The 116150-nt window shown below is 32.7% G+C and overlaps 6 protein-coding genes across 8 annotated transcripts; 4 read left to right on the forward strand and 2 right to left on the reverse strand.

Annotated features, from left to right (window-relative positions):
* Positions 1-11400: 11400 nt before the first annotated feature.
* On the forward strand, positions 11401-18709 carry LOC101264699 (E3 ubiquitin-protein ligase BRE1). Of its 2 annotated transcripts, none has more exons than XM_010315012.4 (9): positions 11401-11635; positions 12394-13156; positions 15170-15288; positions 15483-16400; positions 16485-16794; positions 17300-17465; positions 17581-17692; positions 17870-18095; positions 18181-18709. In XM_010315012.4, exons 2-8 carry the CDS (start codon positions 12467-12469, stop codon positions 17985-17987), a joined length of 2433 nt encoding a protein of 810 aa, XP_010313314.1. In that variant the 5' UTR covers positions 11401-11635; positions 12394-12466; the 3' UTR covers positions 17988-18095; positions 18181-18709. The 2 variants fall into 2 exon arrangements, with proteins under 2 accessions (XP_010313314.1, XP_004250989.1); XM_004250941.5 differs by having other exon boundaries at positions 11442-11635; positions 18212-18709.
* Positions 18710-21563: 2854 nt separating this feature from the next.
* LOC101265001 (RING-H2 finger protein ATL57) lies at positions 21564-23550 on the reverse strand. Its single transcript, XM_004250942.5, has 2 exons — positions 23091-23550; positions 21564-22068 (listed from the first exon to the last, which is right to left on the reverse strand). The coding sequence occupies exons 1-2, from the start codon at positions 23405-23407 to the stop codon at positions 21675-21677; spliced, it is 711 nt and encodes a 236-aa protein (XP_004250990.1). The 5' UTR covers positions 23408-23550; the 3' UTR covers positions 21564-21674.
* Positions 23551-30997: 7447 nt separating this feature from the next.
* Positions 30998-37954, forward strand: LOC101265306 (serine carboxypeptidase-like 51). Its single transcript, XM_004250943.5, has 13 exons — positions 30998-31593; positions 32023-32117; positions 32277-32384; positions 33504-33744; positions 34411-34454; positions 34578-34645; positions 34789-34894; positions 35009-35208; positions 35294-35363; positions 35574-35624; positions 35976-36028; positions 36856-36988; positions 37760-37954. The coding sequence occupies exons 1-13, from the start codon at positions 31458-31460 to the stop codon at positions 37835-37837; spliced, it is 1383 nt and encodes a 460-aa protein (XP_004250991.1). The 5' UTR covers positions 30998-31457; the 3' UTR covers positions 37838-37954.
* A 4166-nt stretch (positions 37955-42120) lies between these two features.
* Positions 42121-71396, reverse strand: LOC101265610 (uncharacterized). Of its 2 annotated transcripts, none has more exons than XM_004250944.5 (25): positions 68477-71396; positions 64470-64637; positions 63891-63965; positions 62487-62565; positions 61470-61534; positions 61172-61261; positions 55563-55652; positions 55334-55420; positions 55033-55116; positions 53941-54060; positions 53753-53784; positions 53521-53653; positions 52077-52532; positions 50796-51337; positions 50661-50724; positions 50444-50546; positions 50089-50264; positions 46895-47017; positions 46458-46528; positions 45726-45788; positions 44500-44572; positions 43186-43305; positions 43009-43086; positions 42606-42656; positions 42121-42519 (listed from the first exon to the last, which is right to left on the reverse strand). In XM_004250944.5, exons 1-25 carry the CDS (start codon positions 68708-68710, stop codon positions 42418-42420), a joined length of 3279 nt encoding a protein of 1092 aa, XP_004250992.1. In that variant the 5' UTR covers positions 68711-71396; the 3' UTR covers positions 42121-42417. The 2 variants fall into 2 exon arrangements, with proteins under 2 accessions (XP_004250992.1, XP_025884192.1); XM_026028407.2 differs by having other exon boundaries at positions 66324-68948.
* A 2350-nt stretch (positions 71397-73746) lies between these two features.
* On the forward strand, positions 73747-86355 carry LOC101265892 (vacuolar protein sorting-associated protein 41 homolog). The gene is made up of 19 exons (XM_004250945.4): positions 73747-74167; positions 76262-76531; positions 76638-76817; positions 77034-77294; positions 79484-79616; positions 79715-79805; positions 80793-80895; positions 81717-81820; positions 81896-81989; positions 82116-82271; positions 82361-82423; positions 82531-82596; positions 82896-83096; positions 84054-84131; positions 84219-84338; positions 84424-84504; positions 84611-84696; positions 85431-85512; positions 85617-86355. The coding sequence occupies exons 1-19, from the start codon at positions 73913-73915 to the stop codon at positions 86064-86066; spliced, it is 2874 nt and encodes a 957-aa protein (XP_004250993.1). The 5' UTR covers positions 73747-73912; the 3' UTR covers positions 86067-86355.
* Positions 86356-91563: 5208 nt separating this feature from the next.
* Positions 91564-94927, forward strand: F3'5'H (flavonoid 3'5' hydroxylase). Its single transcript, NM_001247911.2, has 3 exons — positions 91564-91955; positions 92655-93229; positions 94128-94927. The coding sequence occupies exons 1-3, from the start codon at positions 91628-91630 to the stop codon at positions 94758-94760; spliced, it is 1536 nt and encodes a 511-aa protein (NP_001234840.2). The 5' UTR covers positions 91564-91627; the 3' UTR covers positions 94761-94927.
* Positions 94928-116150: the final 21223 nt, after the last annotated feature.

The following is a 116150-nucleotide window of genomic DNA, read 5'->3' on the forward strand; positions in this document are numbered from 1 at the left end:
TAAACTTAAAATTGAAAATTAATTTAGACTAAATTTTGGAACAAGAAAATTAGGTGGGTAAAGAGTGTGAAGTCCACATCAAGTGAGTATTATGAGTGCTTGTCATTTTTCTAATGAAAAATAATTGGATAGTGGTAGTTGATTAGTCTTCTTTAGAAGTCACCTTGACTCAATAGCAAAAAATTTCTAACCTACAAAAGCTACAAATTATTAATAACTTAAGCTAAGTATCTACTTTCTTTTTTTTCCCTTTTGTAAATAAGAAGCTTTAATTAATGCTAATGAATTTGATTAATGAAGTAAATAAATTTGAAGTGTGTAAATAATTATCATCCAAAACACATTAAATATATTTGATTATGAAGTTTTATACTACATAATAACCCAAGAAAGTCTAGAAATAATCATAGGACAATATTTTTTTTAGTCACCAGACTAAAAATGTTAAAATCGACTCAAATATTAATTCAATAATAAAGAAATGAATTTGACATGTGAATTTTTTTTGCTAATCTACTTCTCTTCTCGTTACTTGGAATTAGTTATCATCCATTAATTCAAATACAAAATGTTATCATTATTGTCTCGATAATTAAATATATTACATGTATTTGCAACGATCAATTATATAAATTTCATTATAGGGAATGAAAATTTGAAAAAAACCAAAAGAAAAAAACATATAAATTACCCATTAACTATCAATTCCAAAATAATATATATTTTAAGATAAGAAGCATTTTCCTTTTATGTTTCCACATGGATGGCAACCCATAAATAGCTCCTAAAGGCAAAATTGGAAATAATGATTGTTGTAAAATATATTCTTTTTTTTTTTTTTTAGTTTTAGGTGGGTGAGAGTACAATTATAAAATTGAAACTCGATCATCTAGATGAAGATATCGATAACTCGCCAACTGATATGGATAACTCGCCAACTGAGTTACATCTTATATGTAAAATTTGTAGTTGGTCCACATGACCAAATGGTATGGACACTAGCTATTATCAACATGAGTCGTGATCTACTGGTGGGAGTGTTTCATCTTTAACCAAAAGTCTTAGATTCGAATTTAGTCACAGCTCTAATGAAACTCTGAATACTGACTGGAAAACCAAAAAAAAAAGGAATAATATGGTAAGTGGATTTTGTGTTGGTATTGAGATTTTTCGAAAATTATTTTATGAAATAAATTGTGTTTGGATTAGTCTATTTAATTAAAAAAAGAAAGAGTAGAAACTAACAAAAAAAATGTCGTTATTATAATTATTTTTTTTTAAAAAAAAAACTAACTTCCTTAATTTTTTGTTGATGTAAAATATGTTTCGCTTGGTTTTGGTCTTTTGGGAAATAAACTGTTTTATTTTCAAATCAAAACACATGTTTTATGTGTATGTTATTTTGAAATGGGACTACTAAGCTAAGATATTTCTCACTTGAGAAACATGAAACCTAATTATATAACACTTTGTTTTTTGGTTGTCTTTTTTTATAACACATAAATAGTGAAAAAAAATATAATATTGAGGGTAAAAAAAGATACATAAATAGTGAAAAAGAATACAATACATTAATATTGAGGGTAAAAAAAAGGGAAAATTGTATATAATAGCAAACTAATAACCTAAAATAAATGCAGTAGCTAGGATTTGATTTAATTGTGCTACATAGCAAACGTTTGCAAAAAATTATCAGGCGCCTCTCTCCCAAATATCTCGCTCGCTACTATCCTCCAATCTCTCGCTCGCTTCCTCACTTTTTATACAAACATAAGTGTATAAAAATTGTTTCTAATTGTATAAAGTAGAAAAAATTGTATAAATACATATATTTTTGTTCCCCTCTCTCCCCTCTTCCAGATCTCGCTCACCACTCTCTCAAATCTCGCTCGCCACCCTCGCCTTTCTTACCTATACAAACAAAAGCGAAATGTATAATTGCGAATCTGTTTGTATAAAGCGTGAGAGAATTGTATATACACATGCAAGTACATATATTTTCGTCCTATACACTTATAATTATATAATAAAATTACTCCGCTGCCCAATTTCTTTTGCCTCTCTCTCTTTCTCGTTTTATACAATTTTTAAATTGTATCTAATTTATCTCTTTCTCGTTTTATACAATTCAATTCAATTGTATATTCCTTGTCAAGTCTCTTTTGTCTTTCTCTCTTTCTCATTTTATACAAATTCAAATTGTATATAATCGTTCTATACACTTTTAATGATACAATTCATTTTATACACTTCGTTTTTATATAGTTCTCAGTCCAGGTGTCTTTCTCTTTTTGTGTTTTATACACTTCGTTTTATATAATTTTCTTCAACTGTATATGTATAGCGAATTATACAGTTTCTATGTTTGCCACGGAGCGCAATTATGCAAACTTTGCTATAACATACAAATATAAATTTTTTATTTGTTATATATGAAAATTGCCCTAAAAAATACGTAAATAGTGAAAAAGAATATAATATATTAATATTGAGTAAAAAAGATACCGAGTGGTATTACTTATGTTTCCTTTAATTTATAGGGAAAAAAGGTTAATTATTGAATATTTATATCAAATTGATAAATATATGTGACATAAATTGTTTTGTATAGTAAAAGCTAATTCAAATATGTTTTCATGAGAAATATTCTTGCGGATATAATGCTATAATATTTACATCAAAACAAATAATTTTATTTTAATAATTATATTTACATCAAAATAAATAATTTCATTCTAAATAAATCAAAGTAAAAATAATATAATATCACTTATTTGGCATTATAGACTCTTTGAATTATCATCATTTATATATATTGTAACGACCTGTTTAGTCGTTTTGAGCAGCAGATTTTATTTCTGGAAAAACAGGCTGAGACGATGGAACCCACGACGGAACGTCATGGGCACGACGGACCGTCGAGGATGTCTCGTCCCAAAACACTTAGAAATTCCGAAATTTGGGTGCTGAAATCGACTCTCTGAACTCTGTGACGGACCCGCAGGACGGACCGTCACAGGCACGACGAACCGTCGTGATCCACCGTTTCAAAACACTTCAACTCTTGAGAATTTGGTACAGGGAACGATTCTCTGAACGTCGTGACGGAAGTGCAGGACGGACCGTCGTAGGTACGACGGGCCGTCACAGACTCCTTAAGGAAATCGAGTCTCTGACGAACCTGCATGAAGGACCGTCGCAAGCGCGACGGGACGTCACAGGTTGCGTAATTCCAGTGGAAGTCGGAATTCTGGTTAAGTTTTAAAGGGGCGTTTTGGACTATTTCTGCTATAATTATATATTTCGTGGGTCTATATTAATAACTCAATTTCTTGGGGGATAAAAGAGGTAACCTTAAGTTAATTAGTGGGCTATTATTGTCATCTTTTACTCTTAATTATATACTAATTAGGGTAAAAGAAAGAGGGTTTGAATAAAGAAAATAGAAAGAACAAGAGAAAGAGAGAGAAGGGAATCGATAGAAAGAGAGACGATCGAGAAGGGGAAAAACACAAAGCTTTGGGAAAATTTGCTTGCTTGATCACGAATCTTCGGTGGAGGTAGGTTATGGTTTTCATGCTTTCATAGTAAACTCTTAATAGAGAATGATATGTATTGGTAGTATTGTAAACCCTGCTATGTGCTTAATTGTATGCATGCATGAACGTGATTATATAATTGTGATTATACTAAGCATGATGAAGTTATTGAATCCCAAATCTTGATAAAAACCTAATCTCTTTTTAATGATGATGCCTTGGTAAGGGAGAAGTCTTGATGAACTAAAGTAATGAGATTGATGATGCCTTGGTAAGAAAGAAGGCTTAATGAATTGATGGAAGGAGATTAGGGGATCGGGTGTCACGAACCGACACGTAGAATTAGGGGATCGGGTGTCACGAACCGACACATAGAATTAGGGGATCGGGTGTCACGACCCGGCACGTAGAATTAGGGGATCGGGTGTCACGAACCGACACGTAAAATTAGGGGATCGGGTATCACGAACCGACACGTAGTATTAGGGGACCGGGTGCCACGAACCGACACGTAGATTTAGGGGATCGGGTGTCACGAATCGATACATAGATTTAGGGGATCGGGTGTCACGAACCGACACATAGATTTAGGGGATCGGAGTGTCACGTACCGACACAAGAGGATTAATGAATATTGAGGGAGCGGAGTGTCATGTACCGACACAAGAGAAATAAAGATAATGAATCTTGAAAGATGTTAATATACTCAATCTAATGAACATGATTCCCAAATGAGTATGGTATCGAGGCTTGAGTCCTCATGTGTGAACTTGACGGTAATTGTTAATGATATAGTATTTGTTGTTGCTACATGTTGAGTATCATAGTTGATTTTATGATATTACTTGGTATATATTGATTTCTATTTTGAGTTGGCCGATGATATCTACTCAGTACCCGTGTTTTGTACTGACCCCTACTTTTATGTTCTCTTCTTGTTTATTTGTGGAGTGCAGCAAACGTGCCATCGTCTTCAACTCAACAGTAATTCAAGCCAGTCTTATTGCATCGGAAATTCAGGGTGAGCTAATGCTTCTAGCTTGGATTGGATCTTCTTCTTCAAGTCTTGATGCCTTGAACTTCCGGCATGGACTAGCTTCTTATGTATTTTTAGCTTTTAGAATACTCTTAGTTTAGTCGTTTGATCGTAGATGTTCTTGTGATGATGACTTTCAGATTTTGGGGAATAATAGATGTTGAATTTTAGAAGTTAATGAATTGGTCTTTATTTAATGAGTTTAAGTCTTCCGCACTACTTTCTGTTGATATTATATTGAAATGTTAAGGTTAGATTGGTTGGTTCGCTCACATAGGAGGGTAAGTGTGGGTGCCAGTCGCAACCCGATTTGGGTCGTGACATATATATATATATATATATATATATATATATATATATATTTATAAGTATTTATATCGAATCAAGCAATTAACTTAAATTGGTATAAATTGGGGGTAGAATGTGAAATGTATTAAGATACATGAATAATCAAAAGTATTTAAATGCATAAAAGAAACCCTCGAAATAGATAGTCTTTATATAATATTGTCTATAATCTATATGACTCTTATATTACGATTTACCGCAAAACAATATTTGCATAATTAATGATGAAGTCAATTTTTTTTACAAAGATTTTTAAAAAGAATTCAATCCAAATTTGTTTAAATTTAATCGAAATAATAATTTTTACATCTTATCCAAATTGTCTGAAAATTCACCCTCGCTGAAGGACTATTGGATAATTAATTTGGGTCGCGAATCGTGTATTTGAATTTATCCGATTCATATACGATAAAATTGAAGGATGTTTTCTAGAAGGCGCAACAATTAAATAACAATAACATGCGTTCTTCTGCCTATAAATTCAGAATGAATAAGCATGAAAAAAAAATTTCTTCCTATATTTTAAATAAACGAAATATACATCTAGTTTGTGAAAACACACTTCATTATTTTCTAATGATTCGAAATAGACTATAAAATATACAATATTCTTACTCCATCATTTATATCACAAGAATTAACTCTTCAATATATAAATTAAACTTTTATATTCAATTCAAATGATTTGAACATCACTCTATAACTAAAGACTCCTCAATATATGTTCAAGCTATAAATTAAACTTTCAACTACTCCATTATTGATACATATCCAATCATCAACTACTACTACTAAGAGCTAGTTGTCATCTTAAGAAATTAATTAATTTCATGCACAAATAATAATTAGTAAATGATATTTTCTAGCCACAAAATTGTACTAAAAAGAAGAGACATTTCCATTTATTTCATGCAAAAATCACATGTGTTTGGTGAAAGTCTTCTCAATATTCAATTTTGGTCATAGCTTTTTTTTTTCTTTCTTTTTACCTTTTTCTCTTAGGTACATTTTCAAGTACTACTTTTAATATTTTATCCGTTAGATACGCATATTGTTATGCTTTAAAATGACAAAAACCCCACATATATAAATATAATAGATATATTTTTTTTTCTTTTTTATTGACAATAATATTTTGATCAGTTTAAGCATATCTTAATTAATATTATTAGGCGTGTATTATCTTACATCAATATAAATATTGAATAATTTTTGTTCATAAAAACTTAGCTAGCAAGAAGAAATCATAGATATTTTTTTGATTTATATTCAATATTCGTTCGATATTTAACATTCATATTGGATATGACTAATTTAAATTCTTGTCAGATAGTTTTATTTTTAATATTTCATCCGTTAGATACGCACATTGTTGTGCTTTTGAATGACAAACCCCCACACCCCGACCCCCATATATATCTCTTTTTTTTCTTTTTGGTAACGGTGGTGTTTGAGTCCATTTAAGTATATTTCAATTAATTTATTAGGGCATTTTATGTCACTTCAATATAGCTATCAGATAATTTTGTCCATATAAAATTTAGCTAGCACACGAAATCATGCATGTGTGATTGTTTTTGTTTAATCTGTATTATGTAACATCAATATAGCCATCAGATAATTATGTCCATAGAAAATTTAGCTAACACGACTAAATCATTTATGTGTGTGTGATTATTTGTTTTTGTTCGACATTTGGTATCCTCTTTGGGTATGATTAATTTGAATTTGCGCTGAGGGGTCCTATTTTTGGGTAAATGCATCCTATTATAAGCAACTGCATATCATCGCTCGAAGCCGAGATCGAAGGTTAAGATGAGGAGTTTTTACCACTTCACCATAACTTTTATTGGTATATATTGAATATGTTTTTATGTTTTTTTCATATTTAAACCTAACAACTTATATAGCTATCTGCTAAGTCAAACTTTTAAAATTCACTTATTTTGTGAGAAAAATAAATTATCTAAAGCGTTTTAGAAGAGTTATCGTGCTTGATTAATTATTTTTAAAAATACTTATGTAATATTAGAGCATCAATTTCTGCTTAACCAAGATTTCATAACTTCTATGATAAAATAATTTACTATTTTTTTTCACCATAAGAACACAACTTTTGTTAACACTCAAAGATACTTAGTTTTCCTAAAAGTTTGATAAAAGAAAAACCCTAATTCTTTAATATATTTATATCTATATATATAACCAAAAAAACCATAAGCCCCTAGAGTTTCAAAACTTTGTTACAAAAAAGTGCTATAATTATTTGATGATTGGAAATGCAATTAAAGTAAGAAATGGGGTCAACATGTCATCACTAATATAAATATGATAATTAACTATGTTAAGGCACTAACAAGCCATGATTGGCTTAATTGTACATGTGCTAACTTTAATTATGATTTGGACCATTCATAAATTTTTCTTTTTAAGGAAGAGAATTTAGTTGTAATTGAAATTTAAATGATGATTACTTATGATAATAAAAATTAAAGAAGCAGCCAACTTTATAGGAAGTTATAAATGGGATCCACATGAAATTTATGAAAAATTTCTTGTTTCATTAAAGTAGTTGGAACACTATATTGAATCTAACTTATTTGTTGCAAGAAAATTAGCATAACTAGGTATAAAATTTACTATTTCGATATAAAATTCATCTAAAATATCATGCGCCTTTTTTAGAATTTCTTAAAATTTAATGTCCTTGTTGAAATGTAATGCACATTATGTCGAGGAAGAGTTCCACTTCAACATCATATTAACGACATCGTCAAAATTTGTCCATTTGATAGTAAATTCGCATGAATTTTTTTAAAAAAATTTAATCCACACGACGTCGTAATGATTATAATATTAGATTCGATGTATTTTCCTTCTTCAAAGGTCATATCACAAATATCTTTTTAATCTATACTTTTTTTATAGCAACATTCATTTATATATTTAACTTATTCAAGGCTATAATTATAGGCAGTATGGACAAGTTTGACTAAGTTTCTTTTCTAAGTCATCTAATAATCCTTTTATTGTACTCTCATTTGTCTTAATTTATCTTGCATTATTTAGATTTTGAAATTTTAGTCTTAAAATTTTGCTTATAATATTAGACATAATTTTAATTCTTTCTTAAATTTTTTTTTGTACATTAAAAGTTATATTAATAAATAATACGATAAATTATAATCATCAACAATTCAAAATATTTAAAAGATGTAAAAATAAATCACGACTAAATAAACTCGTTTAATTGTAGAAATTTAAAAAAATATTGCGTAAATTGAGATCGAAAGAGTATTTTAAAATGAAGTCAAAGTCAAACCTAATTGTGTAAGCAATTAAACACATGAAATAATTTAATTAATAGTCACAAAGTTCAATTATATAGGTACTATTACTATAAACCATATAGAAAGAGTACACAAATTAAAGCCTACATTTCAGCATTATTGTAAGGAAAAGTATTTTAAAAATATAATGAGGAAAAAGAAGAATTTCGTAACATTTTTATTGACACAAAGAAATGTATGTTGTAAAAAAAAACATTAAAATATTAATAATAAACAAATTGAATTGAAACATAGGAAAAACTTATCGATTCTTCTCGTCATGATCATGAGAATTTTTCACCTTTTTTTTTTTGTATATAAAAAGTATCACTTTATTTGAAAATTGGTATTTGATCATATATAGTGTGGAGTCGTGTTTGGAATTTGGAAAATACCCCAAATCATCGTTCACTTTTATAATATTTTCATTTTCAAATATATCCTAAATTTTTATTTTTTTAAAAAAACCCCATTTAAGATTTTATATTTAAATCACATTTCATATTTTTTTTTAAATATGCATTTAAATTCTAATCATTTATTGCAAAAAAATATATAGAATCAAACGTAAAGCTAAATTGAAAATTTACAATAAGAATTTTTTTTTGTTTTTATGGCCCAACACCCACTATATCTATTGTGGAATTTTTTCCCTTTAATTTGTTGTTATTTATAATTAATTTTCTTTTGATTAGTTGAGTGTATAAAACACATTCTTTTGAATATAATTTGTCTATTTTCGCTTTACTTAAAAAATTACAATTTACCTATATTGTATCTATGTGCTTTATTCATCAATATCAATATTAATAATGATAAAAAATTATAAACTTTGCAATATTTATACTTTCAAAGGAATTAATTTTAAGAAAAAAGTATTTTTTTAAGTAATACTATCTTGATTTTATAAATTAATAAATAATTTATAATAAATATTTTTAATGGGAAGTAATATGACATGAAAGGAGTGGTTCTCATGAAAAAACACTTAGTCCACTTACATAAGTTAACACCGATTATGAGTAGGGTAAACATGATACGATAGATATCGAATCATCACATAAAAAATTAAAATTATTGATATTGCAATTTTGATGTTTATGATATTGGTATATTAATTGGTCTTCAAAAATATGAAAATATTGTATTTGAAGTATATAGTTATTATATATATAATTCAAATATATCATTTATAATACCAATAAATGTATAAAATAGTATTCATATAAAACTAATTATTTAGACAAATTGCACTATTTGGTTTGAAAATCATTTATGTGTGTGATTAATTAAAGAAAAAGTAGTTATACTTTATTTTAAATATATCTACAAGTATAAGGTATTAATATTTAAAATAATTTAAATAAAATATTTCATAATAAAATTAAGTCATGATTCGTTATTATATGATACATATAAGATGAAGTTAAACAAATTATCATTACATATTTATTATACTATAAAATATCGATATCTAACTTTAGAATATTAAACTAATATTTCGTTACATATTTTTTTTTGAAAACCGATTATCAAAATTATAATATCGTAAGATATCAGATCATGCTCACCCCTAACAAATTAATTACTTTCAAGACCAAAACGTTAGGAAACAATACGACGCCGTTGGGTTCATAAAGGAACATAACAGTCACCCACGTGGCAACACTCATTTTCCTCTTATTATGAACAAAAAGAGAACAAAAGAAAGAGTTAATAACAATTTGGTCCCTTGATTATCGATAAATTTTAATTTAATCTTTTATAAAATTTAATCAAGCATATTTAGAATGACTAAAATTTTCTTATTTTTAAATAAAAAATTATAAATTTAAAAGTATATGTGCAAAGAAAAGGAGAAATAACTGAGACAAGCGATGTTTGTTAAATAAAATGAAATCACTTTTTTATTTGAAATTTAAATTTAATAGTTAGAAATTTTAAAAACAATAACTCTAAATTTGTATTCTTGGTTAAACACAGACTCCAAATTTCAAAAATAAAAAATAAAAAATAAAAAATAACTATTCAAATATTTCAATGAAATATGACCAAACTTTATACAAAGTAAAAAGAAAAGTTAAAAGAGGTCTATTTTAGAAAGAGATATTTTGAGAATTAGAAAAATGCTATGGGGTGAATAATACAATAATCAAATTAAAAGTGTTTATAATTGGAAGAACCAAAAGTTATTTCAATTAATATTTTTTTGATTGATTTAACTTATAAGCATTTTAGTTCTAATCAAATATATACGTACGCTGAAAATATTTGTCAATCAGCTTGATCAATTTATAAGCTTAGTGAAACACTCTTTTAAACATTTTTAATTCTCTTTGTTTGTGAAAAATCACAAATTTCTTAAAATATTGCCTCTATAATTATTCAATTATTTAACGTGTTTACAACTAAATGAATCAAAGTAATGTTAGATTTCGAAAACCCATTAATTTTTACCCAAAATCTTGTTTTCTTTGAAATTCCATCTAATATAAGAAATTAATAGTTGAGAAACTATAGTTAAAGGAAATTATTGATTTAGTGATGAAGAAGAAACTCAATTTTAGTGTTTTCATGTTTGATTTCCCTTATAGTCATACAAATAATTTTTGTTAAAGTATTACTATATACTAATTGATATTACTACAAACACACCAATCTAATATTTTGGATCAGATTTCACACGTATTAATTAAAATTTGTATTGTTATTTCATCTTTACGTGTAATATACTTTTAAATTATATTTTCTATATAAAAGGATCAAAATCCTATGCTTTAACTTTTGATTTAGAGGGTGGTCATCCACCCGAAGGATCAATCTTCACTCAATGCCTTCTGAGTCGAACTTGACACATAAGATTTATCTGCCGCTATTTATATATTCGTGTGATTTGCAGACTACTACACAATACAATTTCAGTGTTCCCTACGGCTCATTGAAGAGACTATAACAAAAATTATAACAACAAGAAGTTATTCTAAAAATAAAAAAAAATAATTAAAATTTAAATGCGCACGTCACATATCATAACATATCATAAAGATTAAAATAAAAATTTATGGCCAAAAATTCAAAAGTATTATTATAAAAAATAAAAAAAAAAGGAAAATAAACGTTAAAGAAAAGAAAAAAAAACTAGTGACGTGTCCTCTTCCTTCAACTATTACTTTCCTAATAAATTTCCCCCTTCCATTTTTAGCTTCTTATATTTCTCTCTCTCTCAGTTGGACCAAAAAAACAAAAAACTGTTCTTTTTCCTCTTTTTTCTCTGAAAATTACACCACATATTGCAATCTTGTTGTTTTTGGGTTGGTGGGTTTCTTGATTCTTCGAGTTTTAAGTCAACAACTGAGTTCCAAAGAGCTGTTGAAGTCTAAAAGGCAAGTTTTTTTCAATAAAAATTCTTTCTTTGTTGGATTTTCAATAATCAAGAATCCTATTCTGTCTGTTTTTGCTGTTTTTGTAGTATTGTATTGTGCTCAACATTCTTTATACAGTTCATGTTTGTGTTATTTTTATCTGTAGAAGCTTAATTTTGCTTTGTCTTTTCCAGCTGTGTATTGGAATTCAAGATAGTTCATTTGGGGCTTTTTGGTTGGATACAGTCTTGATTTGTTCTTAAAGATTTGATTTTTATGTAATTTCTTTTCTCTCCCCACTTGTTTTTTGGGGTTGGGTGGGTTGTGAGTAGGTGGGGGTGTAATGTTTCTCTGTCTTGAAGGAGTACTACTCAGATTTGAAATTTGAATGTTACTTTTTATCCTTTTGTCAGAGAAAAAAGAGAGATCTGCTAATCACTTTTCCTCTTTTTAGGCCCATTCTGCTGAAAAACAAAGGAAAAGGTTTTCTTTGGATTACTTGTTGGGAGGTTAGGGGATAAGTTAAAATTTTGGGTGTTTTTTTTATGAGTTAATCCATAATACTTAGATTAGATCTTGATGCATATCAAATTATGCAACAGAATCATGGGTTGTGTTTCTTTGTTTTTGTTGTTGTTGGTTTGTTTATGATATTTGCAGAGTTGGGTGTATTTCAGCTTTATAAATGCGTATTAAGTTGAACTGGGAATGACTATTTGGCGATACGGGTAATCAGTTTATTGCCGTGGTTAACATAATCTTTAATGTATCATGAACAGATCGGTTGAGTTCTGGATCCGGATGATTTATTACAATGTTTGAGAATTGGAAGTGTTGAACTGTGGTAAGAGTATGGCTGTTGCTGGTTTGCACAATATATCTACATTTGGTTCTTCTTTATTTATAGAGTCTCAGTCCTCGGTGTCGAGGCAGCGGGGTGAACATGATAGGCCAAAAACCCGAGCATCATCTATTCGGCAAATGTGGAGGGAGCTTGAGAGTGAGCATGTGGTGAGTAATTCTTATGCCCCTACCGGCGACAGGCAGAGACCTCAGGGGAATGATGGTGTCAATGAGGACCAAAATCAAAGCCATATCGAGTTAGATAATTACTTTGATGATGGCCGCAGTGTTAGCTCAGATCTATCTAGTGATCTTGGGGAGGTTGAACGCGAAAGAGTGAGACAAATTATTCAGGAATGGATGCACACCGGTGTGAAGAGTCATTCGCAATCATTGAATGTCTCACATGTGAACAACTGTTCAAAGGCACAGTGTGAACGAACGAGTATTCATCAGAGTGGAACAAGTTCTCCTAGAGATGAAGTTGCTGTTGAAATTGGTTCCCAATTTGAACAAGGGCGTGATGGGTTGTCGGTCGATCATTCACGACATGGAGAGAGGAAGGCCTTACGCAAACTCTGTGGTAGACAAGCTCTTGTTGATTTACTGATGAGATCTCAAAGGGAAAGGGAAAAGGAACTTCAGGGATTGTTGGAGTGTAAGCCTGTATCAGACTTTGCCTATCGCAATAGGATTCAGGTTAGGCTTAAGTAGAAATGCTTTCTTTTCCCGGTAGAATATCACGATATTGCATGTCATCTCAAATGTTATTCTGTCCCTTAGTATATATCATACACGGAAAGTTAGGAATGGAAGTTTCCTTATTTTTGGCATCAAATTTACGATGTTTTAGGACATTGTTAAAGGGCTTCACATGCTGCTAAATGTTCTCATGTCCTTGAGAACCAATGTAAAAAAAATTAATGCTAGCAAAACAAGTGTGAAGCATAAAAAGGTAAACAAAAAACGGAGATTGACCAAATTTGGAAATATCTTTGCAAGTTCACTTGGCTAAAGTTGATCACGATAAGATGAAATACTTCACTAGTTCACTATATAATGGTTAATATTCTTGGGGGTGTTCAAAGTATTATTTCCTTCTTTTCAATTTATATGAGTTAGTTTGACTTGAGACGAAGTTTCGAAGTTTAAGAAAAAAAGGAAAACTTTTGAAACATGTCTAAAATAAGTCATAGATATTTCTGGGGCTAGAAATCATTTAATTAAGAGTAAAATGGGCATTTTAAAGTTACATCGTCACTAAATTACCAATGTGTTCTTTTTTTTCGAAACTGACTATAAAGAAAAGTGTGTCATATAAATTGGTATGGTATAGAGGGAGTAATTATTAGATGTATTAACTAAAGATTCTGCTAAAACGGTCGTAAGTTGCTATGCTGCATTGTGATCAAGGTATATCTAAATCACTAGATATATAATGAATATTTTCCCGACTTATAATTAGTATTATAGAATTGATTTAAAAATTTGAATGATTAATTTAACAGCCTCCCTATGGTAAGGTCTACGTACACCTTCCTCCCAAGCTCCAGTGGCGGACCTACCTTGGTCTAAGGGGTGTCGAGCGACACCCCTTCGTCGGAAAATTACGTTATATAATAGTGGTTAAATTTTAGTTTTATAAATAGAAATACATAAATTGACACCTCTTGAAATAAGTTGAAGGTTTAGTCTATTGGTTAGGGGCTTACAAACACTATATGACGTCGTGCGTTCAAGCCCTACTATGTTATTGCTGTAGTTGTAGTTGAAAAGGAAGAGCCTTAATAAAAATCTTGTATCCGCCACTGCCAAGCCCCACAAGTGGGACTACACTGGGATGTTATTTCTGTAGTTGTAGTGGAGAAGGAAGGGCCTTGGAGTAAGGGTACAGTTGTTTTCGTGTTACTTCATGTATTCGAGTCTTGGAATCAACCGCTGATAGTTGTGTCAAAGTAGTGTGCCTACTTTACACACCTGGCACCCTTATAGTACCACCCTTCTTTTGACCCTATATGGGAAGTTTTTTGCACCTGGATCCCCTTTAATTTCCCCTTGAATCAAACTTGGCCTCATGAAATTCTTTACTACTTTTAATAGATTGAGCCCAATTAAGCAGAATTATTAACATAGCATTTGTGTAGCTGACTTTTTTCGGAATTAAAGCTTAGTTGATTAATTAGTTACTTATTTGGTATTCCTCCCTCGGATTCAATTTGTTTGTTTTACTTTCTTTTTTTGTCCGTTTCGAAAAGGATGCCTCTTTCCTTTTTTGGCAACTCTTTAATTCTAACTTTCGACATGACATGTTTAAGTTCACAAGATTTAAGGATATTTTAGTGTATTCTATATTAATTTAAGGCTACAAGATTGAAAAATCTTCTATACTTTCTTTAATCGCATGCCAAGACAAAACGAAAAAACAAATTGAAATGGAGGTAGTCATAAATTATGATTTGATTATTTTACTGTAGTTTATCAGCATGTGTAGTGTAACAAGATCTTTGGTTTATCAAAGTGCAAGTTTAAGTTGAACTCATTCTAGTCATTTGAACTTTTTAGATTTATGTGCATACACTATTTGTCCTTGGTCTTCTGTGAAATTGGAGATCCTTAGGATCATGTGCTTGCTTCATCCAGCTTCTATTATTTTCATCCCTAGATTATTTGCCACCCCTTGCTTGTAATACTGGAAAACTCTGTGTGGTGCAGTCATTACTCCGGGGAAGGTTTTTGCGAAATGATAGCTTGACCAATGATGAAAGAACTGCTTCAAATGCAGCGAGTGAACTGGGCTTACTAAGGCGAAGACATACTGTGTCTGACTTAAGGTAAAAATGGACCTAAATGTGAAGTCTCTTTTAATATAAGTTGCTTTCAGTTTTCACTTACTTGCGGTAATATTATCTTAGTAATTGTCCTCTTTGTCAGCCAAAAGGTACAGTTGTTCACATAATTAGTATCTGGCAAACATAACTTCTTCTGACCAACAGTCTTACTTGACACATGAAATGGTTTCAAACAGGGAAGAAATTTTGTCCAGATTGGACGATAATGTGCGTGGTTCAACTACTAATACGCAGCCATCCTCTCCAAAGGATGAACCTCACCCATCTCAATCAAACAGTGAACAAGAGGTAATAGACGAATGCTATGATCAGGCTGAACTTATTAATGAAGAGAGAGAGATCAATGGGTCTCATGCGGTAACAAACTCCGAAAACACTATTTGCGAGCTTGTGAATCATCAATGTAACATTGACCAAATAGCTGAAACATCAGAGCAAGTTGGAGAAGATGAGGATCATGACCAAGCTACGTCAAATTTGGTGTTATTTGGTAGTTTACCTGTAAGACACAATAACGAGAATATAGACTTGGTGGAAAATGATGGTAATCAATGGTTGCAGGAAGAACATGCAACCTTCCATGACAATGATGCTACACAGAGTGAAGCAAGTGATTTTAATGATGTCCTAAATGGTCATTTTCGTGATTTGGATAGAAATATCTTTGAAGATTATGACTGGGAAGGTTCATCAGCTCAGGCAGAGGAGCTACAGGAATATATTCTGGAACCTGAAGGAAGTGATTTGGAGCAAGCGGAAGAGCTGGAGGAATTTGTAACAGAACATGAGGAAAGTGAGTCACAGCATTTGTATGCTGATCAGAATGAATGGATAGATGACGCGACAGAAAACATGGGCGGAGATTCGCAGGAAGGGACTCCTAACCAATCTTATCCAGAAAGTTTGGATGGTGGCATTGAAGAACAAAACCATACGCAAGAACCACATGATGATGAGTGGCATGAAGAGGCAAATGATGACTGGTCCGACACGCCTTCCGGTCAGGTTGATGGGTCCATTGGAAGGGTTGATTCATTTTATATACCAGATGATGACAATGTTTATAGCATCGAACTTCGAGAACTGCTAAGCAGGTACGGATTTGGACCTTGTGGCCTCTGCATCTTCTTTTTAACATTGAAATTTCATGTAATTAACTATTTGCTTTCATGGTTTAGGAGGCGAGTCTCTAATCTGCTTCGTAGCAGTTTCCGTGAAAGTCTAAACCAGCTGATACAATCTTATGTCGAAAGACAAGGTAATGCTTCTTTTGACTGGGATATGGATGGAACATCCTCATACCCCTCTGATGCAGAGCAGGAGCAGCAGCAGGAGAATGTTAATCAAGAAGGGCCTCAGATGAATATGGAGGGAAATCCATTTTCTATGACTCCACCTCCAGAGGCACCTCCTCAGCCACATTGGAATCGGGTTTCTGAGCATCAGAATTTCCGTCGCCAAAATCCACATCAGCACATGGGAGAATCAGTAAGTCTCACCCATTCCTGAACTACATGAAGTTCTACTCGGAATTGATTAGTGTAGTTGCGTTCTGCTTGTTGTTAGTGTGTCCAACATATGCAAAAAGTATGATAATCATTATAATTAAGGCATTCAAATGCGCACGCTGAATCTGCAAGTTGGAGTATGATGCTCCTTTCTTTGGTCTACTATTGAGTTTTTAGCAGCACTTGACCATAGATTTTAGATCAAATTTTGAAAATTCATCTTCAAATATTTTCAAGTTCCAGTTTTTGGGACTTCCGGTGATAAAACTTCAAAAAATTTCCAAGTAAAATGCATGTCCAAACACAACAAATTCCAAATCAATTTCAGCATCTTTTTCTATGGCCAAACGGGAGCTTAGTAAACATAGTAACTTCTCACTATGAGCATGTTTTTCTTAAAAAACTCAAGCTATTCACATCCTTTTCTTGTTTTACACATGATCATAGTTCTTACAAGAAATGCATACCTCTTTAATCTGTTGCAGGAGTGGGATATCATCAACGAACTGAAGATTGACATGGCTGTGCTTCATCAGCGGATGAACGATATGCAAAGGATGCTTCAAACATGCATGGAAATGCAAGTAGAGCTGCAACGGTCGGTCCGTCAAGAAGTTTCTGCAGCCCTAAACCGATCTGCTGGTTCAACAGGTTTGATTATATACCTTTGTCCATTACGAGTTTTTCACTTCCTCAATCGGAGAAAATCCTATAATACTTTGTTCATCTAGTTGTCATCTAGTTCATTTCTTTTTCCATATATCAGATGTGAATATTTGTGGGGATGGTTTGCTGAACGATGAATCCAAATGGGATAAAGTGAGGAAAGGAATATGTTGCTTATGTTGTAAGAACAATATCGATTCGTTACTGTACAGGTAAAAATGTGAATCATCCTTGTCCTTCCTTTAATTATTAAGTGCACATGATGCTTTTCTGAGCTGTCGTAGGGACAGCTCTCTTTTATGTTGTTTACAGTCGCCTCGTGGACACAATCTTTCCTTTTTGATCCAGTCTGAAAAGAAACGTCTTTCCTTTTCCTTCTCGGGTTTCAGGTGTGGTCACATGTGCACATGTTCAAAATGTGCAGAACAATTGATGCACGAAAAAGCAAAATGCCCGATGTGCCTTGCACCAGTAGTTGAGGTCATCCGAGCTTTCTCTTCACAGTAATTGGTATAAAATTAGAAGAAAATAGTAGACGATAAATATCAAAGAGAGAAGATAGATAATGCAATAAAGGTTTATTTGGCACCTGCAGTCCTTACTCCTTTAGTCTAGGTAATTCTTTTCTCCTCTGTTCGTTTGCTCTGTGTATCCCGCGATTCTTCATTTGCCATTCATATTTTCACTATCGTATTTGCAGATTTGCACGTCTGATTTATTGTCGAATACAGAATAAGCAGGTGAAACTTATCATTTGTCTCGAAAATCTCCATCTATTGATGCGTAGACACATTGGTTGCTGCTTGACATAGCTAACAGGAAAGTCATAGTTTTTTCATGATGGCTTTTGTTATGTATTGATGAAGTTATTTCAATATCCTTCAAGCCTGGAGAGTTTGATCAACTAGTGTGTTGTTGCCTTCAAAAAGCTTGGACTATCTCTGAGTTGGGAAGGTGTGACACCTTCTCGGGGTGCGGTCCTCTTTAGGACCCAGTATGAACGTGAGATGCTTCGCACACCGAGCTACCTTTGTTTAAATTTCAAGTTGGGTCATGGATCTTGAATTGCCTTCCATTTTGTTCCTTAATTTATGACCAAGTGAGATATGATTACATTTTTTTGTTCACACCTTTTCTAAGATGGGAAACTAATGATGTAAAGTTTAATATATATTATTTATTATATATATACATTTAACTCATTGAAATGAATGATAATCTTTTTTCTATTTTTTGCATTTCATAAAGTATTTGTTGCACATAATTTGACCTTGCATGAAATCTAATAGTAAACTTTGTGATTTTAAATTTGTCATAATATTTTTGCATATTAATGTAAACTTAATTTGAATTTTTTTGTGTGCATTTTCTCAAATATTTATCAGGTAGATAAATAAAATCACATAAAATATGTCATCTACTTTAATTATATACATCAATCTTAATTGAAATCAACTGGAGATTTTTTGGCTTATTAAAACTAATGTTTGTGATAGGCATATATTTTAAGTATAATACATAAATATGCCCATTAACTTGACTTTAAATTACATTTATGTCCTTCAATTTTGGATGTGCACAAGTAAACACTTAAACTTGTTTAAAGTTGAACAAACAGACACATATGTCCAACCTGTCATCCTACTTGTCATTTTTTGTCCAACGTGATGTCCTACGTGTATTGTGTCATGTAGGACTCATGTGTTTATTTATTTAAAAGTTGGATAGTTAAAATGTCTGTTTGTGCATTATGAAAGTTGAAGGTCAAAGTTGAAATTTGAAGCCAAGTTTAGGGTCCAATATATGTATTATGCCTATATGTTAAGTGATCAATTTAATTCAAATCAACTTGAGATTTTTTGGCTTATTAAAACTAACTAATGTTTGTGATAGTTAAGAGATCAATTTATTTTCATAATGAGAATTTGAGAATACATAAAATTTAGAGAAAAGACATAAAGACACTATCAAAGTTGTCCGGTATTTGCATTAAGACACCTTAACTTTTAAAGTGTCCTATCACCCACAGAACTATTTAATTTCTTTGTAAATGGATCATTTTGACCCATTTCCTAGTCTGAGTTGTTACCACGCACATGAAGCGCGTCATGCATTATTTTTACTGTCATGGACCAATTTAAAGGTGCCATGTGTCATTATTTTTCTTTATTATTAATTATTTTTTAATTTATGTCTTCTTTCCCAAATTTAAACCCAAAATAATCATTGTTAGCCTAATTTTTCAATTTCATAGTTTTTTCCATAGCAAAATCAACGTTGATACTCTTTGTTTGACCACTTCATCATCTTCTCTAAGAAAATAAGACACCACTATTGGCGAGGAACTTTTGGATCAATGAAGAATGTGATTTTCTTGTTCAATAAATTCAAAGTAAACACTTCCAAGCTATGAATGCTCCTATCTAAGCATCACAACTGGCCATAATGACTGAGAAAAAGATTGTCCGCCACAAATTGGCCAATGGAACATGACGAACAAGAAAATGGTTAATGGAGGAACTGTTGTCAATGGATCTGCATTAACTTTTCTTGCAATGTGCAAGAAAGTGTTACGCATGGATTTTTTCTGAGTTAGCATAAATGTGTGAGTTATTTAGGTCTGAGTTTTGCTAGCAAAAGGGTTGCAACTAATAGCAATCCCACATTCAAAATTTTATTGTCACCTAACTCCATAGCTGAATAAAAAAAAATCCGAATGAAGAAAAATTAACGAAAATTTCTTGAAGGTGCAAGCCAAACAGAGAAGAAAAGAAATGGAGAAGATGACTTCTCTTTACAGAATAGGGTCGGGTCGGGCCGGGTTGAATTAGATTATAGGGAGTTGAGCAACACGTGTCACTACATAGACGAGAAAATGGGTCAAAATGGCCCATTTACAAAGAAATTAATTAGTTCTGTGGGGTAATAGGACACTTTAAAAGTTAAGGTGTCTTTATGCAAATACGGAACAACTTTAATGGCACCTGTATGTCTTTTCTCTAAAATTTACAATGGAACTTTTATAGTATTTAGATGATCAATCATCAAATTTCTGGACCATGTCATAATTCAACTGTCTACATGAAATTTATTGAAAAATTTAACAAATTGTCAAGATATATAAGTCCATTCTTTTTTTTCCAAAATAACTAATAAGAAAATAATATTCATCAGGATAAATACTCTGTATCTCTAAGCAAGTCTGCTTAGCAAAAAGTGACAATTATCAAATTGGAATTACTTTCAATTGCTTCAAGGAATCATCTTTTTTGCTAGTGCTAATTAAGTTAATAATAAGCATTTTAACATAATTAAGCAAACAAAAAGTATATAAGTAAACCTTACTTTGAGTTTTCAATTTTGATGCCACACTTGCAAAATGATGAAAAAAAGAAAAGAAAAAGTAAAGTTCTTCACCATTAAAAAACTTATGAACAAATTATTCCTAATTTGGTCCAAGTGATTCATTAATGAATAGATGCTAGATACCATACCAATGAAATAAGTCTTCTTTTTGCGAATTAGATAGAGATTGTTTTAGATAAATTATCGATTAAAAAGAAGTCAAAAAATGGAGCTAAAAGGTGATAACTCTTGATTACGTACTAATTTTTTACTCTGATATTGAATCTACACATTTTATTTATTTAAGTTTTTATCCACGGTAAGTTAAGTTAAAGAAGTTTCATGTCAAATCATCGCCTTCCAAATTTTCATTCGAAATGCCTCTACCTCTTCATACTCCCGTTAAAATTCGATCTCTCACCTCTCCTCATTGACGTATTTGTGCAATTTTTCTTTGTAAATTTTTATTCGGAGTACCTCTACCTCTTCTTACTCCTGTTAAAACCGATCTCTCGCCTCTCTTCATTGACATATTTGTGCAATTTCTCTTGGTATGTCAAAATAATCTCAGTCTCACTTCCCTTATTTATCACATAACTCAATCAATTCTTCAAACACTCCATCAATAACTAACATGAAAGTCGATCTTATTACCATCGATACAACTATTCCCATTTCATAAAGGTTATCCAATAATACCTTGAAATTAAAAACTTCATAACAATAACTCAAAAAATATGAATGAACATACAATATTTATACTTCACATCACAATAATTAATCTTTACAATATGATTGATCTACAGAAGTAGTTAATACTTAACAAAATCTTTTTACAATTTTTTATTTTTAGAAACTTGCACTTCTATGCAATGTCACTCTACTCCCCAAATTTGATGAACTACATGATCTTCTAATACACCTACACGTGTCACACTGTTGAACCGTTGATCTCTCACTCACAACATTTTCATCTCTTACATCAACTATATCCAAACAAACCTCATCCTTGAAAAATTGTGTTGATCGACAAAGTGGACAAGTCACGTGCGATGATAGCCACGTGTCAAGGCACTGTTGATGAAACACGTGACGACAGTACGGAATAAGACGAACGAGTTCACTCACCTCGAACTCTGATAAACAAATTGGGCAGTCTTCGATCAAGTGCTTCGCGGCTCCACCGTATGAAATTAACGGTAGAGATTGCACCGTTGATGGATCCATCCCTTTCCGGCAAGACCTGTGTCACGATCGGAAGTTAATAATTGCGAACCCTTCGTTTAAAAATAATGACCTAATTTGATTTAAAATGAAATTTTAAATATTTTTTTAATCTTGTGATTTTAATTTAAAGTTATGTCAAATGTATCAAAAGAACTTTTAATTTGATGATTTTAAATATGCCACATATGTCAGCATGAAAAATTAAAATATTATTAAAAAAAAAATCAATTCTCTTTTAAACAAACTAAAAAGAAAATACGCACGGTACATTATTCTTTTAAACGTAGAGTGTACATTTTGGATAGCAAAATGAGTTTTTTCATGAGATGAAAAATGAATTTATTTATTTTTTTCACGAAAAAGTTTGTCTAATTGTATGATAATGAGTTGGAAATATACTTTTCGTACTTACTCTGTAATAATTTATATGATAAAAATTGAAATTTTGAGATTTAAATTTTAATAAAAAATTCAAGCAATGAAAATTCTAGATGTTTTGAAGTATATGTATGTGAAAAATATAAAAATATAATCCTCTTTCTTTTTCTAATTATTTATTCATTTTGAAATGATATAATAATAATTAATATAGTAAATTCATCATTTCACTTTCGTCAATTATGAAGTATGAATTTAAAAATTTAAAATTTCAAAAAATTTATATATATTTGAAAATAATATACTGACAGTAATGAAATTTTTTTTTTAATCACTTATGATTTGTTAAAATCAACAAGTAATTAAAAAGAAGTATAGACAAATAATTAGGAACAAAAGAAAAGAAGTATAAATTATATTTTTTATCTTAATTTACGTGACTTTTCTTTAATAGTCAAAAACATTTTTAGTTTAATTGAAAATTTGCTATAAAACCTTTACAAACACAATAATAAAAATATATATATAAAAAAATAGATTTATTTAAATCTCAAAATAAACGGCAAATTGAATGGAGGGAGTAATGATTTACAATTACGATAGAATCAGATGAAATTAAAAAATATTCAGAGCAATTACAGTAATTGAAAAACTAACAACCTGTGCGCGAAGGTAGAAGACGACGATAGGGATAGATTTCTCCGGCGTCGATCCTCATCGGAACCGGCGGAAGTTGTTATATCTCCGGCGAAGTGACGTATATAAATAGAGAAAAAACCCATGAAAAACAGAGCAGTGAGAAGAACGAGTATCGTTAACGCCATTGATGAATCGAAAGGTGCAGTTAGCTTAAACGGTCTTCCAATTGCTGTAGCTACGGAATCGTTCATAGGTTGATAAGTAATTGTTGGATCTGATGAACTCATTGAATAATGTAAAATTTCTGGGTTTGAGTACTGTAACAATATTCTTTTCATCTCAACAACTAACACTAAAAAAAAAAAATTAGATCAAATAAATAGTGATTTTTATTTTTTGGTGTATAATGTATAGTAGTAGAAGATGGTAGAAATGGAGTTTTTTTTTTGGGGGAGAAAGAGTGAAAGAGTAGTGAAGAGGATAAGAATGGAGGGCGGTGATTATATATATGGGGTCTACAAGTTTCATGTTAGTTCACATGTTTGACACTAGTTTATCGTAGTTTGATTAAATCTGAATTCGTTAATATATAGTTTTATTTTTAGTTATGAGGAAATTTCGCATATAGTTATTCAAAAATAACATAATTATTTTTTATAGTTATAATTTGATAGCTATATGTTATACGAAGGAGTGAGACGAGCGAGACGGGAGAGGAAGGCGAGAGAGAAGGCAAAGAGTGAGAGAGAGGTTAGATAATTATATATTATACATATATATTTGTATATATAACAAGAGAGATTAGGAGAATGGAGAGAGGCGAGCGAGACTGAGAGAAGAATGAGATAGGTGAGCGAGATTGGGAGAGAAGCGAGCCATAAAGGCATAGAGAGATGAATTGTATATGTATATCGGTTAGATAATTATATATTATACATATGCATTTATATTACAAGTGAGATTGAGAGATGGAGGAGATAGGCGAGTGAAAGAGGACAGAGAGGCGAACTGTATACGTATATCGATTAGATAATTATATATTATACATATGTATTTGTATATTCTGCTGAATTATACATCTACAAATATGACTAGTTATACAAATTCGAAATCAGTATACATAATTAATATATAATCTTAACCGAAAGTAAAAATTATATCAAACTATAGTTATGATGAGTAATTAATTAATATAAATTTACTTCACCACATAATTTTCTCTTAATTTCAAAATATTATGATAAAAATATATATTTTATATTTTATTCTAAATCTTTTCAAAATATAATTATTATATTTTTAAATTTATGATAATAAAAATCAACTAAGAAAACTATCAAATATGAAAGAGAGAAAAAACAAAATCACAATCCATAGCCCCTAGTCTAGTTGATGATTGTGATGTGTAGAGTAGATGAATAAAATTGTGGGCTAGCAACATCATAATTGTTGTGTTAGAATTTAGCAACAAAACAAATAGTTGGGTCCATCTTTTGGCTTTTCTTATTAGAAGAGATTTAAGATCTTTTATTGTATTTAAAAATAAAACAAAGTTATATAAAATATATAATTCATAAATATTACGTGGTGTCTTCTAACATTTCCTATATATAGCAAATGTCTGACTCACCATTTTGTAAAAAATTTCACATAATTTTATTCGATATTTGATATTTGTTTTATATTTTAATATATTTAAATTTAATATCTAAAGATTACAAGTTTCATTTTAAGAAACAAAATAATCTTTATCAATCATAACAATAATATATCTCGTAAAATATTTCTAATAAAATATAAAAATAATAAAATATATATATATTTTATTATTAATCATAAAATTAAAAAATTATTTTCGAAAAATCTTCGCTCTAAGTACAATAAATATCGATCTAAAACAGGCCTTATCAATGGTGTCATTTTATTTGCAGGATTTAAATTAGAAAATTTTAATTTAAATAAAAAAATATTAATTATTTTATTATATATTTAGGTTTATACACATCACACATTTATTTTTGGTGTGGCTAGGAAGGGAATATTTAGAGAAAATATAATATATTTGGATTTACTAATATACAAACACAAATCTAATTAATAAGAACCAATATAGATGTCATCAGCAAGGTATGGGGACTTTTATCTTTTTCTTGTTGCATTGGACTTTGGAAGTTGCTGGAATGATGACAAAATAACCCCAATAACACCAATAAAAATGGTCTAAATCGGATCAGTACGTATTCATTTATTCTTAATTAAATATTTTATAGAAAAAATTACTGAGTTATTTTTTTTTAATTTTAATATCTCCTTTTATTTCTTAAAAACGTCTAAAGTTTCTTATTTCTTTTTTAATGTATTAAGGTATTCGAATCAATATTTAATGTATTCGAGCTATATATTATGTATTCGTTTATTTTATAATGTATTCGAGCTAGTTCTTAATGTATCAGAGCTACATATTATGTTTATGTTGAGATATTCTGTATATTGAAGGTACAAATTTTAAGGGATTATTTTAATTAAAAATATAGAAATAAAATGTAATTTACTCTTTACACTATGAAATTTATGTAAATCATACTTTTTTTTATATTAATATCTTTTAGATATGAAATTATTTTTGTTAAGAAGTACTTTTAATCTTTGATGTGAAATTTATCGATAAGAAATTAAATTTATTCAAACACTGATATGATAGATATTAGAATTCAAATTTAGCTAGCGTTTGGCCATAGATTTCCAAATATTCTTGGCAAATATTATTTGAGTGAAAATTTGGGTGAAATTTCACCATGTGTTTGGCCATAAAATTTGGGAAATATATTTCACCTTTTTAGAAAAATATGATTTATACACACAAGTTTTAAAAACTATCAAAACAAACTAAAAGTTTGTATTACAAGTCAATTGAATGTTAGTTACAACAATAACAAATAATGTACATGACATTGAAGCAATGTGATAATTTGGAGTGAGTGCAACAAGAATTATTTCATACATCGTGAAGTAGATAAAGTACATGACTTTGTTACCTAAAGTCAATTTTTAATAATTTTCATCAACAATCATATCATTATTTAATATTCACTAAATATTTCATCACTATTTTGGTGTTCACGTAAAAAATGATGTAATACAACGCAAGCAACTACTAGAGAGGGTGTTTTTGTAAAAGATAAAAGATTGGGATAAAATTTTAATTTTTTAAAATATCCGAAATAATGATATTTGGCCCAAATACTAGAAAAAACTAGTATTTGGAAATTTGGGATATTTGCCAAAAATATTTGCCAAATAATGACAAATTGTATGGACAAACATTATTTGCCAAATTTTTCCCAAATATTATTTGGAAAATTTATGGCCAAACGGGCCCTTAAAAAAAGTTACAACAAGAAATGTGAAAAGAAATTGATATAAATTTGAAATAGTACCACTAATGAAAGTAATCACAATGTATACAAAAATACATCATATACAAACTTATTCTGTAATTTTCAGTCACAATCTTGTTCAAAACTAGTCTAAATCTCCATCAAAGAACTTTGATTATATTTATAATATGATTTTCACCACTCAAATTTTACAAATTTGGTCTTCTAATGATGATTTAAGCTCCAAACACAATAATAAGTCAAGTTTACCAACTAATTTAATAGATAAATAGAAGAGGTAACCTAGCTTCCAAATTATATGTATAATTATTATCCACAATCCTAAGGTTGTATAGTTCCAATCTATAATTACTTTTTTTTTCCTTATAAATAATAATGAAATTGACTAAATTATAAGAGTAATTATTTGTAGTGTTAGAACTAAGTATTAAATCAAATGTGCTTGAGAAGTAGGGGAACACTTATTGGGCTTTGGGAACCTCATATTATGGGCCAAATCCAATAAATATTGGCCCAAGATTCAAACATTGATATCAATATTGTATATACTCTACTTGGCCGAAGTGTATAAATAACCATTTTTAGGATCCGTATTTAAAAATGGTCAAAATTTAATCTCATTAAAATCAACACTAGTTTTACGGGTATAAAGCTCGACTTTATCAAAATCTAACTTCAGACCTTAGTGTTTTAAGTTTGAATGAAGTTACGCGTTGTCAAAACTGAATTTCACTCCCAATAGTGTGAATTCACAATAGGGAAATGATGTGATACTTTTCAAATAGACTAAAACGTTAAATGGTTTTAAAAATCGAATATTTTACATATATTTCACAATGTTATACACATAACCCTTTTGAACAAGAGATTACCTTAAGGCCCATTTAATTATGGGCTTTTAAATTGGAAAGTAACAGAACTCAAAACGTTCAACTGATCCAATGGACCAAGCCCATCATGTATCAATGTGAAGATTCGGGTTATGGCTATGTTTTTTCGTATTTTAGTTGAACGGGTTATGTTATGATTCTTTACTCGATATTTGACATTCTTAGAGAGGTCCTTCTTAACCATAAAAGTTAATATCCAATTTTTGAATGGGTTTGAGTTAAACCTTGGATATACTTAAAATTCATTAAAACATAATCAATTTTGTCTATTTGACACAATTACTATATTGTAAATTGTTTATAATATCCAAATAGTGTAATATGAACCAAGGGATTCATTTCTTCCTAACCTTAGTTTCTAGACAAAATTATGTTAGGATTAATAATGATAGTTTATTGTTTATGATTAACTTAGAACACTATATAAAAGTAGAATATATGATGTATAATCTAAAGCATGTGTTTGGTTATAAATGGAATAAATTTGTAGTTTCCAATTTTAATCAATCTTAAGAATACTAAGAAGTCCTTCTAGAGGAAAAGGACAATTTTGTCATTTCACTTATTTTTATCTATGTATAGCTAATTCTTAAATTTTTATCATGAACCATTATATATATATATATATATATATATATATATATATATATATATATATATATATAATAGGTTTGAAGAATGGTTACAAGTAAATAGAAATAAGAGAGGTAGACGTAATATTATAAACCACAAAGGAGATGAGTGTTATAGAGCGAAACCTCGAGGCAGATCTCTGAAATTATCGATCTCTTTAATTTTTTTTTTAAGAGAAAGATGGTAGCATTTAGAGTGATTCTCATGATATAAATTTGTTCACCAACAAAACTTTACTAGGGAATCATAAGTGAAACTTAGTTAATTTGCACAAATATAATACTACTAAATATTTATTCTAAAGATGATTCATCATGATTATGGAACACTTCTTTTTCCTTCTTTTAACCTAAAAAAAATCAACAAAATCATCACAATGCCTTCCATTTTGGGCCACAGAGATCAATTCAAGATGTTCTTTTTTTCTTTACTTTTTTTTTTAATTATAATTCTATCTTATTTGGACCATCACTTTTGGCATACATATAAAAAGGTTGCTAAATTTGTTGATATATATATATATATATATACGCGCGCGTGAAAAATAAATTATAACATTTTTTATAAATTTGCTAAATTTCATATATATATATATATATATATATATATATATATGAAAATAAATTATAACATTTTTATTTTATGCCTATTTACTTAATTATAAATTTGTTTGAATTTATGCTTTTCTTTAGTAAATATTTTTTTTTAGCAAAAATATATATTTTAAAAGATGTTTTTCATTACTTTCTGGCCTTAATGTCTCCAAGAAAACACAAAAAATAATCCAAATGACACAATTCCTTCTAGAAAAACATAAAAAATAATTCGAACGATACAATTTTTATATGATTTAAAAGACAATGATTTCGATGACCTTTATGTTACTATTAAATTAAATAAATAACAAGATTCCGAAAATTTGCTCTTAGTTTTTGGCTCCAAGGAGAAAATAATGGATACATTTTTGTTCTTTTGCATATATCTAGATTGAAAACTTTTAAAAAAATAAAATTGTTTAAAATATCTTCATTAACAAGTAGCAAATGATAACAATATATTAATGCAATTTTATAACAACAAAATTAAAAAATATAGACTATATCAAAGACATGCTAAAAAGGGAAAAAATAACAATAATAAAAAGTGACATGATAGATATAACCAAAGTCGCAATATGTAATAATAAAAATAAAGTAGAAGATATTATGTTATTTATTTACACAAGCACTAAATGTGAATAAGTCGATGAAATTAGTGAATTAAAATCAACTTTTACTAAAATATCTCAATATAATGAGTAAAATTATTTTTTATATATATTATTAATGTATCTCATGCATCAGAGATATATTTCGCACGCTATATTTTAAAATTATATATTTATATTATTATCAAGCATACGTGTAAAGTATATATATGTAAAGTTAGAAAAGTTAATGCAAAGCTCAAATTAATGATGAGTGGTCTTATTTTGACAAACTTGATAGTTTAAAATAGTTGATAAAGCATGTGAATCCCACACATTATTAAAAATGCACATGGTGTAATTTTAATAGGAATTATACACAACTACGTTCTTATTCTCTGCTCGAAATTTTAAAAATACACTTATATCATATTAAGATTTTATTACCTTCTAAACTTATTTTATTAATAATTTCTATTCTTTTTTGGCCTACGTGACATTATTTTGTGGGTCTAACACTGATTGACTTTCTTTTTCAAAATAGTGCCATGTAGGCTCAAAAAGAATTAAAAATTACTTATAAAATAAGTTTAGATGGATAACAGGACCTTAGTATATTATAAGTATGTCTCTGAAATTTTAAACATACGTTGAGAGGGTACTTATGCATTTTCCCATTTTAATATTTACAATATTTGTTAATGGTAGGTTGGCTTTCTTTTTTTTCCTATAAATATATCCAAAGAATATTGCTTGCTTCAAGAAAGGGCATATGTTTTTGAATTTTTCATTCAATATTTGAAACTCGTATTAAATATTATTACTCCAATTTTAAAAGAAAACTAATTATATTATAATGATAATTATTTCTCGTAGTATATGTGTTTAATAAAGCTATATATTATTCATATGAATTGGAAGTATTTCAAAAAAATCTTATTATATTCATGAAGTAGGGTAAGCTTTTGGTTTTGTGTGAATGGCTAAATAATTACAAAATATAATCAATTATAATTTGAATTATTAATGAAGGTGTTTGTTTATGTAATTTTATATATTTGTTAACCAATTCAATTGTTACATTTGAAAATATTCCAAAAATTTGGCCATGTTTATAAGAATTTTAGTATTATACATTTTGGAAAATAAAAATTACAAGTATTCTCACTTGCACGTCACTCTATTAAAAAAATATTGACGTACAAAGATAGGATAAAATTGACCCATGAACAATCAAATTCCAACACCAATAAATAAAACTCTGACATTTTTTTTATTATTTTAATTTTTCGCTCTATGTTTCAAATTTTTATTAGTATTCCAAATTAGATTCAGATCGAGTATTGTATGACTGTATTTGGAAAGTGATGTTTATATAATAAGATTTTCTGTATATTAGAGCTCGAATCTAAAATCTCATGATGAAACAACTTTAACATTGCACCACAACCTACGTTGATTCAAAATATTATTTATTATTTCTTCATTTATAATTAAAATCTATTTATTTATATACAATAGTAAGTTTGATTGGTCGGATAATTATTATAAACCAAAATAAAATATGAAATATTATATTAAGTATGATAATAAATAGATACATTTCTATCCAAAAAGATTCATGAACCTAGTGAATATGGATGGTCGTGAATTTATAACATGAAAATTATTTTATTAGTTTAGTTATAAATATTAGGAGTATTTAATCACAAAGTTATTTTTTCTCATCATTTATATTAAAGTGCTAAAAAATTCAATATTTGATATAAAATATAAAATAACTAATTCATGAAATATCCATATTTATCACACCAATCAAATAATTCATTATAAATTAAATTTTATAATTATTGCATATCTGAACTCTTCTGTAAAGTCAAATTTCCAGTTCCTTTTCCTTTATTGCTGCCACTTTTTTTTGTTCTTTCAGTTAAAGAAAAAAAAAGTGATTTATATTATAAACTTTGAAATTAATTAATTTTTTTAATTTTTTATATATATATATATATATATATATATATATTTATTTATTTTTACTTGATTTTTTTCTGAAAGTTTTATGAGTAGTTATATATCAGTTCTCAAGAACTTGAAAATATTTAATTCTAATTAAATTTCAAGATTATTTTTTTTTTTAAAAAAAATATTTAATCCCCAAATGTAAAGTCAAATGTCCACCTATATAAAAAGATTTTCTTTCATCAATCATCAAATTCTCAATTCTCTGTCACCACAACTTTATTTTTATTTTTCTTCTCTCTGAATTCCATTTTTCAAGTAAATGGAATTGAAAAAATCCCTTTTTGTATTTTCTTTATTGTTCTTAATTCCATTTTTTCATGGAGGAATAACAACAGCCATTGCTGCAACAAATCAAGATTTTTCTGAATCATGGGGTTATGTTGAAGTTAGACCAAGTAAGTATCTACAATCATTTATTTATCGAATTTACTGTTTACTTTTTCTACATCATATCAAGAAGAGTATTAGTTACGTGTTCAGACAAATTCAGTAATTTTTATTTAGATTTTTATAAATACGATGTTTACATTGATTATACATAATTATAAACTTATACTAATGATTATCTACGTTTACTTTATTTGAATCGAACTCTACTGAAAACATCTACGTACACATCACATTTCTCATGACTCATTTATGAAAATACATTAAATATGTTGTTCCTGTTAGATTTTTAGTTTAAACAATTGAGTGAACGACTAGATTAATTCTTCCAATTTTTTTTTTTAAAAAATTTGCTTATTATGATCTTGAGTTTTAATTATTATTATTTTTTTTTGAAAATTATCAATAATTTTATTTATTATTAAAATAAATTACAGAAGCCCACATGTTCTGGTGGTACTACAGAAGTTCATACAGAGTTGAAGATCCAAATAAGCCATGGCCAATAATTCTTTGGTTACAGGGTGGACCTGTAAGTGCTACATTATTTTATAATATTATATCAAGAAAAAAAACATTGTAATTTTGTTCATTAATTTATATTTGCAATTTATTCATTACATTTTTGATTTTTTAATTTTTTTTTATATTAAGTTCACTGGTTTAATTAAGTTATAATTAATGTTTATAGGGAGCATCAGGAGTTGGAATTGGGAATTTTGAAGAAATTGGGCCATTGGACACTAATCTTAAACCTAGGAATTCAACTTGGTTGAGAAAAGCTGATCTTCTTTTTGTAGTAAGTAACACTCAACCTATTTTTTTCGTTTTGAAAATTAGTGACCGAGATAGAATTTTTTATTTATAATTTAATATTTACGTATTTAATAAAATAAGTTTGAAAACTAAAAACTATATATATTCCATCTTTCTAGTCCTCAGATCATTTTGTTAAAACTACACTGAGTATTGTTATTATTATTAATTTGAGTTCGGAGCCTAAAAGGTATAAAATATTAATAAAAATTTTAAAATGGTATATAAAATTTTATATTAACCAAAACGATAAAATCGCTGAAACAACAGCGATTTCCTCCATCGGAAAAAATAAAATCGCTGCTACTATAACGATTTTGTAAAATGTATTTTTTTTTTAAAAAAAATTGAAATCGCTACCTAGGATGCGATTTTCAATCAGAGGCAGTGATTTCCCAATTTTTTTTCTAAAGGAAATCGTAGAAAAAATAAATTTTATTGATTTAAAGAAGTGGATCTAGTAGATGTTCAGTTTAATTCATTAATTTTGGTTTAAACTATGAATATATAATAATAGCATAACTAGGTGATGAAATGGGGTTCCCTAGAAAATTACATTATATTATATAAGATAAAATTAATTTTTTTCAATGTAATATTAGTAAACTATATTGTATATATAACATGATTTTTTTTTTTTTTGAATGTTAGGATGTTCATCATCTGCACCCTTTGTGTTGAACCTTTGAGATTCGAAACGAATTTGATATGTAATAAGATTATACTAGTCGAGGTTATATCATAAATAATTTCTATACCTCATACAAAATAGGAATAACGTATACGTACAATTTCAAACTTCACATATAAAATCATCACTGGTCGTTATTATTACTCACTCGATCTGTTCTTTTTTACTTGTCTACTATACTAAAAACAGTTACCCAAATCAAGAGACGATTCACCCTTTTATGTCTACTTAATTTACCCTTGTTATTAAATACTACTATTCAGTATCTAAGTATAGTAATATTGCCCCCTATTATTTACTGTTTATTACAATGTATATCAAGTCAATAATGAACAAATATTATCATAATTTATATTAAAATGATCGATTTTAAATTATGAATTCGCTTTTAATCTTTATTTTTTTTAATAGGATAATCCAGTTGGAACAGGATATAGTTTTGTGGAGGACAAAAAATTATTTGTGAAAACAGATGTGGAGGCAGCAACAGATTTGACCACATTATTAATTGAAATATTTAATAAAAATCAAAGTCTTCAACAAAGTCCTTTATATATAGTAGCAGAATCTTATGGAGGAAAATATGCTGTTACTCTTGCACTTTCAGCCTTAAAAGCTATTCAATCTGGAAAATTAAAGCTCAAACTTGGAGGTATGTATTGATCGTCGTTTCAATTTACGTGACATTATTTAAATTTCGATAATTTATTAAGAAAAAAGTAGTTTGATGCACAAAAAAACATTATGTTTTTACTTTTAAAGTGCACATGTAGACAACCTAGCAACCCTAATAGAAGCATTAATTTAATAATTGTTTTCATGATTCAAATTTATGATCATCATTTTTTTATATGCCTTTTTAAATTGTTAAAGCTGTGATTTTTAGTTGATATGATTTTTGAATACGTAAACTTTATTTCAAAAATTTAGAAGGTTTTATATCTGAATTCTTAAGTTTGACTTTAAAAATTTGATTGATTGATACGGAGGGAAGTACTATTTATCTTGAGTTTGTAAGTTTTAAATATATAGACACATTTATATAATTAAATCACGTATATGGTAATTATAAATAAGTCTTTTGTAAAAAGATGTGTTGAATCAGCTCTTCAAAAATACTTTCGTATTCATGTTGATTCCTTAACAAATGCTTTACTTTTAATGAATTCAAGTGTTCAACATAAATTTTTGATAATCTAAGAATTCGAGTGATATAACATTAACTGTCAGTATTTTTTTGTGCGTGTGAATACAACAACCAAATAAATTTGTTAGAAATATATTAAACCATATTAATTTTTTAATTTTATTATTATAGGAGTGGCATTGGGTGATACTTGGATTTCACCTGAAGATTTTGTGGTAAGGATTTTTTTTTAATTTATTGCTACAATTTTCAACTTCAATTTATTACATTTCTTTGAAGTAAAATTTAAACCTTGAACTGTCCCTTTATTTATTTATTTTTATTTTTGGAATTTTCAGTTATCATGGGGCCCACTTTTGAAAGATGTATCAAGAATTGATTGGAATGGCCTACAAAAATCAAACAGGTCAAACATTTTTTTTAACTATATACAACTACAATTTGGAAAAAAATAAATTAAAATCAATATTTCAATTTTTGCCTTGAATTTCTTTTTTAATTATCTAACAATTCTATTTTATTTTTTTCTAAATAAATAAATAAAAACAGTTTAGCTAAAAAAATAAAACAGCAAATTGATGCTGGCCAATTTGGAGCTGCAACAGAGTCATGGGGCACACTGGAATCCATCATAAGTGAAAGCAGTAACTCAGTGGTATATTATTTTATTTTATAAGCGATCTGATTATATAATTTTATTTTTTATTATTATATATTATCAGTGTATATAATTTAAAATACGCTTATTTAATATTTAAATTATTTGCAGGATTTCTACAATTTCATGTTGGATTCTGGAATGGATCCTGTAGCTTTAACATCTTCTGAATTATCACAATCAATTGGAATGAAGAGATATTCAAAATATTTACAATTATCTAGAATTACTCCTGGTAGTGACGGTGATATTGATGATTTAATGAATGGTGTTATAAGAAAAAAATTGAAAATTATTCCAAAAAATGTTAGGTAATTTTTCTTTATTTTTTTAAAATCATATTTATTGATTATTTTTAAAAAAATAATAAAAAGTTTTAATTTATTTTTTTTGCAGTTGGGGAGGACAGGCTGGTTCGGTTTTTGATGCTCTAAATGATGATTTTATGAAACCAAGAATTAATGAGGTTAGTTATTTAATTGAAGAATAATTAAATTTTATCGATGAAAATTCAGAATATTATTATAATCGTATAGATTTTTTAAATATAAGGACAGAAAATTAGCCAGTGTACACTATTTTTACTAATAATTGGATAAAAGAATATTAATTTTTTAATGTAAATTTTTGTGCAATTTTGAAAAATTGTTAACATTATTTTGTGTGTAATTTGTAGGTTGATGAATTATTGGCCAAAGGGGTGAATGTGACTGTGTATAATGGACAAGTAGGTCCTTCATAAATTTATTAAATTGACATCCCTATTTTTATGTTCTTGCATGATAATTAAAAATTAAATATAGGAAGAAAAATAGATACTTCAAAATATCAACTTAGAATTTTTTTTTTCTTTTTCGTTTATAACGGAGTTTAAGCTTTTAAAAAAAGTGTTTATAAAATGAGTTCAGAATATATCATATGTTGAGGCGTCTTTTGAGTTGAAAGTTAAGATTAAAGGGACAAATTTATCTGAGTCTAGACTCAAAATATATAATATAATATCTTAACTGTTAAATAGAAATCATTATTGTTTTAAAATTTATTATTTTTTGTTTGTTTTGGAAATTAATTTTTGCAGCTTGATCTCATTTGTGCCACTAAAGGAACAGAAGCATGGGTGGAAAAGCTAAAGTAAGTAAAAATTTCTAACTCTTTTTTTTTTTTTGGGATAATTTTCACTTTTCATTGATGTCATGCTTTGTCTCTTTGTCCTTTTTGTACCTTTTTTTTAAAAAAAATTTATTAATAAATTTTAATCATTAAATATATGTCTAAACTATCATTTATATTTCACTTTTAAGTGTCTCACATTTTTTAATATAATAATTAACAACCCATTTATATGTGACTGGAGAGTATAGGATAAAGTTCAAAATGAAACTTCTTGGTGCAAATTTAGAATTAGTAGAGTTTAAAAATAATAACATATTCATATAATTTCACATTTTGAGCTTCGAGAGCGTAGGATTATTATTAGAAATAAAGGTTTTTTCATCGTAAATTGATAAGAAATTTTTTGTTGTAAAATATAATTTTTTCCACTCATTTTTCACTAATCAACTTATTAAAAAGATGCATGGTGAGAAACAAATTCTCATTAAAAATTAGAATATTGAAAAGCTTTTTAATTTTTTCTTGTGAAAATATTATAGTACTATTTTTTCCTCACGGATTCAATCAAAATATATGTAGAAATAGCCACTGAACATTTGTTAATAGGAGAAGAAGTATATTTTTTAGTAATGGATTTACTCATATCTTTACCCTGTATAAAATAGAAAGATTTATTTCAATATATCCTCGACGTAAAACAAGTATCACAATAAAAATTAAGAAAAGGTGTTTAATTTTCTCTTGACCTACTACTATATGACCTCTTGTTTGAATCATTATTATTCTTCCAAAACTATTTGAATTGTCATTTTCTCATTTCATTAAAACTATATTCAAAATGATAGGTGGGAAGGTTTAAAAACTTTCTTGAACATGGAAAGAAATCCAATTTATTGTGGAGGTGACAAAAGTACTAAAGCTTTCACCAAATCATACAAGAACCTTCAGTTCTACTGGATTCTTGGAGCTGGCCATTTTGTAAGTCTAATTTTGTGTTCACATTTCTACTTCTTGTCTATCTCAATCTTATCATGCTCTCTCGTCTCAGTTTACGTGGTACTGTAATATGATATTTAATTCTTATTATTTTTTTGAAATTTATAGCGTGAAGTAAATTTTAAATTTCGTATCAAATCAAACTACACCATATAAATTGAAACGAACAGAGTCATATTTGTTGAAATGTCACTTTCATCCTCTTAATGTCTTTGTGACCTTACAACATTGAATTGAATTGTATTGTATCACAATGGAAAGTTCCTTCCTACTTTCTATTGTAGGGTCAATCAAGTATAGTACCTAACTTAGAGGTGGTAAAGTTTTTGACGATACATTGTGTCTGAGTTAGTTTACGCACACTTTAATTATTTCATCGGATATATGTTTTCTTACATTAGTATAAATATCAATACATGCACTTATAATTTCCAAAATAACATAGTTTGTAAACATGGATAAAATGTGTATTATCATCTATTGTTTTACTTTGCTTTGTATTTTTCTATTCTACTATAATATTTTTTGTGATACCTCATTTCAATGACTTTTCGTTTAAGGATCTAATGGAAACAATCTCGGTGTACAATTTGTGTATATCCTACCATTTTCATACCTTATATGTTAGATTACTGTTGCAGATTAAGTTTATCCATCTTCACAATACATGCATTTATTTGTTTGATATGTTTGTACTAGAATATATTAGAAATATGTATCAAAATAATTTTGTTTTATTTTATGTGAAAACAGGTACCAGTTGATCAACCTTGTGTGGCATTAGATATGATTGCTAGCATCACCCAATCTCCAGCAGTTTCAAAAAAATAAGTAAATAGGAACTCAAAAAAATTAAAGGTGAACAATAACTAGAGGAATGAGAAATGTAACCCAAACAATAAATTAAGTAATTGAAATTGTGTTTTTTTCTATCAAGAAAAAAGTAAAGTATTTTTTTATTGTACAGTTGCACCTAATTCGATCATATTGACTTAGGTAGAAATTGATTTTTTTATATATATATATGATCTAGAAAAAATTGAAATACAGTTCGATTGAATTAAGCTCGATCCATCTTTCTCCAATTTAATGATCACTAATCAAATTACAAACCACAGTAAGGTGAAGGAACACTTATATTTGATAACAACAAAACACATCTACCGTAAACCCAATCCTGCTAAATATTATATATTTATATATGGTAAAATAATAATCATTTTAAAAAAAAATCAATTTTGGATCTTCTTTACTTAAGGGAAAATATTATTGTTTTTCATAACTTTATTCTTACTATTTTATTTTTGGTAATGAAATATTCTTAAAACTTTTTAATTTTTAGCTTTTCTTTATTTAAGGAAGAAATATATTACTCTTCCTATTTTTTCTTACTTGCTTATATTTTTTTTTTATGATATTTTTAAATTTTGGTTGATTTGAATCTCCTTTTTGAATAAGGAGATAGTATATCGATTGATTCCTTAATTTATTTATTTTCCTTATGTTCTCTCCCCCTCTTTGCTATATAAATAGGACCCCTCCTTTCATTATAAATCATTCACACTTTCAACACAAGTTCTCTCATTATACTTTGCTCTCTCATTCTCTCTTTGTTTTTCTTGAAATACTTTAAATATTACTCTCCTATTCTCAAAAAGAAGTAAGAACTCTTGTAATTCTATGTGACTCGAACCCAATACATTATCATCATGGTGCATCAAAACTCAATTTGATGTCTTAACCTCTTGGTGCGATAAAACTTAATCCTTTCATTTACATCATAATCATGATTTACTTTATCCATATATACAATACAAATACAAATAATATTTTAATATCAAAATTTAAAAAGAATTATTAACAAACAATTCACGAAATAATTAAGTACTACTAGAGGTCTTATATAAGACTTAATAGTCAGTAGTATACCCTTTACTTTAATTCTTCCCTCAATTACTAAATAAATAAAAATTAGTAAGCGGTTGATTGACTTGATCCAATCATAATTAAACAAGAAAAAAACAACTAAGTCACCTCATTAATTAATCATACATTTTAATTCAAAAATGAATCTTCACTAACTTCCCTTACCTTAGGAAGTAGTGTGACTTTAGTAATGATAAGCCAGAGAATCAAACCTATCAAATCACGTTGATAGCAATAGAAACTTGCCCTCTTCGATCACTAAAAGAACAATATATAAGAACCCCTTTTCGGATTGTGGTGGAAATAATTGCCAGAGGCTTTAGTAGGCATCAAACTGGTCACCATTTACTGAATTAAATTAAACTTATTTAGGGGATGACATACATTGACATGAATCTAGAGATTCGTGTTGATAACATGTTCTAAAATCAAGCTCATAAGAATATAATCATAAAGATGAATGGGGTTTCCCCAGCGAAGTCGCCAAACTGTTGACATCCTTTGAATGGGAGCAACGTCGCGGCGACTCAAAATAAATAAAACTTTAAGTTTATAGAATTTTAAAATGAGAAAAAGGATATCAAAAGGGATTAAAGGGAAAATGGAGTCACCACCTAATTTTTTTTGGAAAACTAGAAAACCGATTATTAAATTAAATTGAAAAAATGTCTATGAAACCAATTTGATTCTAAAGGGTTCAAGTTATTCCGAAGGGGAGGGATTAGGAACCCTTCGAAATCCACAATTGTGATTCCCGACTGAATTCATTTTTTTTCAAATTGATGAAAAACATAATAATATACACAATAAAATAATAATCATCGGCCTAAAGTTTGCCTAACGTCAATATTCACAAAATAATGGAATTAAAAGTATGATTCGAACTTAATTCGAATAATTTCAAGGAAAAGCACCTCCGGGTACCTGTAAACACTTTGTAAAAAAGTTAGTACCAAATAAATATAAATAAAAATGAATAACTCAAATAATAACTAAAAAATAAAAAATAAAAATCCGTCTTATTAACATGGGAGGCCTTGGAAATCGACGGTAATTTCTTCATCAGCCTATTCCAACAATTTTAACAAACAATTTATATGAACTTAAACTAAAAATTTTACGTCTTTAAAAATGGAAAAGGCTCTAAATTCGATGGATGGATTTTTCATTGGCCAGATTTAACAATAAAAATATTAACTTTAATTAAATTTCCTTCTTTTAATATTGGGGGCCAATTTAACAATTAACTAACTAATATCATAGTAAAGCTAACAACAAGAATATCACATAACTCACTTAAAAAAGAATAAGTAAACAACTCATAAGAAATCAAGAATTTTCAAATTAGTCCTCTAGTAATATAACATCAATACAAGGGACGAAACAATTAATGAAACATCAATAAACATATGCAAATGGAAAAACCGTATAAAAATGAGGAAAACTAAAATAAAAATGAAGAAACCAATAAACACAATGACCATACATATTATACTAGCATATAAATTTTAAATCTGAAAACTTAGATAAGATACGATAAAAGTGACACAAAAGAACAAAAGAAAGGATTCTAGCAATAGCATGTGTATCATTTTTACTAATAACAAAAATAAAACTAAAACCAATTAGTTAATAATTATAATCATTAAAAGAATTGAACGCAAACAAATTATAAACTCTTAACTATGAATATGAAGTTACCCATTAATATAACTAAGTGAACATCACAACCAACAAAGCAAAACAAATAAATAGAGCAAGAATAAAATTACTTCGTGTAAACAACCCACAAATTTTTAAAAATTGAACCTTCTCTTCCAATCAAAGCCATTACAGCAATCCAATTCCGATCCGGAAACCCAAACCCGTTCTCTATACCGACCCGGAATCATCATCTCCATCTCTCTTGCTGTTCTTTTCTTCACTCTTTCGATCCTCTATTTCTATTTTTCACTCCATTAATGGAGGGAAGCTCAAACTTTACAAACTCCAAAAACTCATCATTATTTTTCTTCAAAATATTGTGTCTCATGTTGATTGTTATGTTTATATTATTTTGTTACAGTCAGACGTTTAAATATTTGTTTATTTCTTATAAAATCATTATTTTTATTAAATTGCATTTTTTTTTACATGTAATTAATTCCATTCATTATATTATTTTAAAATTTCATTTTATTTGTTACATTTATTAATATTTATGTGAATTTAGCACAGTCTAAAATTTAATCAAATATAAAAAAAATTTCAAAATACTATTATAAAATTTTGAGCCATAATACTAAATCCATAACTTAGGCCCATATTTTTTTGGCGTGGATAATATCGTAGTATGCGAGAGGATGAGAAAAAAAAACCCTAAAAAAAATAAAGGAAAAAACTCTCTCCTCTTCCCCTTTCACCCTTCCCCTTCCCCACCTGAAACAATCGCTGCCAAAACACCACCAAACAGCTGCAGTGATGCCATCACCGGCGAAACGACAACACACCAACAGTATTTGTTGTGATTTTTGGAATTTAAACTTGTGTTAGGATAAGAGTTTAAAATTTGAAGTTTTGTAAGTGGAAGTCTCAAAAACCCAAAAATTGGTATGAGTCAGATTTTCTGATCATTTTTTAACTTTTTGAAATTTATGGCCAAATGCTAAGTGAATACAGTTGGAGTTTTTTTATGTATGAGATAATGCTTGTGTTGTCTGTCAGATAATTAGATTTATGGATTTAGTTTAGTGAAAGACCTGGCTTTGATTCCTGATGCAGGAAGTTTTGATTTTTGAGCATAATGGTGGCTCCATCTTCAACCTCTACCTCCCTGAAGGAGTACCTAAAAAAATATGAAAGTAACACCAATGAAGAAGAAGGTTAAACCTAATGATGTCAAAGGTGTCGTCGTTGTTGACGAAGATCCTGTTTGGCAAAAGCCTGTAAAAATTGAAGATGAGTCAGCTGGTAATGTATTTCAAAGGTTTGTTTTTGTTGATTTTTTGTATCCTTTGGTGTTGGTATATCTGTGTCTCTTAACTGTGTTCTTTTACAGATGAAGAGCTGCCTCAGGTAAATGAAGATATTGAAGAGATTAGAGCTAGACGTCCATTTGGTTCTGTTTCAGAAGATGGAAGTGGTTGGGTGTCTGTTTCAACTACTTCTAATGACCAAATATCTGATTTTTCCCCGACACGGAGAAGGCCTGGTCGAAATGATAGTCCCTTACTATCAGAAGTCATGGTTACACTTTATATGCCTTGGAGAGGACAATGTTATTAGTTACATAAATGAGAATAAATTTACAACCTTCAAATAATCGCGTTACAACAATCTGGACATAATGTGACAGCCCGATTTACATCAATTGCACAACAAAAAAGAAGAAGAAATCATCGCGCAAAACTGAACATGTGTGATACTCACAGCTAAGGGTGCCAAAGTTAGCCCATGGAAATATGACACGCCCGTTTGATACCCTTACTCGTATCTCGAGTATGAAATCACTCAATCTTTTCCAGTACTTCCAACCTGGTTTTCCTCTTCCAGCCTTTCATTGTAGAGACTAGGTTGATTAGACCAACAATTTGACTTTTACTGTATTCCTGCAACATTTGAAAGATACAAAACTTCTTAGTATGCTGTCAAGATAACAACACTTACTAGATTTTGCACTAGAGCTTTTCCGTACCGGATGAGCACGTGACCAGTGCACAAATTCGGTTTCTGGAAGATAGTAGGCCTGTTCGATGAATTTAAATGAAGGTTAGTAATAACAACAATAACATAGTCTCTATAATCCTACAAGTGGGGTATAGAGACCTCACCCCTACCTCGTGGAGGTAGAGAGGTTGTTTCTGAAAGACCATCGGCTCAAGTAACGCGTATCAAAGTAGTTTGAAAAGGAAAATACCGAAGTAAATGACAACCAAATAATGCGATAATCAAAGCACAAGAAACAACATGTATACATGGAGGGTAGTGATAATGGTTAAAATGTGATGGGAGGTAAGATGCCAATGCGAGAAGCAAACAATGAAATTGTTGTGTATTTTTTTGAGATAATTCACTCTTACAAGACCCCTTATACTGACCTTGATGAATGTTTCAACTATCTGTAGTTTAGGTCTCACGTCTACAGAAATGAAATGCTTCAAGCCATTTATCAATACCTGAAACAAAATCAAGATCAAACTCTGTTTCACTTAGAATCTAGAGCAGGCAGAGTAGAGACTGAAGCAAAAGAGACTCCTATAATGTTAAGTTGAAACCTGAAGATCTAATGACATAAGAGCTCGTCCTTCATCAGTACACCTCTTCACCCGGGATAGGCCTTCAACGAGAATTTCAGCCACATTATCTACTCCGTATTCTAAGAGGAGGTCTTGGACCTGGATATATTAAAAGGGAACAGAAGAAAATTACAATCTTCTCCTTCTTAAGAGACTTTCATCTATTACTCTAGCATGGAGGAAATTTCATGCAATGCATTGATAAATACATGAACCCTCTAGAGTGGAAAGTAACACGTTATTATCTTAATTTAGGTGGTCACAGTAGGACATCTAAGGAGGTCTAGAGTAGGACATTTAGTCAAAGATGAACTACAAAACCAGGTGTTTCAAACATGTTAAGACAACTCCATCAATTTAAGAGAATTGGTTAAAAAAAAAAAAACCTCTAAACTGTATCCACAAATCCAGAATTAGATATGCTGAAGAAACTTTCAGCAATTCAAAAATGTTCTAGACATTACTCTGTATTCATTTCAAGATGCATGGATGAGAACACACACAATCAAGGAGAGTAGGTTCTCCGCATAATAATACACCTTTCGTCACAGTAGAGCAAGAACATTGAGTGCAACATGTTTGTAGGTTTTCCCCTTTAAGTTATGACAATGAGAGATATTGTTGAACAAAAAAATCTTTAATATCAGCTCATCACTAATCCTTTACTAGACAAGGAGATCGAAATTGATCGACTTCAGTATTGTGGCTCTTCAACCAACAGAAGCAAGAAAGAGGATTGGGAAGAAAGTGTTAGGTGCAGGAGCAAACTTTATTTGCAAACAACATAGAACGACAGTTCCATGACCTCAGTTTCATATGAAATGTTGCAGACCCCACAGCTCACGTGTTTACTCCCCGAATTTCCCTAGCGTACTTATGATCTCAGAAATGACTGAATGATCTAAGTTCTAACTACAAAGGAGAGTGGAAGTTGACTATCCAGATTCTGACCAAAGAACAAGATAATATTCATGCAAAATGTTTGAGCAGCTGCTTGAATATTACTCCCATTGTCCCAATTTATCTATCAAACTTCCCATTTTTGTTTGTCCCAGAAAATAATGTCACACTTCCTTATTTAGAAACAATTTAATTTTTAAATTTCAATTTTCCCCTTGATGAGATGTTTATAGCACGCAAATGTCTGTTTTGGACCACAATTTTCAAAAGTCTTCTCTTCTTTTTTAAAATTACATACCCAATCAAACACTGCCTACATAAGTTAGGACGAAGAGAGTAACACATATGATGTTCCACCACCAATTTTAACTCTTAACAGTTGGTGGTCATTACCTCCTTCCGAATTCCTCCATGAGCAAGCCTTGTTTTATAATGCTTAAATTCTCCAAGCAAAAGATCTACATATCTGCAGCACAAAAAGTGGATTAGACCAGGGGACAAATGGACGAATATTGATGGTACTTTCTTTTCGGTTAGGTGCTGAGAGAGAGAGAGAGCTAAATGAGAGCAGGCAATCTTATGGTCAATTCGATAAAAAGATCAGTATATTGTGACAAAATAGAGTGAAGTTCACCAAGAAATCAAACAGTAGAAAACTCCAAAGTAGCTAACTTTTTTGGTTATAATAAGCACCAAATTTAAAACAACAAGCAAGTATCAACCCCAAGCTAGTTGAGAAGTGCATAATCATGTTGATCATAATGTGCTACATCGGCATTCCCATTTAAGAAAGCTTGTTAGGTTTGTATTAGTTCCACTACTTGATGGGGACCATAGTTGCATACGAATCAAAATTGTTTGCAACTAATAAGAAAAAAAATGATACTTCATACAAATATATATGTTTAGTTTCTACATTGGGGAGCTACAACTAACGTATCTACCATGGGAAAACTTACTATCTCCAAAAGATACAGAAGTAACACAACAATACCATAACAATACAATCATCAGGTTAACAAGCCTTTCCTTTGTTTTCTTTCTTTTTTCCAAACGATTTGCAGAGAATGGAGCAATTTTAAATTCCTCAAATAGTGAAAATACAATAGAGTCAGCAATATATATAGTTGGTGAATTGAAGAGGTAGCCAGTTACTAAAAAGGTTAAAATACACAAAAATGTCAGACGGTAATATTTTATGTGTCTTTGATAGTAATAGAACATTTAAACATATATTTTCTCACATATTCTAAACCTTGCAAGTGTTAGTATCTTTAATATGCTCGATGGCAAGTTTTTAATATAGAAAAGTGAAAAAAAATGGAAACTATCAAGTTTCTGACACAAACATGTTAAAAGTTCAGCCTTCTCAATTCTCTGTATAGCACATCGAACACATTTTCCATCTTAAGCGCGATTAAATCCAACCTTGATAACACAATTAAGTTCCTGTACTGCCTTAGCTATTTTCTCGGTAACTATTGAATATTTACCATCCTCAATGTTCCACACTATTTAACACTTTCTACACGCAGTCCAATTACGATGAAAAACATATAAAAGCTAGATTTCAGTAACCATTCCATGAATTCTGAAAGGAAGAAGACTTCAGTACTTACCCATTGTGCTCTACTCCAAGCTCTTTCACCTCCCATTTAGCATTGGCAATCCGATCAATATACCTGCTTAAATAGTTCCAGTCAACATTACTCTAAGCACTTAAGCTTCTCTAAGCACTTAAGCTTTGCGATTGTCATGTTAGGTTAAATATAAGTTGGAAAGAAAAATAATGTACAAGTCTAACTACAACAAATATATAGATAACCAAGTTCCAACATGTGCTGGGAATACAGTCGCTGGCAAGTAATATAAGTCCTCGTACTATGCCCCTGTATTCTCCAAATTCCCATTTTTCTGATAGTCGGAATTAATATACCAAGTATTTTCATGAGTTTTGCTGCATTTTCTAGGGACCAAAAGTTACGTTTCTTTTTCTTTACTTTTTTTGGAGGTGAAGAGGGATTCAGCCACAGCATGAAAACATAAAGATCCATCACTTGAAGAAGCGCTTTACAGACACTCAGAAGTCAAGATTTCCATAGAGGCTAAATAATTCCCATTATAGAGTTTTGGTTATTCACATCTCATTATTAAAATTCCAGTGCAAACCAAAGAGACAAGATGAGGAAAAAAAAACACCATTCAAACTATACAGACAGTTAAAGCACAAAAACTTCATACATCACGATTGACAGCTACTCCTAAAGAAGAGTGTATCAACATCATTCACCTTCGTAATAGCAAGGTACACCAGTTATCAAAACATAATAGAGCAAGGATATATATCTCACCCATTTATGTGGAGAAGTAATCTAGCAGTTGTTCTATGAATATGATCAACAAGGTCCGGTACAACATCCACCTATGTAAGACAAGAAAGAAACATTTCATCAGTTAATTGTTCTAAATTGTAAGTATGAAATCAAACAATAACGTAATGTAAGCATGTCCTTTGATCAAACTTGACACAGTCAACAACATTTCATTGCTTTATCACATACAAATACGTTAAAGAACCAATTAAATGCTTGCTTATACTATTCATGTGTACATTAAATGATATCATGCCTATCATTTTTGCGTGGCTGTGTTAGTTTTATCAGAATCCTACACCACTTTTCCATACAGAGTGAACCAATAGCTCACTACAAAATTCTACATACATCAACAATCAGGACAATTACTAGGAAATTATCTTACAACAGTCGGAAGTCTGAAAAAGACATACCAAATGCACATAGAAATCCTCAACCAGTGCTGCATTATTCTGAAGCAGTGACTGAAGATGCGCTTTAGATCTATGTAATACCCGAGCAACAACATATATAGTGTCAGCACCTGCACATCTTTCCTGCAGCAATATTGATAGACATTCAACATAATCAAAGATTTGAACTGTTAAATAAAATAGCTGTACACGAGAACAACAATCTGCAGATGATGTGCATTCTGCTAAAGCAAGGAGAGACAAAAACTACATTCATAAAATATTCCTAGAGGAGAGTTTTATGGTTTTCTTTGTGATTGTTTCACCCTTACCCAATAAAAATGCATAATCCTACCCAAAATACTAGATTAAAACAAATTAGTTGTTAAGAAAGTGGACCTTGGGCTTGCTTAATGCAAACGAGACCACGGCCCATACACTTCTAACACCCTTTTGAATTGCATTACCACGTAGTCTCAAGGCTTAAACTGGTAGAGATGGGATACTTTTTATTTTTTAACATAACTCTCCAAAGCTTACATTGTTAGAAAAGGGATACTTTAATTTTTGGAATAGTTACCAATATATACGATAAGGACATCTTGTTTACCAAAAATGGCCGACGTATACACAACATACGGATGTGTATGGTGTCTATACATATGTATATTATATGTATAGGTATGTATAAGTATGTATATTATATGTATATAAGTATAAAGTATGCATATACACTGGGAATATATTTTGTAAACTAGATGGCCCATAGGTATTGGGCAGTAATTTCTCTAAATTTTGTAACACACCTCATATGCTGATCTGATTCTCTTCTTTTTTTTTCTTCAGTCAAGCACATGGAAATACTTGACAGATTAAAGATTTGGATCTAGAAACTGTCTGATTGGTTAATATGCTAAAAAAATAAATTTAGGGTCTAACTCAATCCCAAAAGCTAGATCAAGAAAATATTATAAGGCAGTAGCTAATATGCTTGATTATTGTGGGATTCAAACATCAGCAAAGGGAAATGTCATATTTAGCCATAGTTTGCTTCACTTATATAGGCTGTTAAAGCAGTTGATATTCAGGCTCTACACTTGCAAAGGTTCAATGTCTGTGAGCCTCGATACTCAAGTTAGAGACCTGTTTATCTGTGGGATAAGTTTGAGATTTAGAGAGCATCTAGTTTTACAGAACCTCCTGATAGTGTGTTTCTAATAACCGAGAAATTCCCGCGGACAGGTGGAGGTTTGAAGCTCGGTAGATAATGGCCTCATCCAGTGTTTTGGACGGCGAGAGGTGACAAAAGTCGACAAGGGCCTGCCTTGCCAGGAGGCGAGGCGAGCGGCGAGGCACTCACCTTTTTGAATTAAGGCGCCAATTAATACCAAAAATTAAAAATTTTAATTGCACATATAAATATCCAAAATCTTAATAGCAATAACATATATTAACAAATATTTAAATTTAAAAACTAATAGTGAACAAAACACCGAGTGAGTGAACAACCCTGTTTCCTACCACACTGAAAACAGAGCACAGTAGTGCGTGAAAAACACAGAAGTGAAGAAGAAGAAGAAAATAAGAGAAGAATTAGAAGAGAAGAAGAAGAGAAGAACTGAAGAAGAAGAAACGTAGATGGCAGCAGTCACGAAGCGGCGAAGAAGCAGTAGCCGCGAAGTCAGTTGAAGAAGAAGGTCGTGAAGTCGGTGTTTGCAAAAAGGAGGCAAACACGAAGGGTTCGCGACTGAGGAGAAGAGGAGGCAATCGAAAATGTGGAATGTTCCCCAAAAACCCTAATTTTGGCTTTTAATTATAAATCAGACCTTTAAAAAATTATAAAAATAAAAAGAATAAAAAGGCGGCCCAACCTTGTCGCAGAAAGTCGCCAAAGGGCGCCATAAGCTCGCCATTTTCAACTCACCTCGCCTCAAGGTAAATAGGCAAAAGTGCCTCGCCTCGCCTCGCCTTATGGCCAAAGGCGAAAGGCGAGCGCCTTTCACAACACTAGTCTCATCCCTCTACCCTCCTCCGCTTAAATACCAGGCTTTTGTCCACAGCAGAGTTTAAATCTATGTTGTGCCTAACCCACACATCACGTACTCTTACCACTAAACCAAAGCGTTGGGGGAAGAACCTCCTGCTAGCATTAAAAGACAAATTATTTACTATTGAAACAAAATGGACCTGAAAAGATCAAAATGGATACAGAGCCAACCCAACATTATTTTATCAACACACAGTTGATTGATTGTTGTTGATTCATACTTTTCAAGTTGAGGGTTGGTGATTTGAAACTTAGTTTAGCCTTAGGCAAGGCAGCATTTATTGTACTGAAGCAGGTCAGCATCAGACAATCAAAGAAATCTGCACCGATATGGTTGAAAAAGTCTTCAAATATTTCTAGCAGCCGAAAAACAACTAACAAAAAATACTTCTACACCATGCCTTATAGATGGCACCCTTAACTCCATAAAGTTTTTAAACAATAAATTTAGTTGAACTCTGATTCAAAACCAAAACTAATAACTTCTCATGCTCTACAGCTCTTGATTAGGGAAGGACCACACAGATGAATGGAGTAGATTATAACACATCATTATTCAAGGTAAAATGAAGCCTGTAGTAATATAAACATACTGTGAAGAAAGGTGAAGCATTCAGATCAAGGCATGCCAAATATTACAACATGATGATGAAGCTTTAAGACGGACATGAAATTAGCAAGACGGAAGTGTATGCTCATTAGTTGTATTCTCGCAAGAACATATTAAGTTTTTATGACCATTTATAGTTAACTCTGCTTCCAAATCAATACCATTTCATGATTTTAAGCCTGTTATAAGGAAGGACTACACAAGTGAAGTAAATTGTAACACATCATTACTCATTGCCGTTCATTTGACAATTGAAGGGAACATGAAGCCTGTAGGAGTTTAAACACAGTGGAAAGGTAAAGTAGACATATCAAGACACACCAAATATTGGAGATTGGACAACAATATGGGGTTTAAAATGGAAATGAAAGTAAAAGTTCAATTGTATTCTCAGGACTCAGGAGAACATCCCAAACCCACAAGCAAAGAATTGAGGAGAAAGATCAGTGACCAAGCAAGTACCAATACCAGTACAAGTACAGTTGTATCATAAAAGTGGACCAGATATTTGGAAAAAAACGTATCCCGTAAACCTTACTTTTGTACAGAAGTAAGTACCTTCAGTCCCAGGGATGCACCAGTTAAGTAACTTGGTGGGCTGGTAGGAGTGACATCCATGTGAGAAAATGATGTACTTGAGCTTGAGGGAGAAGAGGAAGAAAATGATTGAGACTGGGGTTTCATCCATTGGTCACAATCGTGTGTTATTCGTAATAATGCAGTCTTCAGTCTATCTGGGACCATGAGGGAAACAGGTATTTTATAAAGGGTAAAAGGCAGACCAAAATTTTAATATACAAGAAAATGAATGAGGTAAAAAATTTACAAGAAAGAAAAAATTGCAATAGAAGAATGAATCACAAGTAATTCCTTTTGAGAGTGTTGGAGGAAGTGAATGAGTACAAATACTTACGCGACAGCGTGTCAGTCACAGCCTTTCCACTTGGATGAATACTTTGGTGACCAAAGGTCTCAAAGACGAAGTGAAAGAAGATCCCAAACAATTGGCAAAATCCCTGTTGAGGAAACCACTTGTTTAAAAAAAGGATGAAAAGAACATGAAAGCAAGTCACCAGACAGAAAGAAATATCTAATTGGAGATAAATGACATCCAAAGGCAGTAAAAGTACCTTAAAAAACTCAACAGTAACAATCTCTAACTTCTGCATCAACCTTGCATATTTATCCAGTGACCTGTGTTGCATTAATATTCAGCTTGACAGAATTCTTCATCATCAGCATATCCAAGTATGAGCAGTATTTACCTCAGGAGGCTAAGTGATGATCCTGTTTGCTCTTTTATTTGTTCATTGTTCCAATGTGAAGAACGACTTTTTGAATGACCAGGTTTAGAAATCCGGCTAGGTAGTTGGCTATCTTCATCAATAAAATCAGCATGAAGATCTTCATTTTCATCTTCTGATAAAGTAGTATTCCCATTGACATGATTTACATCACTGTTTCTCAAAGAACTCTTATCCAAAGAATCTTCATTGGAGTTTCCACTTTCTTGCATTGCAGATCCATTAGGCAAACAAGACTCCAAGTTTTCCCTGGAACTACCATTTAGTTTTGGCAGAAATGGATTTCCACCCTTAAGCCAACTTGAAAATCCATTTCTCTTAGAGGATTTAGTTTGGATAGGATGTACAGGCTTGCGTTCTTGCAGCAGTCGAGTATTCGGAGAGGTCTCAGATGAAACTATCAAAGCTGCTCCATCACCGACAAGCCCAGCGAAGCTTACTACTTCGATCGTCTCTGGCGGCAATATCAGCCAATGCTCCCTTTCCAGCACCATCTTGAGAGCCTGTATGAGGAATGATTTTTAAAATCTTATTGAGTAGAGCCTAGAGGTGTAAAATACAGATAGGATAACTCTTTTTTCCAGATAATGAAGGGTCTTTAATGTTCATATTATTAAATTTAAACCTGACAATGACTTCATATAGAACAAGCTTAAATGAGTTAGGTTGCATAACCGATCCCCATTTCTCCAAACACAAGCCCCGGTACAGATGATGAACATTTTCATGAATTTGAGGTTGAGTACAAAGATCACCAAGCACAATTTTTCACTGTCATTACAATACTAACAAATAAAGTGTAACTGACTGCTAGCTTAGATGAGCTTTCATGGATGAACTTGCAGAAATGACTCTCAGGCAAAAAAAGGCTTGAACAATTATATTTTATGCAAATAACAAAAAACATTACATGAAAATTGAGGGTCTAAGAAATATCTTCCAGACACTATAAAAGTCCATATTTTTTGTCATGAATTTCCACAGGTCATTCTTCCAAGAAAGAGAAGTACTCAGACGTAGACCAATTCACAGGGCTATCTATTATACACATGCGACTTAATAAAATCTCAACGAAAAGCGTTGCCTCTTCCCTTAAAAACAATCACTAACATGAAACTATTTGACCATTCATTACAACTCTCATCCCCCACCCCTGGGGCCGTAATACAAACAGTTCTGCATAATACTGGTATAATTGCATGTATAAGTCTTGGTATAAACGCATGTATAAGTCTAACTTACATATATATTTTGCCGATGGAAAGCAGCTAAATAACTTTCACAAACAGATTTCACTTTCTGCCTGAACTCAACTGCTTCACTTCCACAAAAAGCTTCCCCAGCCAGCACAAAAATGTTTAAATCTTCATAAGTTGTTAAGAATTGATGGATGCTAGCTGAATGAATAGCCGGTGAAGAAAGCAAGACAGCTGCACGACTTGTTGTAAGTTGCCAAAGATTCTTTCGACCTCTAAGTAATGTATGTGAAACAAAGGTCGTAGCATCTTTCCTCAGCTGAAACCAGGGGGATCCACTGCTTGATGCTGTACTTCCATCATCCCTTGCCTCTTCAACCCTATAATTTATGTTGGATGAACCGTGCATGGCAGTGTCGGATGAAGCAACAGAAGTAGTTGGTGGGTCTTCAACAGATGCTAAAGTTGGCGCTCTCTCTGTGCTTGGTGACGAAATATCTTCCTGTTGTCAATCACAAAAAATTTGGTTAATGTGTCAACAATTCCTAGTCTTGTATCTTAACCTTTACTTAATATATCCGGGAGGGGGAGGAGGCAGACTGCTCGTTTTAAGGAAGTGTTCTGCAGGCTTGAGCTATTCTAATGTAGTTCAGACATAATAGTCTACGTAGTTACTAACTAAAATTCAAGCCTGTTTCATCAAAATTCATTCTGGAATAGCTTCTCTACTGAACTCTTACCATAAATATTCTATTTTCAGGTACAACCTGACAGGACCATAAACCTTCTACAGAGAGAAAATGGATAACTATTCAGTATTCACGCAACTTTCATAAGTCAGACTCACGAAGGAAAAACCAACAAAGCATCACATAGCAAGCAAATTTTATTTTTTTTTTTGAAATGGTATATATCAACCTTATCTTGAAACAAGTAAGGTGAAGTAATGGGATTTTAGAAAAGAGGGTGCTGCCCACGCAAAATTGTCATCATAAGAAAAGATACCATTACCTATGGAAAGGCATAAACTTTGAGGAAAATTTGACTCTTCTAGCAGCTAAAATGATTACTTTTAATTAAAAAGAAAAAAATGGTATGGTACACCATTCTTCCCAAAAGAAACCACAAGTACAGAGGAAAGAATACCATGCAGAGATGGAATAATTTACAAGGTACACCTACAGTCACCATGAACTAATAGAACTTATACATTTGGACCTAAGGCATACATCCAAGGCAATCGGGTGCACAAAGCATCCTGCGTTCACGCAGGGTCTGGGGAAGGGCCACACCTCAAGGGGTGCAATGTAGACAGCCTACCCTAAGGCATTAGTGGTTGCTTATATAGCTCGAACCCATGACCTACAGTTCACATAGAGACAACTTTACCGTTACTCCAAGGCTCCCCTTTGTCTAAGCATACACCTAAGGCATACATGAAGCACTTAAAACCTGTCATGGAGTAAACAATTAATCATCACTATACACACCTTATCCTCGGGCTGGAAGCTCTGTATTGCATGATATGAACACATCAACCTAAAAAGTACAGCTAATGTTGCTAGCAAGCATTGCCTGAACTTGGATTCAGGTATCTGAGTGCACAGATCACTATACGTGAGCCTGAAAAAATGGGACACAAATGACAAATCAAGAGTGAGAGAGAACTGAGAAGAAAATCACAATTAGTGGAGGAAGTAGAAAGGCATGAAAAATATGTACCTAGAACTGTTCACATTGTTGTTATCCAGATCCTGCAACAAGAGGAGCTGTCTTTAAACAAATAAAATAAAAAATTCAATTTTCTTCAAATCTCCTCCATCAAAAATGGTATGCAAACTAAGCTTAACTCTAGTCCTTGTATACCTAGTACTTTAGCCATATATCCCCCAAAACTGAATACAACACACCTCTTGTACAGTAGTCTTCAGCGCTGAGTGGGTTTCAGATAGAACCTCCTGCATAAAGAAACTTTGTATCTTCTCAGCAAGGCCAGCGACATCTCCAATTAGTGCATAAGCATCAACTACCTGAGATCAGTGCAAACACAACAATGAAAAATAGAACCAGAGTCACAATTTAAAAGAAGAGAGGAAAATGTACTCCTTTCAAACCAAAAGGTATATTACAAGTGAATTTGTTCTAAATCCAATAGCAATTGAAGCAAGAAGCTTAAGTAGTCATTTGGTTTGAGAAAAAATTATAAATGTCAGGATTATAATACTAGGATTCAACAATAATGGGATTATTTTGTGGATATATAAAGTGCGTACATTCAACCCTCCCAGACCCCACTTGTGGGATTTCACTAGGCATTGTGTCGTTGTTGGTTCATTGGATAAAAATGGGATATACAGGTTATAATGTAAAAAATGTGTTTGGTTTGGTACTAGATAAACTTGGAATAACTTTTGTTACCAATTATTACTTGGGCCTTCTTAATGGACTTTGGAGAAGAGCTTTGAGAAGGGCATAATTGTCATTTGGTTGTTTTATCCCAAGATTGTTATCCCACATAGAATGTGTAAAATGGTGGTACAAATTATTCTTGGATTACTTATACCGGAAACAAAAATATAACAAAACATAAGATAAAATAATCCCATATCTTATCTTGGGATTCTTATCCTTATACCTTCACCAAGCGACTCCTTAGGTGGCGCATATCCCCCCCCCCCCCCAGAAGAAAAGTGAGTGTGTGTGTGTGTGTGATAGAGAGAGAGAGAGAGAGAGCTTCTACAGAAATATCAAGGCATTTGCCAACATAAACAGTGATTCAAGAAATTGAAAGACCAGTTAATCATTTGTGCATTTACAAGAGCAGAACCAAGGAGAAAAGAAAGGAATGAAGAATGAGAGAACAGCATATACAAAATAGATTTTGAATAGACAAGTAGTCTGTCTCCCCATTCTCTTTCCAGTTACCAATCAGTACCCTGGAAAGAAAATAAATACAATGATATTTTACCAATCTATAATGTGAAGAAAGCTGATTCACTCACAGTTACATAGTTCTCCTCCTTGAAATCCTGGCACACTCCTAATAGAAGTGAATCCAGCTTTTGAAGAGTTTTCCCTAACCAAACCTGCAAAAGTTTTGTGAATATCAAAGAGCATGACCAAGTTGTTCACATATGAAAAGGTCCAAAACCACCACAAGCAAAGATGAGAAAAAGCAACCACAAAGAAGAGGAAGGGGAAAAATTAGGTGAACAAGTGTAAAATCTAGGAGAAGATATGCAAAAGAGTTTCTCAAAATAAGAGAAGTTTTTCTTTGTTTAGATAAGGGATCCAATTAGTTACCTCAACACCACGGCTCATCTCTTGTGCGGCAGAAAGCTCTGACAGTGTATCCAAAAGTTGTAAATATTCAGATAGTACTTGGAATGCCTGCAAGTTCGTTGAGTGTACATATGGTATGATCATATAGCAAACATGATAAACCATAAGAAGGAACTATATCACTAGGCGGAAGAATGCACAAGATGTCATGCTAGATGCTACCCTAAGTAATATCAGAAGTTGAATGGACCTTTGAGAATCTTCCTTCCTCGACAAGAGTTTCAAGTGTTGATTGCATGTCTAGTGCATGGCGTAGCTCAGTCAGGACAGGAAGAACATCCTACAAAGACAAACAATTCTTAAAAGAATCATTACACTCCGAAAAAAGGAGGGAATTTTAGACTCTATATGGAAAACTAGTACATCACAAAGAGAGATGAATAAGAACACCCCCATCTGAAAATAAGAAAAAAGGAGAGCAACTTTACACATCTACTACATGAAGGTAGTAGGATAACAATGTTCCATTTTTTTTATTCACCAAAATACCCTTATAATTGTGCCAACACATTAAATTTAAGGCCATTTTATCTTTCATCAAAATCCTCCCATTGCTTCTCTAGAATTCCCACTCCTAAATAGCCATTCTGAGTTCTGACGAAAAACAAGGACTGTATGACTAAGTTTATCTCCAAGACTCCAACAATGGCTCTTCTCAAATTTCACAGAAATTATATCTGTGCATTTGTACAATTTTAACACTGAAGAAGCAGACGCATCTTACTGCTTGTTTTTCATTTATATGTTACATTGAACTAAACGTTGTCAAATATTATAAACGAAAAAGTCGAAAGTGAAATTTCGTAGCATGAACTCAAGCACAAGGACTTATTTGGAACTGAATGAATATAACCCCAAAAGAAAACCATTCAACAATTCTCATAGACTATTCATAAAACCTACTATGGACCGTCACTTCTATTTCGTCTTCCATTATTTTCTGTTGCCTTTCTCTGTTCTTGAAAATCGAAGGCCCAACTAACTCATCTCTCGATGCCTGGGATTCTTTTAGTTATAGTTCTTCGCTGAGAAAAAGAATATGACCAAATGGGTTTCAATCTCCTTCCCATAATCATCAACAGGCCTTGAATCATTCTTTGTATTCCTTTTTTTTTTTGGGAATATTTAAGTGAATTGGAATTGCCTAGAATTTCAATATGGGAATGCAAAAGGAAAAAAAGGAGGCGGAAAGAACTAGAAAGTAGAAAGCAACCTGATGGAGAGGAAAGAAAGCTAGATTTAGTTTTTTAAGATGGAAGACAAAAGTACGCGGTTCACTAATGTGTTGACTATGTATTATAAGGTGTATTTAAGAGAAACAAAAAATGGGTACAATGCTTAAATGCTACCTTCATGTAGTAGTAGGTTAGCAAGACTCGTATATATACACACAGACAGTCAGACACACTTAAATGTTCAAGAAAAAATAATCAAGTATACACCTTATATTAATATAAATATTCAGAAAAACAAGAAAGTGTGTACTTTGAATATTTCCCATTTCTAATGCAAACTTAAGGAATTGCAACAAGGGAATAAAAACTTGGAACTGTGAAAAGATATTTACTGCTTTTATTATGTTAGCATACAACGAAATAATGTTGTTCTCATCATTAAAATGTTAACGCATTCCTAGTGTTACTATACAAGGAAATAAAGAGGTCTTTTAAGTAATTAAAAAGGTAATCCAATGAATAAACGGAAATGCTGAAGATTGTTAAAGTTAATTATAACTACAATTTTATCCAGCATATAATACACGCATGAAGGGAAAAATTATCAAAACTTCATGTTGGAGCATCATGCTTTCGTAATAGTATAGATATGTACATTTGTTTTTTTTTTTGTTTTTTTTTTTAAATGGCAACTGTCTATTCCTCAAGAGTCAGTACACCGATCAGTATTTACAACGTATACTTCAAATTCTACTATCTTTTACTAAATTGAGTCTAGTACATCAATTAAGGAGATAGTATCATTTAAGTATAATTGATTACACCAAAAACAAAGTAGCATAAGACAATTTAGTTTGACTTTTTGCATACTTTTCTCAACACTATTGAAAGCTCCAGAGTTCCTTTCCTTCCATATTGCCCACCATATGCTAGGACAATTCTCCATCTGTCTCTATTCTAGGATTGCTTTCATGCTTCCTCCCAACTCTAAATTGCTTCTGTGATCTTAGCAGGCATGGTCCATGACATACCCTTAAAGACTCAGGAATAACCTCCATAGTTGACTTGTGATCTTGCAGTGTAGAAAGAGATGATTAACTGTCTCGGCAGTTTCCCCACAAAAGAAACATCTAGAACATAATGGTATCCCCCTTTTCTTTATGTTGTCTTGAGTCAGGAGCAACTTAGATACCTTTTTGTTAACTATATTCCTGGTTTGCTAAAAGGGTCCTTGGGCCCAATCAATCTCTATACTCTTGATGCAATGGACTCCACTAAACCGCTCTCTTCCACCCGATTTGAACTGAACCTCGTTCTAGTGATATTTTCTCCCTTTTGAAACCGAAACCCAGTTGCCTATCTGATCCTTGGTCTAATTAGGCCTTTCTCTATAGCTCGAATCGAATAGCTGGGCTAGCCCTTCCCCTGGCTTGGTTGGCTATATAAGAGAATCCCGGGAGAAAGCAAGCTAGACCTTACTTAGGGCGAAAGATTTCTTGGATGGTTCATTCCAGTTTGAAGTCAGTCAAGTCATGGAATTGACAGAAGTTCCCCCTTAACCAACCCTAAGAGGGAATTCTTCTATTCATTAAGATGAAGCCATTCAGTCAACTCTGAATCTGAACTCAATGATTGCAATTCAAGAAGGGCATGAAGCTTTGGCTCAGTACAGTAGCATTTGACTTTGGGAAAGAGAATTGATCGCTTACCTTGTTTGGCATGCCAGAAGCATTTCGCGGTGGTTCTCATTGATTAAGTCGATCCAGATACAAAGCAAAGGGAGTTCCGTGGGCCTAGAAGAGGCCTAGAAGTCATAAGGAATAGGCTTTTTGGTACTAGATGGACAGGAGTGCAGGCTAGACGCCAAGTACGGAGAGGTTCTTAACAAAACAAGAAACGTACCTATTGTTTTGATAACGAATCAAATTCCAAGCAAGATGAGAAGTTATGGACCCATGCAGGAAAGGGTCATGAGGCTCAGGTTTAATTCAAGAATAGCCAACATAGACGAAGCTCTTTGGCTAACAACCAAACAAAACATGCGACTTCGAGTGGAATTTCTGACTTCCAGATTCCTCTCCATGGCCAGTGACTTTGAGGCTGATTGGTGTGGTTCAACCAGTTGTATGCACAACCCACCTTAAAACTGCCCTTTCGATTGCCTTTCCACCACAAAATGTCCTGACCTCCTTCCAGTCCATTAAATTGCCCAATGGTGTTGAAAAATCTGCTACCCTTTGAATCTCCCAATCATTTAATTGTTTTCTAAAGATGAAGTTCCGCCCTTGAGGAGTCCAGTGATCTACTATGGTCTTCTGTTGGTGAGATACTAGAGAATATATATCAGGATACAAGGCCTCTAGCCTACCTGTCTCATGCCAAGCTTCTTTCCAGAATTTTGCTTTCTCTTCATTCCTCACTTTGATCTTTGTGTTCGCCTTAAACTCAGACCATAGAGATCTAATGGATCTCATACACTAACCCCATATGATGTAGTCACTTCTTTGGACGAGGTAATCCAGTTATCTTCCTCTTCATATTTTGCTTTAATGACTTCCTTCCAGTAGGTCTGCTATCCAGTGTTGAACTTCCATAACCATTTCATCATAAGGGCTTTGCTTTGATTCAACAAATTCCTTATTCCAAGACCACCATGCTTCTTTCCCACTATCACAACATCCCATTTAACCAAGTTGTAGCCTTTCCTCTCACTGTTTCCTTGCCAAAGAAATTTTCTTCTGATTTTATCCAACCTAGTGATTACACTTTTGGGAATTGGGAATACTGACATCATATAGGTTGGTAGTGAATCAAGAACAGAATTAATCAAGGTCAACCTGCCACCCCTGGAATATCCATCTTGCTAACTTCATTTCACATTTCTCAACCACATTGTTCCAGATTTCATATGACTGAGATTTGGCCCCCAAAGGCATCCCAAGATATGATGTAGGCAGTGCTCCAATTTCCCCTCCTAGTACCGCATTTAAAATTTTTATGTTGTGTACTTCATTAATTGGATAGAGGTGGCTTTTCCTCCAATTAATGTGTAGACCAGAGAACCCTTCAAACAACACTAAGAACACCCTCAACATCTTTAGTTGGCCTTCATCAGCATCACATAATATCAATGTGTCATCCACAAATTGTAGATGGGCAGTTTCCACATTATCAACTTCAGTTCTGCTGACTTCAAAACCTCTAAGCCATCCCCTCACTTAGCTGATTTGATCATATTGTTTAGCCCTTCCATAGCAAGTAGGAAAGGAAAGAAGACAAAGGGTCTCCTTGCCTTAGTCCCCTCTCTGCACTAAAGAAACCAACAGGGATCCATTCATAAGTATTGAGAATCTCATAGTAGTGATACAATGTCTGATCCATTGGATCCACTTCCTCCCAAATCCCAATCTCCCCATTGTAGTCAAAAGATATTCCCAAGTATTCCTGGTTTCTTTTGCTTTTGTCTGGAATCCACTGCCTCATTAGCTATCAACACTGCATCCATGATTTGCCTTTATTGGATAAAAGTCATTTGTCTGGAATCCACAAGTTTAGCCATTACCCCCTTTTATTCTCTCTATTAGAACTTTAGCAAAAAGCTTATAGATGCTGCCTATTAAGCTGATGGGTCTGAAATCTCTCAATTCCTTAGCAACCTTCTTCTTTGGGATGAGAGTAATAAATGTTGCATTCAAATTTTTTCAAACACTTCCCGCTACATATGTACATTTGTATTGTATACACACATAGAAGGGGAGAGAGAGAATGAGTGCGTATTATTAATGAGATGGATGGACTCCTTATAAGGCTTGGGCAATCCTCCTCCCTTAGCGCTAGTTAGCTTTTGGAGTGTGAGTTAAGCCTAAAACCTAATTTAACATGGTATCAGAGCAGGCCCGTTCTCACCCAATGTTGGGGCCCCCAAAAATTAAATTGTTCACGCACCAGATGGCGTGAGGTGGGGTGTTAAATAATGACAAAGTTCCACATTGGTGGTTAATGAGATGGGTGGACTCCTTGTAAGGCTTGAGCAATCCTCCTCCTTTTGAGCTAGCTTTTGGGGTGTGAGTTAGGTCTAAGACCTAATTTAACTGGTACTGCAATCAATCATCTGGTGCAAGAAAAGTATCTTTTCTCCTCGATGTGTGCATGTACAAATTGGACAATCAGCAAATTCAACATTACATTGCAATGCATATCACCACTGTACCAATGTTCTAAATTTGTCCTAAGAAAGCAGAGAGGAACTTGTGGAAAATTTCATCGGGAGTTCCAGCAAATTTTGTCCTCCAGGTGGAAACACATAAAATAGCAAGATTTTGCTTTCAAGGATGCAAAAAGTTACCAGATCATACAATTTATTTGAAACTAACTTTAAAATGTGAAATACTTATATGAAACATTAACAGGAGAAATGTGAAATTCTAACCATTGACGAGGAATGACATGGAATATTATTGCTGAGTAAGGAACAAATATATGGGCCTGCTTGGACATAATTCTATTACTTACCACTAAAGGTAATACATATGTTTGTTTCAGGAAAAAAGGGGTTGTGTGTTGTGTGGGGGGGGGGGGAGCAATAGTATCAGTCTCTATGAAGGAGATAAGCATGGGAAAGTACCAAGAGTGCTTGTTTTCTTTTAGAATTGTTGGAGACAATGAGATCCCTTGAAACCTCATTCCTTGAAGAGGTTAAATACCGGCGACCATTCTGCAGAACTCAAAAAAGAACAAAGTTTGGAAAACTGAGATGATCATGTTTCTAACCAAACTGTTACAAAAACTATAAAGAAGCAACTCGTATTATCTTGATACAAAGAAACATGTAAAAGGTGATCTATCACTGAAAGAGCTTGCAACAATTAGGAATCTTCTTACTAGAACAACAAAGTTCAAATGCAACAACATGAGCTTCTTACCATGCAAATGACATTCGCAATCTTCAAGTCTCTTTCTAGTTGTCTCACAAGATCCATTCCCTTCACTGCCAATATAACAAAAAAATTCAAAATTAGAAGGTAAAAGTTCCCATGTTAAGTAAATGAAAATAACCAAAGAACTACTGACTTCCTATTTAGGGACTCGTAAAATGTTTAACATCAATTCCATCAATAATGTTATTCTGTAATTCTATAAAATTTTCACAAGTTAAGCAATTCAAAGGTAAGTATGGAAGAGGGGAACGAAGGGGGACGGGGGGGGGAAACTATTTTTTTATAAATCATTAGTTGGAATGTGAGGGTAATGAATAACCCTAACAAAAGGGCCATCATCAACGTTCATTTAAAGGAATTGGGTGTGCTGTTCTTGTATGTTTTCAAGAAACTGACATGGAAATGTTGTTTGACAGTATTGTAAGAAGTATTAGGGGAGGAATGTGGGTGAAATATGATTTTGTTCCAGCTAGTAGGGATGGAAATGGGTCGGGCGGGTTGAGCCTTATCCCACAAAGATAAATAAATTGAGACTTGGTATTATGTCTCAATGTATTTATCTTTCAAATTATGTATTATTACACTAGTGGCTTGTACACTTGACAACCAAGTTTTGGGGTATTTGAGAATGACTAAGTTTTCCAAGCTTGTGTTATTTTTAGTTTATTTCCGCATTTCTTCGTATCATTGGGTTTTAGGATAACTTGTCTTGGTGGGATTAGACGGGTATCATCATGTCATTTTTTTTGGTCATGACACACCATTTCTTACCCTTTTTCCTAATCTTTTACACATCTAAACAAGATACAAAGTAATAGAACTACTATTGCACAAAGAAAGTAAAAGTATTAAATAAACAAAATAGACTGAAATAACATCAAGAATCAATACTCAGAAAGCATTAACCAAACAAATGTGGATGAGACAGAGACCACAGTAACCTACAAGCACTTTTAATGGTTCCACTAGATTGAGGGGGAAAACACCAAGAACAACTCTTACCCATTACTTCATGATGCTCCATAACATGCCGAGACAAGCGCTCAGAAATTCTGTCCAGCTGTGATAATCTAAGAGTGGCCTATAGTTTAATACATAGCAGAATCATTTTTTTAGTAATGAAGAATTCACTTATACAGTTGATACATATCTTATAAAAGCATATTGGTAAAAAGTTCCAACGTTCTTTTATCCATGACAAAGCCAATTATATAAGGTGATTTCTACACTTTTTTGTACTATGAGTTGCGTTTCTTATGAAAGGAGAATTGTTAACAAAATAGGAAAGCAGCTGACCAAAAAAAACATATACGCAATTCCATCAAATAAAGGAAAAATCCAAGAAAACCAGCTCCATCATGTCATTGCAGATTACCAACTCATAAGCCATCAAACAATCCCAACTACTTTTTACAATGAATAAATGTGAAGCAGAGTGGGATAAACAGAGTGGAGTCTCCAACTATTTTACTCTTACCAAATGTACAAAAGCACGAAATATTAGCACAATTCCAAGCTTACCCTATTATTGAACCGAGCCCAACCAAGCTTACTATGCATCGAGCCAAGTGCAGCTCGACCGAGCTCGATCGAACTTTCCATACTATACTAGGTACAGAATATATATAATAAATAAGGGAAAGACTTCTCGAACTAATGGTCTTAAACATGTCCTGACAGGAGATCTCTGTGGCTATAAGCATGTCATTAACACAAGACAATCTTAAGAAATGGGGTTTTCAGTTGGTCAACAGATGCAATATGTGTAAGGGAAGTCTAGAGAGTGTCAATGATCTATTTTCTACATTGTTCAGTGGATATTAACCTATGGAGTACGTTCTTTTGTATTTTTGGTTTAAAGTGGGTCTTGCCACAACAATTGAGAGAGGCATAAATAAGTTGGAGCCTGTGAAGAGCTGATAAGGCCATCAAGAATATCTCGAGGATAGTTCATGCTGTGATTTTTGTTGTTTGAGACATGAGGAACTGAAGATGTTTGGTGGCATCTCAAGTCCAAATTACTCTCAAAGTAAACGTTAATCGTTTTTGTTGGATCAAAAGTTAACATTGTATTTAGTACTGAGCAATTTTGGACTTTGTTAGCTCCTAGTGAAAGGTTGACATTTGTAAAGGGGCTGTCAAATCTTCCTTTTGCACTTTCAAATCTCTCTACCTCCCAAGGTAGTAATGTTTGCGTACACTCTATCAGTCTACCCTAACCAAATCCACTTGTGGGATTACACTGGGTATGTTGTTGTTGTGTCATAAAATAAAGATGTGTATTGCTAATTGACATACAGTTTAAACATAACAAACAACAATCAAACTTGTATAATGTGTCAATAACAAGTATTCAAATGGAGGATCTCTCCCTCCTCCACCCAAGAGAAAGAATTGAAGTAATACCTGATCTTCCAAGTAAGCTAATTCACTCTCTTCAGATGGCATATGCTCCAGAATATGTCCGACAGGATCAAATTCCTATACATATCCCAGGAACTATCACAAAAATTGTAGTCATATGGATTGCAACTGCTTAAGTACAGGGACAACTAAGGGGAAGAAAGGAGATAAAATGAAGTAATAGATGAATAAAAAATAGATCTGCAACAAGCTGGCAATGGGGGAAATCATCATCTGTACAACCTCAACTCTGTCCAGCATTATAGCTCCCACTAGCATGTCCCTCCCATCCCACTGTGCATGAGAGCGCGAGTGCGTGTGTGAAATGTTTGTAGAAATTTCAAACATTTGGAACCCATAATTTTGAAATTATAATAAGTTCAGGAATAAAAACCTAAATGCTGGACCCATCAAATTAAAATTCAGCATCCACCTTTACAAGGCTAAAGCAATGTCAATTTTTAACCTAGATCTTCCTTCTTCTGTTTTTTCTGGGATTGCTTTTTTGCAGTGATCCACTAGAGAATGTACATGACAGAAACACATATGACTACAATATTTATTAAGATGCAAAAGGTGAACCTCTTCATAGAATTCTTCCTCCAGCTCCTCAACAACTTGATCAGGAGGTTTGCTCCCATATATTGAGCTCAGTTCTTCCGAGCTTGATGAAAGAGTGTATCTCTGATGAGGAGGTAGTCCAGCTAGAACACGTGCAAGTGCAGCAGCAGCTGCAGCTCGTTCAGGAACCTGAAGGAAAACTTTCATCTTGTGAAAAGGGAAAAAAAAGGCGAAGATTGTTCATGGCATAGTCATCAGAATAACAGTAGAAATAACGATAGTGCAAAAAAATGTTAACCTTATCATAATCCCTTAGAAAGAAAAGACTGAATTATGGCACTTCTATTTCCAGTCTACCAACTAAAAAAACACAGAGGGAGAATGCATGCAACATGTTTATTGTTCTTTAACGCTTACACCCCAAAAGTTAACAGATGAAGAAATCTTTAGTCATAAGATACAGTGTACACATACGAAAGAAGTAGATACCTTCAAGAAAAGTACATAACATGCCATCCAATTTCTACAATCATTACTCTTAGGTATACCAACCTTTTTAATGACGCTTAACCCAATTCCATTGAAGGTGAAGAAGAGAACAAATAGTCTTAGAAATAATTTATTTATTTATTTTTGAGAACGGTAAATAAAAAGGCAAGTAATCACACAATTACAATGAACCTAGGAAATCTACTGATTGATCTACTTCATCTATACCCTCTTCTTTACACCAAAAATATAGAGTATTAATGCAGTTTTCTTTTACTTGGGTTAGTAATATTCTCAAAACATCTATTGTTTCTCCCTCCAAATTGACGACCATATGCAAGAAGAAACTAGATTCCACCATTTTTCATGTGTTTCACTCCCCTCTCATCTCATCCAGCAGCTTAGTAGATTTGCTAATATAATTTATTGTGGGATGGCAATGCTGAAACTAGAAAAATGTATCGGCAAAAAGTCAAAAGATGCTAGCCCCCAAGGCCTAGCTTGAGTGGTAAAAGGCGGAGTATTTGTGGCTTAGGTGGCAGGTTCAAGCCCCATAGCACGCAAAGCGAAGCTTGATTTTAAAGTGGAGAAGGGTAGAGGAGCGGGCTCATTATCCACGGAGTTTAGAAGGTTGTGATTGGTCCAAAGGGCCGAACACAGACGGATTTCTCGGTTATCAAAAAAAAGTCACCAGATGCTAAATAGGTGGTGTCCTTGAGGTGAGGAATATTCAACGCAAAACGGATGCATGAAATAAAATGTTGCAGAGGCTTAATGAATGAAAATTGTTCTATAGATATCTGTAATTATCGCTAAGAGCCTGTTTGGATTGACTTTTGGCTTATTTTTATTATTTTGACTTAAAAGCACTTCCTTTTTTATCCAAACACTACAAAAATTATATTGGCTAAAAAGCACTTGAACAAGTCATATAAACAGGCTGTAAGTATGGTAAAAGACAGTTTTAGAGATCCTAAACCTGATAATTTTCCTTATGGAGCTGATACCCAGAAGCAGATTGTTAATCCGTGGGGAGGGAGAATTCAATAATACAATTAAACTGACAGGTGGGGAATGGGAAAGGGGAAGAAAGTCAGATTATGGAAAGACTTTTGGAGAAAAGCTGGACTGCTTAAAGACCTCTTTCCAACCCTGAATAGCATTACTGTGAATAATAACCGATTGTTGGCTGATTACTTGTCTAATGTTGGTCGTAATATTCAGTTCAGACTGGGAAATCGCTGAAGCTGGTCTATTTCTGCAAAATTCAACCGTGATACTAAATGATTGCAAAGAAGACTCTCAATATTGGTGCTTTTTCTTTTTTTATAAGTTAAGTATTAAAGACTCTCAATGGTGGTTAATGAATTGAGAAGGAAAGCTTACTGTTAAATCCTTTTATGACCTGCGGCAGAGAGAATCAGATGAGTGCGTTGAGACCTTGGAATATGCTGTGGAGAACTAATGCCCCACCCAAGTTGCTTGCTTTGGATGAGTTGCCTCACATAGAACATGCTATCCACAATTAATGCAACATATGCTTTTTATGTGAATGTGCTGCAGAAACTGTGAGTATTTATGGCCGGAGTGAAATTTACTTGGCAACTTTGGTCCTTATCTTTTAATGTTTTGGGGGGTCCATTGGCCAGTGCAACAAAGCTTCAAATATTTGATTAGTGGTTGACAGGCACAGATGATTAAAAGAAAACCAATTTGCCAATAAAATAAAATTTGATGCTTCAAATATTTGATTTGTGTGTGGAACAAGCTGAGACAGTCAACCATCTTTTCTTACATTGTAAATGGACAGAACAACTATAGAATGTTCGCTAGCCTAAAAAGGATTAGGTGGGTGAAACTAGATGTTTTAGAGGAGTACTTAGTAGCTGAAACAGGGATGGAAATGTTACAAAGGAGGAGCAGAGACGGAAGATTGAGTCCCAGCATGCATTTGGTGATTAATCTGGAAAGAGTGAAACAATAGGAGCTTCGAAAATGTACAAAATAGTCTTCAGGGTTTCAAAATGAAGTGTCTAGCTCTATTCTACTTTTTTGGTGTAAACATAGTTTATTAGCTCAAACGGAAGACATCTTAGATGTTCTTGATTGTTAGGCAACACATATAGTTTTGAGCTTATGATAGATTGTAATACTTTTGAAGGGGAACTACACTTTTGGTTGTAGCATACCTGTGGATATATAGAGTAAGGTTACCAGTTTTTTTTAAAAAAATTACCTTGCCATGATCCAAGAAAGGAAGTATACCACATGTGAGAAGAAGAGCATTGCACTCCTAGCATTCATGTGTGTATAACATAAGAGAAAGGAATGTGGAGAGGCTTCAGAGGAGAGGAACATTACTTTGTATAACTTAGAGCTTAGTCTTAATATTAGCTTAACTTTAGGAGCACCCACAAAATTCCTATAAGCATATTATTGATATCTTCTTTTGAGAACCATAATTTTGTCTAAGCTCTCTACTTATTTTTACCTCTTTGTATGGCGGGGGGTCCTTCCAGCATCAAATAAGCATTACTTTCATGAAAAAAGGGAGGATTTCATGAATGAGACCACTACCAAGTAAAGTTTTTTGGCACTGTTATAGTGCAACTTTAATATATATATATATATATATAATAATAAAATAAAAAAATAAAAGTAGCTAATCTCAGGGAGCTCTATAAGCTTTTCAATAACCACAAAAGACCTTCTGGGTAAAAACAGCATTTTTATCGCAAGCAAGAGCTTGGAGATGCTCAAACACTTCCATAACTACCTTATCTCACCCAATCGCTTAAAGTTTTAATCAAGTTGTAGTCTCCAATTTTCAACATAAAAGTTAACTCCATTCTGATATCATTACCGTAATTTCTAACACAACCACCTCAAGGACAAGTTTTAGTCTATATTTTTTACACTCAACCATCTTAGAACACCAGCTGCCTCCTACAAAATTAAACTAATTCTAATCAAATTGTACATTTCATTATTCCAAACCATTCAGATAACTCAAAATTACCTAACACCTAAATAACACTACCCGCTGAGAAATAAAGATCACCATAGACAACCAGAAGCTGATAGCAGTTGTTCGATCACATGTTTGCCCAAACACACATACTAGTGCCCAGTGACTTAAAATCCTGAATACGCCTCCAATACAAAATTAGCAAAAAAAGTTGTTCAGATGTCGCGGATGCAAGATAGAGATATCAGGTTCAGCTAAACCAAGTAATTTTGACACGAAGCATAAATTTATGAATAGAAACTACTAAATTGCAACAAGTAGTAAGGCAGAACTTATGCAATGGGTGGTTCCTGGTATAAAATTGAACTAATTCTAATCAAAATTTTACATTTCAATGTTCTAGACCATTCAGATAACTAAAATTAGCCAACACCACAATAAAACTATCCACCAAGACACAAAGATCAACATTTAGACAACCTAAAGCTAATAGCAATTATTCAATGTATTCACTGACATAATTAGGACTTAAAATCCTGAATCCACCTGAAAGAGGGCAATCAGAATTTACCTCCGGACGATCAGAAGAAGAAGGGAGAAGACCAAGAGATCTAGCAGAACGAACGGAACTCAAAATCTTCTCTCCAACTTTAGACAAGTCCATACCGTCGTCGCCTCCTTGAGAGAAGAGCAAAGACCCCAAAAACAAAAACCTAGATAATTCAAACCCACCTTCGCTCAATTGACCGCCATTGAAGAGAACAAGTGGAATCAAAGGAAAAGGCGGAGAAGAATTTGACTGCATTTCAATCCACAATTCCCAAATCAAACCTTTTCGATCTCATACTTCTGAGATCCGGATCAAAGAAGAAAAAACTCTTACTGTTGTGATTCTTTTACAATGGCTGGCTTCAACACTCGCAATACGATTGAGAAATTGTTGATATTCTACTGATGTAAGTGAAGAAAAGTCTGCAAATTTGAGTTGTTGAGTAGAAAAATGGTGGTGAGGTTAGACTTTTTTGGTTGATAATTTTGGTGGTGACATGTGAGAAGAAAGCAAAAGGTATGAAGGAAGATGGCTCGGGGCTCAAATTGATCGTTTTGGTGGGACTTGGTAATTACATGTTTATTTACACCTTGTTTGGTCAATTGATTTGGCCTCGTTATTTTAATATATTTTTATTTTATTTTTATTTATTATTTAATAATTATATTTTTTATATATTTATCTTTTCATAATAGATTTATTTATCATTCAAATTATAAATATATGGCATTATGTAAATACGGAAAATAATATAATTTTATCTCGATATTGTATTTATTAGAAGAATATATTATGATATGATACAATACAATGTGATACAATATAATATAATATATTATGAAATAATACGTAACAATTATCCAAACAAAGTATTGAAATAGGCATTTGAATAATCTAATTTACGACGACGACAACAATAACAATTATCGTATCGAATGTGTATGAATAGGATAAAGTGTACGCACATCTTGCTTTTATCTTTATAGTGAAGTAGAAAGATAGTTTCCAATAAACCATATGTTTAAGACAAAAATAATCTAAAATAAAGATGTAACGAAAGTACCAAAGACAATATGTCACGACTCAAGGGTACACTCTAAAAGTAACATATAAAATATCTGTATATTATAAAAGTAATCAATGAAATAAATAAATATATTCAAAATAGTGAACGAATAAAATTAAACTGATGGGGCAATATTGTAATTTAGATAATAAATAAGAAAACAAAGAATTTTACTCATAAATCGCATTTGGTGAATGTATATGCCTTATTCTCTCAAGTCTTTCTATCTAGGTATGAGAAAAGCACTTTTTTCAAGTTTCCAATTATATGACCTTTTTAAAAATCTTTTTGTATTATAAAAGTAATAAATTAAATAAATAAATATATTTTTATAATAATGAACAAGTAAAATTAACCAGGAACGAGTAATATAGTAATTTCAATAATAAATGGATGACATAAAATTTTACTAAAAAATCACATTTAGTGAACACAGTTTATGCATTATCTACTCATCTCTTTCTATTTAGGTATTTGAAAAATGTTTTTTTTATGTTTTAAACGATATGACATTTTTATAACAGAAAATATTTATCTTTTCTTAATATTATAAAAGTAATAAATAAAATAAATAAATATATTTTTAAATAAGTCAAATAATAAAATTAAACGGAAGGGGTAATATAGTTATTTCAATAATAAATAAGAAGACATAAAATTTTGCACATAAATCGCCTTTGTTGACCGCGTTTTATGTCTTATCTTATGAGCTCTTACTAATCATGTATCATAGAAGTGTTTTTTTTCATTTTTTCAATGACATGACGTTTTATATGAGATAAAATATTTATCTTTTTTTGATATTATACAAGTAATAAATAAAATAAATATATTTTTAAAATAGTGGACAAATAAAATTAAACGAAAGGAGCACTATGGTAATTTCAACAATAAGTGAGATAACACAAAGTTTACACATTATTTGGTGAGTGCGTTTTATGTATTATCTTCTCATCTCTTTCTATTTAAATATCTGAGAAGCTATTTTTCAAGAATTCAACGAGAAGAAATTTTCTTAAAAGATAAAATGTTTATTTTTTATTGATATTATAAAGGTAAAAAATGAAATAAATAAATATATTTTTAGATTATGAACAAATAATATTAAATGAAAAACATAACATAGTAATTTCAACAAGAAATGAGATGCCACAAAATTTAACTCATAAATCGATTTTGGTGCACACGTTTTATCTTATCAGCTTTTTCTATTTAGGTATCTGAAAAGCATTTTTCACATTTTTAACGATATGATATTTTATTAAAAGATAAAATATTTTTATATTATAATAGTAATAAATGAAATAAATAAATAAATTTTAAATAATAAACAAATAAAATTAAACGCTTTGAGTGATATAGTAATTTCAATAATAAATAAGAAGACACAAAATTTTACTCATAAATCACATTTGATGCCTTATTTTCTCAATTATTGCTATAAGGTATATGAGAAACGTTTTTTCAAGTTTTCAACGACATGATGTTTTTTGAAAGATAAAATAATTATTTTTTCTTGATGTTATATAAGTAATAAATGAAATAAACAAATATATATTTAAAACAGTGGACAAATAAAATTAAACTGACAAATAAAATTAAACTAAAGGGATAATATAGTAATTTCAATAACAAATGAGATAACACAAAGTTTTACTCATAAATCGCATTTGATGCATGCGTTCTATGCCTTATTTTATCACCTCTTTCTATTTAGATATTTGAGATGCATTTTTCACATTTTCAACGAGACATTTTTAAAGGATAAAATATCTATATATTATAAAATAATAAATAAAATAAATAAACATATTTAAAATAGTGAAAAAACAAAATTAAACAGATGGAGTGATATAGTAATTTCAACAATAAATAAAAAAACACAAAATTTTACTCATAAATCGCATTGATAAACGCATTTAATGCCTTATTTTCTTAACTCTTTCTATTTAGGTATGGGAGAAACATTTTTTCAAGTTTTCAGTGACATTATGTTTTTTTAAATAGATAAAATAAATATCTTTTCTTGATATTATAAATGTAACAAACTGAAACAAATAAATATATTTTAAAATAGTAGACAAATAAAACTAAACGGAATGAGTAATATAATAATTTCAACAATAAATGGGTGACATGAAATTTAACTCATAAATCTCGTTTGGTGAACGCGATTTGTGCCTTATCTACTCATCTCTTTCTATTTAGTTATTTGAAAAGCGCTTTTTCATGTTTTTAACGATATGATATTTTTTTAAAAGAGATTTTTTTTTTCATAATATAAAAGTAATAAATAAGTATATTTTTAAATAAGTGGGAAAACAAAATTAAACGGGAGGTGTAATATAGTAATTTCAATAATAAATTAGAAGACACAAAATTTTGCACATCAACTATATTTGCTGAACGCCATTTTATGCATTATCTTATCAACTCTTTCTATTCTGATATTCGAGAAGCATTTTTTCACATTTTCAACGACATGAAGTTTTATATATGATAATATATATATATTGATATTATACAAGTTATAAATAAAATAAATAAATAAATTTTTAAAATAGGTGACATATGAAATTAAACGGAAGGGGTAATATAGTAATTTCAACAATAAATGAGACAACAGAAAAGTTTACACACAAATCACATTTAATGAGTGCGTTTTATGTCTTATTTTCTCATCTCTTTTTATTTATATGTATAAGAAGCGTTTTTTCAAGTTTTCACCGAGATAAAATTTTCTTAAAAGATAAAATATTTATCTTTTCTTGATATTATGAAAGTAATAAATGAAATAAATAAATATATTTTAAAATTATGGACAAATAATATTAAACACAAGGGACAATTTAGTAACTTCAACAATAAATAAGATGACAAGATATTTTACTCATAAGTCGCATTTGGTGCACGTATTCTATGCCTTATTTTATCAACTCTTTCTATTTAGGCATTCATTATCAAAGAAGCATTTTTCACAATTTTAATGACATGCTATTTTTTTGTAAAGATAAAATAATTATATTTTATAAAAGTAATAAACGAAATAATAAATATATTTAAAATAGTGAACAATAAAATTAAACGGAGGGAGTGCTACAGTAATTTCGATAATAAATAAAAAGACTAAAAATTTTACTCATAAATCTCATTTGATGAATTCGTTTTATGCCTTATTTTCTTATCTCTTTCTATTTAGGTATGAAACATTTTTCAAGTTTTCAATTACATGACTTTTTCTTAAAAGATAAAATATTTATTTTTTCTTGATATTATGAAAGTAATAAATGAAACAAATACATATGTTTTTAAAATAGTTGACAAATAAAATTAAACGGAATGAGTAATGTAGTGATTTCAACATCAAATGAGATGACACAAAATTTTGCTCATAAATCACATTTGGTGAATGTGTTTTATGCCTAATCTATTCGTCTCTTTTATTTAGGTACTTGAAAAACGTTTTTTCAAGTTTTCAACGATATGACATTTTTTTTAAAGATAAAATATTTATCCTTTCTTCATAATATAGAAGTAATAAATAAGATAAATAATATTTTTAAAATAAGTGAAGAAATAAAATTAAGCGGAAGGGTTAACATAATCATTTCGATAAAAAATAAGAAGACACAAAATTTTACACATAAATCGCATTTGGTGAATGCGTTTAATGTCTTATCTTATCAACTCTTTCTTTTTAAGTACTCGATAAACTTTTTTTTTCACATTTTTAATCTGACTTGACGTTTTATATAAGATAAAATATTTATCTTTTCTTTTCTTGATATTATAAAAGTAATAAATAAATATACATTTAAAATATTAGACAAATAAAATCAAACAGAAGGGATAGTATAGAAATTTCAACAATAAATAAAAAGATACATAATTTTACTTTTAAATCGTATTCGTCGAATATTTTTTATGCATATACATATTATTCTTTTTTTGAATGCTAAGACAATCCCGCAATCGCAACAACCTTAGTCCTGCGGATAAGTATTGGATAAACCCTCATTATGTACCTGTAAACAATATATAAAAAATAAATCGCATTAAATAAACTTTATACGACATGCTTAACTGAAAAAACATTGAGAGAACATCAATTTTGAGTCATTCATGTGAGTGAACACCTCTAAACGAATTGAGTCATTCGAGAAAGGAAAATGAAAATTATATTAGGATAATAATACTTTTATTTGTTTTAGTGAAAATGTTTACTTAATCAACTGTTTAACGGGCAAACCCCCAAAAGGTTCTATTTATTTCTCTCTCTTTAAACGCCCCACGAAAAAAGAAAAGCACCGAAACTCCAAAAAAGGTACTCCCCTTTACAGATCTCCACTCGGCAATCGCTGTATAATTCCTCCGGCGAACGGAGTTCCGGGATGTCACGAAAGTTATCGGATAAAGGAATCGACGGCGACGACGAGAGGGACGAAGAAGAAGAATATTCCGATGAAGAAGAAGAGGACGGAGAAGAAGATGAATATGAACCAAGGCTCAAGTATCAGAGGATGGGAGGCAGTGTGCAATCGCTTCTTTCAAGCGATGCTGCTACGTGTATTTCCGTCGCGGAGAGAATGATTGCCCTTGGTACATACAGTGGAGCCGTTCACATTTTAGATTTTCTCGGCAATCAGGTGATAGTTTTTTCCGTTTCGCATTGAGTTTTTTGAAAACATGACTGAGGTTTATGTTACTGTTGTGATATAATTTAGCTGGAAAACATTGATCAGTAGTCAAAATGCTTTTAGGATAACTGCTTTGTCAATTTTAGCTTTGTTTTTATTGATTGTTTGATTTTTTTTATTTGAGTAGAGGGAGACCAAATTTACTTACTCTAATTTTTAGAGGTTATGTTTACTTGAGAATTGTGAGCACATAGATGCCATTGCAATAGCTTAACATATAAAGTTTCTTTTCTTTTTACCCAAGGCTGTGGGCCTTGTGGTCAATGAAGCAGATTTAGAACTAATGAGGTTGCATGTTCAAAATGGGACACGAAAACACTGGGTGATTTTTTTTTCTTCATTTGTCCTAGCCTTGATAGATAGAGTTACCAGATACATGTTGCTAGAGGACAGGTTAGACTTGTGCCCGCATGCTGCAAGATTGAGTTTTACTTGCTCAACGAACTCGATTTCTTTTTATGTCTTTCTCTACCGGGCCCCATTTACGGTTTTTGTCCAGTACCTCTCGCTTCGTGGAAAAGAAATTCATAAAGTCCTCGGTAGGATTGGTAGCATTCCCCCTCAAGGCACAATTCCGAGAAAGAATCTCTTGAAAGAGAAAAAAACATTCATGTTTACTTTCCCTGATTTGCAGATCTCTGTTCTCGAAACCGTGGAAGTAGTCGAGGAGCGCTCGAGCTGGTACAAATATCATGGTTATCAACAAAGAATAATGTTCCTTCTTTTTAGGCTTAAATTAACTCTTGTGATATGTGATGCACGTCACTTTTGTGATGTACGCTAGGCTAGAAAATAATAAAAAATGGTTTACTTTTTTAGTTTGCAATTTGTGGTGCCATGGATTTATGTAGTTTTAGACTCAGATTCTTGACCTTGAATGATGATCCGTAAAATAATCATCAAGATGAATCCAGAGGGGATTAGACATTTGCAGCTGAAAGATAGTTTAACAACTTTCTAGTTAATCGAGAGGGGATTAGACATTTGCTTCTTTTTACTAGCAGGAAATTTTTTTCCTTTTTGTTTGTTTTCGTTTTTTAACATAGCGAAGTACTCAACTTCTTGAGAAAAACGTAGAAGCTTAGTTGAACTCATGGAATAAAGTATGTGGAAGTAAAGGATGCCATAAAAAGTATGAGGGTTGAAAAGCTTGTAGTCTAGATTTTATCCCTTTTGGGAAGTACATTGGAGAGGTTGGATTAATATGACTACCAAGCTACTCAATGCTTTATTAAGGAACAAGTAAGAAACTACCTTGCTTCAGGGCTCAGGCTATTCAAAGTTGTATGAACTATCAGATATTAATCTTATGGTCATATGAAGCTTTAGGAAATGTTGATATATCATAGACTTAGGAACACTAATATGGGGCAATAGTGAATCAGGTTAGACACATGCATAGATCTATTACAGAAGCTATACCTTCATTAGGAAGTTTTTTTTTTTTTTTTTTGAGAACGGTAAGCATTAAGGACATGTTGGAGACCTCCAAAAACTTCAGATAGAAAAGCAAAAGAAACTACAGCAATTATAAAAAGCCTAGAAAATCTACGAACTGTCCAACATGACGCAACTTCCGAACAATGGAGGTCGCATATCAAGGTTGAAGGTTAGTAGGGATAGAGTGTTGTCTTGACCACCACATGCAAGGTGGTATTATATTATACCATTTCTTTTGGCATTTGCTCTACTCTCTTATTTCAGCAACTAAGAAGATCTGCTGTGTGCTCTGGCATTATCTACTGAGTTTGTGATAACTGAGAAATAATGTCCAGCAACTAAAGAAATGCATCATCTCACAACTGTTTATGAGGAGTAAATCTTTAGATCTGCATGTGGCAGTCAAATAGGATTGTGTTACTTCAGTTTTGATATCAAAGATCTTTTTGAAAAAAACATCATTTAGGATCTCCTATAGTAGATAACCAGGGTGTTTCTGTAATCTCTATTCGTAGCAAGGCTCTTGCTCGTTGGTTTAGGTTTTCCAAATCAAGAAGTCACTTGTTCCTTACTTAAATCTTAAAGAAGCTTTGTCTGCCATAGGTTAAAGAGTTTGCTGCTCACACTGCTGCAGTCAACGATCTTTGCTTTGACACAGAAGGTGAATACATTGGAAGCTGTTCTGATGATGGGTCTGTCATAATAAATAGTCTTTTTACTAATGAGAGTATGAAATTCGAGTATCATCGTCCAATGAAGGCTGTTGCTTTAGACCCAGATTATGCAAGAAAGTCTTCCAGAAGATTTGTGACCGGTGGTTTAGCTGGTAATTTGTATCTTAATGCGAAGAAGTGGATGGGCTATCGGGACCAGGTTTGTCTTTTGTCCATAGTGCTGGTGCATTTACCTTTTCTCATTGAATGAACATGAAAAGACTGTGGGAACTCTTGATTGGCATTCATGTGGTTTTCTTTGGCAGGTTCTGCACTCTGGTGAAGGTCCAGTTCATGCAGTGAAGTGGCGGACTAGTCTCATTGCCTGGGCAAATGATGCAGGAGTTAAAGTTTATGATGCTGCCAATGATCAGCGCATAACTTTCATTGAACGACCTCGTGGAAGCCCACACCCTGAACTTCTTGTCCCTCATATAGTTTGGCAGGTAGGTTTCAAGGCTGTTGTATAAATCTGTATCCGTTGATCATTTGATAGTAGTTACGAGAGATTTGCATGCAATGCACGACTGCTGTGTTGCTTTATGTTTCCCAACACATTTTGTAAGCGAAACCGTAATCGTATCTTTTCTGTTTCAGTTGTTGTGCATGTTGTTACTTCTAATTATTCTGGACAACCCTCATTGTTTTACATTCACATTCAGGATGACACTGTTTTGGTCGTTGGATGGGGAACCTCGGTGAAAATTGCATCGATAAAAACAAACCAGAACAAAGGCTTGAATGGGTCATACAAGTATATAACCATGTCTAGTCTGAATCAGGTGGATATTGTGGCATCCTTTCAAACCAGCTATTTCATTTCAGGAATTGCTCCTTTTGGTGATTCTTTGGTTGTTCTAGCTTATATTCCTGCTGAAGAAGATGGAGAGAAGAACTTTAGCAGCACTATTCCCTCCAGACAGGTATCTGTTTTCTTCTCTCTGGCATTGGACTTAACTGATCCGCTGGATCAAATTCAACGTATTTTGCCCTTTCTGTTTTATAAATGAGTTATCTTTCTTGCTAAGTTTCACTTCTATCGGAGGTTGACATATTTTGAGGGAAAATGCTTTGTCATATTTGACGCCAACCCTTGACTTCAAATGGTTGTGCTCGACGTGAATGTAAATTGCAGTATCATAATGATCAAGACTGTTGAATGAAGTCTTTTGATGCTATATATGCACTTAGAATTTCCTTTCCCGTAGTACCCAAAAGTGTGACCTAGTGATCAATGGAAGTGGATGCACAATCTTGGATACCAGGGCTCAAGTTCCAGCAGAAACAAAGCCTAGGTGATCTTTTCCGTCAGCTTAAATCTTGGTGGCAGAGTTAGAGCCCGTTTGGATTTGCTTAATTTGAGCTCCAAGTGTTGAAAAGCACTTTTTAGGTGTGGGAGCATAAAATATGTTGGATAAATGTAAGTCTTTATGATGAAAAAGTTAACAGATTAATCAAAGCAAAACAGTTACTAAGCTAAAATAAGGCAAAAGCAATAAGTTGGACAACCCAACACATTGCTTTTGTCTTAAAAACACTAAACTTAAAAACTACTTTGAATTTTGACGAACACTCCAAAAAGTTGAAAAGAACTTAAAAGCAACTTTTATGTCCATCCAAACAGGCTCTTAATACCACTTTGGTGAACGTTAGTAGATACCTTATAGAATAATCGAGATTCTAGAGTGCGCAACTTTGATCCCAACACCACTTTATCAAGGGAAAAAAGAAGACAAATTTTCTTCAGCGTTGAACTTTTTGACCATATTTGATGTTATCAACTAGGATTAAGAACCGCTTGAGAAACAAAACTACCTGTACTGACCATTGTGGGCAAGAAGAAGATGAGTAAAGGGGGGATATAATGGCTTTTGTGAATTAGGAGGCATAAGTAGAAATGTCTGTTACCTAAAACTCAATAGAGATGTTCTTTTTGTGAGGTTTAAGTAATTGCATAATTATCAGATTCCACTCTATGCTAGATTCAGAAGGTCTTTCGGCTACCTATATTATGTCGCTTAAACCTTGTTTTGGTCCTAGATGCGCGGACTCTTCACTTTTGATGCCGCACCCATCTCGGATTCTCCAAAAATACACTACTTTTGGCGAATCCGACACGCACCCGTTGACATTTTTGAAGAGTCCAAGCAACATAGGTTTTGGTACAAGTTTTACAGCTATGTGATGCATCAAATCTATTTTTTGATTGACATAGTTATGAGATTGCTGAGTTCTTGCCTTCTATATTCCACTGTTGGTTTAAGTTATATTTTCTGTACCAATGTACTTTTTTCTTTAAGTTTTAGAAGAAAAGAGAAAAAGTCTTTTCTCATCGACCACTACATGTCTTTGTGTCCTTGTAATGTTTTGGGTTAAAATTTGTACCCTGCTCCAGATGTTTTGTGTTGCATGACCTTCCTCAACTTTTAGTACATTCTCAAAGCTTTATTTCATTTATGGACCTGGTTGACATTTCTACCGAAGATGCCTATTCTTGTTCTTATGAAGAGGAAAACATTCCTAGTAGTTCTGAATTTTTTTGAGGCTGAAAAAAAAAATCAGAACTACTAGGAGGAACAAAGATATAAAGAGTGTTAATCTTAAGGGGGGCAGTAGGGCTGGCAAGAAGGTCATCTGGTAAGAACACTAATTTAGTCTTATGCAATTAGTGAGGGGTTTGTGTTTGTGTGCTTCTGCTTATTTGGATAATTTGTTTTAATGCTTTTATGATGCATAAATTGAGACAGTTATGTGCTTCAGTTATAAGTAGAGGATCTATAAGTTCAAAATTAGATAGCGAAATGTATTTAATTCTCACTTTTACTGGCTAGCCTTGCCAGTTTTGGCCATCTCAAACTGCCATGTTCCTTGTAGCTTCTAACAACAGCAACAACTATGCCTCAATTTTAAAACAAGTTGTAGCTCTCTAACAGATGAACTGTTCTAGATTTGGTTGCCTCCACCATATGGCTTTAATGCCTTGAGGCATTTTGCTTCTCTGTTGGACATTCTCCTAAACGTAGTTTGTTACCCACTAAATGCTACTGAAATCCATGTTGTTTAATAAGGGTAATTGGTGATAGTTGCTAGGGTTTGTGAATTCATCCAACAGGGAAATGCTCAAAGACCAGAAGTTCGTGTTGTGACATGGAATAATGATGAGCTCGCTACCGATGCTCTCCCTGTACATGGCTTTGAGCATTACAAGGCGAAAGATTATTCGCTTGCTCATGCTCCATTTTCAGGTAACAATTCAGTGTTTATAAGTTTTCATCACTCTGTATTCATTTTGTGCACTTGATAGATTTTTTACTAGTCAATATAACATAATCAAATGATGTAGGTAGCAGCTATGCAGGGGGTCAGTGGGCTGCTGGTGATGAACCCTTATACTACATTGTGTCCCCAAAAGATGTGATTATTGCGAAGCCAAGGTTGGTAAAGCTTTTCTCTTATTATCTTCATATGTCAATTCCTATGTCATTATGCAAATGCACCAAGCAAAGTGAGGTTCTTTTATGTTATCTGCCGCATAGGCTCTGGTTTCTCTCTCTTTTACCAGGATCGATCTGTTCTGAACAATTAGTGCTCAGTTTTGTCCTTTTATTTCAAGTGTAACCTATCATTTATGATGCATATTTTCTGTGTTGGATAGCGGCATTTTAATGATCTGTCTTCAAATTTTATAATTTAAAGCTTGGTCACGTAACACCTAATATTATTGTAATTCAAGATTCTAAGCATATTCATATACCAAAAAGTCGTACATTGTGGAGCTATAATAGGCTACAAAGGTGTAAAGCAGAGAGAAATATTTAAATAAAGCAGCAGCATATTAAACTGAATTAGGAAGGAGGGAGGGTGGGTGGTTTGGGAAAAACAAGTGAAGGAGGAGGAGGAGGAAGGGGAAGAAGAAAGCTGGAACTTGAGAACAGAGAAGCGTAGTAGCAGAAGAACAACCTTAATCAGAAGCATGGTGGCATCCAAGCAGAAAATTAGGGATAAGGTGGTGAATAGACGAGCCAAACAAAGTTCCATTTGGTCTGGAAATGTAGGACTTTCCTGTAAAAGGGAGGCTACACGTGCTCAGAAATTAAAAAAGAATAAAAAAATCAGAAAAATGTATTATACATGTCTAGGCATGTCCATGTCCTGAAAGTGTCTGATCCCATTAAGGACTTCAATTTGATACCAAAAAAAGTAACTCAATACCTATGTCTAGATGGATGTTGAATTGATAACTCAATACCTATGTCTAGATGGATGTTGAATTTCCATTCAGTAACATTTATCTATCCAACAAATTTTATTTTATCAATCAAAAAACATCCATCTATCTAAAGAATGACACTCCCTTCTGTTTGGATACAGGAATGCTGATTGACAAAAAAATTTAATTTACTTCTATGGTTGATTGTTAGGGACACAGAAGATCATATTAATTGGCTTCTCCAGCATGGATGGCATGAGAAAGCTTTAGAAGCAGTTGAGGCCAATCAGGGAAGGAGTGAGCTCGTTGATGAGGTATTTTGTTTGAATGTGGGTTTATATTGATTTTTTCATCAAACCGATATAATTTTCATATATGTTCAGCTTAATATAGGTTAATCTGTTGCTATGATGCTCAACAACTTCTATATGTGTCTTTTATATATAAATGATGGGGAACGGCTAGACCAAAGGTTTGCGAGCTATTGCATAGGAGTGAGGGTTTTGCCCCGGTTGGTTGGGCTGTTCTTTTATAATTTTGCAACATTGCAATAGCTAGTCCTCTGTGTTTGAGATCATTTATTGTCCTTCTCTCCTTTCTTGGACGTTCCCAACTACTCCGAGAAAGTGTTCTTTTTGTGCATCACACCACAAGTACTCTGCAACTACTCCTATCAATAAGATAAGTTTCTAAGTTATTGTATGCCAGCCTTATCTTTCTAAGTTATCGTTTGCCACCCTTATCTTCTCTCTGTTTCTGCCTGATGGCCTAAGTGGTATATCTCCAAAATTGTGTGACACAACTCACTTACATTCATGGATAGTTTCCATATTGAGTTTATGCTTGATTGTTGATTTTCCTTCATACCTAACATAATGCATGAAAGGATCCTTGAATAACCATAGGGTAACCTGAAAATCCTTAGCAAAGACTTCTCAAGACGTTCTATTTTTCCATAGAAATATACTCGTTCCCACCTTTGAAACACTTTGGTAATGCTCCCAAATAATAAATCAGAGCACATGGAGCCATTTCCTTACCTTTGTTTTTCTTGATCATATTTCTAAAATTTGGCTATCCACTAACAAGATACTATTATAGATTTCCTCTCACAAAAATTGTCTACTCAAATCAGGTGGGTTCGAGATACCTCGATCATCTGATTGTGGAAAGGAAGTATGGTGAAGCGGCATCTCTATGTCCAAAATTGTTGCGAGGATCACCTTCCGCATGGGAAAGGTATAAATATCTTAAAACGATGAAATATGTCGGAAATCTTTTAGTTATTGAGGTGCAGCTGGTTATCTTTTCCAGATGGGTTTTCCATTTTGCACATCTGCGCCAACTGCCTGTGTTGGTCCCGTACATCCCAACAGAAAATCCAATATTGCGTGATACAGCTTATGAGGTCTGCACTTTGCTACTATGTCCATTAGTTTCTTGAATGACTTCTTATACACACCTAAAGAGAGTCAACAACTGAATCATTCCTTATCAAAATAAAAGTCAACAGCTGAATCATTTTTTACATTAGGTAGCTCTTGTTGCTTTGGCAACAAATCCATCTTTTTACAAGGATCTCGTATCAACTGTCAAATCCTGGCCACCTGGCATTTATTCTACATCGCCTGTTATCTCAGCTATAGAATCTCAGCTTAATACCTCATCTATGACTGATCACCTCAAAGAGGTAAGTACAAAGGAGTTACAGCTCATGTTTTATGTTCTACATATGCTTTCTTTGGGTACATTTATTTATCGTGCTACTTTAACATGTAGGCTCTAGCAGAATTATATGTGATTGAGGGACAACATGATAAAGCTTTTGCTCTTTATGCGGATGTAAGTTCGGTGCTCTATTAAATTTATTACCCTGGAGGAGGATGCTGACAATTGTGTATTAAGAAGTTGACTTCTTTTGCTCTTTGTTCAATTGTTTTTGCTTTCAGCTTATGAAGCCGGATCTGTTTGACTTCATTGAAAAGCATAATTTGCATGATGCTGTGCGTGAAAAGGTATGGTTGTATATTAGGCTGGCTGAGTTCATTATATAACTCTTATAAATTACGTTTAGAAAGATGTAATTCAGCTTAATGGAAAATAAAAACTTTATCTTTTTCCCTTTTCTGTTCTATTTTTCTTTTTGGTCAATTGACGCTTTACTATTTCTAGAAGGAAATAAATCCTGTTTTTGTCTTCTTGATATCTTGAATCAAGAAGTAAGAGACTTTAAGGACATAATATTGGCCATCGGTTAGGTAATATGGTTCTAAAACTCTTCACTTATGATTGTCTAATTATCACGGACTGACAGGTTGTCCAACTAATGATGGTTGACAGCAAGCGTGCTATACCTTTGTTGATCCAGCATAGGGACTTTATATATCCACCCGAAGTGGTGTCACAACTTATGGCTGCAAAGACTAAGTGTGATTGTCGGTACCTTTTGCATTTGTATCTTCATTCACTATTTGAAGTGAATCCTCATGCTGGACGGGATTACCATGACATGCAGGTTTATATAGAATCACCCTGGGATCTTTCACTTTAAAGTTTATCTTGTGGTAATTTGTAGGTGAGGTCTATGTGGCATGTCAATGCATCTTCTATGATGAGAAATTAAGAATTGTTGAATTGTAATTGAAGGTATATGCAGTGTTTTCCTGTTCATGTGGGTGCCCTTATCTGATTTTGTGTCACTTGACAATTTGTTGTATTATTACTAAGTTAACATTTCCATATGGTAACTCAAGGACATTAAGCCCTTGGCATACTCAAAATTGGTAAGATGGGTCCAAACTGATAAGTAGTTACTGAACCTGTAGAAAAGTTGATGCATTACATTGATGTTATTTGTTCAGCAACGTTGTCTTCAAAATACTCGGTTGTCGAGCGTTGTATAAATCTTCAATTACTCGAGAAAGAGCTGCTTCATTGACTAGCCCTGCCTTATGCTTATAAATACCTTAATCCTGAAACAACCTTTCTTCAGTGTTCCACATTATAAGTTTCTCACCGTCTCACATATGGTGGATTCAACAATATCATGCCTTTGTTTTTTGGGAAACTTAAATATCTCCTCTGTTTGATTCCGTCATTTGTCTTGGCATACCCATGTCAAACTGGTGTGCCATGGGTGTGAAGAATCCATATAAATTCTTCAAAATACGCAAATTTAAGAACATTATGTACAGGTCATGAGTACTTACTCTGGCATCAAATATATCTATAGATGAATCCATGAAACATAGAGTATCTCCATCGAATTGATCAGGCTAAAAAAGAAAACTGGTGTACAAGTATTTCCTTATGCCTTAAGGTTTTTATGCCGCATTTTTGTGTTTTTTTGTCTTTTATGTCAAGCATAACTTGGTGTGTGGATGTTTTTTTTTCTTTTAATTATTTAATTCATATTTGTGGATTCTATATTGGCGTCCACTGATTTTGTTTCTCCTTGTTATGATTTCTGTAGGTCGAGCTTTATGCTGACTATGATCCAAAGATGATGCTTCCCTTTCTCAGAAGTAGTCAGCATTATACACTTGAGAAGGTTTTTGTGAATGAAAAGATGACAAGTCCCGTTCTCTGGCTTTTTGTTCTTCTTATTGACCTTTTCTTCTTTAATGAACTACGCTAGGCTTATGATATCTGCGTGAAGAGGGATTTATTAAAGGAACAAGTTTTCATCCTTGGAAGAATGGGGAATGCAAAGCAGGCCCTTGCTATTATCATAAATAGAGTGGGAGATATAGAAGAGGTGGGTTCTTGCTGATTTGTAGTCTTAATATTGCTTTTCTGAATTTGGAGTTAAACAGACTAGCCTTATAACTACTCACATGCAGGCCATCGAATTTGTAAGCATGCAACATGATGATGAACTCTGGGATGAGCTGATTAAGCAGAGTCTTAATAAGCCTGAAATGGTAAACCATCACCTTCTTTTTTCCTTCTTTGGTAGAGCATAGGAGACCGTATAAATATTATTTTAACGTTTGCCGTTTGGGATTAAGTTGCCTTATTTTTTTACAGGTTGGTGTATTGTTGGAGCATACTGTAGGGAATCTTGATCCACTTTATATTGTAAATATGTTGCCCAATGGCTTGGAAATACCTCGGTAAGTTTGTCTATCTATTAAGTAAACTCTCACATTTTCATGGGTATGACTCTCAAACAAGATACATAAAGTTTTTTGCTTTTATTCTTTTGGCATTAAATATTTATATTGCTGGCAAGTCTTCTTGAATAGTGAACTAGGAGGAGGTAATACTGTAGTCAAAGGCGCGCTTAAGCCCTGAGGCGTGGTTCAAAACGTGTTGAGCGCTTTGCCTCGCTTTATGTTGTCTTCAGTGTCATCATCAAGGTTCTAACCCAAACTTCTTCTTGACAATGAGCCTCTTCTGAAGAAGTGACAGTCAACAATTGATATTTCAGTTAATCATTATTTTTTTTTCAATTTCTTTGGTCACAAATTTGTCATTCATGTTTTTGATTATAAGTTTTGGACTAAACATAGATATTTGTATTTTTTTTTCTTCCTTTGCACCTTTTTTCATTAAAGCACACGCTTTATTTGCGCTTAGAGCCCCAATGGACCTTAGAGCCTTTTTGCGCTTTTCGCCTTTGATAACACTGGGAGGTAATTTAGACTCGACCTGATATTGCTTTTCCATGAGCATCATAAGTTAATTTCTAGATTCTTAGTGACACTTGTTGGATGTTGTGGTCTGTATGTATGATGTAATAGGATAGTCAGATTGGGTTTGCAATTTATGATGTGAAGTGCTGTTTATTAATCTTGAATCTCTTAGCACTAATCTGAATGTTTTGCAATATTGCATTCCATTGCAGTCTGAGAGATCGTTTGGTCAAAATTGTCACTGATTACAGAACAGAAACTTCTCTTAGACATGGATGTAATGACATACTCAAGGTACATTATTTGTAAGCCTACCTTCCACTGTATTTACATAAGATATGCTTTTGTTGGCAAGTTATGATGAAGTTATTCCGTTGATGATTTGATTGCACTGCCAGGCTGATTGTGTCAACCTGCTAGTCAAATACTACAAGGAAGCAAAGCGTGCAATATGTTTGAGTGAGGACGTTGATCAAGCACATTCCAAAAGAAATCAGCAGAGGGCTTCACATTTAGGAGAGAGAGTCATTAGTATGAAATCCATGGAGGTTAAGTCAAAAACCAGAGGAGGTGGAAGGTGTTGCATATGTTTTGATCCGTTTTCTCTACAGAACGTATCAATTATTGCCTTCTTTTGTTGTCATGCCTACCATACAACTTGTCTCATGGAGTCCACCATTTCCATTGGTGGCGATAAAAAAGAGGCTGGGGCTTCTTCCAAGGGCACTGCGTCATATTTTGAATTTGATAATGGCAGTGATGACGATGATGAAGAAGAAGATGACGAAGATGCTTCTTCAGGTACCCCTCGGATGCGTTGTATTTTGTGTACTACAGCTGCAGGTTGACTATCTGTTTTTTTTTTTTTGCTTGTTTGGGTGTACCATAGTTTTGTTTGGTGTGTGCATATATCATGAGCATGTGTTATTATTATTTATTAGATAGAGACTGCTTTCTAATGTTCTATATCTGTATTTTAGGAATTTGTACTGTATTTATTGATTGAGTCGAATTCTCTGCTATCCCTTTCAATTATTAGGGACGGCTTAACACATAAAATTCTCCAGATTATTTGTATGGTGCTGTTCTTTTTGGAACAGACTTTGTGGGTTTATAATTCACAAAAAATTGCTTCAATTTCTTGGTGTTCATCTCTCCCTCCCCTCTTTTTTGATTTTTGACATTTAACCTTGTGAAATCTGATTACGAACACCATATCAATGAGAAAGCAGTACGAAAGCACAGTGCTAGTAGTAATGAAATTGAATACTGGATAGAACCAAATTCCTACATTTGGTGTCCTCTGGTATTATTGGTCATATATATAGGATCATCATATTATTCCTGTCATTCGCCTCTCTCGAGTAATTTCATGACACACCTCGTATATCCAAAGGGGCCTAACAAACTACTATAGTGCTTATGGTTTCATATGTGGCAATTCCGCCAAGATCTCTTTGTTAGTTGGGGGAAGAATCCGCCTGAATCGGATTTTTTGAGGAATGTATCGAGAGAGAATTGGATTTGGTTAGACAATGTGTGGTTGGTAAACAAGGATTGGTTTTTTAGCAAGGTACAGAATGTATCGTCAAATATTCAAAATGATTCCACAGGATATAGTTTTGTTCAAGTAACGAATTCTAGCCAACTGAAAGGATCTTCTGATCAATCCAATAGTTGTGAGTTTCTTGGGTCTTTTCTGCTACGCCTATCCATTCATCAATTGACATCTAGAGGCAGGTGAGTAATAGTTAGTCACATTATCAAAAAATTTCTTGTCCTTCTAAAAATAATTTATTATTCACAAGTTCATATCTGACATAGAAATACCATTTATCACTATCCTAAATTGGAGGTGCAAACTTGTTTTCTATTTAAATTCAATTATGATGACAAAAAAAATACCAATATGATGAAGACAGTTTGGCCTTTTATGAATATATTGTCAACCACCACGTGTATATATGGTCAAATATTAGAGGTGGTTAAGAAGCATATTGTACTCCAACCCCCGGCTAGTATGCGGTAGAATGTATTTTATCATAGTAAAAAAAATCTAATATCGTTTGTCTGAATATTTTTTTTTGTTTTGTAATAAATGTTGTTATAGAGAACAAACAACGTAACATATCATATATGAAGAAATAAGAATCAGTTTTAAAGGAAATTTGACCATTAAAGTAAGAAGTTGTTATAAAGATCTATGATTGTATTTTATAAATTTATGAGAGTTAGATCAGAAAAATTTGACTGTTAAAGTGAGAAGTTGTTATAAAGATCTCTGATTGTATTTTATAAATTTATGAGAGTTTTTAGATCAGAAACAAATGTAATATTGTTGCAATCAGTGTTTTAAATGGGGCGAGTTCCACGGCGAGTATTGGGATGGGCTGTACCAAAAACGCTCTTGGGCGTAAATTAAAAACGTAGCGTAAACTCTGAACATAAAAACGTAAGTTTTGGATTTAAAAACGTATGCCTAAGCGTTTTTATTTTTTGTTGCTTTAAAGCATATTTTTATTATTGCTTTAGTGATATTTTTCAAATAATAATTATAATACTTTTTTCTTTATTATTAATACTTGTCTCAAATTTTTAAAAGGTTTACTTTTGCTTATTTTATTAGTAACAAAACTATAAATTTGAATATAGATGAGACTACGCCCTGTAAATTCATGGAATTTACGTTCAAATCTCGAGACTTATGCCTCGTCCCGCATGATATAAAACGCCTCAACTTTACACAGAAAAAAGAGTAAAAATTTCAAGTTTGTCCTCCTAAAGGAGTCATTGAATTACATTTGCCATTCAAAAAATAGTAAGTTTTATTGCTATTAACATTTTTTTTATAATACTACTTTATTAATAACGGTATTTTTTTATTTTATTTTTAATTATATTTTACTTCTTAATAAAAATAATATTTATTTATAATAACAGTGAAATCCTCATTATTATATTGATACACTTTTTGTCAAATCACTATAATGACGATAATTCTGATTGATTTAATTAAATTTCCAACTTCCATTTTTAGTCATTTATTTGCATATTTAAATTAAGAAGAGCAATTATTAATGATGCACAACATTTTTGACAAATGGCTATCAATGCAATAAGTGCCATTTAATCATCATTTTTTTTTAACTATTTCTATCTTCCATTCAAACAATTGTAAGTTCCTATTTTCTTAATTACATTCAAATTTTTCTGTAACTTTATTTTTTTATCATAGTAATTATATTTTAAACTTAATTTTTCACTGCAGAAAAACTCAAAGGGCTAAGGAGCTGACAAAATCAAGATAGTGATCTAAATTATTCACAAGGGCTAGATTAAACAGACAACTAACCTTAAGCTTACAAATTGGAGTTGTAACTTCATTGAAAAATATCATGTTTCTTATAATTCAAATATTCCAAACATCTGATGTTTATATTCGCTAAATTTAGATTCGCATTGGAAAGTTTTTCATATATATATATATTTTTTGTTTCTCATCTGATATTCGATATCCATATTAGAGTCCGATTAAATTCAGATTCACGTCTGTTTTCCACGAGATATTTGATATCTACATTAGAGGCCGATTAAGTCCAGATTCGCATTGGAAAGTCCCATATTGAGGGTAATGCGCTCCCTAACAAAGACGACTCCATACCCAAGAGTCTCGAACCTGAGACTCCTCTTGATTAAATTCAAATTCGCTTTGAGAAGTCTACATAGGGGTAAAATGCTCCTAACAAATGCGACCTCATACTAAGGAGACTCGAATTTGAAATCTCTTGATTAAGAATAAAGAAATATTTATCACTCTATCATGTCGGCAGCATAAGGTGGTTGATGCTTCTAAAGTTGACCAAACATATGTAATACCTATAACAATAGTCATTATTATGTCACTAATCTTTAATAACATTACCTCTCTATAGCCGTTCTATTCAAATATTAATTATTTTTTTCATTACTTATATCACAAACTACAACTCAAAATGTTTTAATTTTTTTTTTGAATTATTTTAAATATATGTGAGTGCTTTAAAAAGTTTTATTCTTTGTGGTACATTACAAGTATTAATAATGTATTAGCAATTAAATTTTTTATTCAATGAGATATGAATATCTTTTGAGATTTTTAAATATTAATTTGTTTTTATTATAACATTTTTTTTTTAAAAAAAGACTTTCTGGGTAAAGATCAATTGCTATTATGTGTACATTATTATATATAAATGGTCATTCATTATAAGAACTAAAATATATATATATACAAATAAATAACAAATTCAACTATGCAATACTGAAAACCCTTAATACATGGTAAATGATGCTTCATAGATATTAGGTAGTGTAACAAAATCATTTAATTAAATAGTGCTATACTAATCAATCTAGATCAATATTTAAAACTTCAATTAAGTAATTTGGTATACATTTTTTAAGAAAATTATATCATTTTCATACAAAATTATTTCGGTATGATTTGATATTTTAAGTTTGATTTTAATATTACTATTTGGTAAAACATAATTTATTCAACTTTAATTTATATATACTCATATAATAAAGAATCACCTCAATCTTTTTTAAAAAAATAATCTTAATACATCATAATAACACTTTACACACTATAACAAAAATAATTTTTAGCGTTGATAAATATTGATATTAATAAAGAGCGGTAAAATCTTTACTGATATTAGTTAAGTGTCATTATTAGAACCAATATTGCTAAAGGCTTCAGAGACATATACAAAGAGTGCTAATTGCAGCTAAAAATACATATTTTACTTAATTACCGCTAAATATGAGCAATTTCCTTTAATTTGTTAAGCAATTACATAAAAAATAATTAATTAAAATCAAAATTTCAGTATCCATACATTTGAATTTATACAAGTACTAGCTTGTATGTTTGTTAATATTATAGATAATAATATACACAAATTATTCATATAATTATATATTTCTGTAAGGTATTTGATATTTAGATATTTTATTTAGAAATATTGAATATCAATTTTTTTTAATACATATCATATATCATATTATAATATCAAAATTATGATAGCAAAATATTTGATTTGATATAATACATTGATATCTACCGTATTATGCTCACCCCTAACCTAGATGGAGGGACATGAAAGAATTTAAGCTAATTAATACAGTCAACTGATAATAAATATTTTATTTGTTTCTATTTATGCGAGTTAGTTTAGCCGTATAAAAAATAAAGAAAGACAACTATTTCACTAGCTTATAATATAAATGTTTTAAAATTAAATTTTTAATAAATATAAAAATGTCACTTTTTTAAACCGACTAAAAAAGAAAGTTTTATATTTACAAGTGAAAGGAACAAAAATGTCCTTAGACTATGTAAAAGGAACAAAAATATAAACAGCGTGTATTTCTGAACTAAAATATTGACTGTAAATTTTTTTTTAAACTAAACTATAAACAGATAACATTTTTATTCATTTTTCATAATTTAAAAATGATTTTGACCCTTTTTCCTTAAATAATTAGTCCATTTTGCAAGTGAAATATTGACGTGGACAGATTTTACAAGTATTGCTAAATTTGAATTTTTTAAATAAAATCTATGTCGAAATACTATCCCAAAGAAGTAACAAAAAGAAAGTGGTAGCAGAGTGAAATGTTGGTTGTAAATTGTACTTATCTTTCTATGACTATTTGGTTAAGTAAATGTTGTAATTGTCTTTCTCTGACTATTTGGTTAAGTTTATAACCCAATCAAAATATGTTCGAATCAGTTTACACGAATTTTCAAATAATTTTAAGAGATACATATTATTTTTTATCGACATACAAATTGGATAAATTTATTCACAAAGTAATGTTCTCCCCCTCAATCAACTAGTTCAATTTCTATTTCAATTTATGTAGTCATGTTTGACGGTGCATAGAGTTTCAAGAAAAAAAAAACTTCAGAAATTTTGGATTGAAAATGCATACAGATAATCTTTATCTAAATTAAATAGTTGATCAAATAATATTTATTTTTATTCATCAGTATACATAAGTTAAGCGTTAATTATATATATATATATATTATTACCAATTTAAGCTAATAGATGAATGACTATTCAAATTAATTTTTTATTTGTAGCCCCAATCAATTTAAATGCAACTAATACACTATGAAATGTTTGAACGGTAGATACAAAAAAGTTCAACGTGATATTCACTTACAAATTAAATACCTACCAAACCCTATGTCCATTTTTTTTTTTATTTTTTAAATTCAACTTCTCGTTCATTTTCCTTCTACTTCATTCTCACTCTATATATATAAACAAATTGTGATATTGAAAAATTAGAAGTATTAAAACTATATATATACATTATAAGCTTTATATTATATATATTTTCGATTTTAATCATGGCGTTACGTATTAATGAGTTATTTGTTGCGGCTATAATATATATCATAGTACATATTATTATTTCAAAATTAATAACCACCGTCCGGGAGCGGGGGCGGCGACTACCGCTACCGCCGGGTCCGACGGGGTGGCCGGTGATCGGAGCACTACCACTTTTAGGTTCAATGCCACATGTTGCACTTGCAAAAATGGCCAAAAAATATGGACCTATTATGTATTTAAAAGTTGGTACATGTGGGATGGTTGTTGCTTCTACCCCTAATGCTGCTAAAGCTTTCTTGAAAACACTTGATATTAATTTCTCTAATCGTCCACCTAATGCAGGTAAAAATATTAGTAGTAATTTGTTAATATTAAAAAATTATAGTATATAGTAGGGTTATAAATTAAATGAGTAGGGTTAAAAATTATAGCATATGGTTTGTGGTATGTATGTGTTTTCTTGTAGGTAAAAGCATTGTTGATTAAGTTTTTGATATATTGTTCAAATACTTCCAAAATACTGGTAATTTGTCTTTGTGAGACGTAGGACATAAGTTCGAATCGTAAAATTGTCTATCGATGTTTGAGTTATGATAGAAAGTCGGTTTCACATTCTATTGCGACACTGTCCTTTTTCGGATTCGGTGTATCAGCTATAGCTTTTGTCCATATTTTAGGGTAATTAATGACCCCTGATGTAGCTTTTCTGCACCACTAGTCTACTACAAATTCATCTGAACTCAATATTATTACTTACAACTTTTCTATATAAAAAAACACTACGATTGCAACTAGTATTAAATTCATCTGAACTTTTTAAAGGTCAAGCACATTATATTTAAATCATAAATCTATCGTTGTTTTAGAACTTTAATTTATGATTTTAAGGTGATCTAAAGTCTTTTTTTAGAGGTAATTTCTATAGAATTAACTTTTTATACTCATAAAATTAAAAATATCCCATCTAATTTATCATTTTGTATTTAAAAACTCTCAAAATCTTCTAACAATTAATACTTTTTTATTGATCCTTTAAATTAGGTGCCACACATTTGGCCTATAATGCCCAAGACATGGTTTTTGCACCCTATGGACCACGTTGGAAGTTGCTAAGAAAATTGAGCAACTTACACATGCTAGGTGGAAAAGCTTTAGAAAATTGGGCCAACGTTCGTGCCAATGAGCTAGGTCACATGCTAAAATCGATGTTCGATGCAAGCCAGGATGGCGAATGTGTGGTGATTGCTGATGTGTTAACGTTTGCGATGGCAAATATGATTGGTCAAGTAATGTTGAGTAAAAGAGTGTTTGTTGAAAAAGGGGTTGAGGTTAATGAATTTAAGAATATGGTTGTGGAATTAATGACGGTTGCAGGATATTTTAATATTGGTGATTTTATACCTAAGTTAGCTTGGATGGATATACAAGGAATTGAAAAAGGGATGAAAAATTTGCATAAAAAATTTGATGATTTATTGACAAAAATGTTTGATGAACATGAAGCAACTAGCAATGAAAGAAAAGAAAATCCTGATTTTCTTGATGTTGTTATGGCAAATAGGGATAATTCAGAAGGAGAAAGGCTAAGTACAACAAATATAAAAGCACTTTTGCTGGTACGTATCTTCTAAGTATATGTTACGTCTTAATTTACGCGACACTTTTTGTTTTCTGAGAGTCTAATTTAAGTTTGATCGTAAAATTTGCGTATGAAATCTTCATTTTTTTGAAATGAAATTTATATGTGTAAACTACGTGAAAAGTACTATAAGTCACAATAATTGATAATTCAAAATATTTAAAAGATTTATGAAAAACTAACAGTAAAAGGTAGAATTGTTTGAATTCCGAAATCAAAAAGTGTCATATAAAATGAGACAGAGGGAGTAGAAATTACTTGAAACTTATGATGCTTGGCCTCTTACTAAAAAAATGTTAATGTGTTTTTGAATTGTTAAAAATTATTAATACATTTTTTAAGAATCTGCCACAAGTAACATAACGTTCTGAAGAATCATATGAGGAACATAGTCGAAACAAACGTAACCTTATTTAGATAAGTAGGTAAAGATAGTATATATATGAAATTTTTTAAAAGGTTTATCCTATATTTTCTGATCATTTAAGTAGTGTCATACTCGTATATTTTAGAAATACACTATTATTCCAAACATACCTAAAAAAAAAGAGTTTTCTTGTGCAGACTTTCGTTCATAACACTAAAAAAAAAGAATTAGATTGACAACTTCTACTGCTAAACAATGAAATTTTATTGCTAATCTCATTTATTGACGAATTAACAAAAAATTGTTAGAAAAAAATTATGTTAGACACGAGCTATTTAACAGCAAATTATTGATAATATTCGTAACTAATTCCACCTCTTTTTTTTTTTTTTGTTTGTAGGAAAGGTTTCTATTAATTAAATTAATTTTCCTTTCTAATTAATATTCTGACATATAAAAAAAATTAAAAATATGCTAACGTATTATTTGTGACAATTTTTTGGTACAGAATTTATTCACTGCTGGTACAGACACTTCATCAAGTGTAATAGAATGGGCCCTTGCAGAAATGATGAAAAATCCTAAAATTTTCGAAAAAGCACAACAAGAAATGGACCAAGTAATTGGCAAAAACAGACGTTTAATTGAGTCTGATATTCCAAATCTTCCTTATTTACGTGCAATTTGCAAAGAAACATTTCGAAAACATCCCTCAACGCCACTAAATCTCCCTAGGGTATCGAGCGAGCCATGCACGGTCGATGGTTACTACATACCAAAAAATACTAGGCTTAGTGTCAACATATGGGCAATTGGACGAGATCCTGACGTGTGGGAGAATCCGCTCGAGTTCACTCCCGAGAGGTTCCTTAGCGGGAAAAACGCAAAGATTGAACCTCGTGGGAATGATTTCGAGTTAATTCCATTTGGTGCGGGACGAAGGATTTGCGCGGGGACAAGGATGGGAATAGTGATGGTGGAATATATATTGGGAACTTTGGTTCATTCATTTGATTGGAAATTACCAAATAATGTTATTGATATTAATATGGAGGAATCTTTTGGATTAGCTTTGCAAAAAGCTGTCCCTCTAGAAGCTATGGTTACTCCAAGGCTATCTTTGGACGTTTATCGTTGCTGATCGAGCGAGCCTTCCTAACAATTTATAGTATAACGTACCTGCTAAAGACCATAACGTAAGGAACACCTGTGTTGGCTACATACAAAAATAATGATAGTGCGATATCTTGAAGGGATTTATTTTGTAATTTGCTTGGCTTTCTTCTAATAAACTTTTGTGCTTGTAGATTTTTTTTTCTTCGATATTGGAATACTAAGCCTTAAGACCTTTGATTTTATTTCATATTATTCAAAATTTTCTTTTTCTTTAATATAGAGTAGGATAACGAACTTGGATATTGATTCAAGTAGCACGTTAAAATAAGGGCAAAGGACAAAAATCACATACTTTTAAGGTAAAATTACCATTTGTCCCTTATAAGTTTATAATTACAAAAATCCCTCAAACTGATACAATGATATAAGCGTTGATACATTAATTTGATGTGCGAGATACATTAATCGTTAAGTAAGATACATAACATTTTATATATGATACCCTAATCTGGTATACATTTTATACCTGACACACTAATCTGATGCGCGAGATACATTTATTTGTTGCGCTGATACATTAATTTGATGCGTGAAAATAAGGGATTTTGGGGATTTATAAAACTAAAAGGGGATAATGGTAACAAGAGAGCTTAAAGGTAAGATTTCTGTCATTTTTCCTTGAAATAATGTCAAACCGTTGTGAGAAAAAAAAAAAGTGACCCGATTCTCAAGCCCATCTTTTAGTATTATTGGGCCATACATTCTCGCCCATTATCTATTGTTATGGCCCAAAGTGGTGACCTCAAGTCTGAAGCCCACCTATTAGTATTATTGGGCCACATATTCTGGCCCAAAATGGTAACCTCAATTCTAAAGCCCACATTTTAGCAATATTGGGCCACAAGTTCTGGCCCACATCTATCATTATGGCCCAAAATGATGATCTCAATTCTCAAGCCCACTTAGACGAAGAAGCGTATATAGATATATCAAATATTGACGTTATAAAAAAATAAACGGATGAGATAATTTTAGCCACATATAATGAGTGTTAGTGAACATTTGCAATAATAAAATATACATATTAATAATTTATGATAATCTTATAATAATGATAAATTATTGATTTGTTCCTTTTTTTTCTTTTGAATCAATTACTCTATCTTAGGCCTTGACCCCATTTCACTACCAAAAACAGTTGTTATAGTGATCACTAATATAATGCGGCAATTTTAAAAAACTCTATAAGTTTACATTTAATAATTATGGTTTATTCAGGTTTATGTTTTTATTAAACGAAGAATCTATAAGTTTTATTTTACGATTACAAGTTATAATAATTAGTTTAATTTTACGTGTATTCCTCACAAACAATGTTAGTTTTTGGTGTTATATCACAATAATAGCAATATATGGAAAAAATGGATAAGAGTCATGATTCTAAAATTATATCTAGCTCTAGCTTAATTTGCCATAATTACACAAAGTGTACTTCATCCTCAAACCATAATTTTATTTCCAATTATCATTAAAAAATATTATGTTATAGTTCATGATACCTAAAAAAAAAATTATTCTTCACATCCAAATCCTATAAGAAAAAACCTAAAAATGTATGATATTTGTTGATTTACAACACTTCTATCATATTATACTTCACTAAGGTCAATTAATACGTTCATGTCCCAATAAAAATTATGTACTTATTTTAAGGATAGTTTTAAAACATTGTAGAAATTGTTCATATTTTTTAATTATCATTCCTATTAAACTACATCACATATATTAAGAGAATGGAGTATATACTTTAATCTCATCTTAATTTATCATATACATATTATATATATATATATATATATATATATATATATATAGTAATAATAATAATAATTGGATGGGGTCTAATTATAAAGTATAAGGTGTTAAATGACCTATAAAACAATTAAATATTCCTCAACTTTTAACTCTAGAACTAGTCCATATAACTCTATTATGGATGTTTAAAAAATCTTTATTCATTACATTGAGAAGATGAATGTTTAGATATAAGATTTATCTCTGCATTAGAAGGAATATCTAGATCGTCGAACAAATTAAATTCATTTAGTGAGATTTTTTGATGACCGATAAATTGAATTGTAAATGCTGAATATTTATTTTTATTGAAGAGAAAATTGAAATTCTCCTAGACTAACATATATTTATATGATCGATAAAAACAATATAATTTAATGTAAATATTGAAAGCAAGCAAGTTTTTATAAAATGATTGCTCGAAACTTTGCTTCATTGCTAAGCTTAGGTGACAATTTTTCAGGCATGACTTGGACAATATTCTATCAAATGATTGAAAATTTTAGCAACGTTGCCTTTTCTATTAAAAAAAATTAAATAAAATCTGCAAGTTTTTTTCTTCTTCTGTGAATGTTCCAAATATATTTTTGGAAAATCCCTCCCAATCAAATTTTAGAAAAACTAAAACAAACAAGCAACATTTTGCAATTTTTTTTCTAAAAAACTTTTTAGATGTCAAACGGGTATATTAGTCGATTCATAATGATTAAACACTAATTACTGGTACCTCCAAGCGGATCTATAGTATTAAGAAATTCACTAAATATCTATTCGTTGCAAACTTAGTTAATATCACATATATTTACTTGACTTATATTGTTGGAGGAACGAATCAATTTTTTAAATTTAGAATTTTAAATTCGTCTGCCTCATATATCAGCGGGCTGGATGTAATATAGAAATAATGGATATATCAAAACAGACTATTATTCATGGCCAACTTTCACATATAGCAAACATAAAACTCATATTTGTATGTTATAGCAAAGTTTGCACAATTGCCTCCATAGCAAACATATATATGTATAATTCGCTATACATATACAATTGAAGCGAATTGTATAAAACGAAGAGTATAAAACGAGAAAGAGAAAGAGACTTGGGCAGAATTGTATTGTTTTATCGAAAAAGATGATTTTCGAAAAGAGTTTGTTTTATTTTTTAGATATTTTCGACTTTCAGGAGTCGCCACTTAATTTTTAAGAAAAATCAAGAAAACTAGTTTCTAAACAACTTAAACAGAAAAAATTGTTTTGAAACATTTTAAGGGTTCAGGATTCTTATTAGTGTCTTAGGAAGGTGTAAGGCACCTAAGACACTCCGCTAACTTACGGTTTTCCGGCGATTAACTTATTTGACTGCGAATCTTCAAGTTTTGAAATATTTATTGCTTATCTTGCAATTTTACGAAACTGTTTCGAAGTTTTGAATTTAAAGTTTTTATCAAGATAGATTTACAAGTTTGAAATGTCATCGTTTTGAGATTCCTTTTTAGTTTAAGTTTTGATAAAATAGATAGACGTTTTGAAGGGGTTTGGAGATTTCTAACCCTAACTAACGACATTCAAGTAAACAACATAAACAAATAGTAAGGAGAGAGAGAGAGAGAGAGAGGGAGAGAGATTCGGGTCCAAGTTTCGGGTGCTGTTCGCCTTGACCGAAATTGGACCCAGCCGCTTTTGGGTGTTTGACCCATTTTTGCACCTGTCTTAATCTAAACATACAAAAATAATTGCGAGGAAGTAAAAAAAAACAACAACAAGGGCTTATGCCCATTACAAAATAGAAATACAAGAATATAAAATGAAGAAATTTCTAGTCTATTTCTTCAAGTCCTTCAATCTTTGCGATCCCGTATTTTGCATGTCGGCACTGATGGTTTGACTCGAATGCGAGACCTTTGAGCCTTTACGGCTCCTCCGAATGCGTAGAAGAAAATGGAATCCCCAAAATGGACTCAAGAGGCAATTTCACATGCGATTAAACAGAATGGAATTAAGAATGTACCGTGAAATCTTAACACAAATAAATAGAAAAAAATACAAAAAAAAACAAAGCATCATTAACATAACATAAAACGATAATACACAAACTAATATCAGCCATAATACTAGGTGTCATAACATAATTAAAACAGAATACAATTGCTCCTACATGTGATTAAATAACTCATCAAACCAGTATAAGAAAATGACAACATGACAAAATCAAACCTGCAAATCTTAAGCCTGCACTTCACCAACGAATTGCAAACCCAAGGTATATACATTCCAAACAATTCTTTGCTAAACAATGAAAAGAAAGAAAGGAAGTATCCATGGAAACGGTAAGTCACCTTAGACTTCATCACCCACAAGTTAGACACTAGGTAAGGGGAAATTAAATCTAATCAATTTAAGAACACGCGAACCCAACTAATATCAACATTTATGTGTTGATATTGTTAAGAAACTGTTCTCACACACCTCTTAGGACATTTATGAATGCTACTGCAAAGAAAAGCAAGACCAACCCTGCATGTTCACGTACGAATATCTCAACAAACTTGACCCCAACGAAGCAATGGACCAGCAATAAGGGGGAACGGATGAAACATAATTCTCAAATTAATTTTGAGATTCTGCTTTTTCCACATTTCTTCAACGGGGATAATCCAACAGTAGCAAGAGAGAAACTTCACATTTTTGCCAATAGACTACGAGAATAATGAACACAGGCGAAAGTAAGTCGATCGAACGGCTTTCAAATAAAAGCAACGAGCAAAGAAGTAACAGGTTTCATCCGAGAAAGAGTGGAAAGAAATGCCGACATTGGACATACATTGGCAGAAACTTCAGATTAATGACATAACTAATACATGAAGACGACTAAAGCATTATCCTGAACTCAATCACTCGCCTCGTATACAAGTGATGAACCGAGGAGAATCACGAAAGAAATAAACAAGAAACCAAACAGCATTCAGCAGACAAACTAATAAACCATTTCAACTCAAAAAGGACAGAACATCAATCGAAATAGTTGAGATTGGAAAGAAATTTACCTTCTTGTATGCAGCGAGCTGGAGACGATCGAACAGGGCAACAACGAACCTCCACGACTCGAACTGCCCAAATGGTAGCGAGAACAACACCACCGTGGAGCACACTGTGACAAAACAGAAATCTCTCGATTTCCTTTCAGCGTTTTGTATGCCTCTCTAAAAGATTTGAATGCTACACTCGTAGGAAAAAGTCGACCAACTCAAGATTCCAAATTTTCAACCTCACTGTTCTCTACAGCGAACAGGAACAGACCCGAGTATTTTCGATAATGAAGCTTTTATACTCCTCAGTGATAAACTCTCTTCCAAATATCCAACGATTTTCAACTCCAAAAATTCCAACCAAAATCGCTAACCTCTTTTCTTGAGGACGAAAGGGGTTTATATAGGGGGACATTAAGGTTTTTCGGAAGAGGGAGGGCGGGAACGTGACTATTGATTTCAAATTTGAAATCTCTTTCATTAATGGAGCAACACTTTTCCTGAAGATTTCGTCTTTTTTGGAAATGGAAAAAGGGAGGGGAATGGCTAGGATCGCTCCAATCGTCCTTGAGGGGAGACGTGGATCGATCTCGCGCCCTCAAGGACGAAAACGCGTCTGGCACAGACGAAAACACAGGTCTGCCATAGCCGAAAGCAGGTCTGTTGCGATGGGTTGAAGAAGGAGACGTTGGTGGAGAGAGAAGTCGCGTGGGGAGACGAGAAACGCGGCTGGAGGCTGCTTTTCGTACGCAACCTCTGCGTTCTCTGGTGATTTCTGGAAATGGCGTAGGTGTTCCGTTTTTCTGGGTAGCGAGAGGGGAAGCTCGCGTGGGGAGACGCGAGGAGAGGAGGAGAGGAAGGGAGAGAGCGTGAGGGAGACGCGAGGGTGTTGGGAGAGGGGGAAGATTTTTTCGTTTTTTTTTGTTTTTGGAGTACTGTTTCTTCTGCGTTTTTCTCTGTTTCGCGTTTTCTGGTGGCGTGGATGAAGAACAGGGGAAGAGGGAAGGGGAGGGGGCCGGGTCGGAGAGGGTCAAAGGAAAAAGGGTTGGGTCGGATTTAATTTAGTGGGTTGGGTTAAAATTAATGGGAGATGGGCCTGAGGTGTAATGTTGGGGCTTGAATATTTGGGTTCTGCTCTTTTCCAGTTGAAGTGGGCTGGAAATAAAGTGAAATGGGCTGGAGTTAATTGGGTTGAGGCTGATGGAGAATTAGGTTGGTAAGTTGGGAGAAGACCCAAAATGGTTCTTTTGGGGAGGGGTTCAATTTAACAAATAACCAATTGATTTAAAATAAAACGAACTTGATATAAATTTTATTAACGAGCTTATTTGTCTAGTAACATAATTATTTAAATTGTGAAATAATGATTCAGAATAAAATCATGATTTAAAGTAAACTAGTTTAATAAAATACTTTCTAAACTTAAGATATACATATACACGTATACATATACATATATATATATATACATTTTAATTTTCGCAAGATTTATAAAACTAATTAACTTAAATAATTTGACAAACTCACGAAGCTCGATAATTAATTTATACCAACGTAGGTCAAAAATTGGGTGTCAACAACTGTCCCTCATTTTACTTGGGTCGATGTAAGCAACTCGAGGAAAATAAAATTGACCAAACCAATTTTGACCAACCCCCATTCATTTTAAAAAGAAGGTTCCGACAAAGGGTTTAGGAATTATGGCCGAACCCTTGCAAACGGGTTTCCTACATATCTCAGGCTACATGAGAATTCAGGCCACTTGTAGTTCGATAAGCTTGATTTACCGCACGATTTGAGAGAATCAAAAGCCACCTCGACACCGAATTATGAAGGTATCAAAATGCTCGAGAATAGAATTCGAGAGCGAATGTTGGAATACAGCCGAGTTTTCGACATAGAATCCGCCTATATATCCTTAAACCTTTGGAATCAGGCTGCGTGTAGTCCAACTCAATCGATGGAAAAGGGAACCTATTATGCTAGATAACCTTCGGTTTTGGAAGAGTAACACATTAACGAATATGAAAAGGAGGCTTGTAACCTCTTAGCTATGAATGTGGAGCTCTTCACATCCATAGGTAAGAACTTACACGGACATAATTTCCAAATCTCTTGGCGAGTTGTCACTCAGATTGGAAACTTGCTTCCGATAAGTCGGAACTTCCGGATGCGAGACTGAAACTGACAGAACTAAAGAAAGACCGACACGCCTTGAGAGGGTGGTTCGATTGTGGCGGAAGTCGCTCCTCTGCTCGCGTCCTAAGAGTTTGACATTCCTCTTCGGACTGTGTCCCAGTCTGCTGCTAAGAAAAAGTTCCACGTTGTGCTACATCCTTTTTGATGTCGTCCGCACCTGTGGTTTTTGGAGAATTCATCCTTTCGGATGCTCTCGACAAAACTAAGATAAAACTCGTTAGCTTAAAAACGCAATTAGGATGGGAGACAGTGTCTTTTTACCATGTCGACACTTCCTTGCTCTCCTCAATATTCGACGTCGACTCGATCGGTCTGACATCTGGCAAATAAAGCTTATGCCTTGTGCTTTGTAAATAAAATCTTCAGGGTACTCTTCATTTGATGCTAAAATAAACAAATAAATGTTGATGCGATATTGATGTCTCTTTTGTTGCTATCTTCGATGCTCTTCTTGATGTTTTCTTTTATAAAAATAAGGAATGTGGTTGAGGCCAATGGATAAGTATTTCTCTTTCTTTATCCATGTACGTCCTCTTGCGGGGCATGAATATATTCCCGCGATACATAAATTCCCGCGAGATATGAATCTTCCCGCGATGCATAACTTTCAGCGAGGAATAAATTCTTCTCGCGATGTATAAATTCCAGTGAGGTATGAAGTCTTCTCGCGATGCATAAATTTTGACGAGGCATGAAATCTTCTCGTCGTGCATAATTATTGACTCGCGATGCATGATTTCCGCGATGCATGAATTCCAGCGAGGCATAAATTCTTCTCGCGATGTATAAATTCCAGCGAGGTATGAAGTCTTCTCGCGATGCATAAATTTTGACGAGGCATGAAATCTTCTCGTCGTGCATAATTAATGACTCGCGATGCATGATACCGCGATGCATGATTTCCGCGATGCATGAATTCCAGCGAGGCATAAATTCTTCTCGCGATGTATAAATTCCAGCGAGGTATGAAGTCTTCTCGCGATGCATAAATTTTGACGAGGCATGAAATCTTCTCGTCGTGCATAATTATTGACTCGCGATGCATGATTCCGCGATGCATGATTTCCGCGATGCATGAATTCCAGCGAGGCATAAATTCTTCTCGCGATGTATAAATTCCAGCGAGGTATGAAGTCTTCTCGCGATGCATAAATTTTGACGAGGCATGAAATCTTCTCGTCGTGCATAATTATTGACTCGCGATGCATGATTTTCGCGATGCATGATTTCCGCGATGCATGAATTTCAGCGAGGCATAAATTCTTCTCGCGATGTATAAATTCCAGCGAGGTATGAAGTCTTCTCGCGATGCATAAATTTTGACGAGGCATGAAATCTTCTCGTCGTGCATAATTATTGACTCGCGATGCATGATTCCGCGATGCATGATTTCCGCGATGCATGAATTCCAGCGAGGCATAAATTCTTCTCGCGATGTATAAATTCCAGCGAGGTATGAAGTCTTCTCGCGATGCATAAATTTTGACGAGGCATGAAATCTTCTCGTCGTGCATAATTATTGACTCACGATGCATGATTCCGCGATGCATGATTTCCGCGATGCATGATTTCCGCGATGCATGATTCCGCGATGCATGAATATTTATATCACCCCCGTGAATAGTAACGGTAAGACGATCTCCAAATAATACATCGACTTGATCGATAATGATAAAATAATAATTGCATTACCGTCTCTTCTGAGGTAATGCATGGCCTTGATCGACAATAATCATCTTGCTTTGATAACGCAATGCAAATAGCGCTATCTATAGAAATCGCGAAATCTTCGCTGAGATTCCCGTTTGATTCACCTTTGAATCTGACTGGATATTTTGTAAATTTCCCATTGTTGAGAATGGTTTGAAATAAACAAACACATTCATAAGCATCCTGACGCAAACGATATTCCTGCTTTCAATAAAATCACTGGTTTTGGAGATAGTTTTCTCCTTCTCCGTATTCATCAGTCGGAAGAATTCGGCCGATTTTGAAGTGAAGCTATAAACCTGCATCCACAGAAAAATTGTCAGTTTTAAACATATGGATCTGTGTCGATCCCTTCGGTTGTTTGCTCCTTGTCTTGATGTCTCCGGTTGATTTCCCGATTTCCCAACTCTTGATAGATAAGAAAATATCTTATGCCAAAACAGATGAAATATAAAAGGGAAATTTTTAAGAGAAACAAGAAATTTTTAAGAAATAGTATCTCGAAAAAGTCACTGCCAAGTCATGTCATGTCAGGCTTAACGAGCTTCTTTGAGTCCGACGCTTGTCGAATGAATTTCAGAGGCATTCCGGACTTGTAGGGAAGACCCATGATGAAATTTTGAGGCCATCCTCAAAATTTCTGTCCCAGTTTAGTATCTTGCTCATCTTTCCATTGTAACCGAACAGATCGCGGAATTTTTGAGATCTTCTAAAAAATTCTGTCCCAGTCGCAAATTCGAAATGTCTTTAGTTTGATCCGCTGAAGAGAAGGTTCCTTCTGGAGAATTTTTGAGTCCCTCTCAAAAATTCTGTCCCAGTTTCTATTGTAGAAGGGGGAAATAGAAATCTTACGAGAGATATGACCGAGCCCTTGTGGCGCCTACGTATCCCGTTGAGGCAGGAATCAGGTCAAACGTAGTTCCCCTTAAAGGTTAACAAGAATAAAATTTATAAAGAAACCGACCGAGGCCGACAAAGGCCGCCTACATATCTCATTCTTGAGAATTCAGGTCGAACGTAGTTCACATAGAGATGTGCGATACATTTTCAAAGGAAAGGTAACAAAACTTCATACGCAAAATTTGGCCAATGTTGGGCATTCTTCTTCTCGAATGAATATCTCCAAATGATTCAGTTCAAAAATGTCTTGTACTCACTCTTGAGCATCCAACATGTCCTCCATTCAGGTGGTTTCCTCAATATTGATCAAGTTGTTGTTGATCATGTTTTGTATCTTGTGCTTCAGAGTTGAACAATTCTCTGTGTCATGTCCAACGGCTCCTGAATGATAAGAGCATCTGTGGTCAGCTCTGTAAAATTTTCCCAAAGGATTGGCTGGTCTTCCTTCTATAGGATAGAGCTTACCCATTGCTTTCAACCTTTCATAAAGTTGAGTTTGAGATTCCCTCAATGATGTAAATACTTTAGGAGCTTTCCTAAATTTTGGGCGAGGAAATTTTTCCTGATTGACATTATGGTTTTGGTATTCCCTTTTAGAATCTGACATCCTATGAGTAGCCGTGATCGTACTTACCTCCTCCAATTTTCCTTTTGATTTATCCATATCACTGATTCCGGCAGATTTTCCATTATATCGCAATGCGGTGAGTTTGGTGAGCTTTCCAGTCTTGAAACCATCTTCCAAAGCTTCTCCCACTTTGACAATCTCGACAAACTTTTGTCCCATCATACACAACATTCTTTCGTAGTACTCAGGCCCTTGAGTACGAATAAACATTTCAGTGATCTCACGTTCGGACATTGGAGGTTGAACTTTTGCGGCCTCTTTTCTCCAACGAAGAGCGTACTCTCGATAATTTTCTGTAGACTTCTGTCTGATCTTCTCCAAGTAGTAGCGATCTGGGGCATCTTCTATGTTATGTCCAAATCTTTCTGTGAAATCCTTTGCAAGTGCATTCCAACTTTTCCATTGTTTCAACTCCTGTGACGTAAGCCATTCTAGAGCTTCTCTACTTAGACTTCGACTGAAGAGACGCATTAATAATGCTTCGTTTTTGTCAACTCCCCTGAGTTGATCACAATAAGCTTTCAGATGTGTTAGAGGATTTCTTGTCCCGTTAAAAGTGACAAACTTTGGCACCTTGAACCCTTTTGGGAGGTCGAGATTCGGATGGATGTATACATCCTCATAGCTTAATCCATCGACTTTGGAAAAATAGTGTAACTCCTTCATGGCTTTCCTGATCTCTTCTTTCGCCTTGGGTACCTCTTCTTTTGACCTCCACTCTCTCTCATGTTCCTCACAGTGATCAAGCTCGGAACAATCGGCATGAGGTTCATTTGAAGTTGGGATTTGGAAAGTAGTCTTTTGAGGTATGAGTGGGATAATGGAGGGATTCTGGGTATTTGATTGGCTTGATAATTTTGGAGGAAATTTTGAGAATCGGTATTTTGGTTTCGAGGGAGATGAAGGATTTGATTGTTATTGTGAGAATGATGTGGTGCTTGACACGATGTGGTGGCGTGATGGGGATAGAGGGTAGTTAAGTCAATGGTTGGAGGATTTTGAATGGGGTTAGAGAGAAGGTTCTGAACTTGTTTCGTGCTTGAGGGAGGATAGTGGAGTGGAGGTCTTCCATCTCTTGGAGGGTTGAAGGATGACACTCGATTAGACAAATCTTGCATTCTTTGCATTTCGACCCTCATTTCGGTAATCTGTTGCATCAGCTGCATAATTAACTCATTTTGATCTGCCGCGGTGGGCTGAGCCACCACAAAATCTGTAAGGCTGACTTCCTCATTGTTGTCTCCCATGGCTGTATTTGCGTTTGGTCTGGGGCAGGAATCTGCGGGACCCTTTGATCTGGTGAAGTAGTGGTGATCTGCCAGCTTTATCGACACAGATCAGTAAGATGTACCTGTAAGGTAAAATAACTCAAATGCAGATTTGTTAGTGCGCGTTCAGAGTACAAAATACATAATATCACATAGACGGCAGATAAACACACAAGTCGCTTTGTTTGAGGATATTTTAACCCACGAATGAGGAGGGAAATATATATTTGGACAAACAGGAATTTGTTTGTTTAACGCTATCTCGGAAAGGCCGAATCACGTTGAGCTATGGTCTTCTTACAGCTGCTTTTCGATGTCCGTTGATCTTATCTTCGTATCTTTGTAATACGGAGGAGAATGAAAATTTTCTGTGATAGGGGCCGGGCCGGGAAGGCTGCCTGTGTATCTCATAAGGAGAATTCAGGCCCAACGTAGTTCGGACACAAGGGTGAAATCTTTTCATTCACTTTTTCATTGTGATTACAAGGGAATTGAAAAAAATAACATTGAAATTCCTAGAAGGCAACACTTCGGCAATTTCTCATCTTGTAGCTGAGTCATTCTTTTCCTCTCAGACAGTCGGAAATGGAGGCTTGTAGACGATTTCTTCTTCATCGTCCTCCTCAATTACTTCACAACTGGGGCCACTGTCATCTGCTCCCTGATCACGGGCGAGGTATTTTCCGCCCTTTAAGTTGTTATGCGTCGCCAATTCCTCGTCGAGTACCGCACTTCTGGCTGACAACACGACAGTCTCGATGTCTATCTTCGCCTCTCTCGCCTTTCCTTCGTGTATCTCCAAACGAAGCAAGTTCAACCTTTTCCTTAGGCTTTCGGTTTCCATCTCAATCTCCTTCTTTCTCTTTATCTGTGATGCCAGATCTTCATCCAAGGTCGTGACCGCAGCTTTGTAGATCGCCGTGGTCATGTCTTCTTTGAGCCCTTCCTCCTTAAACTTCTGAATCTCTCGAGTGACTCGCTCGATTTTTCTTCGCAATTCCTCCTCAGTGAGCTCCGTTTGGACGTTCTTGCCTTTGTCCATAGCGGTGATTCGACTTTCCTGAGATGATAGAGCAGTATTTAGGATTTATGGTATGGATTTTGTGTGAGAAACTTGAGACTTGGGACTTTTGGTCGGACATTTATAATAGTGGCTTCTGTATATTCTTTGGAATTTTGGCTAGGAGTGGGTTTACGATATCCTCAATCATAGCGACATAACACATAAACATTTAAACATATATATCACGTCTTAGACATGCATGTGACCCTTTTGTGCCAAGGGTAGGCCTAATGAATTGAAGGATGTATATGCTTTTTAAACCCGATTATTATCCCCACAATATTTCATTAATAGCATCCAAAATGTCTGATAAACATAAGACAAAAAATAGTCCTGAAAAATAAATTACAAAACAAAGTACAAATAAAACAGTCCCACGCAGGGGATGGTAAAAATCAAGCCTCCTTTGATCCTCCGCCAAGTCTGGCCCTCTTGGCGATGTTGACCTCTTCCCACATGGCATATCTATTCAACCAGAGATGATCTCTCGCCAATTGAGCTCCTTCTTGATGACTGAACCCCTCTATCGATTGAATCTGCCGCTCCATGCTATCATCTAACTCTGTCATACATTGTCTGGCACCTTGCAGTTCTTGTTTCAATCGAGCTATGACTTTGGCATCTTCGGAATGACGACGTTGATGCTCTAATTCACTCTTATCAAACTTCTTTTGAAGGCGGTGAAGTCGGACTTGATGTTTGGCTCCAACATCGGCAATAATGTGAGGAACGTTCGGACCAGGCTCAATTGTTCCAGCGAGACTCTTTTTCAACCATTCTTTGTACTCCCTCGAACATTCTGGACGAAACTTATCGGGTACAGGCTCACCCAACACTCTTCGAGATCTCCACATCCTACGCATGTCTTCGGAAAATGCAACTCGCCCATTCTCGTGGTCAGTTACGAATTTCCTCATATCTGCAATCTGAGGCAACTCTTGTTTCCCTCCTAGTTGCCTCAGAACTCGACCGGGAGCATATGGTCTAGTTCCTCTTAATCCAGCAAATACCAAATAAGGGACTTTTTCCGTTCGAACCACCATATTCTTAGTTACCACCAAACTATCTATTGACCATTGTACGTCTTCTTCTCTCAACCCTCGAAGCCTCGGATACCAAAAACTCTCTTCCCCAGTCTTGTTGCAACGATTGTGATACAACCACCAGTCATGACTATGTAGCTCGTCGGATCGTCTCAAGGGATCTGGTTCTTTTGGGTTATGAGTCATGATTAAATGACGCATCATCCACCACTGTAGTACCAAATTACACCCTTGAAAGAAGCGTTCTCCGTTCTGACACTTGTCTAAAGCCCTGTAGATGTCGGCCAGAATCATGGGCGCTAAAGTACTTTGTTGATGTTTTGTAATCCACTCCATAAAAAATGGCATGAGTGACCATAAATACGCTAGGATGAATAGTGTATTTTGGCCCTTGGGGAAAAACCATTGTGCCGAGCAAACATATCACAAATGCAAGGGGACGTGCCTCTTTCCATTTTTCTTTTGAGACGAACTCATCTTCATGTTTCTCATAAGCCCTTGCACGCCCAAATCGATAATATAACTTTCTGAAAGGTATGTTCGGGCCAGGGAGCTTGTCCATCCACTTGGCTTTAACCAACGACAACTTCTCTTTAATTTTGGCAAAATCCCATGTTATAGGATTTAGGAGATCTGTATTTGGATGTCGTTTTCTTTTGTTGCACATGGAGACACTTTCATAACTGATAAGAATTTCTTCTATAGTCGGCGTCAACTCTACTTCTCCGAATCGAAAAACCATATTCTCGCTATCCCAGAATTTCACCATCGTTCCAATTAAGTCAGGCCACGCATTCATCTCTAACAACGACGGAAGATGACCTATGTGTTTCTGAACGACCCTTTTATCATCGTTGTTCATGAACCTCCACCACACTTTGAGGAAAGGGTCGGGGATAGTAACCATTCTTGTCTTCAAAGGTTTGTGTGCCGAATTCATCCTACAAAAAATAACGAACAAAATTTAGTCAACCCCCCACCCCGTAGACAATAAATCGTTTTTAAAATGCATATACATCCTTCAATTAACACATAAATTGTCCGTTTTTGGCAATTTAGGCCAAATAGACGCAAGGTGGGCTTCTAATGGGCCCAACATGCCTTGGGCGTTGGGTCGTCTTAGTTCAAATGCTCTTACGTTCGGGATTTTGGCTCGGCTCTACGCTAGTTGACTAAGAGTGGCTTTTGAAAGGACCGGGAACCCAAACGGACAATTTGGGCTGAAACTCTCAACAACCATTGGACGCCTAACGAACCAATAAATTGCCGCTAATTTCGAAATAGGGTGAGTATAAAAAAGTCCGGCTGCGGTTCCGCAAACCGTCCTTTAATATACTATATATACATATTGGAAATATGCCATGAGATAAAAATGCAATATTTCACTTTAAACAATATAAACAACAAATTACAAGTTAGTCAAATAATTAGTCTTAAGGTTAGAATCCTCCATCCCCAGCAGAGTCGCCATTTCTGTTTTATCGAAAAAAGTGATTTTTGAAAAGAGTTTGTTTTATTTTTTAGATATTTTCGACTTTCATGAGTCGCCACTTAATTTTTAAGAAAAATCAAGAAAACTAGTTTCTAAACAACTTAAACAGAAAAAATTGTTTTGAAACATTTTAAGGGTTCAGGATTCTTATTAGTGTCTTAGGAAGGTGTAAGGCACCTAAGACACTCCGCTAACTTACGGTTTTCCGGCGATTAACTTATTTGACTATTTTATACTAACTTTTGCAAATCTTTTGTTATTGAACTTATTTAGCAATTTACTTAAGCGAATCTTCAAGTTTTGAAATATTTATTGCTTATCTTGCAATTTTACGAAACTGTTTCGAAGTTTTGAATTTAAAGTTTTTATCAAGATAGATTTACAAGTTTGAAATGTCATCGTTTTGAGATTCCTTTTTAGTTTAAGTTTTGATAAAATAGATAGACGTTTTGAAGGGGTTTGGAGATTTCTAACCCTAACTAACGACATTCAAGTAAACAACATAAACAAATAGTAAGGAGAGAGAGAGAGAGAGAGAGAGGGAGAGAGATTCGGGTCCAAGTTTCGGGTGCTGTTCGCCTTGACCGAAATTGGACCCAGCCGCTTTTGGGTGTTTGACCCATTTTTGCACCTGTCTTAATCTAAACATACAAAAATAATTGTGAGGAAGTAAAAAAAAACAACAACAAGGGCTTATGCCCATTACAAAATAGAAATACAAGAATATAAAATGAAGAAATTTCTAGTCTATTTCTTCAAGTCCTTCAATCTTTGCGATCCCGTATTTTGCATGTCGGCACTGATGGTTTGACTCGAATGCGAGACCTTTGAGCCTTTACGGCTCCTCCGAATGCGTAGAAGAAAATGGAATCCCCAAAATGGACTCAAGAGGCAATTTCACATGCGATTAAACAGAATGGAATTAAGAATGTACCGTGAAATCTTAACACAAATAAATAGAAAAAAATACAAAAAAAAACAAAGCATCATTAACATAACATAAAACGATAATACACAAACTAATATCAGCCATAATACTAGGTGTCATAACATAATTAAAACAGAATACAATTGCTCCTACATGTGATTAAATAACTCATCAAACCAGTATAAGAAAATGACAACATGACAAAATCAAACCTGCAAATCTTAAGCCTGCACTTCACCAACGAATTGCAAACCCAAGGTATATACATTCCAAACAATTCTTTGCTAAACAATGAAAAGAAAGAAAGGAAGTATCCATGGAAACGGTAAGTCACCTTAGACTTCATCACCCACAAGTTAGACACTAGGTAAGGGGAAATTAAATTTAATCAATTTAAGAACACGCGAACCCAACTAATATCAACATTTATGTGTTGATATTGTTAAGAAACTGTTCTCACACACCTCTTAGGACATTTATGAATGCTACTGCAAAGAAAAGCAAGACCAACCCTGCATGTTCACGTACGAATATCTCAACAAACTTGACCCCAACGAAGCAATGGACCAGCAATAAGGGGGAACGGATGAAACATAATTCTCAAATTAATTTTGAGATTCTGCTTTTTCCACATTTCTTCAACGGGGATAATCCAACAGTAGCAAGAGAGAAACTTCACATTTTTGCCAATAGACTACGAGAATAATGAACACAGGCGAAAGTAAGTCGATCGAACGGCTTTCAAATAAAAGCAACGAGCAAAGAAGTAACAGGTTTCATCCGAGAAAGAGTGGAAAGAAATGCCGACATTGGACATACATTGGCAGAAACTTCAGATTAATGACATAACTAATACATGAAGACGACTAAAGCATTATCCTGAACTCAATCACTCGCCTCGTATACAAGTGATGAACCGAGGAGAATCACGAAAGAAATAAACAAGAAACCAAACAGCATTCAGCAGACAAACTAATAAACCATTTCAACTCAAAAAGGACAGAACATCAATCGAAATAGTTGAGATTGGAAAGAAATTTACCTTCTTGTATGCAGCGAGCTGGAGACGATCGAACAGGGCAACAACGAACCTCCACGACTCGAACTGCCCAAATGGTAGCGAGAACAACACCACCGTGGAGCACACTGTGACAAAACAGAAATCTCTCGATTTCCTTTCAGCGTTTTGTATGCCTCTCTAAAAGATTTGAATGCTACACTCGTAGGAAAAAGTCGACCAACTCAAGATTCCAAATTTTCAACCTCACTGTTCTCTACAGCGAACAGGAACAGACCCGAGTATTTTCGATAATGAAGCTTTTATACTCCTCAGTGATAAACTCTCTTCCAAATATCCAACGATTTTCAACTCCAAAAATTCCAACCAAAATCGCTAACCTCTTTTCTTGAGGACGAAAGGGGTTTATATAGGGGGACATTAAGGTTTTTCGGAAGAGGGAGGGCGGGAACGTGACTATTGATTTCAAATTTGAAATCTCTTTCATTAATGGAGCAACACTTTTCCTGAAGATTTCGTCTTTTTTGGAAATGGAAAAAGGGAGGGGAATGGCTAGGATCGCTCCAATCGTCCTTGAGGGGAGACGTGGATCGATCTCGCGCCCTCAAGGACGAAAACGCGTCTGGCACAGACGAAAACACAGGTCTGCCATAGCCGAAAGCAGGTCTGTTGCGATGGGTTGAAGAAGGAGACGTTGGTGGAGAGAGAAGTCGCGTGGGGAGACGAGAAACGCGGCTGGAGGCTGCTTTTCGTACGCAACCTCTGCGTTCTCTGGTGATTTCTGGAAATGGCGTAGGTGTTCCGTTTTTCTGGGTAGCGAGAGGGGAAGCTCGCGTGGGGAGACGCGAGGAGAGGAGGAGAGGAAGGGAGAGAGCGTGAGGGAGACGCGAGGGTGTTGGGAGAGGGGGAAGATTTTTTCATTTTTTTTTGTTTTTGGAGTACTGTTTCTTCTGCGTTTTTCTCTGTTCCGCGTTTTCTGGTGGCGTGGATGAAGAACAGGGGAAGAGGGAAGGGGAGGGGGCCGGGTCGGAGCGGGTCAAAGGAAAAAGGGTTGGGTCGGATTTAATTTAGTGGGTTGGGTTGGGTTTTAAATATTTAAAATGGGAAATGGATTGGGTTAAAATTAAAGGGAGATGGGCCTGAGGTGTAATGTTGGGGCTTGAATATTTGGGTTCTGCTCTTTTCCAGTTGAAGTGGGCTGGAAATAAAGTGAAATGGGCTGGAGTTAATTGGGTTGAGGCTGATGGAGAATTAGGTTGGTAAGTTGGGAGAAGACCCAAAATGGTTCTTTTGGGGAGGGGTTCAATTTAACAAATAACCAATTGATTTAAAATAAAACGAACTTGGTATAAATTTTATTAACGAGCTTATTTGTCTAGTAACATAATTATTTAAATTGTGAAATAATGATTCAGAATAAAATCATGATTTAAAGTAAACTAGTTTAATAAAATACTTTCTAAACTTAAGATATACATATACACGTATACATATACATATATATATATATATACATTTTAATTTTCGCAAGATTTATAAAACTAATTAACTTAAATAATTTGACAAACTCACGAAGCTCGATAATTAATTTATACCAACGTAGGTCAAAAATTGGGTGTCAACATGTATAATTATAAGTGAATGAGATGATTATATACAATTTTAATTTGTAGAAAACGAGAAAAGGAGAAAGACAAAATAAACTTGGGCAGGAAATATACAATTGAATCGAATTGTATAAAACGAGAAAGAGAGAAATTATATATAATTTAAATTTTTATGAAACGAGAAAGAGAGAAACATAAAAGACAAAAGAGACTTGGGCAGAGAAGTACTTTTATTGTATATTTATAAGTGTATAAGACGGAGATATATGTATTTCTTTGTGTATATACAATTTTCTCTCGTTTTATACAATTAGAAACACAATTTATACAATTCTATTGTATAAAGCGAGAGAGACAAGCAAAGAAAGCTAGCGAGAATATGAACTGACAAACAGTTTGTTATGGAATACAAATAAATTAAAAAATAGCTACTATATTTATTTTATCTTATTAGTTTGTTATTCTACAATTATTCCTTTATTTATCTATTAAATTTTAAATTCTGAATCTTTCATATCTTTAATCTATTATTTTTGCCTTCAAATAAGGATTGAGGCGCTACTTTTAACCCTTCCAATCCAAAATTCAAGAGATAATAGATGTAGAGCCTGTTTGGCTTAGCTTAAAAGCTGGTTTTTGACTTATTTAGCTGTTTGGCAATACTCAAAACAACTTATTTTAAGTTTAAAAAAAACTTATTTTAAGCCAAAAGTTAAAAGGTGGGGTAGGGGTGCTTTTTTTTCCAGCTTATAAGCTGTTTTAAGTCGACCACATTTTTACCTTTTTGTCCTTAATATTTTTATACAATCTCCAAATTATCCACATAACCCTAACATCTCTTTCTTCTATTTTTCCCTTTTCATGTGTGGATGATAGACAATTACTATTACTAATGAATGAAAATAAAATAAATCTTAAATCTTTCAAGTGATCTATTCAAATTATATATTATTAAAATGTAAAATAAGTTGCACATATAACTTAAATAAAAATTTATATTCCTCTTATAAATAATTTGTGATAATAAAGAAATATGTGAATGATAGACAATTATTATTACCTATGGATGAAACTAAAATAAAATCTTAAATCGTTCTTTAATCTATTCAAATTATATATCTTTAAAATCTATAATAAGTTTATATTCCTCTTATAAATAATTTGTGATGAGAAAGAAATATGTGAATGATAGCAAAATATAATTATTTATGGCTGTAAAATATAAATTAATTAACTTTTATTATGCTAACAGCTTTTAAGGGTATCTCAGACATTTTGATTTAAAATGTTTATCAGCACTTATTTGCCAAACACATCAACAACTTTTTTTTTAACTTCAGCACTTTTATCCAAACGCATAACTGCTTATTTTAAAAATAAGTTTCAGCACTTTCAAAAGTACTTTTTTAAAACTACTTTTATTAAGCCCATTCAAACAGACCCACAAGCAGCCGCGTTTAGTCTTTCCTATCGAGTTGTGATTCTAAAGCAACAATGACTTCCATGAATAAAATGTCCTTTTTTGTTAGTAAGGGCCCTCTATGTTTGGTACTTACTAATGTGTATAGTGCGCACGTTAGACCATCAGTTTCAACTTTTGTTATTTTCAATAAACCGTGCTTTGTCTTGGTCCAAAATTGCATGCTATTATCTTAATTATCGTTTGATGTGATGCAATAAATAATAATTTTTTAATTAGATATGTATTGAGATTAAATTTTAAATATGAGTTATTTTTAGTTGTGATATTTTCTCCAAACAAAGCATTATACGATATAAATTTATATTAATCAAATTTTAATATAATATCAAATAATAAATATAAGAAATAAAAAAAGAAAGACTAATAATGTTATCTCAATTGGAATTTTGAATGAGTGCCTTGATAAAGATTGAAATATATGTTTCATTAATTGAAATTTCTTTTTTATTTTTTATTACCATAAAATGATCACTATCATCAGTCAACATGACTTTTGAGTTTTATTATCTATGATAAATGTGATTGCTTTAATTAGAATTATTGAACCCTGTGGGATTTCCTTGGTTCAAAATAATTAAAACATCACTATATATGACTTATATTATTATTCGATAAAATTAGTGAACCAAATAATTTTGGTGATGAAACTTGAGACGAAAGATTTGTAGTATCTTTAAATCAGATAAAAACGAAAAAACTTTAACATAATTCAAATATGAAGACTAATTGTTGAGTCTACTCTGACCTCACGGAGCAGGGCTCTATAATTGCCAGTCGAAACTGCCATAGCTTATGACTATAATAATGAAAGGTTAGAGTTTTTTTTTTTTTACAAACTAAAATTATAACTAGTAAATAGACTTTTTTTGTGATGTGTTAGAGAATTTAGATTGTTACTTTTTATAAATAACATTTATTCAATATTATTAGTTAATTACGGTCAATTATCATTGTCAATCAAAACCCTTAAATATTATTGTTAGTGCCATTATTATTATTATTAATTAGGGGTGTTCAAAATGAACTCAAACACAGAATTTTAAGGGTTGAGCTCAAGATAATTTGAATTGGGTTCAATCTCGACCTATTTAAGTCTAACCCATTTTAAGAGAATCCTTAATTGAGCCCAATTTAATCTCCAATTTAGCTCGTTCTAGAACTCTTTACTTAGATATGTTTCTATATTAAATGTATGAA

The sequence above is a fragment of the Solanum lycopersicum genome, chromosome 11 (genome assembly GCF_036512215.1).
Source record: "Solanum lycopersicum chromosome 11, SLM_r2.1".
In the NCBI taxonomy this organism is placed as follows: domain Eukaryota; kingdom Viridiplantae; phylum Streptophyta; class Magnoliopsida; order Solanales; family Solanaceae; genus Solanum; species Solanum lycopersicum.

Coding starts and splice junctions, on each gene's coding strand:
- LOC101264699 (XM_010315012.4), top strand. CDS start 12,467: ATGGCTGTTGCTGGTTTGCACAATATATCTACATTTGGTTCTTCTTTA. Junction 13,157..15,169: donor CCTATCGCAATAGGATTCAG/GTTAGGCTTAAG, acceptor TGTGTGGTGCAG/TCATTACTCCGGGGAAGGTT. Junction 15,289..15,482: donor CATACTGTGTCTGACTTAAG/GTAAAAATGGAC, acceptor GGTTTCAAACAG/GGAAGAAATTTTGTCCAGAT.
- LOC101265001 (XM_004250942.5), bottom strand. CDS start 23,407: ATGAAAAGAATATTGTTACAGTACTCAAACCCAGAAATTTTACATTAT. Junction 22,069..23,090: donor TCTTCTACCTTCGCGCACAG/GTTGTTAGTTTT, acceptor ATCGTGACACAG/GTCTTGCCGGAAAGGGATGG.
- LOC101265306 (XM_004250943.5), top strand. CDS start 31,458: ATGGAATTGAAAAAATCCCTTTTTGTATTTTCTTTATTGTTCTTAATT. Junction 35,209..35,293: donor ATTATTCCAAAAAATGTTAG/GTAATTTTTCTT, acceptor TTTTTTTTGCAG/TTGGGGAGGACAGGCTGGTT. Junction 36,029..36,855: donor GCATGGGTGGAAAAGCTAAA/GTAAGTAAAAAT, acceptor TCAAAATGATAG/GTGGGAAGGTTTAAAAACTT.
- LOC101265610 (XM_004250944.5), bottom strand. CDS start 68,710: ATGCAGTCAAATTCTTCTCCGCCTTTTCCTTTGATTCCACTTGTTCTC. Junction 55,117..55,333: donor AGATGAGCCGTGGTGTTGAG/GTAACTAATTGG, acceptor AAACTTTTGCAG/GTTTGGTTAGGGAAAACTCT. Junction 42,520..42,605: donor ACTGGTCACGTGCTCATCCG/GTACGGAAAAGC, acceptor CAAATGTTGCAG/GAATACAGTAAAAGTCAAAT.
- LOC101265892 (XM_004250945.4), top strand. CDS start 73,913: ATGTCACGAAAGTTATCGGATAAAGGAATCGACGGCGACGACGAGAGG. Junction 80,896..81,716: donor GGAGTGAGCTCGTTGATGAG/GTATTTTGTTTG, acceptor TACTCAAATCAG/GTGGGTTCGAGATACCTCGA. Junction 82,272..82,360: donor TGACTGATCACCTCAAAGAG/GTAAGTACAAAG, acceptor TTTAACATGTAG/GCTCTAGCAGAATTATATGT.
- F3'5'H (NM_001247911.2), top strand. CDS start 91,628: ATGGCGTTACGTATTAATGAGTTATTTGTTGCGGCTATAATATATATC. Junction 91,956..92,654: donor TAATCGTCCACCTAATGCAG/GTAAAAATATTA, acceptor CCTTTAAATTAG/GTGCCACACATTTGGCCTAT. Junction 93,230..94,127: donor ATATAAAAGCACTTTTGCTG/GTACGTATCTTC, acceptor TTTTTGGTACAG/AATTTATTCACTGCTGGTAC.